We start from the raw sequence: 144,179 nt of genomic DNA on the forward strand, positions 1-144,179 counted from the left end.
CCTTCTGCCCTGTACTCTCTTTCCTCTTACACCCTGAAGCTCTTTCCCCCATCATAACCACGCGGAAGTTGGGTGGAGGAAACAGGAGGAGTCTGTGGGCCAGGGACAGTAAGTTAGAGCTTTCTTTTCCTCCTGTTCTAGGCTTAAGTGCCGCACTGGTAATGGAAGCAGGTCAAGTAGGAGGGTACTGGAATTTCAGGGCCTAGAGATTGAGAGAACAATAGTACTGGAGAGGAGGCACTCACAGGAGAGAGGCCTCATAAGCTGCCCTCTGCCCTGATCCCCTGTTAGGAGAGAGCACTTCCCCAGTATCCCTTCAGTCCGTTCTTCTACCTCAAGTCTTTATTCCTGGTGGAACCCAGCACTGAGCAAGCCTGGGGACCCATTGGGTATCTTTCTGCAACTCCCTCTTGGAAGTGGGGTGGGGTGGACTGGGCGAAGAATGGGCTGAAATTGGGAACATGGGGGCACGAGATTGGGGGCTGAGCTCACCTATGGCCCAAGTCCTCTGCCTCGGCCCTACGGTTGGCAGTACCCCAGATATCTGGGGAGCTGGGGCTGAACCTGGGGGTGACACTGCTTCTGTTCCTTTAAGGAGCCGCTGTTTAGCATTCCTGCCGCTGCCGCTGCCTGACTCTGCACGCTGATTGGCTGGAATCAACTGAGAAGGGAGCCAGGGAGAGATGCTCTTGACTCCACTCAGATCCATCCTGGGGACCAGTGCAGGAGCGGTCCTGTCAGTACCCAACCTCTGCCCGGGCTCCCGCTTCTTCTTTGCCGCTGGGCCTAGGCCCAGGAGCCACTACGGGCGACACGGAGCCACCAGTGCTGGAGGGGGAGCCGTGGGTGCGGGGCAGCGTGGGGGCAGAGGCCCCGGGACGCCCGCCCGGCCCCAGGCCCCGCTCCGCCCGGGCGCCCCCACGGGTGCCCCCCCCTTCCTGGTCTGAGCAGTGTGAGTGTGCCCGGGAACCTGGCGGCGGCAGCGGCGGCGGCGGCGGCAGCGGCGGCGGCAGCGGCGGCGGCGGCGGCAGCGGCAGCGTGGAAACCGGCGTTGGCTGGGGGGTCCGGGCCGCGGGGGGCAGTGCCATGCACAAGCACCAGCACTGCTGTAAGTGCCCCGAGTGCTACGAGGTGACCCGCCTGGCCGCCCTGCGGCGCCTCGAGCCTCCGGGCTATGGGGACTGGCAGGTGCCAGACCCTTACGGGCCAGGTGGGGGAAATGGAGCCAGTACGGCATATGGGGGCTACAGCTCGCAGACCCTGCCTTCGCAGGCGGGGGCCACCCCCACCCCACGCACCAAGGCCAAGCTCATCCCCACCGGCCGGGATGTGGGGCCAGTACCCCCTAAGCCAGTCCCAGGCAAGAGCACTCCCAAACTCAACGGCAGCGGCCCCAGTTGGTGGCCTGAGTGCACCTGTACCAACCGGGACTGGTATGAGCAGGTATGAACCAGTGGCGGGTGGGAGGGGGAGACGGCGGTGGGGCAACTGGGGGGGGGGGCGGCTGGGGAGTGAGGGCCTAGAGGCCTGGGGTGCAGCACGGGTTCGTGGGGCTCCAAGCCAGTGGACCCTAAGCCCTAGCATTGCAGCTGGGCCAGGAGAGGCGATAGGAAATGTGTGCTTCACAGTGTGTGTCTGTTTGGGGGCCTCCGTTTGGAGGGGGGTTGTGAGGAGCTGTGTGTGTCAGGGGGTGAAGGTATGGCGGAGGAGCACATTTTCCTGTGTGGGGAATTGGGTTTGACTCAGTGCGGGGGCTCAGCAGTGTCTCTGTGTCTGGCAGGGGCGGGAGGTTCTGCGGGGGCTGTGTGTGGTGTGCGTCTCCGCGGGAGGGGAGGAGGGGGCATGGTGCTCTGCGTAGGGGGGGCATGTGTGATGTGTGTGTGTGTGTGTGTGTGTGTGTGTGTGTGTGTGTGTGTGTGTGTTGAGGTTTGTGAAGAAAGGCAATGAAGCTCCTGTGAATCTATGTAAAGCCCATGTGCCCAGCTCGCTGAGCTTCATCCCTCGATGCCATGAGTCCCTCTCCGTCCCAGTCCCTTTGTGTGTGAATGTGCACATGGACGTATGAGAATGTCTGACCGCGGAGGTGGTTCTGTATATGAGGCTTCAGGGACGGCTGTGTTTCCCCGTGTGTGGCTACATGTATATGTGTGTGAGCATATGGCTACAAGTATGTGCACACATGTGCCTGTATGTGTGTGTGTGTGTGTGGTGTGTCCCTTTGAAGAGGTGCTTGACAGGCAAGGGAGGGGAGGGGGTATGGAGAGAGAGCCATGTCCCAAGCAAGGCTGAGAGGATGGCGAGAAGGACAGACTCTTTTGTCCAAGCAGCTCTGAAGTGTGTGTGTGTGCTGGAGGGGGGGACTGAAGCAAGCTTCCTCGCTCCAGAACAGGCATGATGCCTGGAGCCGGGCACAGGGCATCTGCTCTGGTGTAAGAACTGGCCCCAGTGGGGCATGCCCCATTGGATACCCCCAGACATGGGAGAACTTGGCCCCCCAGGTCTGACTTACAGCTTGGGAACCCCTGGGTGCAAGGCACAACTCTGGTTTCCACTCAGCCTAAACTGCCAGCTTAGAAAATGGAAGGAGCATCTGTGGGAGAAGCAGCAAAATGGAGGCTGGACCGGCAGAGCCAGGTCCCTGGCACACATGGCGGAGGGCCTGCCTGGTTATTTGGCTCTGCAGTCCCCAGGGTAGGGAGAGAGGAGGAGGTTTTGCTGTCAAGAGCAGGTAGTGACCATTCTGGCCACTTCTGTCCTTCTCTGGGGATAGGATGTGCTCTCACTCAGAAGCAATGATGGGGACTTCCTGGGGAGAAGAGTCCTTCCTTGGTTCTGGCCTTCTGTCTGTCTACACTTACTATTTCTTGTGTCTCTTTCCTTGGCCCCTTGCCTTCTCCAGTGAGTCCACCTCTCTCCTTTTCCTCTCTATCCAGGGGCCCTATACTTGCAAACACTCTTATGCTTGTCCTGCTCAACTAGGAGATGGGTGACAGTTGGCAATGTTTCTTTGCTGGGGCTGATCCCTGGATGCCTTTTGCCCCTGGGAGCAGGATCCCTGAGGGGGGCAGTGGGAGGGTGGACCAGTTGGGAGCAGGAGCCTCTGGATCTCACTGGAGCTGCGCTTGAAGCATGGCTTATCACATGTGGGCACACATGTACCCCAGATGCATGCAAGAGCTGCATGGGTGTTCTTTTCCCTGCGTTTCTGTCACATGGTACTTCAGACAGCTGTGTTGGTTTGGGGCCTCTGAAGAACCATCAGTTCCTCCTGGGATCAGGGACCAGAGTGGGGCTGCAGCTGGAGTCCTCCCACCAACTCCTAGAGCTGCAGGGCATAAAACCTTGGGGTCAGGCCCAGAAAAGGTAGAGGCATGACTAGCCAGCCCTCTCCTCATCTCCTCCTCTCTGCTTCTGAAAGCCAAAGGTGTGTGGGATGAAGGTGGGAGAGAGAAGCAGAACAGGGCATGTGGAGGAGCCGCCACCCTGGGTTCCCAGGTCCCCTTTTCAGAGGAGGAGACTAGGGGTAAGGCAAGAGGTAACACAGCCAGAGAAAGATGGGGAAGGAGTGTCAGGTTACCTGGAGAGAGAGGCAAGAGGGTTTCTCCATTTGGGGGGATGATGAGAGTGGGAGCCAGAAAGCAGATGCTACTTGTCTGTCTAGAATCAGATTTTCACTTGATAATGGTTACTAGTATGTGCTGTCTGGGAGGCCACCTATCTGGGCTGGTCAGACTAACCCTAAGTTTCTCTCCCCTTCCCTTGTGTCTCCTCCCATGGCTATTGCATGTTGAAGGCCATGGACTCTGCTGCCATTCGGCCCATGGTCATCAGCTTCTCCCTCCTGGGGAATCTTGTCCATTCTGCTCCTGTAGTGTCCCTGGCTTTGCCTCTGACTCCCGGCCAGATCCTACCCTGGCCCTTTCTGCTGGGAAACACAAAGGGTTCTGTACTAAACACCTCTTGGTAGAAAATGGATTAGGACTTTCACTCCTTCTACCCATGTAGACTTGGGTTCCTGGGGACACATTAGGAGACGTAGAATGAGAGTTTATAAGGTACTCTGAAGGGGGCAACTTCCCTTTTTCCCATGAGCTCTGCTGGGGGAGGGGATGAGTGGCCAACACATCAGTGGCCTTGGCAGCTTGCTTTAATCCAGATTCCAGTCTCTGCTCTGCCACTAACTCCCAGTGTGCCCTTAGCACCACCTGTGTCCTCTCTGGGCCTCAGTGTCACCATTTATCACATGAGGGAGATTGGACAAGATGGTATCTGCTGTCTTTCTACCTCTGACACAGTGGGAGTCTATGATCTCCACCATGGAGAGCTGTGGTTCAGAAGGCAAGCAGGTCCTGGGTACCCCCATGGATGCTGGGCGTGGCTTGGTTTATCTGCCATGTTCCATTTTTGCCACCCGCCTCAGGCCAGCTCCACATCCCTCCTAGTGAACCACAAGGCCCTGGAGCCCAGTCTCTCCTTGAGTGCACCACTGGCTGGCTCAGTCCCAGACCATTGATCTGAGCTAAATAAACAGCTGGGTTTGGCATGATATGGCTAGAAGCAAGGGGAGGGGGGTGGACTCCTCAGGGTCAGCCTGTCCCCATCTGTGGCCAATAGGTGTCTAGGATCTATTTGGGCTCTTCCACTCTGTGGGGAGTGTGGAGGAGCAGGTTGACCAGGGGGCATCTGGCTGGGGGTGTACAGGAGGCATTTAGGGAACTGCCTGTGTCTTCCCCTAGGTAAATGGCAGCGATGGCATGTTCAAGTATGAGGAGATAGTGCTCGAGCGGGTGAGTTTGCCAGTGGGGCGGGATGAAAATGGAGGGGAGGGATTGAGCCAAGAGAGGGGAGGGCCTTGAACCTGAGTCTTAAGACTCAGAGGGGGGCCTGCATTGACAGGATGGGGAAACAGTGGCCCTCAGAGGCCACATCACTGCATCAATCAGTCAACTGACTAACAAATATTAATTGACCTTGCTTGCTGAAGCCTGGGGAATTGGGGAGGGGGTGGCTTTGCTGAGGCCTTTATGCTAAAATGATCAGCACAGGCTGGGAAGCCACCAGGTTTCTGACGAATGTGACCTGGTCTGCCCTGGCCCCTTCTGAGGCCTGGAGCACCTGGCCTGGGGATTAGGGGAGGTCGGGGGACCAGGAACCCTTCCTCATGCCCTATGAGTGAGCAGACTGTGCCCCTCCACTCCTTTCTGCAGGGCAATTCTGGCCTGGGCTTCAGCATCGCAGGTGGCATTGACAACCCCCATGTCCCTGATGACCCTGGCATCTTTATTACCAAGATCATTCCTGGTGGAGCAGCTGCCATGGACGGGAGGCTGGGGTGAGGTGGCCTGGAAGCAGGGCTGGGGGAGGCAGGGGAGGATGGAGATGAGGGGAGGAGGACTGCCTGGCAGGATGACCCTTCGGTTCAATCTGAGAGGAGGAGGGGGAAAGGAAGGAGGAAGAGGAAGGCGGGGGAGGGGAGCAGTAGGAGGCGAGAGAGGGGATGGAGGGGCTGTGTCACAGTGTCATGTCTTTTGGACTTCCCCCACAGGGTGAATGACTGTGTGCTGCGGGTGAATGAGGTGGACGTGTCCGAGGTGGTGCACAGCCGAGCTGTGGAGGCGCTGAAGGAGGCAGGCCCTGTGGTGCGGTTGGTGGTGCGGAGGCGACAACCCCCACCTGAGACCATCATGGAGGTCAACCTGCTCAAAGGGCCCAAAGGTGCGGCCCTCTGGGTTCCTTTGCTCTGGCCAGAGGTCCCTGGTTGGCTATGTAGGAAATGGAAGGAAATAGCCTTACTCCTTGCCTGACTCCCCATAGCAGCTCACAGCTTTCTTTCTTGACCTCATGTTTCACCCTACTGACCTCGGGATGGCAGCCTAGTGTTTGGGACCCCTAGGGAAGTGTGTTGGCTGGGGGCGGGTGTTGGGTTTTGCATTGAATTGGCTGAGCACTCTAATTTCTGTGGCCCTCTCCCACTCCCTGCTGCAGGCCTGGGTTTCAGCATTGCTGGGGGCATTGGAAACCAGCACATCCCAGGAGACAACAGCATCTACATCACCAAGATCATTGAGGGGGGTGCTGCTCAGAAGGATGGCCGCCTACAGATCGGGGACCGGCTGCTGGCGGTGAGATAGTCTTCACGGAAATGCCCAAATGGTAGGGTGGGAAGGTGGAGCTCTAGTAGCCTCTCACTCCACCTGAACCTCATTCAGGTGTTAGGCATTGTGGGGAATTTCAAGAGCATCATTGGAGTCGGGTGTATCAGATACCAAGGCCCTACTTCTTTTCATGGCTGGGAGTCCCTTAGCTACCCTACCCCTATCTCAGGCTTCTCTGCTCTTCACAGCACTGTCCTTGGGCCTCTGTGAGAGCACTGTTGAACTTCACTGAAAGGGCCCCTCTCAGGGGTCCCTGAGAGGCCCTTCCTTCTCTCAAGTGCCAGCCTGAAGGCCTTTCCTCTTCTAGGTGAACAACACCAATCTGCAGGATGTGAGGCATGAGGAAGCTGTGGCCTCGCTGAAGAACACCTCTGATATGGTCTATCTGAAGGTGGCCAAGCCAGGCAGCCTTCACCTCAACGACATGTACGCACCCCCTGACTACGCCAGCAGTACGTACCCATCTGCCCTGTCCCTGGGCTGAAGCTCCTGCCCCTGGTTTCTGAAGGGGAAGAAGTGCATACCCCTTGTTAAGGTGGAGCGAGAGCGGAGGACTAGTGTTCAGGAGAACTGAGTCCACACCTTATAGCTGGTCCCTTGGACAAGTCCCTTTCACCTGTCTTTAGTTTCATCTTTGGCAAAAAGGAGCTAAGCTAGTGATATATGTGCTGCCTTCTTCATAGGCCTGCTGCAAGGTTCAAATGAGATCGTGAATGAGAAAGCCCTTGGAAAACTGTATTAGACTATAAAGATCTGAGGGATTATTATTAGTTACACCTCCAGTCATGCCTTTCTTTGTAGACTGCCTTGACTTCAGGTCTTTCTAAGACTCACAGGATTGAGCCCAGGATTCAGAAAGGGACTGTGGAAGAGGAACCCTTGGGGTGGAGTGGGGCAGAGAGGCCTGAGAAATCAGCAGCCCTTGGTGCTGAGGTGCATCTGAGGTGGGGTGTGAGGGACAGTCCTTGGGGAGGGGAGGAAGGTACCTACGTGGAATGGTCTCTGAAATGTTCTCGCCCTTTCTTGATTCCAGCTTTTACTGCCTTGGCTGACAACCACATAAGCCATAATTCCAGCCTGGGTTATCTGGGGGCTGTGGAGAGCAAGGTCAGCTACCCGGCTCCTCCTCAGGTTCCCCCCGCCCGCTACTCTCCTATACCGAGGCACATGCTGGCTGAGGAGGACTTCACCAGGTGAGACTATCCCACCCCCTATATAGGGGTGGGGAGGAGAGGAATCCGCTTCTGGCTGGCCACAGGCCTAGTGTAGTGTGGCAAAGAAGAGGACAAGGCCCTCATCGCTCCCATCTTTGGGGTCTGAGGCCCTCTCGCAACCCTTGGGGTCCTAAGGGACAGAAGAGACTGCAGGGACACGTTCTACCATCAGGGGGAGTGCCAAGTGTGTGGCCCAGATCCAAAGGGCAGAGAAAGGGTGGGGTGGAGTGTTTTGGGGACTGAGGAGGTGTAGGCTGCGGGGTTCCTGCCCCGAGACAGTTGCCGCCCCCTCTGCTGCAATCATTCGGAATTACAGAAGAAAGCCGTGCAGCCAGTGGGGTTGGGTGGGACGCTGGAGGCTGGCCGGCCGGGTGGTTTCACAGGGACCGGCCCCGCCCCACTCTGGCGTCGCCTCCGTGGAACTGGTCAAGCCGGCCGGGGTTCCGGGGGACAGGTTTGCCCTAGGGTGGGGCCTGCTAGGCTGCTAGGCTGGCTGCAGTGGGGCCCAGAAGGATAGGCGGACGGGGAGAACCGCAGGAGCCATGGAGAGGGCGCTCAAGTTCTCGGGCTCGGGCTTGGCCCAGGGCTTGGGCTCGGCCTCAGCCTCGGCCTGGAGGAGGGCTTCGCAGAGGTGGGCTTGGCCGCTCCGCTCGCTACGACCTGGAGGGGATGCCAGGTAGGAGGAGAGGAGGGCTTCGAGCAAGAATATCCGGGACTCACTGAGGAAGCCTAGGGCCTAGACCTGGAGCAAGAAAGGAGGAATCTTGGACTTGGGGCTCCTCTGATGAAAGATGCTTAAAAGTGAATGTGGTGGGCCTGAAAATGTGCTGGGAGTCCCGTATATGGATATACCTGAGTGGCTGTTGTCCTCACCTGATGACACTGTGACCATTTACTGAGGGATTTCTTACGCATGGTTAGTTGTAGTCCAGGTTTTCTATGTATTTGTTCCCTTGCTTCAGTTAGGCTTCTGTGCCCCCTTGGGGGACCTGGGAACTCTTTATCTCTATCTCTCACATCACCTAGCCAGGGTGCATAGTAATTGGTGACTACATCTGTTATTGGGGAAAGTAGGAGGGGTCAGAGTCGGGGGTGGAATTTTGAAATAGCAGAGGAGCATGTGGAAAGTAAGTATGCACATTTTATGGATGGAGAGTGTAATCAACTCCAGAGTGATTCCACTGCTCCTAACTGGCTCCCCTTCTGTGGCCCCAGCTCCATCACACCAGTTGGTAGGATAGGAGAATCTGGGGAGGAAGAGGACCAGTGAATGGGCTCTGAACTATGCTGTTTAGAGTCCAGGCTAGGGCTTTGCTGACCTGAGAGAGTAGGGGACTGTCCACTGGAGAGCTGACTCTAAGCCCTCAGGAATAAGGGAGGGAAGAGGAACTGAAACTTGGACCTGGCAGAAAATAGCAGCCAAGCAGTTTCTAGGAGAGAAAGGGAGGAACAGGGTATCATATACAGGGACCCAAGTCCTTCTGCAGTGATAGGGACTCTTGTTTCAGACAGGCCCTCATAGGGATGCCAGTTCATATCTACCTTGTTCTGACCCTTCCACTGCTTTCCCACCAGAGAGCCCCGCAAGATCATCCTGCACAAGGGCTCCACAGGCCTGGGCTTCAACATCGTGGGAGGAGAGGATGGAGAAGGCATTTTTGTCTCCTTCATCCTGGCAGGAGGCCCAGCTGACCTGAGTGGGGAACTGCGCAGGGGAGACCGGATCTTATCGGTGAGGAGACAAAGGCGAAGTGGGAGGATGGGAGGCATGCCAGTCTAAAAGGGAGGAGAGGAGACCTTGCTTTCTCTAAGGAATACTTCTTGAGATGGATGAAGGGCTAAGAGCTGGAGAAAACTCATATTTTCTTTTGGATGTCTTTAGTGTGGGACAGGGACTGAGATGAGACTTATCCTTGAGGAGGAAATGAATGTTTCTTTTATCTTAACCCTGGTTGGCATTTGACCTCATAAAGATAATTACTACACTAGGGATGCCATATACTTTATGTCTCCTCTTAGGGGCAAGGGTGGGATATTGAGAAAGGCTTAGGGATGGGTACCTATCTCCCTCTCCTAACTGCTATGACATAGGACTCCCTTTCTTGCTTTAAGGGTGGCTCATAGCTCCTCTCTTTCAACAGGTGAATGGCGTCAACCTGAGGAATGCAACTCATGAGCAGGCTGCAGCTGCTCTGAAACGGGCTGGCCAGTCAGTCACCATTGTGGCCCAGTACAGACCGGAAGGTAGGAGAAGGAAGGAGGGGCAAGATGATTTGAGGAGTTTACACTTTTAAGTGTTGGCTTTTTGCCATCATAGGCATCAAAGCCACTAGACCAGGTCCTTTCTATTATAGTGCAGTAACCTCTTGCTCTCTGGACAGGGGTAGGTTTGGGGAAGTCAGGGAGCATCTATGAAGGCTATACTCAGAACCTGCTGATCAGGGCTGCAGTACAACAGAAGGCCAGTAGTGGGCAGCAGCCTATGGGAGGAAGCACAGAGATTAGGGAGGCTGTAAAAAGGGGAGGGGAAGGAATGGGGCTCAGAGGGCTCAGAGACTAAGACGCAGAACTGTGTGCCCAGGAACAGGAGGAGGGTAGCTTGGGTAGAAGTATCTCAGGGAGAAGTGATCCGACTTCTTAAGACAACTTGGGCCAAAGCTCTATGACCCCCCCCACCCCCCGCCCATTTCCCTTCCCATAACAGGGTGACCATGAAAAACCCATAAACGAGTCGAAAAGGTGATGCCAAACCCTCGGGGTAGGGAACCTGGAGTGGACCTCTCCCCATACGAGGGGCCTTCTTTGTGTTCTCCAAGAGCGTCCCTGGGCTGGGGCGAGGGGGAGGGGCCGGTTATGCAAATTAAGGCCTTTGATTGGCTGGGACCCACGGAGGCCCAGGTGCGGAGGTGAGCCTCCGGCCGGCAGAGTGTCCATTGGCTGGCCAAGCGAGGCCTCCAGCCGCACGCCCCTCCCCCTGACCCAGGCGGCGGGCGCCCCTCCTACCCCCTCGAGCGCCTCAGGCGTCTCCTCCTCCTCCCTGCCGTCCCTCTCCCCCTCCTCCCCTCCTCCAGCTCGCCCCGCTTTGTGTCCGTGGTCTCCCGCGCGGGACGTAGGGGCGGCTGGAGCTGGCGCTTTCTCAGCACTAGACCTGGACTCGGACCGGCGCCAGGTGAGGTGGGGCGGACGAGGGCGGGGGTCAGGTCCCCTCCTTGTCCGCCTGAGCCTCTCTCTAAGATTCTGTTCTCAGACTCTCTTTTCCAACACTGCCCCCCCCCCCCACCTTTGTCTCTTCCCCCAGCCCCTGTGGGCACAGCTTGGATCCCCTCTTGGGGGACCCTCCCGGGTCCAGGGAGCGACCCTCTCCCGTTCCCGGGCCCCTTCTGCGGCATCTCTTTGCCATCACCTCTCCCAGCCAGTTCTGCCCGCTTTGTGCCCCAGGGCCTCGGCCCTCCCGTAGCAGCTCCCTAATCTCTAACCTCAGAGGAATTTTCTAAAGCGCTCCTCCCCCACGCTTTTGAATCCACCAAATCCGGCTACCTCTGGGAACACCAGAGATAGACCTGGCCTTTTCAGAGCCCCCCACCCACGCTTTTGTTTGCACCGACTTCTTTTGCCTCCCCCTCCTCTTTGTTAGCCCAGCTTTTGTCTCTGAGGGCTGCAACACTCAGGCTCTTCGGACATTTAGGCCCCATGGGCCAGTTACTAAGGTGGAGGAAGGGACCTCTCCAGGGCAGGTGCGCTGGTTCCTTGATGAGAAAGAGAAAGGCTGGGAGCCCTGCCCTCAAGCCCTAAGGGCTCTAAAGCGCCTACCTTTGTCCTTTCCGCCCTCCCCCACTCTGGTTCAGTACCTCCAGGCAAGAGCGTGAAGGGAAGGAAGAGAAGGGCCTGCACCTTCTGCACTAGTGTAGGGAGGTAACTAACAGGAGAGCTGACTGGGCTGAGGTAATGGGAGAGATGAAGATGGACACTGAGTCATTTCTCTCTATGTTTGGTGTTCAGCTTAAAGATAAGAAACACACCTAGGGTTATTGTTTTTATGATTTCTGCATTTGCTGTTGGCTTCTTAGTGTAGAGCTAACCATCTGATTTTTATTAGCAGCCAGTATGTATCCATTTCATGCCCACAACTTTGATAATGTAGGTTCTGCAAAGAAAATGGTTTCTGTCGTGTGTGTGTGTGTGTGTGTGTGTGTGTGTGTGTGTGTGTGTAGGTAGGAGACATTGATGTGTTTCTTTCGGTTTTGCTCTCTGATGTTGGGCACATGGAAACAATACTGTGAATTTGTCTGGTGGTAGGGTGTTGGAAACTGGTGACTACATATTTTTGTGAGTTTTGTTGGGGGAATGTAACTGGTTTCCATACAAAGCTGCAAGTTGTCCAGGGTAAAAGGATTCCTGAAGTGTTCATTGCTCTCACACTATTTCTGAGAGTGTATAATGTATGTTGAGGTGCTGTCTTATGTTAGGTCTCTCTACCACTTGCTACACAAAACCTTTCTTCTCTTAAGATTCAGTTGGGCCACTGCTTTTAAAGCTCTACCACCCCAATCTTCTTTCTTTGGTTTGGTAAATCCAACAGGATCCCAACATGCAAAAGCTCTTTTTTTTTCTCATTCAAAAATGGACCCTTGGAGATAGGTCTATAGGGACTATCAAGCATTCCGTGTTGGGGTCTGAATTTCCTTTGATAAAGTGATAGTTTTTAAAAATATGGACTACATGTTGATCATTTTATAAATATATTAAACTAGAGGCCCAGTGCACAGATTCGTGCACTGGTGGGGCACCTCGGCCTGGCCTGCACCCTCTCGCAATCCGGGACTCCTCAGGGGATGTCAGACTGTGGTTTCAGCCTGATTCCCACAGGCCAGGCTGAGGGACCCCACTGGTGCAAGAATCCGTGCATGGGTCTCTGGTATGCATATAAGATCTTTGGTTAATCTCTTCCCGCCCTCCCCGCTCTGAGATTCATCAGTCTGTTCCATGTTTTCATGCCTGTGCATTGAGCATCTGCCCCCTAGTGGTCAGTGCGCACCATAGCTACCGGTCGAACAAACAGTCGCTTAGGCTTTTATATATATATAGATACTGTTCCCTAAAAGATTGTATCACATGGGCATTTACAAAATGAATAATCCAAACATATGTCTGTTGGCTAAAATGGCAGAGACCACATGTTATTGGCCAATTAAATGTTTGTTTTTTTACATGGAATATGGAAGCTGGAAAGGATTATATAGTCCAACCCCTCATTGTGCAAACCAAAACAGCGACAGGAGCAGAGGGATTTGACTTGCCTAAGGTCTTGAAAGGAAAGTTGCTGAGGGTCTGCAGTTGGTTTAATCCTGAGGTCCACCAGTTGGGAACAATTGTGCTTGGGAATACATGAGAGACCTAAGACCTAGCTAGAGCAGAGGAACACCTGGAAAGGGACTAGGGAAAGAGAATGGGGGAAAGAGAGATGTATGTGCTAGGGAAGATTAATCTCCATTGTGGCTACTGAAGCAGCATTGCCAAATCAGTGCAGCCTTTAGCTAGATATTCTTTAGTATGAGAGCTTTGAAAAATAGCTTTGACTAATTAGAACAGAATAAGAACAGTTGTTCCTTTTTAAATGGCTTAACTGAAATATAATTCATATACCATAAAATTCACCCATTTAGGTGTGCAACTCAGTGGCTTTTAGTGCATTCACAGAATTGTGCATCCATGGTCAGTCAATTTTAGAACATTTTCATTAATCATCTCCTTTTAATACATAGAGAAGGTGCAGTTATTGGAAGAGTGATAGGTATATCTCCCCTGGACACTTAGAGGCTGGATGGCAGCTCGGTGGGAATGCTCTAACTTTGAGAATTTTTCATATATCTGTTTTGCTTAATGTAAACCCATAATGACGATAGAAACTGTGGCTATCTATTTGAACTTTGTACTGTGCCTAGCATGGGTGCTTTACACATATTTTTATGGTGGAACTTTGGAAAATATTAAAATAGAAGTACTAAGTGATAAAGGTGCCACAGTGAGAGATGCTGTTTAATAGTTTCACTCCTGATTGCTCTAAACTTTTGTGGACACAGCAATCCTACCTATTAGCTAAAAATAGCATGATGTTCTTGGGCATGTATAATCCTGCTTTAAATTCAAATTGAAAATTTAAACAACTGGCTCTTGGCAAAGACTCTTTTCCAATCTATTCTAAAATGAAAAATATTTTTCTGTGACTTGTGGACTTGCTCCACCAAGGGAAGGATGTGTTTCATGCTAATACATCTTGATTTAGAAACTATTTCCTACATTTTCTCCTCTAGTTACTTTGTGATAGCCTCTGTTTATAAACTGAACTAGTGTTTTTCTGGAAAGCCCTTTGTTTATAGAGTATAACCTGAACCCTAAATCAGGAGGTGAGCCAGAAATTGGTCACTAAGTTAGCTAAACTGGGAACTGATTCTTTGTGACCAGTCTTTTCAACTGGAATATAAATCCAGAAAGGCGGGGGTTTCAGGGAGTAAGAGAGAATGAGAGTTTTCCATACTTATTTTAAAGTGCTGAATAAGCACACTTTCACCGTGGAAACATCTTCAGGTAAGGCCTGGAAGAGTTAAGAATCAGTGTTCATAATAACTTGAAAGTATAAAAGGGATATTTCCCCATAACTAAGAAACTTTCAAGGATGTAAACAAAGCTGCTACCCTATCAGTGAGATCTCTCTTGGGAGCACAGAGATGAAAGTTTATAAAGGCAAAGAATAAAGTCCTGAACTGCCTGTTGCCATCCTAAAAGAAGGCTAATATAGGGAAGGAAGAAAATGAATGCCTGTTAACAGCGTTTCTATACTGAACAATTTGAAGGCAACTGGTACTGTATTTATCTGTATCCCCAGCACCTAGTCCAGAGCATGGCATGTGTTTTGTTGAATTGAATTATTGAGTATCTCTATGTTCCAGATGACTTTGTAAGCATTTCGGATATCCCTGTGGGATAGACTGTATTATCCCCATTTTACAGATGAGGAAAATGAAGCTTAGAAAGGTTGAGAGACTTGCTCAAGGCCACACGGTCAGTAAGGGGCAGAATCAAAAATTGAAGTCAGGTTTTCTGAGAACTTAGGGTCCCAGGCTTTTGCTACTAGGTCACAACTACTACCCACCATAGGAGAGAAGCTGTGAGCCTCCCCCTCTCTCTACCTAAATACTTCTGGACATAGCAAAATATACTGCTCTGAGACTCTTCAGGTGCCAGAAGCTGTTAGCAAATGGAGTAAAACCAACTCGCAAATGTCAGCTTTTTAGTGTTGATGGCTACAAACTCCTGCACCTAAGGAAAAAGTAACCTGGAGTTAGAGGGGCTACTGGAAGCCTGAGGGAGACCCCCCTCTCCTTCAAAAGGAAAGTGGGATTAGGAAGACTACCACAGAATAATATGTGGGGGGAACCGCAGAGGAGCCAAAAATTGGGAGTTGGTTTGTTTGACTTAATGGCAAATGTGTGCAGGCTTAAGAATGTTAATGCAGTAAGTAGGCATTTCTAATTTCTTCAAGTGAAATGGAAGTTGTATTTGTCACTCAATTGTTATGACCTAACAATTCACTCATTAAGGGTGCAATTTGGTGGTGTTTAGAATGTTTATAGAAATATGCAACCGTCACCACAATCAATTTTAGAACATTTCCACCACCCCAAAAAGAAACTGCACCATTTAAGTGTCATGCTCCCATCCCCCTCAGCACTAAGCAACCACTAATCTACTTCCTGTCTCTTTGGATTTGCCTATTCTGGACATTTTGTGTAATATACAGGGGTGGGCAAAAATAGATTTACAGTTGTGAGTATGGGAAACATAATTTATTCTTGTATTATTATTATTAATCATTGTATTATTTTCCATACAAACAACTGTAAAACTGCTTTTGCCCCACCCTGTATAGTCTTTGTGACTGACTTCTTTCACTTAACAGTGTTTTCAAGGTTTATCCATGTTGTAGCATAGATAAATACTTCATTTCTTTTTATAGCTGAATAATATTCGACTATATGGATATATCACAATTGTCTACCCATCATTCATCAGTTGATGGGCATTTGCCTTTTTCCCTCTTTTGGGCTATTATGAATAATGCTTCTTATGAACATCTGTATGCAAGTTTCTGCATGGACATTTGTTTTCATTTTCCTGGAGATATATATATATAATCATAGGCCTGTTGAGGGAGGAATGGCCAGGCTGTTTTCCACAGAGGTTGCACCATTTCACCATCCCACCAGCAGTAGTGAGGTTTCCAATTTGTCCACATCCTCACCAACCCTTCCTTGTCAATGCCAGTCTTTTTTATTGTAGCCATCCTGGTGGGTGTGAAGTGATATCTCATTGTGGTTTTCACTTGCATTTCCCTGATGGCTAAGATGTTGAGCATCTTTTTAGGTGCTTATTGTTTGTCATTCAATTTTGTTTTGCTTGGTCCCCTAATTTGATTCTCACAGTTTCCAAATTGACTTGAGCCCAGAGCAGGCCAACTATGTTATTTTTCAGGTGATTAGAGGGAACCAAGAGAATAAGGGACTAAGTTTTACTGTTAACACTGTGCTGGAGGGGCTTAAAGATTGGGTATAGATGACTTTAGCTATGAATGCTTACCTGATAAAAATGATTAAGGCTCACCTTTTTTGTTTTTTAAAAACAGTTTATTCACATACCTTACAACTCACCCATTTAAAGTATACTACAATTTATTGGTTTTTAGATTGTTTAGAGTGGTGCATCTAGCTCCACAATCAATTTTAGAACATTTTCCTTACCCTAAAAGGAAACACTGTCCCATTAGCAGTCACTCCCTATCTCCTAATCCCTCCCCTCCCCTAGCCCCAGGCAACCACTAATCTTTTGTTTCTATAAAGTTACCTTTTCTGGATGGTTCAAATAATTGGAATCCTACAACATGTGATCTTTTGTATTTGGCTTCCTTCACTTGGCATACTATTTTGAATGTGCCAGTACTTCATTCATTTTTAAGGCTAAATAATACTCCATGCTATGGATACACCACATTTTGTTTATCCATTCATCTGTTGATGGACTTTAGGGTTGTTTTCACCTTTTGAATATTGTGAATACTGCTTCTATGAACATTCATGGGCAAGTTTTTGTGTGGTCATATGTTTTCAATTCTTTTGGGTATATATACCTAGGAGTGGAATTGCTGAGTCATGAGGTAACGACATTTTCAAACTGTCAGACTTTTTTCCAAAGTGGCTGCACTGTTTTAGGCCCACCCTGTTTTTTAAACTTAGAAGAGAAAAAAAAGTGTTAACCTTTTGTTCGTTTTGCCTCCTGGGACTGAACTTCATATAAGTGGGTGAGCTGGCCTTTTGTGTCTTCCATGTAGCCCAAGGACATAGTAGCTAGCATTGACAATGATTTCTGAACCTAACTACACAGGTGCTTTCTTGTCCTTGTTAGATGGTTTGAGGCAAAATCCTAAGGAGCTTTGGTGTCTGCAAAACATTGGTTCTCCTGAATGGTTAGAATAATATATGACCAGGAGAATGAGTTATTTCTTATGTAGTTAGAGCTTTTGGGGATTTCTTTTTACTCTAATATGTTGCTTGTTGAAAACTTTACCCTGTTGCTTTGTTTAAAGCTTTAGACTTCTTTTCCACAATTCTATGTTAGATAAGTGGAAGTGAGTTATGAATTCAGTTTATAAGTGCCTATTTGTACCTAAACTCTTACTGAATCACATAATCTTGAACTAATAATAGTCTTGGTTTAAGAGGGTCTTGTCTTCTTTCTTCCTGTGATAAGGCTTTCATCCTCTTGAAATGGACCTTTGTTTACTTTTCACTGAATTTAGATATCTTAAAAAAGCAAAGGCCTTAGAGATTTGGGGATTTTTCCACTTGATGAAATTAAATGATAAATAATTTTAATACACTCATAGAAGAAGAGTAACATAATTTATATAAATTTGTACATTAGGAATCTGGATACATGTCATTCAAAAAGGATAAAGAGAATTTTTCAAATCCAGACTATATTATTAGGAGTTGTTTGTAAACACTGAGAAAAAGAAGTGGTGAGCACAGGAACCAGTATAGGTTCACCAATGTCAAACAAATCATATCAGACTGAGCAGATTGCTTTCATGGACTGGTAGATTAGGGAAATATGGTAGATGTGGTATATTTTGATTCCAATAAGGCACTGCAAGGCTTCTTTGATCCACTCTTGGATCAGATGACCGAGTGACAATAGTGTTGTCTGTAACTGGTTGAATGTTCAATCCCAGAAGAAAATGCTGAATGATCCAGGAATAGTGTGGAGGGGAGTTTCTAGTGCATGTGTGTCCTGGCTTTGTCCATGGACCTTTCTTGTTCATTTTGCCTCCCTATTCCCTTCAAATTGTATTTATTTATCCCTGGATGGAAAAGTATTACATTTAGATTTGTATAAAATTGGAAAATAAAGAAAAATACACAGTAAAAAAATTCAAATCACCTGTAATAATCTCCAGAAATAACCACTATGTGTATATTTTCTGCCAAATTTGTGTAGTATATAATATTAATATGTATGTCTGTATCTCTTTCAAGATTGGGATCATTGTATTTAAACAGTTTCATATTCCTTTTTTAACATATATTTTTATTGATTTCAGAGAGGAAGGGAGAGGGGAGAGAGAAACATCAATGATGAGAGAGAATTATTGATCGTTGCCTCCTGCACACCCCCTAATGGGCATCAAGCCCACAACCCGGGCATGTGCCCTTGACGGGAATCGAACCGAGACCCTTCAGTCTGCAGGCTGACGCTCTATCCAATGAGCCAAACCAGCTAGTGCTCCCTTTTTTTTTAACTTAACATATGCCATAATTAAAATGGTTTTTAAGCCTGGCCAGTGCGGCTCAGTGGTTGAGCATCAACCTGTGAACCAGGAGGTCATGGTTCGATTCCTGGTCAGGACACATGCTCTGATTGCAGGCTTAATCACCAGTGGGGTGCGTGCAGGAGGCAGCTGATCAATGATCCTCTCTCATCATTGATGTTTCTATCTCTCCTTTTCCCTTCCTTTCCAAAATCAATAAAAATATATTTTAAAACATGGTGTTTAATAGTTAAGTAATATTGCATTGTGTGTATCATAATTCATGTAACTATTCCCTTATTGGTGGACATTTAGGCATTTCCATTTTTTAAGAATCTTAACTCTTTGATGGATGTTCTTGTATGAAACTTTTTGTGACTCTGATTGTTTGTTCAGGATGAATTCCTTGGAGTGGAATTTTTGGGTCAACGGGTATAAAAATGTTTAAGACTTAAATTTTTTAAATTGATTTTTAAAGAGAGAAGGAGGGAGAGGGAGGGAGGGAGAGAAAGAAACATTGAGGTGAAAGTAAAACATCGATGGGCTGCCTCCTGTACTGGGGATTGAGCCTGTAACCCGGCCATGTGCCCTGACTAGGAGTTGGGGGAAGGAGGGCAACAATGCCCAACCAACTGACCCACACTAGCTAGGGTGTTTAAGGCTTTTGATATATTTTGTTAAATTATTCTCCACTTCCACCAACAGTATAAGAGTGTATATTTTGAGATTCTTGCTAACACGGAGCATTCTTTTTTAAAATCTTTACAAATTTGATAGGTAAAAATGTTATTTAATTTGTATTTTAATTTGTATTTCTTTGGTTCATAATCCAATTGAACATTTATGTGTGTTTGTGTGTATATGTCATTGGTGATTTTTTGTGTGAATTGCCTGATTATGTCCTTTCCCTGTTTCTCTGTTACGGTGTGTTCATCAGTTCATTTTTTTAAAATATATTTTTATTGATTTCATAGAGGAAGGGAGAGGAGAGAGAGAAAGAGAGAGAGAGAGAGAGAGAGAGAGAGAGAGAGAGAGAGAGAGAGAGAGAGAAACATCAATGATGAGAGAGAATCATTGATCAGCTGTCTCCTGCACACCCCACACTGGGGATTGAGCCCGCAACCTGGGCATGTGCCCTGACTGGGAATCGAACTGCGATCTCCTGGTTCATAGGTTGGTGCTCAACCACTGAGCCACACCAGCCGGCCTGTTCATCAGTTCTATTTGATGTATAAAAGTTTTAATGCAGTTGGAATATTAAGTCTTGGTGAAATATACTGCAAAGATTTTCCCCAGTTTGTAGTTTGCTTTAAAAAAATGTTTTTATCTAGTCAAATCTATCATTGTTTTCTTTTGTGTATTTTGCCTCTGCCCATAGGTTTGGAAGGGTCTGCCCTACTGTGGGAGCAAATAAATATCTATCTTTGTTTTATGCTAGTTATTTAATGTTTTTATTTTGCATTTAAAAGCTTTACCTGCCTGGAGTTTATTTATGATATAAGGTAGGATACTATCTTATTTTTGCTCCAAATGTTTAATGAATCACCTCAGTAACATTTATTAAATAATTCCTTTTCCTACCATTTTGAAGTGTCACCTTTATAACACACACACAATTTGGATTTTGTGTTTCTTTTTCGTTTCTGTAATATTTTACTCTGGATTGTCAGTTATTGAAAAATGACCACAGATATTTGGGCAAATAACAAGAAGAGTATTTTCTTTCTGTAGGACCCATTTTCTGGGTTCCTTCCATGAAACTTTACTCAAAAGAGATTCAGTTGATACCCTAATAAAGATTGTCAGAGAATATGTGATCCTATTGGAGTGAAGAACATTTGAATCTAGACTTTCAATTGATGTGATAAAACATAGAAATTACATTAACTCAAGTTAGCAAGCTTAGTCATAAGATGTTTCAGTCACTATATTGCTGCATCTCTGTTAAATGAAAACGATTGTTAGGAATAAGAGTACCCACTATCTTGAGAGCAGAGAAAGGTATAATTCTATCTTCATTCCCATGTTTTCTGAATGAGCTGTTTTGTCTTGGGGTGGTTCTTAACATATATTTTGACTTATGGGTTAAAGATGCTAAATACTTTGTTAATCTTGCATATGAATATGCTATATGGAATTCCTTTGAAATAGAGAAAAGGCCAATTTGAGGCTTTTACCCTGATCTACTTGGTGATCTGGAATGGGTGAGAAGAACCAACAGCAAGTCCTGTGGATAACTTTCTTAGCTTGATATGAGATCAAAGTATTTTTCATTTTACTTATTTTCAGACCAGGTGGCTGAGTGTAATGAAATCTTTATATACTACAGTACTTTTGCTCAGTAGTTCTTCCTGCATCCTCACTGAGCTCTTTGGGGGACAGAAATATGTCCTCAATAGGAATAAACTGGAATATTTTATGGCATGCTAATGTGGCATGTCTTGTTTTCTGTTTCATTCCCAGTATCAGGGTGCTATCCAGAACCCAGGCTATGTGTGTATGGCTGAGGAAGCACATTGTGACAGTGCAGGGATCAGAACAATGACACTGTTTCTGTTCTGGGTTAGTCAGAATTCCAAGCCTATTGTTCTAAAAGTAGAGCTGGCATTATTTTTCTTCAAGCAGTATTTGCCCATATTGAGCCCTGTTTGTCACTTTTCTGCCCTCTCACATAGCCTTTAGAAATGTTTTTCTGCAATTTGTGCTCATTGATTTGGTATTATTTTGACCCAAAGAGTTTAGGATTATTTGCAGATGTGAGGATTTCCCTCTTCTAGATCATATTTTTTAAAAATTAAGTTACCCCTGGTTTTTCTCAGTGGTTAGAGGGTTGGCCCATGGACCCAAGGGTCACAGGTTCGAATCCCAGTCAAGGGCACATACCTTAGTTGCAGGTTTGATCCCAGCCCCAGAATGTGTAGGAAGCAACCAATTGATGTCTCTCTCTCACATCGATGTTTCTCTTTCTTTCTTCTCCTCCTCCCTTTCACTCTCTCTAAAAATCAATAGAAAAAATATTGTCGGTGAGGATTAAAGAAATTTTTAAATTAAAGTAGTCCTAGGTTTGATACCTTATGGAACTCGTTGATTTGGTCATGAAATTTGAAGGGGCCTGAGAAATTGTCCAGTTTTAGAGATGTCAGAATCTTTAAATTGTGGGCCCCATAATTAGAAACTAACCCAAGTGATACACTTCATATTGTTTTTATACAGACAAGTTTGTGATATTTAGAAATGTTGTGTTATTTGGTGATTCATATACATATCTCCACACTGACAGGTATCTTCTTGATGGACTCATTTTTCTTTCATCTCCATCCATTTCTTTTGAAAACCTGAGCTATACTGTTGGGACAGATGCTTGTAATTCAAACACATCCTAAGGGTTTGCACTCCAAAAGGAACTATAGAAACCTAAAACACAATTCATACTCATCAAAATCTGTGACTCTCTCATGAGGTTGTCACTTCATTTCCACCAGAGTTCTATATACATTTTCACAATGGTTGATTCCTTTGAGTTCAGGGCAGCTCAGCAATGGCAAATGAGGGCTGTATGGGTTTGAGATTGGAACACCTGCACTTCTGTGAGAACAAATGAGTCTTTGGGCAGCTATTGACTTCTTTTGCGTTTATAAGCCAACCCAGATGTGCTATTATTCAGGCCTGTCTTCCCTACTCAGTATTTGTGTGGGGACTCAAGGTCAAGAAATTATATCTCTCTTTCTTACTTTATTTTTATTTGTGTTTTCCCATTGTTTCTCCCTGTCACAATCTGTGTCTGAATTCTGTGACCCAGTTGTCTCCTCAGCTTCATTGTCATTTCCAAATTTGGTAAGCAAAGCTTTCAGTTTATTTTGTAGCATTTCCCTTTTTTAATCTTTATTCAAATTATTTGTAATCTATATAGCACACAGAATACGTATCCTTTGTTGCTACCATTTGTTTCCTATCTCTACAACATTTTCCTACCCAGAATTAAATAGGACCAAATAAACTTTATATGGGTTGAGAACCTGATTCTCTTTCAGCTTTGTCAAAAACGACTGAGAAGTGTCACTTTTAATTCTGAGGAGACAGTTTTTTTTCTGTCATTAGGAAGGTAGATAGATTTGAAAGGGGAGATGAATTTGGAGGCTTGGATGAGTGCCCAGTTTTTTATTTTTATTAATTTGGGAGAGGAAGAGAGAGAGAGAGAGAGAGAGAGAAGAGAGAGAGAGAGAGAGAAACATCAATGATGAGAGAGAATCATTGACCACCTGCCTTCCGCATGCCTCATACTGGGGCTCGAGCCCGCATGTGTGCTGACCGGGAATTGAACCGTGACCCCCAGGTTCATAGGTTGATGCTCAACCACTGAGCCACGCTGACCTGGGTGAGTGTCCAGTTTTTATTAGTGGACATTGTAGTTTCAGGCCCCTTTGATACATTAGGCCATTGAGTGGTTTGTGGTTTTTTCTTGGTCATTTTTAGCATTTTTGGGGGTGGGTGGAAGGAGAAAGTTTTATATTATTTTTTCTTACATTAGTTCATGATGAAGCAGAACTTGAGAATTGCAGTGTCCAGGTTTGTCTTGTAGGATCTTTATAGCAAGTTAACAGAGTCAATAAAAGTTCATTGACTCAATGGGGGTGCCATGCTAAACTTTGAGAAAGAAACAAAAACCACATCAAGGAGCTAATAGTTTTGTAAAGGAAATGACATCACCACAAATGCTGGGCACTAGATTTTAAAAGGGTGAGGTAGTGGAGGACCTGGAAACCATGTTAGATGAAGAATGATTAAGGAAGTAGGAATATTTAGTCTGGAGAAGAGATATCTTATTTTGAGGATATGATTGCCATTCTGGCTAATCCTCACCCGAGGATATCTTTCCATTGATTTTTAGAGAGAGTGGAGAAGGGCGAAGGAGAAACAGAGAGAAACATCAATGTGAGAGAGACACATGGATTGGTTGTCTCCTGTGAACCCAGGACCCTTCAGTCCGCGGGCTGACGGTCTATCCAATGAGCCAAACCGGCTAGGGCATGATGGCCATTCTGTATCATGGCTGATATTATCCTGCCTTTTCCTGGTCTTTTAGGAAAAACCTTAGAAGTTGCTTTTAGTCCTTTTTCACCCTACATCCAATCAGATATAAAATTTTGTCTATTTCTAGATATAACATATTTCTTGATTTTTGTCTCTTCTTTCTATTCTCAGTTGCTCCCATACTATGTCAGGCATTTGAAATCATTGTCTGTAGGAGAATTGGTTCCTAGTCTCTATTTTCTTCATCTCTGTCCTCCATTACATTCTCAGAATAATCTTCCCCCGAACAGTTTTAATTGTATCACTTCCCTATTTAAACACTTCAGTGGTTCTATCTCAAACTCTTATAATCTTGCCCCCCTCCCCTTACCCTGTTCATACTTTACCTTTTAGTCAATCTTATTCAGTAGTCTTAGAACCTGCTCAAGGCTTTCTTAGCTTTTTAACCTTCTTTAAACTATTTCTTCACACTATTATGGAAAAGAGAACTGATCATGTTTTACTAGTATGTTGCTTTATATACCAAAATTAGGATCAGCTGGCAAAAGAGCCCATGAATTTTCTCTTGAATAGTGTTGTCTAATAATTAAAGGATGGAGAGCTTCCAAACATTGGACATACTTTAGTAGAGGCTAGGGAGCTAGCTGGTTTGGATGCAGTAAAAGCAGTGGTTACTTATATTAGGGGCTGTAGGGCCCAGACAGAAAGAGAAAGCATGGTTCTCTGCTGTCAAGAAACTTAAGTTTACATGTAAGGTACCACACTTATTTGGCCAACAATAGCCAAAGTCACACACACACACACACACACACACACACACACACACACACACACACACACACCCTGATCATGTCACTCATTTACTTACAGTCTTTCAATGACTTTTTAGGATAGCAGTAAAAATCCTTACCATAGTTCATAATCCCTTGCATGATCTGACACCCGCCTACCTCCCTAGTATGATCTGCCAGTATCCCTTTTACTTGCCCATGATCCAAATATTTTATACCCTCACTGTGCTGTTCCTTGTGTCTGGAATGCTTTATCCACGCCTCTTCCCCTTGCTAACTCTTCATCCTCAAAGGCTCAGCTTAAATGTCACTTCCTCAGGGAAACCTTTGTTAACATCTCCTTCATCCTCCCCCCACCCCACAGTAGGTTAGGCTACTCTGTTAGTTTCTCTTAGCATTTTTTTCATAGCATTTGTCATAGTTATAATTAAGATTGTAATTAAAAAGTTGTTTGTTTTATGATTGTAATTTCTAGGAACTGTTTTGATTACCATTATATATCCAGCAATTCTCACAATGCCTGGCACACAGTGGACATTCAATAAATGTTTGAATAAATAAATAAATGAATGAATAAAACTTCTAGGATGAAAAAGGTGGTTCAGTGTCAGGCGGGGAACAGGTAGGAATGGACACGTTGTGTTCAAGAGTTCCAGCCAAAAAAAAAAGAGTTCCAGCCAGGCTAGCTCACAAGAGGATCTGTGTAATGAGAGATGGGATACATAGGCTGGGAGTGAGGGGAGGATGGTTGTAGCCATCTTTAAAAGTTTAGTTGAGATATTAAAGTAAAATACTTTAGTTGCTGTTATTATAAAACTTGAACAGGGAGCCTACAAGTTGAAGTTTTAGGAAGGCTTTCCAAATAAGAATCTAAGCTGTACTGGAATTTGGAGAGCCTGGGGGCAGATGCCCAGTTCGGGCAGTACAGCAGTGGTTCAGAGAAGAGATGACACAATGTGACATAGATCAAAGGCAAGAGAGAAAATGAAGAGGCAAAATCAACAGTAAGTCAAGGAGATAAAGTTAGAAATAGATGGATTGAGGAAGCAATTGGGATGTGTTGCAGCAAAACTTGAAGAAACACTCGTTGTGCCCGGGGAAATGGGATGGGAGAGAGAAGAAAGTATTATTTACAGTAGCAGGGAGGTTTGGCCTGAGGTTATCAAGTAGGGGGAGGCAGAGTGGTCAGATCTAGAGGTAGATATTTCTAGAGGAAGGTGGAGTTAAGTTTTAGGACAAGCCCTTTGAACCAGCAACTCCACCCACAGAAGGACCACCTTTTCTGTGCTTATGCAGAGAGAACATTTGAGGCTCCTCTTTGTCTTTGTCTATTCCAGAATGCAATCTTGACTTGACTTTGGCATAACTAGAAGGCTCATTAAAGTGTTTTTCCCCAAACAAAAGATCAATCTGTCCTCAAAGGTAAATTCTGCCTCCACTTCCTCAGAAATTCTAGGAGAAGGTAACAACAGGTAGGAATGAACAAGTTGTGTTCAAGAGTACTGGAAGCTTTAGAATATCAGTTTATCCTCACTTCCAGTCATAAAGGTTACAGAATGTTGGGGTTCAATGTGGTAATGCCAATCAAATATTTTCATATGAATATAATTTGACCCTGCAGTTTCACTTCTAGAAATCCATGCTATGGTAAGACTCATAGAAATATATAGTGCAGCTTTGATAGTAATATTAAAACATTATAAACAATTTAAATGTGCATCAGTTGGGATATGACTGAATAAATTATGGTCTATCCATAATATGGAATAAATACTATGCAGCTATTAAAAAGAATGAGGTAGATCTCTTATGTACTGACATGGATGGGTTTCCATGACATACCAGAGTATAGAAAAAAGTTAGATACATGTTGATCCTTGAACAATGCAGGGATTAAGGACATATAACTTTTGATTCTCACCAAACTTAATAGCCTTACTGATAACATAGTCGATGAACATGTTTTGTATGTTATATGTTTTATATACTGCATTCTTACTTCTTCTAAAGTAAGCTAGAGAAAAGGTTATTAAGAAATCATAAGGAGCCCTAGCCAGTTTGGCTTAGTGGATAGAGCGTCGGCCTGCGGTCTGAAGGGTCCCAGGTTCGATTCCAGCCAAGGGCACATGCCCAGGTTGCGGGCTTGATCCCTAGTAGGGGGCATGCAGGAGGCAACTGATCAATGATTCTCTCTCATCATTGATGTTTCTATATCTTTCTCCCTCTTCCTTCCTCTCTGAAATCAATAAAGAAACATATTTTTAAAAAATGAAATCATAAGGAAGACAAAATACACTTACAGTATTCTTTGGAAAAAAACTGTGCAAGTGGACCTGCGCAGTTCAAACCTGTGTTGTTCAAGGCCAACTACTAGTATATATGGAAGTAAGTCTGGAAGGATGTATATGAAAAATACTAACTCACTACTTTTGGGTAGTGGGATGGGGAAATGATACAGGAGTTTCTAAAGAAAAAAGTTAAAGATTTGTAAAAATAATATGCTACTTTTATAATTAAAAAATTGTAAACTCATTAACTTTCTTTGCAGGCACATTGGACAGGGGCCTCTTTATCACTTTCCTTTCCTGTGGGATTTACAATTATATTGTCGGGGTGTGTGTTTGGTTTTTTTTTGTTTTGTTTTTTGAGAGGGTAGAACTCTCTTACCTTCCCTTCCCTTTTTTTTTTAATAAACATTGTGATTTTTCCATTGTTTTTATTTATTTTTTATTTTTTTAAATTGAAAGTTTTTTTTTAAATTTTTTTATTGATTAAGATATTACATATGTGTCCTCATCCGTCCATTAACCTCCCAACCCCCTCCCACTCTTGCCCTCACTCCCCTGGTGTTCCTGTCCATTGGTTAGGCTTATATTCATGCATACAAGTCCTTTGGTTGATATCTCCTCCTTTCTCCCACCCTCCCCTATCTTCCCTCTGAGGTCTGGCAGTCTGATCAATGCTTCTCTGTCTCTGGATCTATCCCTGTTCATCAGTTCATGTTGTTCATTATATTCCACAAATGAGTGACATCATGTGGTATTTATCTTTCTCTGACTGGTTTATTTCACTTAGCATAATGCTCTCCAGCTCCATCCATGCTGTTGCAAATGGTAAGAACTCCTTTTTTACTGCAGCATAGTATTCCATTGTGTAGATGTACCATAGTTTTTTAATCCACTCATCTGCTGATGGGCACTTAGCCTGTTTCCAAATCTTAGCTATGGTAAATTGTGCTGCTCTGAACATAGGGGTGCATATATCCTTTCTGATTGGTGTTTCTAGTTTCTTAGGATATATTCCTAGAAGTGGGATTACTGGGTCAAATGAGAGTTCCATTTTTAGTTTTTTGAGGAAACTCCATACTGTTCTCCACAGTGGCTGCACCAGTCTGCATTCCCACCAGCAGTGCAAAAGAGTTCCTTTTTCTCCACATCCTCGCCAACACTTGTCGTTTGTTGATTTGTTAATGATAGCCATTCTGACAGGTGTGAGATGGTACCGCATTGTTGTTTTGATTTACATCTCTCGGATAATTAGTGACTTTGAGCATGTTTTCATATGTCTCTTGGCTTTCCTTCTGTCCTTCTTTGAAAAGTGTCTATTTAGGTCCTTTGCCCATTTTTTTTATTGGGTTGTTTATCTTCCTTTTGTTAAGTTGTATGAGTTCCCTGTAAATGTTGGAGATTAAACCAGTATCGGTGATGACATTGGCAAATATGTTCTCCCATGCAGTGGGCTTTCTTGTTGTTTTGTTGATGGTTTCTTTTGCTGTGCAGAAGCTTTTTATTTTGATGTAGTCCCATTTGTTTATTTTCTCTTTAGTTTCCATTGCCCTAGGAGCAGTATTGGTGAAGAAGTTCCTTCGGCATATGTCTGAGATTTTGCTGCCTGTGGATTCCTCTAGTATTTTTATGGTTTCCCATCTTATGTTTAAGTCCTTTATCCATTTTGAGTTTACTTTGTGTATGGTGTAAGATGGTGGTCTAGTTTCATTTTTTTGCATGTAAATGTCCAATTTTCCCAACACCATTTATTGAAGAGACTGTCTTGACTCCATTGTATGTTCATGCCTCCTTTGTCAAATATTAATTGGGCATAGTGGTTTGGGTCAATTTCTGGGTTCTCTATTTTTTTTTAAATATATTTTTATTGATTTTTTACAGAGAGGAAGGGAGAGGTAGAGAGAGTTAGAAACATCGATGAGAGAGAAACATCAATCAGCTGCCATCCTGCACGCCCCCTACTGAGGATGTACCCAAAACCAAGGTACATGCCCTTGACTGGAATCGAACCTGGGACCCTTGAGTCCACAGGCCGACGCTCTATCCACTAAGCCAAACTGGTTAGGGCTGGGTTCTCTATTCTATTCAATTGATCTATATGTCTGTTCTTGTGCCAGCACCAGGCTGTTTTAAGAACAGTGGCTTTGTAATACAGCTTGATATCTGGTATTGAGATCCCACCTACTTTGTTCTTCTTTCTCAGGATTGCTGCAGCTATTCGGGGTCTTTTTTTATTCCAGATGAATTTTTGGAAAGTTTGTTGTAGGTCTGTGAAATATGCCGTTGGTATTTTAATGGGGATTGCATTGAATCTATAGATTGCTTTGGGTAGTATGGACATTTTGATGATGTTGATTCTACCAATCCATGAACACGGTATGTTCTTCCATCTGTTTATGTCTTCCTCTATCTCTTTTTTCAGTGTCCTGTAGTTTTTCGCATATAGGTCTTTTACCTCCTTAGCTAAATTTATTCCTAGGTATCTTAATTTTTTTGGTGCGATGGTAAATGGGATTGCTTTTTTAGTCTCTCTATAAGTTCACTATTGGTGTAAAGAAATGCCATAGATTTATTGACATTAATTTTGTATCTTGCTACATTGCCAAATTCATTTATTAAGTCTAATAATTTTTTGATGGAGTCTTTAGGGTTTTCTATGTACAATATCGTGTCATCTGCGAATAAGGACAGTTTTACTTCTTCTTTTCCAATTTGGATGCCTTTTATTTCTTCTTCTTGTCTGATAGCAATGGCTAGTACTTCCAGTACTATGTCAAACAGGAGTGGTGAGAGTGGGCATCCCTGTCTTGTTCCTGTTCTTAGGAGAAATGGTTTTATTTTTTGTCCATTGAGTATGATGTTGGCTGTGGGTTTTTCATATATGACTTCTATTATGTTGAGGTATGATCCTTCTATTCCCACCTTGCTGAGAGTTTTTATCAAGAAGGGGTGTTGGATTTTGTCAAATGCTTTTTCTGCATCAATTGAAATGATTATGTGATTTTTATATCTCAGTTTATTTATGTGATTTATCACGTTTATTGATTTGCAGATATTGTACCATCCTTGCATCCCCGGGATTAATCCTACTTGGTCATGGTTTATGATCTTTCTGATATATTGCTGGATCTGATTTGCTAGAATTTTGTTGAGGATTTTGGCATCTATGTTCATGAGGGATATTGGCCTGTAATTCTCTTTCATTGTGTTGTCTTTATCTGGTTTTGGTATTAGGGTGATGCTGGCTTCATAGAAGGAGCTTGGAAGTGTTCCTTCCTCTTGAATTTTTTGGAATAGTCTGAGGAGGATAGGTTTTTGTTCTTCCTTGAATGTTTGGTATAACTCCCCTGTGAAGCCATCTGGCCCCAGGCTTTTGTTCGCTGGAAGCTTTTTGATGACTGCTTCAATTTCCTCCATAGTTATCCGCCTATTGAGATTTTTAGAATCTTCCTGATTGAGTTTTGGAAGATTGTATTTTTCTAGGAATATGTCCATTTCATCCAGGTTGTCTAGTTTGTTGGAGTACAGTTGTTCATAGTATTTTTTTAATGATCCTTTGTATTTCTGTGGGGCCTGTTGTTATTTCTCCTCTCTCATTTCTGATTTTGTTTATTTGAGTCCTCTCTCTTTGCTTCTTGGTGAGCCTGGCTAGAGGTTCAGCAACCTTGTTTATTCTTTCAAAGAACCAGCTCTTGGTTTCATTGATCTTTTGTATTATTTTTTTGGTCTCTATGTCATTTATTTCTGCTCTGATCTTTATTACTCCTTCCTTCTGCTCATTCTGGGCTTTTCTTGTTGCTCTCTTTCTAATTCTTTGAGTTGTAGAGTTAGATGATTTACTACCATTTTTTTTCTTGTTTTTTGAGGTAGGCCTGTAGAGCTATAAACTTCCCCCTCAGGACTGCTGTCATTGTGTCCCATAGATTTTGGATTGTTGTGTTTTTGTTGTCATTAGTTTCCAGGATGCTTTTAATTTCTTCTTTGATCTCATTGGTAACCCAGTCTTTATTTAATAGCATGCTATTCAGCTTCCAAGTGTTTGAGATTTTTGGATTGTTTTTATTGTAGTTTATTTCTAATTTTATGGCATTGTGGTCTGAGAAGATGCTTGGTATGATTTCAATCTTCTTGAATTTGGGGAGACTTTGCTTGTGACCCAATATGTGGTATTTTTTTGAAACTGTCCCATGTGCACTTGAGAAGAACCTATATTCTGTGGCTTTGGGATGCAATGTTCTGAAGATGTTAGCTAAGTCCATCTGATCTAGTGAGTCATTTAGGATTGCTGTGTCTTTGCTGATTTTTTTGTCTAGAGGATTTATCCACTGATGTCAGTGGTGTATTAAAGTCCCCTACTATGATTGTATTGTTGTTGATCTCTCCTTTGATATCTTCCAGGAGTTTTGTTATGTATTTGGGTGCTCCTGCGTTGGGTGCATATATATTTATCAGGGTTATATCCTGTTGTATCGATACCTTTAGTATTATGAAGTGGCCTTCCTTATCTCTTGTTATGGCCTTCACTTTGAGTTCTATTTTGTCAGATATAAGTATTGCTACCCCAGCTTTTGTTTCATTTCCATTTGCCTGAAAGATATTTTTCCATCCCTTTCAATCTGTGTGAGTCCCTTGTTCTGAGGTGGGTTTCTTGTAGATAGCATATATATGGGTCGTGTTTTTTTGTTGTTGTTGTTCAAATTAGTGTTTTGGGTTTCTTTTTTTTTAATTTCTTTATTGATTAAGGTATTACATATGTGTCCTCATCCCTCCATTAATCACCCAACCCCCTCCCATTCATGCCCTCACCCCCCTGGTGTTCATGTCCATTGGTTAGGCTTATATTCATGAATATAAGTCCTTTGGTTGATCTCTCCTCCTTTCCCCCCAGAGGCAGAGAAGTATGGTGTTTTTTTTATCCATTCAGCCACTCGATGTCTTTTGATTGGAGCATTTAGTCCATTTACGTTTAAAGTTATTACTGAAAGGTTCTTGTTTGTAGTCATATCTATTTTTGTGTCTTCTTACCTTTTTATTTCTTCTTTTTACAGTATTCTTTTTAGCATTTCTTGCATTGCTGGTTTGGTGGTGATAAACTCCCTTAGCCTTTTTTTGTCTGCGAAGCTCCTGATTTCCCCTTCAATTTTGATTGATAGTCTTGCTGGATAGAGTATTCTTGGATTCAGTCCTTTGCTTTGCAACACTTTGTATACCTCCTTCCATTCCCTTCTAGCTTGTTGTGTTTCTGTTGAGAAATCATTTGATAATCTGATGGGGGGATCCTTTGTAGGTAACCCTCTGTCTCTCTCTTGCTGTCTTTAAGATTCTCTCTTTGTCGTTAATATTTGCCATTGAAATTATGACGTGTCTTGGTGTGGGTCTTTTGGGATTGATCCTGCTTGGGACTCTCTGTACTTGTGTAACTTTTTTCTTCCCCATATCCAGGAAGTTTTCTGTCATTATTTCTTCAAATAGATTTTCTAATCCTTGCTGTTCTTCTTGTCCTTCTGGCAGCCCTATTATACGTATGTTACTTTGTTTCATGTTGTCCCAAAGCTCCATTAGGCTTTCCTCCTGCTTTTTAATTTTTTTCTCCAGTTGCTGTTCAGATTGGGCTTGTTTCTCTACCTGATCTTCTAACTCACTAATTCGGTCCTCTGCTTCTTCTAGTCTACTGTTGAAACTTTCCATGGTGTTTTTATTTTTTTTATTTTTTATTTTTTCCCATGGTGTTTTTAAATGTAGCTATATCACTTTTCATTTCTTCCTGATTCTTGCATAGGTTATTGATTTTTCTCATCCATCCGATGTATGAATTCCACGATCATTACTCTGAATTCTTTTTCGGTCATGTTGCATGCTTCAATTTCACTAATTTCTTTTCTTGGCAATTCCTCATTTTCTTTCCTCCGGGGATTGTGTCATCTCCCCATTCTGACTATCACCAGAAGGTTCAAACTCCGAGTTGTGTGGACCTGGGCCGTGTGCAGTGGGAGCTTTGCACCACCCGAGTGTCACTGAAGAGCTCCTACACTAGGACGTGTGGCTGCCGTGGGTTGGTGGGAACCAGGCTCGCCCAGGGTCAGTGCTACCAGCGTTCAGTGTGGTCTCGTGTGCACACCTAGAATCAGGGACCCCGCCTGCACTGCGCTGTTGGTGTGCCAAAAATGAGTCCCCTAGCGTATGCCAGGAGTCAGAGTTTCCCTGTGTCTGCACCAAGAATCGAGTATTAGAGTCTCTGTTGCCTGGTGTGGCTTCTCACTGATAATCGGGGTTCCCGTGTGCACATGCACCAAGAATTGGAGTCACTGGCTCTTAGCGTGAATGTGCTGTGAGTCAGGGATCCTCAAGTCAGTGGTGGTCAGTGCTGCCTCTTGCCAGGAGAATCTGGGTCCCAGTCACCATGGAGGACTGGGTTGCACAGTAGCACTGTGGCGTGCCTGCACTGCCCTTACCTTCCTTTTGAGACACAATGTACCTTATCTTTTCTCTGAATAAAACAAAACTCAATTTTGTAACTCAAGACCAGCAGTTTCAAGCTTTATTGGGCATCAGAGTCACCATCCTACCTAATAATAGACAAATATGCAAATTGACCATACCTTCGCTATGCCCGCGATTGGCCAGGAGGCACGGGGTGGCGGGACTCGGGGTGGCCAGGGTGGCCGATCGGGCCGGCGGGACGCTGAGCTCGCGTTGCCAGCGGCGGCTCGAGCTCAGCGTCTGCGCCATGGCTGTGCTGCATCACAGAAGGGGCCTCTGGGGCAGCCAGCTCACGTCCCACCGCGGACCATCAAAAGCGGGGGAGCTGGGTGCCTGTCCGCTCAGGCACCAGCGAACAGGCACCCAGCTCCCCCGCGATCGAAAGCAAAAGCGTGGTAGCTGGGTGCCTGTCCACTCAGGCACCAGCAGACAGGCACCCAGCTCCCCCGTGATCGAAAGCGAAAGCGTGTAGGGGACCCTACACGTGCATGATTCAATTATGCACTGGGCCTCTAGTATTTAATAACAATTGATGCTTGGTAAAAATGCAGATTCCTGAGCCTGCTCAATAGGATTTGAGTCAGTGTCTGTGGTGGAGTCTATGATCTTTCAGAGGCATCCCAGTTGATCAGTGAGAAACCCTGTGTTTGGGGAAATGACCACTGATTGTGCCACCTCCCTCTCATTATTCTCTGTGATAAGCAAAGGGAACAAGGGATGCGATGATTCATCATGGACATCTTTGTGGGTCACAAATGGTTGGGTTCATCTGAATGGGAAAAATGAATAAAACACAGTTAAGTAGATGAGATTTTAGTAATAAGTGTTGTTTTAAAGTAGCATATTTGAAGTGGGCCATTTGAGTTGAGGCTGGTCTTGTGGGCTTCCTTGGCAGTGACTTTCACATAATTATTAGTTATGAGTGGAAAGGGACCTTGGCAAATTGTGAGGCCTTAGAATTCAGATGATTTTTTAAAAAATCCTCACCTGAGGATATGTTTTCCATTGGTTTTCAGAGTGGAAGAAAGGAAGACAGGAAGGAAAAGGGAGAGGAAGAGGGAGAGAGGGAGAGGAAGAGTGGGAGGGAGGGAGGGAGGGAGAGAAGGAGAAAGAGAGAAGAGAGAGAAAGAAACATCAATGTAAGAGAAACATTAATCAGTTTCCTCCCATATGCGTCCTGACTGGGGATGCAACCCACAATCCAGGCCTGTGCCCTGACCAAGAATCAAACTGTAACCTTTTTGGTGTACTGGACCCAGCTCCAACCAGCTAAGCCACCTGACCAGGCCGAATTCAAATGATTTTTTAAAAATATGTTGTTATTGATTTCAGAGAGGAAGGGAGAGGGAGAGAGAGTTAGAAACATCCATGATGAGAGAGAATCTTCCATCAGCTGCCTCCCGCTTGCTCCCTACTGGGGATGGAGCCTGCAACCCAAGCACGTGCCCTGACTGGGAATCAAACCGTGACCTCCTGGTTCATGGGTTGACACTCAACCACTGAGCAACACTGGCTGGGCGAAATTCAGATAATTTTTAAGTGAAGCTTCTGTTTTTGGAAAATGGTGCCTCTAAATATTAAGATGAGGTACTATGTATCTTAAGACTATTTTAACAGTTTTTATGTTAGAATTAGTTTTTTTCTTTATTATAAACAAAATCTCTTAATCAGATGCCCACTGTGGGTTATTAACATATCAGAAGGGTGTTTAGAAAACATATCCCAATTGCTTCCAACAGTTAACCTTGGTAAGGAAGTAAATGGGAATACTTCTTAACTACCTTTCCAAGCCCTCAGTGAAGCTGGCAGCCATCAGTTAAATAAACCATTAGGTTTATTAGTTTGAGAACAGAAGTGTCGACTTGGGCACAGTTTTCTAATTTGCTCATTTACCCAACAATCATTTATTCAGAGGCTACTCTGTGCCTAGTAGATGTTAGATAACTCTACAAATAAAAGCTGAGAACTAACTATTGAGCATCTGAAACTCAAGGGGATCATCTGAATAGGAAAAAAAAATGAATAAAACACAATTTAATAGACTTGAAAACTTAGTAGCAAGTAGAAAACAGAAAGTGGATTCCTTAAAGCAATAGCCTTGTTCTCTTTCTGTAGTCTATTTTAAGTGGGCCTTCTGGCCCAGTATTATCAACCTTGGATTAGGAGCTTTGAGGAAATGGTGGTTTGGTGGTTGTTTTTTTAAAGGATTTTTTAAGTAACGTAGTTACTAAGCAACTTCCATGACCTGCTACTAAGTTGGAGTTCAGCAGGCAAGTCAATTCCAAAGAAGGGAATATATAAACAAGTTGTGAGAGGGGGGAAATGTATTAAGGATAGGTTTGGTGTGTTTTTTTCTGGGTTTAATGCATGTTTCTGCCTTTTACTTATCTTCCCCAAGAAAGGGCTGCCTTGTCAAAAATCTCTTTGTCTCACCTGGTTCTCCTCTTAGCCCACGAGTGAGAAGCACGGCCAGAAAGGAGCCAACTAGAGAGGGCCAGGATGGAGGGCCAAACCCTGGGATGGGGTCAGTGCCCAGGCCGGCTCTAGAAGTATACAGTCCTACTGTTGTGCTCTTGGGCAGTCCAGGGCTTCTGACAGATCAGTCACCGCCCTCTACCTTTAGATTGGGATGCCGCATTGATATTGTGTTGCCAGGTAACCCTCAGAACAGGGACATTGTCCTGCTGCTGTTTCTCTTCGCCCAGCCCCCGCCCATAACATTTAATGGGTGAGTCAGTGACTTAACTACTTCCTGTAGGATTTCAGAGACCGGAGTAGGTAATAAGGACAAATCACTATAACACCAATGCATGAAGAATGAAAGCACATGAATCTAAGCTGTTGGCTTCATTGGTACCAGCGTGAACAAAAAGAAACTGTTGAGAAGAGGTTACTTTGTGAGTTAAAACCTCATTCCCTCCCCTTTAGGCTTTTTAGCATTTCACCTTAATACCCAGCTGAAGGTCAGGTTGCTTTGCTGAGAGAAGGGGGGTGTCAGGTGTTGGAACAGGTGTTTTGTTTTCTGCCGGTACAATCACACAGACTACATGGGGATGCTTCTTGCCAGCCCTCCATGGTGCATGAAAATGCTTTTGTGGAATTTTTTGCCCCTGGAAATGTGTTAATTTTTTAGAGCAGTTCCCCACCTTCAACCCCTAGAATAATTTTTTTTTATCATTATTGATTTCAGAGAGGAAGGGAGAGGGAAAGAGAGATAGAAACATCAATGATGAGAGAGAATCATTGATTGGCTGCCTTCTGCACGTCCCCCAATGGGGATCAAGCCCACAACCCAGGCATGTGCCCTTTACCGGAATCGAACCTGGGACCCTTCAGTCCACAGGCTGATGCTCTATCCACTGAGCCAAACCAGCTAGAGCCCTAGAATAAATTTTGACTTTTAAATTTAGCTAGTCATATGAAGCATGCCTGTTTTCTACCATTTCCACAGCCTGTGCTTTAGATATATCCATTCCATGTGGCAATTATAGACTTGAAAAATGTTGTGGAATTGTGTGTGTGTAATGAGTATCATATTTTAAATGTATTAGGACAATGTCACAGTAAGGCAGTACTATAAAAAAAGGCTTTTATAATAAAGTTATAATGGATATAGTTAGTTTTCCTAATCAGGTTTTCTTAAATTTGGTGTAAACCTATAGTTACACAGAATGATAAGGTAGTTCAGTTGGTTACGATGGTGTCAGCGGGCCTTCAAGCTGGGCCTGTATTTTGATCCTACTGACTAGATGATTTTGGAGGAGGGAGGTATTAGCAGACTTCTAGGTTTGAGAGAATTTAGTTTTAATGTTTAATTGATACTGAAGCCAAAGCCTCTGTTTGTTAAAAGGGAAATAACTACAGAATTTGTTTTAATGTTTGATACTGAGGCCAAAGACCCTGTTTGTTAAAATAGAGATAACTCAGGAGAGCTTTGTGATCTCCTTATCTGGTTGTGAGGTTTGTTTGTTTATACCTTGGCACAGGGTTCCAATATTCCCCTTCAAAAAAGACACCTAGAAACAAATTGGCTTCCTTGCCTAACAATCATTTAATGGCTTTCTAGCCCCTCCACCCTGTTCTCAGGGCCATCTGTTCTCTGCAATCCTCTTTTTGGGGAATTCTTTCCCATCGGCTCTCCTTGGGCCTTAGCGCCTGCTCTAAAGATTTATGAAGGCCACACTGGAACCTCTTTTCAGTTTTCTTTTAAGGATTTCAAGGCAGATAAAAGCCTTTTCCATTTGATACATCAAAATGTTACTCCTTTTCTGGGTGTGTTCTTTCCTTCTATGAGTGTGTGGGGTGGAGAGAAGTCTGCCTTTCTGTGCCTGGAGGAGGGACTCTTCCTATCCATGCAAAGATTGACTGGGCTGGCTCTGGCTGCATGAAGCCAAGTGTCCTCTGGCTCTGGGGCCACTGGCGTGCAGGTTCGGTGTCTCTCCTTGGCTTCATTCTTTCATTACCCTTTCCTTTGTCTTCCTGACAGAGTACAGTCGCTTTGAATCGAAGATACATGACTTGCGAGAACAAATGATGAACAGCAGCATGAGCTCTGGGTCTGGGTCCCTCCGAACAAGTGAGAAGAGGTCCTTGTATGTCAGGTAAGCCCCACTTCCAAGCCGTAGGCCTTGTGCTGCACAAGGGGCGTCTAGTCCAACCCAGCCCTTGTTTACCTAGTGGGGTAGGGAGTGTGTACTCCCAGCACTACGCTTCCAACTGTATGCTCAGGTTGTGTACTTTCTGGCAGGTACTATCTCCTCCTGGTCAGGAGCTGGCTTGGCTTCTTCTTTTTTGTTCATGAATGACTCAGTATGGGAACATTTTAGTGTGCTCCAATCAGAAAAGGCTACTGGGTGATTGTTGCTAGTCAGCATTCAAATAGCACTGGTATGTTCAAAGTATTTTGCTTGCAATTTGTGATTTGAGGGGGAAACTTTGCATCCCTTCCCCCTTTCACGTGTGCATAATACACCCCAGGCTTTGTATCCGAGCATATCAACTACCACTGTGTTCTTAAGAGACCAAGAAACTGACAGGTTGCTGCATTCTTTTTTTTTTTAAATTGTGTTTGTTTGCTCCCTACTGCACTGGTCTACTGTATTGGAGTCATAGGACATGGGGCAGGATGGTGTGCATTCCCCAGGAAGGGCGGGTGGATGTGCAGCTTTGCGTGTATTGCTGCTCAAAATTATTCCAAGATATTGTCCAAGGTTGAGCTTCTGACCCTCAAGGCATATTGTCATACTTTGTCAGGTCAAAGTACAAACCTCCTGGGGAGTTGGACTGCGAAATGAACACTATGACCTCCTGGTAGAATTAATTTCCTTCTTCCTGCCTGGGCTTCTTGGCAAAACTCCAATAGTTGGTGCAAATATGTTGTATCTCTCCAAGGTTAAACTCCTTAGAGAAAGAGGTGGTGGGATTACTCCCCTGAGCCAGTGGCCTCCCTCCTCCCTCCCTGGGTGTTTAATACTTACATATGGGGTTGTATAAAACTCTTGGGTTGAACTTTTTCTAGTGGCTTCTGATACCAGCTGGGGGGTTAGGAGGTGAGGTTGCATATGCTAGTTGCCCGGCAACATGACAACTATTCTGTGCTTGGGGTTGGAAATGAAGATAGCCAACTGACAGAAAGGCTCATTGCAGCTCTTCTCAGGGTGGTTGATATTTTTTTCTTTACTTGGTCATTTGTCCGTGACCCTACTACTGGGAGTGGGGCCGAGGGAGCCCCACTTTGAGCCTGAAGCCCACTAAACCCTTCATGGTTCTTTTCTAAAATAAGCACTCACTTCCACTCCTTGTGTTTTGAGAGCAGCTTTCTTCACATGTGCTGTGCTTACCTCCCACTGAGAAAGGAGGAGAGCAGGAAGGTTGGAGTAGTCTTGGTGATCTTTTCAGTCTCCTAACACTGGGGCACTGATGGGGAGGATCAGCAATGCACTGTGGCCCCCCTGCTAAAGAGGAATATTTATGTGACTTGGTCAGGATTGTTCCGTTCTGTGCTTTCAGCCCCCACAGATGTGGCACTACAGAGTGCGTGGGAAGCTACTCTTTAGGCAAAACAGTTTCTTCAGAGAGCTTTATTTTTAGATTTTCCCTCTCTGTCTATCTTGTGCTAGAGCTCCCCCTGCCTGGGCAGAAGCAGTGGCGTTAGCTCCCAACCTGGAAGACTTGAAGCCCTCTTCTCCCTCTTCTCTGGCTCCGGCCAGGAAAACTCTGGGAGGAGGGTAGAGATGCACTCTGGTTCTAGCTAAGCAGTTTATCCAGTTTACACAATCTGTCCTTACCCTTATCTTGATAACATTGTATCATTTGAGCAAAGCAAATACGGTTTAGAATAGTGGACATTTATGATCACTAGACTTAATTAAAAAATGTTTCCTGGCCGAAGCAGTGACCTGAGGTCCTTCGCTCAGCTAACCCCTCTCCCAGAGCCAGGCTTGCTCTATTCCTTTTGTGCTTGTTTTGGGCCTTTCACTCTACACTTGGTTCCCTTTCTTCCACATGTAAACATATTCAACTTTCATCCATTCTTAAAAGAAAATAAAAAAATTCCCTTGATACCAGTCATTCCTTAAACTCTCGTCTTGTCTCTCTTCTTCTGCTCCCTACATTTATTTGCCCAATTCTGTGCTGGGAAACACTAGTTCTGGAGAGGTTGATAGTATTATGTAAAAAAAAAAAATCAGTGTTTCAGGAAGTTGAGCAAGTGCAGGATTAAACAGGAAAATAGATTTCTTCTCTGTGATAAATCTTCAGGACAGACTTACTAGGCAATTTCCCCAATAGATAGGAGGGAGCATGGGAACCTTATTTGGAGAAACCCATGTTAACATGCAGGTTGGGAAATATTAGAGTTATCTGTCCTTGCTGCTGCTATTTCTCCAAATTACCTCTCCTTCAGTAGGAGGGGAAGTGCATCTGCTTTTCAGTTTGGTGGTGTAGATCCCAGCAGCTCCAGAGGAGCAGATGCCCAAGTCTGCCAGGGAGCAGTGGTGACCTCTTAGTCGTCAAATTCAATGACTGATTTACTGATCCTCTGCCTTCTTCTTCTTCACCACATTTGTTTCCATGGCTTACTTCCATGGTCGGCAAACTGCGGCTCTTTGGTCCCTTGAGTGTGGCTCTTCCACAAAATACCATGGCCTGGGCGAGTATATTTTGAAGAAGTGGTGTTAGAAGAAGTTTAAGTTTAAAAAATTTGGCTCTCAAAAGGAATTTCAATCATTGTACTGTTGATATTTGGCCCTGTTGACTAATGAGTTTGCCGACCACTGGCTTACTTGTTTGTTTTTTTCTTTAAAGGCTCTCTTCCTACCTTGCTGAGCATTCCTCAATCCTGTTCATTACATCTGCCCCTAAATGGCAATGTCATTTACTTTCACAACTTCAAATCATGTCATTTTGTAAGTGATGCCCCTGATCTCTTTACTGAACTGCAGACATGCATAGCAACTACTTGCTGGACATGGGCCTGAACTGGCCCTCCCAGTGCAGGGTGTTCAAAATGGACCCCCCAAACACATATCTACTACTCCTCATTTCCCTTATCTAAGTTAATTGCATCAGCCTATCATGTGGAAAAGGGATTAGATTTGTTCTGTCACCCAAGGCAGATCTCAGCTCAACAAGAGGAAGACATTGCTAATGATTAAAGTTGTCTGCAAATGAATGGCCTGCTTCCAGAGATAGTAAGTTTGATCTTTTGTCACTGGAGGTGTTATGGAATAGGCTGGGCAGCGATTTGCCTGGGTGTCCCAGAGGGACTTGAAGGTAAAGCAACAATCTGGACGTGATCTGCTCAGAAGCTTTCATTAGTTCCCTAGTGTTTTCCGGATAAAGGGGAACGGACCTTTAGAAAAAACCCACTACACATCAGGACCTTTGTTATTCTCTGCTTTTAAAATCCTTTTAATGATGTTACAAAATAGACATCATTATTATCATTTTGCAGATGAGAAAACTGAGATTCCAGTTAGCCAAGCCCAGCCAGCATGACTCAGTGGTCGACCTATGAATCAGGAGGTCACGGTTCGATTCCTGGTCAGGGCACATGCCCAGGTTGCAGGGTCAGTCCCCAGTGGGGAGCATGCAGAGGCAGCCAATCAATGATGCTCCAAGTTAGAAAGCCAAGAAGTCCCCAAACTGGAATTTGCCCCTGGTTGTTCAGACTACAGAGGATGGTTCTCCCAGCATTTCCCAGACTTGCTGATAGGAGTCAGCTGTCATGCTATTGAAAGTACAGATTCACAGGCTCCTCTTCTGTCAATTGGATTCACCAGTTTGAGGAAATGTATCTTTTTAACAAGCAATCAGGACACTCAGGAATGATCACTTGTGTGTCACAAGAGACATTTGTTTCACTCAAACTATTACACTTTCTTTAGCTCCTAAAAAGTAGTAAAGCACAGGGCTAAGAATATGGGCCTGGTTGCGGGGGTAGATTCTAGGAGGCAGCAGCTGTGGTTTGTGCCCTCCGGCAGCTTGTTGTCTACACGGAAGGCACTGAGCTGCAGGTGGTTTAAGTGAAGGAACCCTTTTCAGGTGAGGTTTCACCTCATTCTTCTTGCTGTTGTTTCAAACCCTTGTGATATGTTTCTCCTACCTTCCCTTCCCCTGAGTCTCTATCTTTCTCTGGTGTGTAATCTGTTTTGATGCAAGTAACACCCTGCACTGAGACAGGTGAAAGCCTAGGGAGCTGTAGCTGTATGAACCACAGGGAAGACAGGGAGAAGAAGGAAGAAGGAAAGGAGATAAAACGGTGTTTGCAAAACAAAACTTGGTTTTAAAGTCACTAGTGACTTAATGGAAAGGCCTTCCCTACCCTTTACTATACTAGGATCATCTATTTAATGGTATAGGCAGATGAGCAGAGCCCCTCTTTCTGCGCAGTGTAGGACCTTTGGTGAATTTACCTTCCACGCTGTAAAAGCCCACAGGAATATGCCTCTCTTGAGCCTCTTGCTCAGCAGTGGGGTGGCTAGGTGTCAACTCAGGGACTTCCAGGGACTTCCAAGTTCTATACTCATATTTTAATTTATCTATAGAAGGAAGGAATGAAAGACCTTGTACTCCAAAGGTTGCCAAGAAGCTTGGTAGTACATTTGTAGAAATAGCTTTTGAAAGTCTGTTCTGGCTAGCATGCCTGCATTTTTGCAGCCACAGGACATCATCAGGCATTTTGGGAATCCCAGCTGGCCATCAGCCATCCCAGTCTTCTTTCTACTCTGGGAAGGAAATCATGTTGGGGCATCTGTAGTCTCAAGTCAAGAAATAATAATGTCAGAAATATTGGCTCGATCATCAAAGGCAGCTGGAGAATGCTGCTTCTTGTCAACAAGCAGACATGACTTGTGCAACTACCCCGTGCTTTAGCCCAGGGTGGTGCTTGGGGGAGACTGACTTGGTGTTACTCATTAATGAGTTTCCATAGTGGATTAAGATGATAACAAGGTAATATTGGCAGGCTTCACTTTCAGATAGGATTTTTGGGGTGATGGTGATATGCATCTGAAAAAGCCATAACAATTTAAGATGTACATGATTTTGAAATGTATTAAATGTCAAAGATAATAATTTAAACTCTTCTTTTGAGTTCTTTTTAGGGGGAGGCAACCCATTATCTAAATACATCGAAGAGGCAAAACTGGCTGTTTACTAGTATGTAGAGTGATTCAGACAACATCAGCTGCCAGAGGGCAGGACAAAGTTTCCACTATCAGCGATTCTGGAACTGCCTGTTGCTAAGTTATATACCCTAAATGCCGGTCCTGGACCACTGTTCAGAATCCCCTTAGCTGAATGCCCCTGTAACTTCAGAATTGCCCTCAGAGGTCTGACACTTTGAGACAGACTAAGGAGGTGTCCTTCCATGTTGTCCTTCCTCAGGGTGCGCAGGGAGGTGTGATGTGCTGTCAGCTGCACTTGCACCTCTTATGATGACCCATCTTGTGTCTACTTGAGTAGTCAAGTTTGGCCTTTTTGGTGTTGTTCAGAAGCTGCTGGAAATTTTAACTCTAAACACTGAGGTCAGGGATTGATGAGTTATTGCTGCTTTATAGCTATCTGCATATTTTATATTGAGCAGGCAAGTGAGGGGCTGCTCAGTTTTCAAATAATATGTGCCTATTATCTGGTACTTTCTGTCTTGGGTAGCTCAGGCCACTTTAACAAAATACCACAGATGGGTGGCTTAGACAACAGACATTTATTTCTCACAGCTCTGGAGGCTGGGAAGTCCAAGATCTAGGTGCTGGCAGATTCAGTGTAAGGTTTGTAGATGGCCAATTTCTTGTTGTGTCTTCATGTGGCCTTTCCTGGGTGTGTGTGAAGAGAGGGGGGAAATGGAGGGAGGTGGGCGGTGAAGAGAGAGAGAAAAATTCTTCTGTTTTTTCCTATAAGGACACTAATATCATGATGAGAGCCCCTCCCTCATAACCTCATCTAAACCTAATCACCTCCCAAAGGCCCCACCTCCTAATTCCATCACATTAGGGATTGGGGACTTCAGCATTTGAATTTGGGGGGTACACACTCAGCCCATGATACTGACCAAAGGAAGAAAGCAATGTCTTAGACCCCAACTGATATGAGAGGGAAATACAGTGGGAGAACACTGGGAGGTTGTTCTGTGCCCCCCACCTCAGTCTGGTCTCATCTGCCATTTGGGAGCAGCAGATGTGGCCTTGGTCCTCAAAGGGCTTCTCCCTTGGTGATAAATATAAAAGATTAAAAAGCTGCAAGAGTTAAATAGCAATAAATGGAAAATAGGAAGGTCACTGCTAAATATATATTATGAATTTGGAAGGAGGAAATTTGTAGTGGTCAGAGTCACAGAGAAAGGTGGGACTTGGGTTGGGCCTCAGAGAAGTTGCCAAGGGCATGAGGGAACAGGCAGAGCCTCCCAGGCCAGGCAGATGGCTAGAGCCACAGGCAGAGAGCTGGGTATTGTAGTGCATTTGAAGTAGCCACTTAGCCTTTGAGGCTGAAGGGCTCTTGTTTACTTTGCTTTGAGAAACCTGCCTGACCAGTTTTCTTGAGAATTCCCATTTTCTTGGCATTCCTGTTCACTAAGATACTAGGCTGTGCTTGAAACTTGTGATTTCTCTGGATCTTGCATATCCATTCCTCACAATTTAGGATCAGAAGTGTAGAGACTGTGGCCTGGTAATCTGTTTACTTTGAGCTGATTATATTCCTGCTTTCCCATCAGGCAGTGGGGTCCCAGTTAAAAGGAAGATTAGGACACGTGCCCCAGAGCACGTGCATCAGCCCTGTGAGCAGGCACGCAGCTCTTAGTGGATACTGTTTGAAGGTCACCACTTCAACATGTCTTGCAAGACCTTTGGCAATGCTTTCTCCTTGCGAAGACAGATGGCAATATTTACACCTGCCATGCTGAAGCTTACTAGGTGTACCAGTTAATAATGCGGATTTTGTAATCAAAGAAAACAGGATGATTTCAAGAGAAACATCAAAAGTGCTTTATTCAAAGTAATATCCATCACTAGCTACACATTTCCCCATCTTTCAGGTACTTTGTGGATACTGTCCCAATAGAACTTTTCTTTTTTTTATTGTTTAAAGTATTACAAATAGTAGTACATATGTCTCCTTTTTTCCCCCCATTGACCTTCCTCCGGCCTCCCCTACACCTCGGCACATGCCCTCACACCCCCTTTCCCCCCAGTGTCTTGCGTCCATTGGTTAGGCTTATATGCATGCATACAAGTCCTTCAGTTGATCTCTTACCCCCGCCAACACTCTCCAGCCTTCCCGCTGTAATTTGACAGTCTGTTTGATGCTCCTCTGCCTCTGTACCTATCTTTTTGTTCATCAGGTTCTAATGTTCTTTATTATCCATAAATGAGTGAGATCATGTGGTATTTTTCTTTCACTGACTGGCTTATTTCACTTAGCATAATGTTCTCCAGTTCCATCCATGCTGCTGCAAATGGTAAGAATTCCTTCTTTTTTATAGCAGCCTAGTATTCCATTGTGTAGATGTACCATAGTTTTCTAATCTACTCATCTGCTGATGGGCATTTAGGCTGTTTCCAAATCTTAGCTATTGTAAATTGTGCAGCTATGAACATAGGGGTGCATATATCATTTCTGATTGGTGTTTCTGTTTTCTTGGGATATAGTCCTAGAAGTGGTATTACTGGGTGAAATGGCAGTTCCATTTTTAAATTTTTGAGGAAACGCCATACTATTTTCTACAATGGCTGCACCAGTCTGCATTCCCACCAACAGTGAAGGAGGGTTCCTTTTTCTCTGCATCCTATCCAGTACTTGTCGTTTGTTGATTTGTTAATGATAGTCATTCTGACCGGTGTGAGGTGGTACCTCATTGTTGTTTTGATTTGCATCTCTCAGATGATTAGTGACTTTGAGCATCTATACTAATAATAGAGGAATATGCAAATTGTCGGAAACGCCATCACAGTAACAGTAACAACCAAACAGCAGGCTGCATGGGGTGACAAGGCCAGCAGAGGTGTTAGTGAGGGACAATCAAATGACTGAACAGCAGGCTGCGTGGGGCCACCAGGCTGGCAGGGGGGTTAGTGGGGGACGACCAAATCACTGAACAGCAGGCTGCATGGAGCAACCAGGCTGGCAAGGGGGGCAGTTGGGGATGACCAGGCCGGCAAGGGGAGGGAGTGAGGGGTGACCAGGCCAGCAGGGGGGACAGTTGGGGGTGACCACACCAGCTGGGCTGGGCAGTTGGGGGCGACCAGGCTGGCAGAGGCAGGGGGCAGGTGTGACCAGGCCAGTGTGGGGGGGCAGTTGAGGGCGACCAGGCTGCCAGGGAAGCAGTAAGGGGCAACCAGGTCAGCCAGGGGGCAGTTAGGGGAGACCAGGCAGGCAGGGGGGTCAGTAAGGGGCGACCAGGCTGGTGCGGGGGGCAGTTAGGGGCGACCAGGCTGGCGGGGTGGAGGCAGTTTGTGGCAACCCGGTCGGCAGGGGGGCATTTGAGGGAGACCAGTCCGGCGGCAGGGGGAGGGCAGTGAGGGCCGATCAGGCTGGCAGGCAGAGGTGGTTAGGGGTGACCAGGCTGGCAGGGGGGGCAGTTAGGAGCAATCAGGTAGGCAAGTAGGCAGGTGAGCAGTTAGGAGCCAGCGGTCCCTGGTTGTGAGAGGGATGTTTAACAGCCCATGTAGGCAGTCAGACATCCTCTGAGGGGTCCTGGATTGGAGAGGATACAGGCTGGGCTGAGGGGACACCCATCTGTACATGAATTTCATGCACCAGGCCTCTAGTGTTTTCATATGTCTCTTGGCTTTCTGAATGTCCTCTTTTGAAAAGAGTCTATTTAGATCCTTTGCCCATTTTTTGATTGAATTGTTTATCTTCCTTTTGTTAAGTTGTATGAGTTCCCTGTAAATGTTGGAGATTAAACCCTTATCAGAGATAACATTGGCAAATATGTTCTCCCATGCAGTGGGCTTTCTTGTTTTTTTGTTGATGGTTTCTATTGCTGTGCAGGAGCTTTTAATTTTGATGTAGTCCCATTTGTTTATTTTCTCCTTAGTCTCTCTTGCCCTAGGATCTGTGTCTGTAAAGATATTGCTACGACATATGTCTGCAATTTTGCTGCCTGTGTAGTCTTGTAGGATTTTTATGGTTTCCCATCTTACATTCAAGTCCTTTAGCCATTTGAGTTTGTTTTTGTGTATGGTGTAAGTTGGTGATCTAGTTTCATTTTTTTTTTTTTTGCATGTATCTGACCAAATTTCCCAGCACCATTTATTAAAGAGACTGTTTTGACTCCATTGTCAAATACTAATTCAGCATAATGGTGTGGGTCAATTTCCGGATTCTCTATTCTGTTCCATTGGTCTATATGTCTGTTCTTGTGCCAGTACCAGGCAGTTTTGAGAACCAAGGCTTGGTAATATAGCTTGATGTCTGGTATTGTGATCCCTGCAACTTTGTTCTTTCTCAGGATAGCTGTGGCTATTCGGGGTCGTTTTTTATTCCAGATGAATTTTTGGACAATTTGTTCTAGATCTTTGAAATATGCCATTGGTATTTTAATAGGTATTGCATTGAATCTATAGATTGCTTTTAGTATGGACATTTTAATGATGTTGATTCTACCAATCCATGAACATGGTATGTTGTTCCATTTGTTTATGTCTTCCTCCATCTCTTTTTTCAACGTCCTGTAGTTTTCCGAGTAGAGGTCTTTTACGTCCTTAGTTAAGTTTATTCCTAGGCATCTTAATTTTTTTGGTGCAATGGTAAATGGGATTGTTTTTCTCATTACTCTTTCCATGAGTTCATTATTGATGTATAAAAGGCCATAGATTTCTGGGTGTTAGTTTTGTGCCCTGCTACATTGCCAAATTCATTTATTAGGTCTAGTAGTTTTTTGATGGAGTCTTTGGGCTTTTCTATGTATAGTATCATGTCATCTGTGAATAAGGACAGTTTTACTTCTTCTTTTCCAATTTGGGTGCTTTTGTTTCTTCTTGTCTGATCACTATGGCTAGTACTTCTAGTACTATGTCGAACAGAAGTGGTGAAAGTGGGCATCCTTGTCTTGTTCTTGTTCTTTGGGGAAATGAGTTTAGTTTTTGCACATTGAGTATGATGATGGCTGTAGGTTTGTCATATAGGGCTTTTATTATGTTGAGGTATGATCCCTCTATTCCCACTTAGCTGAGAGTTTTTATCAAGAAAGGGTGTTGGATTTTGTCAAATGCTTTTTCTGCATCAATTGATATGAATATGTGATTTTTGTCTCTTAGTTTGTTTATGTGATGTATCACATTTATTGATTTGCGGATTTATATCACATCCCCAGTATAAATCCCGCTTGGTCATGGTGTATGATCTTTCTAATATATTGCTGAATCCGATTTGCTAGAATTTTGTTGAGGATTTTAGTATTTATGTTCATCAAGGATATTGGCCTGTAGTTCTCTTTTTTTTGGTGATGTTGTTATCTGGTTTTGGGATTAGGGTAATGCTTTGCTTCATAGAAAGAGCTTGGAATTGTGCCTTCCTCTTGAATTTTTTGAAATAGTCTGAGGAGGATAGGTTTTAGTTCTTTTTTGAATGCTTGGTAGAACTCCCCTGTAAAGCCGTCTGGACCAGGGCTTTTGTTTGCTGGAAGATTTTTGATAGCTGTTTCAATTTCTTTGGTAGTTATCAGCCTATTCAGGTTTTTTGATTCTTCTTGGTTGAGTTTTGGTAGCTTGTATTTTTCTAGGAATATGTCCATTTCATTTAGGTTGTCCATTTTGTTGGAATTGAGTTGTTCATAGTATTTTTTCATAATAGTTTGTATTACTGTGGGATCGGTTGTTATTTCACCTCTTTCATTTCTGATTTTGTTTATTTGGGTCCTCTCTCTTTGCTTCTTGGTGAGCATGGCTAGAGGTTAATCAATCTTGTTTATCCTTTCAAAGAACCAGCTCTTGGTTTTGTTGATCTTATGTATTGTTTTTTGGTCTCTCATTTATTTCTGCTCTCATCTTTATTATTTCCTTCCTTCTGCTTACTCTGGGCTTTTCCTGTTGCTTTCTTTCTAACTCTTTGAGTTGTAGGGTTAGGTAATTTATTACCATTGTTTCTTGTTTTTGCTGTAGGCTTGTAGAGCTATGAACTTCCCTCTCAAGACTGCTTTCATTGTGTCCCATAGATTTTGGATTGTTGTTTTTCATTGTCATTTGTTGCCATGATGCTTTTTATTTCTTCTTTGATCTCTCTGTTAACCCAGTCATTGTTTAATAGCATTCTATTTAGTTTCCAGGTGTTTGATTTTTTTAAATTGTTTTTATTGTAGTTGATTTCTAGTTTTATGCCATTGTGATCTGAGAAGATGCTTGATATGATTTCTATCTTCTTGAATTTGAAGAGACTTTGCCCATGACCCAATATATGGTCTATCTTTGAAAATGACCCATGTGTACTTGAGAAGAATGTATATTCTGTGGTTTGGTGTGAAATGTTCTGAAGATGTCAATTAATTCCATCTGATCTATTGAGTCATTTAGGATTGATGTTTCTTTGCTGATTTTTTGTTTAGAGGATTTTCCCAGTGGTGTTAGTGGGGTATTAAAGTCCCCTACTATGACTGTATTGCTGTAAATTTCTCCCTTGATATCTTCCAGAAGTTTTTTAATGTATTTGGGTGCTCCTGTATTGGGTGCATATATGTTTACCAGAGTTATTTCTTCTTGTTGGATTTCTCCCTTTAGTATTATGAAGTGTCCTTCCTTATCTCTTGTTATGTCCTTCACTTTGAGATCTAATTTGTCAGATATAAGTATTGCTACCCCCGCTTTTTTTTTCATTTCCATTCGCCTGAAAAACCCTTTTCCATCCCTTCAGCATCTGTCTGCGTGAGTCCTTTTTTCTGAGGTGGGTTTCCTGTAGATAGCAGTTATATTGTTCATGTTCTCTTATCTACTCAGCTACCCTATGTCTTTTTGTTGGGGCATTTACTCCATTTAAATTTAAAGTTATTGTTGATAGGTACTTGTTTGTCGCCAGTTTTATTTTTTATGCCTGCGTTCCTTCTTTTCTTTTTATTTTTTCTTTTTACAGCAGATCCTTTAGCATTTCTTGCACTGCTCGTTTGGTGGTGATAAACTCCCTTAGTCCTTTTTTTTTTCTGTGAAGCTCCTGATTTCACCCTCAATTTTGATTGATAGCCTTGCTGGGTAAAGTATTCTTGGATTCAGCCCCTTCCTTTGCATGACTTTGTATATTTCATTCCCTTCCCTTCTGGCCTGATGTGTTTCTGTTGAGAAATCAGTCGCTAGTCTGATGGGGGATCATTTGTAGGTAACTTTCTGTCTCTCTCTGGCTGCTTTTAATATTCTTACTTTGTCATTGTTGTTTGCCAATTTAATTATAATGTGCCTTGAGTTTGGTCTTTTGGGGTTCATTTTGTTTGGGACTCTGTGAGCTTCTTGGATTTGTGTGAGTTTTTTTTTTTTTTTCTTTATATCAGGGAAGTTTTCTGTCATTATTTCTTCAAACAGGTTTTCTATTTCTTGCTCAGTTTCCTCTCCTACTGGCACCTCTATTATGTGGATGTTGTTTTGTTTCGTGTTGTCCCAAAGTTCCCTTAGGCTCTCCTCCTGTTTTCTAAAATTTTTTTTCTAGATCCTGCTCTGCTTGGGTATTTTTTTCTACCTTGTCTTCTAGTTCACTTATGCAGTCCTCTGCTTCTAGTCTACTGTTGATGCTTTCTATTGAGTTCTTTATAGCGGTGATGTCATTTTTCATTTCTTCTTGGTTCTTCTTCATTTCCTCTTGGTTCTTACACATATTGTTGAATTTGTCTTCCATTCTTTTCAGTGTCCTTATGACCATCTCTCTGAATTCTTTCTCTGATATGTGGTTTGCCTCCATTTCATATACTTCCTTTTCTGGTGATGCCTCCTTTTCTTTTATATGCAGGCCGTTTCTTTGTCTCTCCATGATCTCTCTCCTCCGGTTATCTGGTGATGTAGCTCCCTCTCTCCTGCGTTGATTTAAAGGCAAAAAATACAACACAACCAGGTACAACGCACAAGGCACTGAACACCAATGTATTCATGATACTAATAACCCCAAATAAATGTGATCACCAGAGAAAAGAGAATTAGGGAATAAAAAATAGTGCAAAAATGATATTGAGAAAAGGAAAAAAAGTAAGAGAGAAAAGAAAGAGAATAAAAAGGGTGGAAACTATTTATATGGGGAGAAAACTCCAATAGAATAACCACTAATCCCAAAAAATGCTAACAGCAAACACCCAGAGATGAATGCAAACTACAAGCAACAACTAATAACCAGCGAGGAGAGGAAAAACAGAAGCAAAGAACAAACAAAAACAAAAACAAAAAAAGAGTAACAATCTCACCAATAAGCACAACAGTAGCCAATCTAATCAACTATCAAGTAAACAACAATAGGACAGAGAGAAAGCAAGACAAAACAAAACAAATTAAAACAAAAAAAAACTAAAACAAAAAACCAAAACAGAACAAAACAACAACAAAATACAGACAAACAAAAAAAAGGGCAGAGAAAAAAATTTGGATAGTGAAGAAATAGGAGAGAGAGCTGTGTATAGACTTAGAGCAGGGAATCAGGAGTTAGTTATATAATTATGGTGAATTTTTAACAGAGCATAAAAAGAAAGAATAGGGAAAATCTAAAACAGGAATAGGGTGAGAGAAACAGGATAACAAATGGGGTAAAGTGAGGAAGAGAGTGTTGGTGTAAAGGTAAAGTTGAGATAGAGTAAAATGATTCTAATGAAAAAATTAAAATAAAATGTAGAACAGTAATCCCAAAATAAAATAAAATAAAGAGAAAATAAAATGACTTTTTTTTTAAAAAAAAGGTAAAATAGTAGTAGTCATAATACTGATTAAAAATAAAAATATAATAATTAAAAAGGTAAAATCAATAAAAAATTCAGTTTCTTTTTTAAAATTTAATAAATCTTAATTGTTCAGATTATTACAATTCTTCCTCTTTTTTCACCCCATAGCTCCCCTCCACCCGGTTCCCACCCCACCCTCTGCCCTTACCTCCCCCCCCCACCACTGTCCTCATCCATAGGTGCACAATTTTTGTCCAGTCTCTTCCTGCACCCCCACACCCTTTTCCCCCTGAGAATTGTCAGTCCGCTCCCTTTCTATGCCCCTGATTCTATTATATTCACCAGCTTATTCTGTTCATCAGATTTTTAATTCACTTGATTTTTAGATTCATTTGTTGATAGATAAGTATTTGTTGTTCATAATTTCTATCTTTACCTTTTTCTTTTACTTCCTCTTCTTAAACAGTACCTTTCAGCATTTCATATAATACTGGTTTGGTGTTGATGAACTCCTTTAGCTTTTTCTTATCTGTGAAGCTCTTTATCTGACCTTCAATTCTGAATGATAGCTTTGCTGGCTAGAGTAATCTTGGTTGTAGGTTCTTGCTATTCATCACTTTGAATATTTCTTGCCACTCCCGTCTGGCCTGCATAGTTTCTGTTCAGAAATCAGCTGACAGTCGTATGGGTGCTCCCTTGTAGGTAATTAACTGTTTTTCTCTTGCTGCTTTTAATATTCTCTTTGTCTTTTGCCCTTGGCATTTTAATTATGATGTGTCTTGGTGTGGTCCTCTTTGGATTCCTTTTGTTTGGGGTTCTGTGCACTTCCTGGACTTGTAAGTCTATTTCTTTCACCAGGTGGGGGAAGTTTTCAGTCATTATTTCTTCAAATAGGTTTTCACTATCTTGCTCTCTCTCTTCTTCTGGCACCCCCATAATTCGGATGTTGCTATGCTTGAAGTTGTCCTAGAGGCTCCTTACACTATCTTCATATTTTTGTATTATTTTTTCTTTTTGCTTTTCCAGTTGAGTGTTTTTTGCTTCTTTGTATTTCAAATCTTTGACTTGATTCTTGCATTCCTCTAGTCTGCTGTTAGGTCTCTGTATAATATTTTTTATTTCAGTCAGTGTATGTTTAATTTCTAGTTGGTCCTTTTTCATATTCTCGAGGGTCTCGCTAAATTTATTGGTCTTTTCTAGGAAATTCTTGAAAAACCTTATAACCATGGTTTTGAACTCTATATCCAGTAGTTTGTTTTTCTCCATTTCTTTCGTTTGTGATCTGTTTTTTTGTCTCTGCATTTTCGCTGTTTCCCTGAGGTAGTAGGGTAGCTTTGTGTGCTAGGTGTCCTATAGGGCCCACTGGCTCAGCCTCCCCAGTTACCTGATGTGGACACTCTTGGTGCACCCCTTTGTGGACTGTGTGGGGAGCCTTGTTGTAGTTAAGTCTTGATTGTTGTTGGTATCACTTGGAGGAATTGACCTTCAGGCCAGTTGGCTGTTAGGATCAGCTGTGTCTACGCTGGGAGAACTTCTGTGCTGGAGACAGCCTTATGAGACAAGACTTGCAAAATTGCAAAAGTGTCTTTGCTCAGCTTGGATGGGGCGGAGTCTCAGGGCTGAGCAGACAGCCTTGGTTTCTCGTCAGCCCTGCCCTATGAGGCCCCTGGGTCTTAGTGTCCCTCGGTAATCGCTGCAGTCCTCTCTGCGTGCACTCACGCGCGCCTCCAGACCTCTGCCTTTCATGAATCCCCTGAGTTTCCGTGCGCTCCTCTCTTTTCCCGACAGTCCAGACTCCCCCCGTATGAGTCTGGGTTCCCAGGGTCTTGCCCGAAACTGGAGTTCAGTGCAGTCGGGAGCTTCTGTCTTCCTCCCGCTAGAGAAAGTCAGCAGCACACTCAGCAGTCAGTCCTCTCTGCGCGCACTCACGTGTGCGCCTCCAGACCTCTGCCTTTCACGGCTCCCCTGAGTTTCCGTGCACTCCTCTCTTTTCCCGACAGTCCAGACTCTCCCTGTATGAGTCTGGGTCCCCAGGGTCTCGCCCAAAACTGGGGTTCAGTGCAGTTGGAACTGGGGTTCAGTGCAGTTGGGAGCTTCTGTCTCCCTCCCTCTAGAGAAAGCCAGCCAGGCACTCAGTCACCTGTCCTCTCCACGCGCGTGTGTCCGTACCTCAGCCTTTTGCAGCTCCTCTGAGTCTCCGTGTGCCCCTCTCTTTCCTTCTAGTTGTAGAATTTCTACTCAGCCAGCTTTCCTGTGGTTCTGGATGATGTCTGTTCTGTCTTTTAGCTGTACTTTTGAAATTGTTGTGCGAGGCAGCAGTTTAGGTGTTCACCTATGCCGCCATCTTGGTTTCTCCATCAAAAAATTCAGTTTCTTAAGTAAAAGATGAAAAAATAAAAATGTGCAATAGTGAAGGTCATTCACTTCCTCTGCTGTTCTGTTTGGTACGCCTGTTTCCTGTCTGGTAATCAGGACAGTATTGAAGTTCCCTGCGTTCCACTGCTCCTCTGTGTTGTAAGCCACAGTCCTGATTTTCCAGCAGGCAGTATTTCTTTGTTTCTTAGACTCCTTTATTTGTGTTTACACAAGAGTCAATTTGTGATTCAACCCCTAGGTGGCATTGTTTCTGGATTGACCTCCGGGGCTATAAGTCCTCTCTGGCCAGTATTTAGATAATACTAGTTTGGGAGTATGGACTGCCCCAGAATTGGTTCTCTGATCATTACTCCCCGCTCTGATCCCCAGTTTCCACAAAAACAACTTTCCCCTGCAGTCTGTGAGAGTGTCCCCAATTGGTTGGTTCAATGTACTGGGCTTAGTAATCAAAAGCAAGGATTTAAAGAGCCAGAGTAAGTGTGCAAACTCACGACTTTTTCCCTCTGGCGCTGCACGCAAGTCTGTGCAGTCTTTTTTCCCCTGGCTCTAAGCAGCCAACACACTGTTAAAATTTTTGGCTGCCCTTTTGCACCCAGTCCAGCTATGGGTTGCTTTTTAGAGTTCCCTTCTGTTAGCAGCCCTGCGGATCCCCTTTCACATTTGCAGATCACACTAGCCCCAATGGCCGCGGATTTTGTGGAGCGCAGACTTCCCCGGAACCTCTAGCTCCCATTGCGCGTGTTTCTCTCTCCTGCCTGGATTGCAGACCTCGCCTTGTCCTAGCAAAATCTGACCTTTCCGTGAGAAGGTGCAGAGCTCATCCGAGTCCGCGTATTTGTGCTGCTTGAGGTCTGGTGTTTCTGGGTTTGCAGGTGTTCCCTGGGTGTTGTTGTTTTAGATTCCCGGGATTTTTAGGCATCCGATAACAGCCACTCTCCTTTTCAAGATGGCATGGTCTCCGAGTCAGAGCCGGTTGCTCTGGGAGAGATTTCAGCAGCAGTGGATGCTGCCCGGTCAGGGGAACCCGGTCCGGCAGTCCCCAACAGTCCTTTGAAGTATAGCTGTCCCTCAACCCACAAATATATACTCCCCGTGTGACCACACACTCTCCTTTCTTTCTCTCACTCACGCATTATCTTGCAGTCTGCCTTCCCATCAGAAGCCATCTTCCTTCCTCTCTTTGTACGTTTTTTTTTCCTTTCTTTTATTTTTTTTATTTTTTTTTATTTTTTTTTATTTTAATGAATCTTTATTGTTCAGATTACAATTGTTTCTCCTTTTCCCCCACATATCTCCCCACCACCCAGTTCCTACCTCCCCTCTTCCCGTACCTCCCCCCGCGCTGTCTTTATCCATAGGTGTATGATTTTTGTCCAGTCTCTTCTCATACTCCCCACACAGACACACCTTTCCCCCTGAGAATTATCAATCCACTCCCATTCTATGCCTCTGATTCTATTAAGTTCACCAGTTTATTCTCTTCCTCAGATTTTTAATTCCCTTGACTTTTAGATTCACTTGTTGATATATATGTATTTGTTGTTCATAATTTTTATCTTTCTTCTTCTTTTTCCTCTTTTTAAAGAATACCTTTCAGCATTTCATATAATGCTGGTTTGGTGGTGATGAACTCCTTTAGCTTTTTCTTATCTGTGAAGCTCTTTATCTGCCCTTCAATTCTGAATGATAACTTTGCTGGGTAGAGTAGTCTTGGTTGTAGGTTCCTGCTATTCATCACTTTGAATATTTCTTGCCACTCCCGTCTGGCCTGCATGGTTTCTGTTGAGAAATTAGCTGATAATCGTATGGGAGCTCCCTTGTAGGTAACTAACTGTTTTTCTCTTTTGCTGCTCGTAAGATTCTCTCTTTGTCTTTTGCTCTTGGCATTTTAATTATGATGTGTCTTGGTGTGGTCCTCTTTGGATCCCTTTTGTTTGGGGTTCTGTGCGCTTCCTGGACTCGTAAGTCTATTTCTTTCATGAGGTGGAGGAAGTTTTCGTTCATTATTTCTTCAAATAGGTTTTCAGCATCTTGCTCTCTCTCTTCTTCTGGTACCCCCATAATTCTGATGTTGGTTCACTTGAAGTTGTCCCAGAGACTTTTTACACTATCTTTAACTTTCTGAATTCTCTTCTTTTCCTGCTTCTCTGGAGGAGTGTCCTTGGCCTCTTTGTATTCCAAGTCTTTGAGTTGATTCTTGCAATCCTCTAGTCTGCTTTTGGGTCTCTGTATAATATTTTTTTATCTCAGTCAGTGTATGTTTAATTTCTAGTTGGTCCTTTTTCATATCCTCAAGGGTCTCATTGAATTTATCGGCCTTTTCCATGAAATTCTTGAAAAACCTTATAACCGTGGTTTTGAACTCTATGTCCTGTCGCTTATTCTCCTCCATTTCTTTGGTTTGTGATCTGTTTCCTTTCCTTCTCATATTCTCTGCTTCCCTGAGTTGGTAGGGTAGTTTTGTCTACTAGGTGTCCTATTGGTTCAACGGGTCAGCCTCCCAGTTACTTGAGGTGGACACTCTTGGTGTACCCTTGTGTACTGTGTGTCCCCCAGCAGGAGCTACAGCAAGGGCTAGTTTTCTCCTCCTTTGCTTGGGCGGTTTTGGAGCAGTCTGGAGCTGTAGTTGGTTAAGCTGCCACAGAACAGGCCATTTATATGCAAAAGCCGCTGTGTGGAGCCTGGGCGGGTTTGTAGAATGTGCGGGGCGGGGCCTCAGGGCTGGGCGGGGTCTCAGGGCGTCACTAGGCTGGGGTGTGGCCAACGGCAATGGCTGCAGTCAGCCGTCTCTGCCTTTCCCGTTTCCAAGTCCCTGCGCCCCGCGCACCAGCGCAGTAAACAATGATTGCTGGGCGCACCTCTGCAAAAAAGTCACTCTCACTCTCCGACCCGATGGCTGAGAGTCCAGCTTCTCCCCGTAGGTGCCTGGGTCCCCCGAGTGTCCCCAGAAACTGGATTTCAGAGTGATCGGGAGCTTGTCTCCCTGCGGGTTGAAGAAAAGCCGCGCACCCAGCTGCCTGCCGCCGGCCTGATTCGCGTGCCTCCGTACCTCAGCTTTTCAGCGATTGTGCTCCTTTCTCTTCTCAGCTGTAAATCTTCCACTCAGCCAGCTTTCCCGTGGTTCTGGGTGGTAGACGTTTTTGTCTTTTAGTTGTGTTTTTGAAATTGTTGTGTGAGGCAGCAGATTAGTTGTTTAACTATGCCGCCATCTTGGTTCCTCCCTTTCTTATCTCTTTGTACGTTTTGAAGTGCTGCTCAGAAAGTGCGTGTGCCTTAGATCAGAACAAGTGGTAATCAGAAGGAGCAAGGTCTGGTGAATACAGCGGTTGGATTAATACTTCCCAGGCAAGATCTTTTAACATGTCTTTAACTGGTTTTGAAATGTCTGATGGTGTGTCATCATGAATCAAAATTACTTTGCCGTGTCTTCTGGAACATTCTGGTCATTTCAAGATCAAAGGGTGGTTCAAATTGATTATTTGTTGTCGGTAGCCATCAGTATTAATGGTTTCACCTGGTTTTAGAAGCTCATAATACACCACACCTTCCTGATCCCACCAAACGCAGATCATTGTCTTCTTTCCGAAGTGATTTGGCCTTGCAGTTGATGTTGATGGTTGATCTGGATCAACACACCATTTTGTGCATTTGGGATCCTCAAAATAAATCCACTTTAATCTCCAGTCACAGTTCAATGCAAAAAAGACTTTCTTTCATGCTGTTGAAGCAACATTTTACTGATGACTTTTCAGTTTTCCATTTGTCTTTCATTCAGTTGATGTGGCACCCATTTTCCTTCCTTTAAAATCTTTCCCATTGCTTGTAAATGATTGGAAATTGTTTGCTGAGCAACGTTTAATCTTTCTGCAAGTTGTTTTTGAGTTTGACACGCATCTTCATCCAATAATGCTTGTAATGGTTGGTCTTCAAACTTTTTCGGCTGACCTGGATGTTCTTTGTCTTTCACATCGAAGTAATCACTTTTAAAGCATTTAAACCAGCATTCACAAGTATCTTGAGATGGAGCATGTTCACCATAAGCTCCCCAAATTATTCAGCAGCACTTTTCTTCAAAATAAAGTAATGAATTAAGACTTCCTGCAAATGCTCTTTTTTAGGCATGAAATTCGACATTTTTAAGTATAAAAATATCTATGTTGTTAACACCTTCATCAAATTTGACATATGATGTTTTGAAGCTTGCTGTCAATATAACAAAATAGCAAACATATCAAATCGCATATATATCAACATACGTGTAACTCCATCTATTGAAAAAAATCCGCATTATTAATCGGTACACCTAGTAGCTTGGGACCTCCAACCTGCAGACCCTGGGAAGAGCACATCTGCTCTTAGTGCTGCTGACACTCAGCTCCATATTGCCCCCTTTCTCTTTGTTTTGACGTGCCACATGTTCCAAGAATTTCATGGAGGACTGGTCAGGTCTGAGGGAGCACTGTGTCAGGACAGAACAAAGCTTATGGAAATATTACCATTGACAGCCTAAGGGCACGGTGAGCAGTTACATGAAAGATGATTGTCTAACCCTGAATATGTTCCTCCTTGGTTATGGCCATGCACCTCTGTGAAGCTAGGGAGAGTCAGATCCTGGGTTTTCCTGCCACTTCTCAAACATAGTGGCTAGATCAGAAAAATACGAACTTATCTTAACAGCTGGTAATGATTAAAAAAAAAAAAGCCGAGGCAATGAAACTAGTCACACAAGGCCTACTAAATGAATGCCAGACTTCTCAGGGGACTGAGGCTATCCAGGTCCAGCTCGCCACTCTCCTGAGTGCCCTTCAGTGCGGTCAAGTGGGCAGTGCTGGCCCTGCAAGCATGCCACACACACTGGCTGCTTGCCTTTGTTCACTCTGTTCACTGTAGCTGGAAGGGCCTCTCCCTATCTCTATCTTTTGAAACCCTGAACCTTCATTCAGCCTCAGTTCAAAAGTCAGCACCTCCTATAGCATCCCCAAGCTAGACGTGATCTGTGTTCCTAAATGCTTTTTGTGCCTCTCGCTACAATATGCTCTGCCAGATAGCATACTGGGCAGGCCAGAGTCACTTTGTTTCTGGATCTCGCATCTGGATGGAACACAGTGTCCCCCCACAGAGGGGACTCATTTAAATAATGGAAGAAAGATATTTTCTAGCCATAGCCAAGTGGAGCATTAGCTTTATTTTTTAATTTTTTAATTTTTTAATTTTTTTAGTGTAATTGTGACTGAGACCTCATGACATTTTTGAGATTTAAGGGCCCAGGACTAAATATAATCTACCATCCAATTCCCCATGAACTCTCTGGGCCTGATTTTCATCATCTGTGAGGAAGTTTTCTAGCTCATTAAACAAAATTTCAGCAGGAAAAGAGACAAAGTAGGTTTAGAGAGAATCCACATCATGGATTTGAAAACAAATCAAAATCATGACAAAGGAAGGACCAGTGAGGGAATTGGCAATGTTTAGCCTGATTGAGAAGAGCTAGGAAAGACTCAGAGACATTAAATGCTAGAACTGGAAAGAAAATTAGAGAAGTTTAAAGGATTTCCTCTAATAGATAGGAAGTGGGACAGGGATGACCTCTGAGGCTCCAACGTTCTACAAAACTCTTTTCCCATTTGCAGTTCTGATTGACAGAAAAGGAACATCTTGTTGTTCATCTTTCACATTCTCAACTGAGAATGATTTTATAGTTCAGAATTTTAATTTTAAATATTACGCTGCTATGTCTTTGACAAAATCACAGTATAAAAACCATTGTCGCCTGGCTGGTTTGGCTCAGTGGATAGAGCGTCGGCCTGCAAACTGAAAGGTCCCAGGTTTGATTCTGGTCAAGGGCACATGCCTGGGTTGCAGGCATGAGCCCCAGTGGGGAATGTGCAGGAGGCAGCCAATCAATGATTCTCTCTCAACATTGATGTTTCTCTCTTTCACTCTCCTTTCCTCTCTGAAATCAATAAAGATATTTTTTAAAAAAAGCATTGTCAATTCTATTGTTCAGTATTTCTTTTTTTTCCCCCAAAGATACGAAGAAGTGCTTTTTTTGATGTGTTATCACTGCAGTAGTTACACGCAAGACATTGGAGTCTCACCACATAAGCATTCTTTTTTTTTTTTTAATATATCATTATTGTTCAGACTAGAGGCCCAATGCACGAAGATTCGTGCAAGAATGGGCCTTCCTTCCCCTGGCTGCCGTCACAGCCTTCGCTCTGCCCAAGAGCCGCCTTTCCGCCTTCCCACGCTGCCCAGAGGCCCGGAGCAGTTGGGGCGGGTTAATTTGGTCTGAGCCTGCATATGCAAATTAACCTACCAGCTTTTTTGGGTTAATTTGCATACTCACTCCTGATTGGCTGGTGGTCGTCATGAAGGTACAGTCAATTTGCATCTTACTCTTTTATTAGTGTAGATTATTACAGATGTTCCTCTTTCCCCCCCCTAATAGCTCCCCTCCACCCCACCCCATGCCCTTACCCCCTCCCACTGACCTCATCCATAGGTGTAAGAAGTTTGTCCAATCTCTTCCCGCACCACCCACACCCTCTTCCCCCCACCTGAGGATTGTCAGTCCACTCCCTTTCTATGCCCCTGATTCTGTTATATTCACCAGTTTATTCTGTTCACCAGATTTATTATTCACTTGATTTTTAGATTCACTTGTTGATAGATATGCATTTGTTGTCACTTGGTTGTTCATAATTTTTTATCTTTACCTTTTTCTTCTTCTTCCTCTTCTTAAAGAATGCCCTTCAGTATTTCATATAATACTGGTTTGGTGGTGATGAACTCCTTTAGTTTTTTCTTGTCTGTGAAGCTCTTTATCTGACCTTCAATTCTAAATGATAGCTTTGCTGGGCAGAGTAATCTTGATTGTAGGTTCTTGCTATTCATCACTTTAAATATTTCTTGCCACTCCCTTCTGACCTGCATAGTTTCTGTTCAGAAATCAGTTGACAGTCATGTGGGTACTCCCTTGTAGGTAACTAACTGTTTTTCTCTTGCTGCTTTTAATATTCTCTCTTTGTCTTTTGCCCTTGGTATTTTAGTTATAATGTGCCTTGGTGTGGTCCTCTTTGGATTCCTCTTGTTTGGGGTTCTCTGTGCTTCCTGGACTTGTAAGTCTATTTCTTTCACCAGGTAGGGGAAGTTTTCAGTCATTATTTCTTCAAATATGTTTTCAATATCTTGCTCTCTCTCTCCTTCTGGCACCCCCATAATTCGGATGTTGGTACGCTTGAAGTTGTCCCAGAGGCTCCTTACACTGTCTTCATATTTTTTAATTCTTTTTTCTTTTTGCTCTTCCAGTTGGGTGTTTTTTGCTTCCTCATATTTCAAATCTTTGACTTGATTCTTGGGATCCTCTAGTCTACTGTTGAATTTCTGTATATTATTCTTTATTTCAGTCAGTGTACTCTTAATTTCTGACTGGTCCTTTTCCATTTTTTTTGGCATTCTCACTAAGAATCTTGAAGGTCTCACTAAGTTCCTCGGAGGTTTCTAGACGATTCTTAAGTAACCTTACAACTGTTTTTTTGAACTCTATATCCAGTAGTTTGCTTTCCTCCATTTCTTTCATTCATGACATGTTTCTTTGTCTCAACATTTTGGCTGCTTCCCTGTCTTGATAGTGTGGCCTTGTGTGCTAGGTGTCCTATAGGGCCCAGTGGCTCAGCCTCCCCAGTCACCTGAGGTGGATGCTCTTGGTGCACCCCTTTGTGGGCTGTGTGCACAGTCTTGTTGTAGTTAAGCCTTGATCGCTGTTGGTATCACTAGGAGGAATTGACCTCCAGGCCAATTGGCTGTGAGGACCAGCTGTGTCTACAATGGAAGAACTGCTGTGCTAGAGACACCCTTATGGGGCAGGACTTGCTTCCATGGGGCTTTGGTGCTCATTGAGTCTGCCCCTTGAGTGTGTTGCTTATGGATGTGAAGAGTTATAATCTGGTATGGTCTCACACTGACCACTGGGTACACTGCCTCGTGTATCTCCAAGGAAGTGCAAAGTCAGCCACTGCCTAAGGCCACCCAGCAGGAGCTACAGAGAGATCTTCAGATTCCTCCTCCTTTTTTGGGGTTTGGAAGTGCCCAGATGAGGCCCATCTGTGAAGCAAGGCAGGCTGCTGCTGCCAGGCCTTGGGCCTTCTTTTGGAAGTATTGGGTCTCTCTGATTCAGTTGTAGTCTGTTAGATTTTAGTCTGCAAAAGGACAGGCCATTCATATGCAAAAGGTGCTGCACACAGCTTGGGTGGGGTTGTAAATCGGGTGGGGCGGGGTCTCAGGGAATCACCAGGTGGAGCAAACAGCAATGTCTGCCAGTCAGCCCTGCACAAGAGAGGTCCCCAGTTGCCTGTGTTCCACGGCCCCGTGCAGGAACAATGATCACTGCGAGCACCTCTTGATAGAAAGCCGCCCTCGTGTTCCTGTCCTGATGCCAGACAGTCCAGTTTCTCCTTGTATGAGTCTGGGTCCCCAGAGTCTCACCTGGAACTGGAGTTCAGAGCAATTGGGAGCTTGTATCTCCCTCCCAATTGAAAAAAACAACAGTGCACCCAGTTGCCAGTCTGTTTTGCGCACACCTCCGTACCTCTGCACCTCCTACTAGTCTCAATGCGCTTTTTTCTTTCCTTCTAGTTGTAGAACTTCCACTCAGCCACCTTTCCCATGGTTCTGGCTATTTGTTTTGTCTTTTTGTTGTAGTTTTGATGTGGTTGTGAGAGGCAGCAAGTACAGGTGTTTACCTATGCCGTCACCTTGGTTCTCTCCCACATAAGCCTTGTTCAGTATTTCTTATTCACAAATTTGTTAGGTAAAATCCAGACAGATTTGGGTACCACATTTTTAAAATTTTTTTAAATTTATCTCAGGAAAGGAGAGGGAGAGATAGAAACATCAATGAGAAGAGAATCATTGATCAGCTGCCTCCTCACGCCCCCTACTGGGGATCGAGCCCACAACCCCAGGCATGTGCCCTTGACTGGACTCAAACCTAGGACCTTTCAGTCCATAGGCCAGTGCTCTATCCATTGAGCCAAACCAGCTAGGACTTGGGTACCACTTTTTATTAGGAAACTAGAGCCCCAGCAAGCATTTGAAATTGCACGAGGAGGCACCCCGCCTCCTGCCATGCAAGGAGGCACACCACGGGTGGCCGGGACCTGCATCTGACTCGCACAGCACCGTCAACTGTGGGAGTCAGGCCGGACCGGTGCTGCGGGGGTCCGTATTTGCACCTGGCTCACAGTGTCCCCCAGCCGCCCTGCCTGTGTCCACTCCAGGGCCGCCCGAGCCACCGCACCGGCTCGGGCAAGTCCCCGTCTCTGTCTCCACTCCAGGCCTCACCTGTCATGCAACCTCCTCCTGTCCGGTCGTGACCCGTTACAGCATCCCGGCCTAATTTGCATATTACCTCTCTCTCTCTCTCTCTCTCTCTCTCTCTCTCTATATATACATATATATATGTATATATGTGTATATATATGTACATATATGTGTACATATATACATATACATAGATATAGATATATATATATATAGATTGCCTTGTTTGCCAGGGAACTTAGACCGAGACTTATTTTTCATCTGAAGTGAATGGCTCAAGCTAGGTGTTTGGTATATCAATTTCCCCACTTTGTTTAAGTGCCTAGGAGAGTGCCTGGTCATATTAGATGCTCATAAATATTTATTTGATTAATGAAGATCCTTAAGAATTGAATATTGTATCAATATTTAAAATATTAGTTTTAAAGAATATTCAATTATATGTGAAATATTAATGATATAATTTCAAGTGACAACTAATGTTGCAAAATTATGCATACACACCATGTTCCCAACTTAGTGAAATATGTATTTTTTGTTTGTGTGTTTATTACACACTATTATACAATAGCACAACAATATGAAGAGTGGTTATTTTTTTTTAACTTAAAAAGATTTATTTATTGTCTAAAGTTTTACATATGTCTCCTATTCCCCCTCTTGACTCCCCCTCCCCCAAGCCATTCCCACCCTGGGCAAGCCCCCACTGCCCCAGTGTCTGTGTCCATTGGTTACGCTAATATGCATGCATACAAGTCCTTTGGTTGCTCTCTAACCCCTTAACTATTTTTTTATTGTCTAAAGTATCACTTATGTCTCCTTTTCCCCCGATTGACGCCCCCCCGCAGCCACTCCCACCTCTGAGGGCAAGTCCCCACTGCCCCAGTGTCTGTGTCCATTGGTTATGCTAATATGCATGCATACAAGTCATTTGGTTGATCTCTGACACCCCCCCACCCCTGCCATTTGTCTCTGGATCTATTTTTGTTCATCAGTTTATGTTGATCATTATATCCCACATATGAGTGAGATCATGTGATATTTTTCTTTCTCCAACTGGCTTATTTTGCTTAGCATAATGTTCTCCAGGTCCATCCATGCTGTTGCAAATGGTAAAAGTTCCTTCTTTTTTATAGTGGCGTAATTTTCCATTGTGTAGATGTACCACAGTTTTTAATCCACTCATCTGCTGATGGGCATTTAGCCTGTTTCCAAATCTTAGCTATTTGTAAATTGTGCTGCTATGAATATAGGGGTGTCATATATCCTTTCTGATTGGTGTTTCTGGTTTCCTGGGATATACTCCTAGAAGTGGGATTACTGGGTCAAATGGGAGTTCCATTTTTTATTTTTTTGAGGAAACTCCATACTGTTCTCCACAGTGGCTGCACTAGTCTGCATTCCCACCAGCAGTGAAGAGGGTTCCTTTTTCTCCGCATCCTCTCCAGCACTTGTAGTTTGTTGATTTGTTGATGATAGCCATTCTGACAGGTGTGAGATGGTACCTCATTGTTGTCTTGATTTGCATTTCTTGGATGATTAGTGACTTTGAGCATGCTTTCATATGTCTCTCGGCTTTCTGTATGTCCTCTTTCAAAAAGTGTCCATTTAGGTCCTTTGCCCATTTTTTGATAGGATTGTTTATCTTCTTTTTGTTAAGTTGTATGAGTTCTTTGAGAAAGAAGAACAAAGTTGGAGCGATCACAATACCAGATATCAAGCTGTATTACCAAGCCACGGTTCTCAAAACTGCCTGGTACTGACACAAGAACAGACATATAGACCAATGGAACAGATCAGAGAACCCAGAAATTGATCAAAGCCATTATGTTCAATTAGTATTTGACAAAGGAGGCAAGAGCATACAATGAGTCAAGACAGTCTCTTCAATAAATGGTGCTGGGCCCTAACCGGTTTGGCTCAGTGGATAGAGCATCGGCCTGTGGACTGAAGGGTCCCGGGTTCGATTCCGGTCAGGGGCATGTACCTTGGTTGCGGGCACATCCCCAGTAGGAGGTGTGCAGGAAGCAGCTGATCAATGTTTCTCTATCATTGATGTTTCTAACTCTCTATCCCTCTCCCTTTCTCTCTGTAAAAATCAATAAAATATATATTAAAAAAATAAAATAAATGGTGCTGGGAAGTTTGGTCAGATACATGCAAAAAAATGAAACTAGATCACCAACTTACACCATACACAAAAACAAACTCAAAATGGCTAAAGGACTTGAACGTAAGATGGGAAACCATAAAACTCTTAGAAGACTCCATAGGCAGCAAAATATCAGACATATGTCATAACAATGTCTTTACCTGATACAACTCCTAGGGCAATGGAGACTAAAGAGAAAATAAACAAATGGGACTACATTAAAATTAAAAGCTTCTGCACAGCAAAAGCAACCATCAACAAAGCAACAAGAAAGCCCACTGCATGGGAGAACATATTTGCCAAAGAGTGGTTATTTCTAAGTAATATTAAATGTGATTTTTCTTTTCTTAGACCTGATATTTTCCTTACCTTTTGCAACAGTATGGATGGACCTGTAGAGTATTATGCTAAATGAAACAAGCCAGTCAGAGAAAGACAAATACTACATGATTTCACTTATATGTGGAATCTAATGGACAAATCAAAACAAAATATGAACAGATTCTAGATACAGATAATAGACTGACAGCTGTCAGAGAGAAGGTTGTTAGGGGCTGGGTGAAAAGGGGGAAGGGATTAAGCAAAAAGAAATACTCATAGACACAGACAACCCTTTATGATCATTACTAGAAGGAAAGAGGGGTGAGGAAAGATAGAAGAGGGTATAGAGGGGATATATGGTGGTAGAAGGAGCCTTGACTTGAGGTATGAACACATAATACAATATACAGATGATGTATTATAGAATTGTATGACTGAAACCTATGTAAGTTTATTAACCAATATTACCCAAATAAATTCAATAAATACTTAAAAAATATTTAAACAAGGAAAATATTTTTAAAATGTTCTATAATGAGCTTATTATTTTAATTTAACTTTGGTCAATCTGTGTATTACTAATGGTCAATCTGTGTATTACTCTTTTATTAGATAGAATAGAGGCCTGGTGCATGGTGGGAGCCAGCTGGTTTGCCCTGAAGTGTGTCCCGGATCAGGATGGGGGTTCCCTTGGGGTGTGGGGCGGCCTGGGCGAGGGGCCTGTGGTGGTTTGCAGGCAGGCCACGCCCCCGGGCTACCCAAGTGGAGGCCCTGGTATCTGGGATTTATTTATCTTCTACAATTGAAACTTTGTAGCCTGGAGCGGAGCCTAGGCAGCAGCCATTTCTGTTTGGGTTTATTTATCTTCTATAATTGAAACTTTGTAGCCTTAAGCGGAGGCCAAGCCAGGCCAGGGTGTGTGGAAAGCTTGGCTTCCTCCATCGCCGGGGGCAACCGTAGCCTCCTGCTCTCTCCAGCTCCATGGCTGCCGCCATTTCTATTGAGGTTTATTTATCTTCTATAATTGAAACTTTGTAGCCTTAAGCAGAGGCCTAGGCTGGCCAGGGTGTGCGGAAAGCTTGGCTTCCTCCATCACCAGGGAAACCCAAGCCTCCCTCCTGTTCTCTCCGTGGCTGCAGCCATCTTGGTTGGGTTAATTTGCATACTCGCTCCTGATTGGCTGGTGGGCCTGGCTTGTGGGTGTAGCGGAGTTATGTTTAATTTGCATATTACTCTTTTATTAGATAGGATATCAGACAGACTGAACTAGGAGACTTCTTCTTAGAGTCCCTTTTAACTTTATCATCATGTGGGTCAGCATCAGCCTTAACTTTTTCCTTGGCATCCCCAGGACACAGGGCCCTTTTCTCTTTTGTGTTTCTAAAGCATTGAATACCATTCTGTGCCATTCATTGTTTTGGGTTGTAGTTAACATTTTTATGTCCTTTCTTCAACTGCTTTTTGAGGATACATTTGTAAATTGAGAAAGCCCTTTGGTAGAGCTAATTTGTTTCCCTAGGACAGTGATGGCGAACCTATGACACACGTGTCAGCACTGACACGCATAGCCATTTCTGATGACACGCGGCCGCTGAGGTGGCCGCATGCCGAGGATGAAACATTTGCTGCTCCTGAGGATGAAACATTTGCGAAATAATGTTTTTTCCTCAAAGTGACACACTACCCGAGTTATGCTCAGTTTTTTGGTGAAGGTTGACACACCAAGCTCAAAAGGTTGCCCATCACTGCCCTAGGATGTGGGTGAGGGAGAGGTCTATTGAATGTCTTCTTGTGTCTGGAAGCTGGGAAGAGATGGGAGTCAGAAAGATTGTTTCTTGATGGGGAATAAAATGTTTGAGAACCTGGAACATATTAATTTCGGGCTGACAAAAGAATTTTTTTCTGGGCTGCTGTGAGGCTGTTGGATCTGTGCTGACTCTGTGGGTTGGTCTTCCAATGCCATCCTTTCAGAGTGCCAGCCACCTGGCATTGAGGGTTACAATGATCACTTCATCTTCCACTGCGTTTCAGGGCCCTGTTTGATTATGACCGGACACGGGACAGCTGCCTGCCAAGCCAGGGGCTCAGCTTCTCCTATGGTGACATTCTGCATGTTATTAATGCCTCTGATGATGAGTGGTGGCAGGCAAGACTGGTGACCCCACATGGAGAAAGCGAGCAAATTGGTGTGATCCCCAGTAAGAAGAGGTGAGTTGTCATGATCACGAGAGAGGCCTTCCTCATCCTCTCCTTGGTACTGATTTCTTTTTTGCTGATTATACTGTAAGTTGCTTGCAGGGGGTTCACTTTATTATTCCTTTTTGGTAGAGAGTTGGTACTCAGGACATGGTTATGACTCAATGAGCCAAAAAATGGCTGCTGTGTCTGTTGCAATCCACTGCTGAAACTATGCACTGGCAGTAATAGGATTTGTTTTTGTCTCCAAAACAGAGTGGAAAAGAAAGAAAGAGCTCGATTGAAAACCGTGAAGTTCCATGCCAGGACGGGCATGATTGAGTCTAACAGGGTAAGTGGGGATCCCCAAGGGAGTCAGCCAATATGTGAAGAGGAGTAAGAAGCTTGGTGTCTGTGTGGTGGATAAGAGAACTGGGGACAACAAAAGAATCCCTTTTTGTCAGGGGATGGCTCTGTCCTATCAGCATACTGACTGCTTTTCTGAGAACAGAGAGAGGGCCCTCAAACTCCCTGGCCCGTGTGTGTGCTCCTTCCCCCGGGGAACTGGCTCTTGACATGGTGGAGTCGGAGTGTCTGCAAGGCTGATTGGCTCAGGGCACGTGAAACCACTGTGGGTGCCTCCCTGGCTGCAGACACTGTTGGAGCTGTGGGGACCTTGAACAGAATCTGGCGTCATCATCTAGCCGGGGAGGTGACTGCCCTTCAGACCAAATGAGGCTCGAGGACTCTTTCCATTCACTCCTGTTCTTCTATGAGCTTCACAGGCCAGAGAAGTTTCGATGGTAGTGATAGAGGGAAGTTATCAGTGGCATCTTAGGGCATGTGTCCAGGTGGCTACAGTGACCTTTGTACTTTTGGAAGTACCAGTGAGTGCTGTGAGTCTGGATTAGGTAGAAACGTCTAACACCCCTACAACATTTTCCTGTAAACATAATTTTCCTCTTACATCAACTTTCATTTAATCTCATAGACTCCATTTGTGAAAAATGGTCTTTTATTTAGCTCACCATTGTCTCCATTTTAGTTTTTCTTGCATGCTTTAAAATCCATTGTTTTGTTTTGTTTTTCTTCTGTCCTTCCCCTCCATCTTCATGTTCTTTCACAGTCGATCAAAACGAAACGTAAAAAGAGTTTCCGCCTCTCTCGAAAGTTCCCATTTTACAAGAGCAAAGAAAACATGGCCCAGGAGAGCAGCATACAGGAACGTAAGTAGCAGCAGGGTACAGAGAGCAGCTGGCGTGCAGCCCCGCCCTCTTTCTCATTTTCACCTCCCCTTGTAAGAGGACTGGGAACGTGAGTGTGCTGGCGTGTGCATGCGTGTGCATGTGTACCTGCTTGTTGGCAGAGTCAAGGTAGCAGTTGGTCTGCACAGTGAGACATTGGGTCTTTTTGTCCAGCTCGTCACTCTAAAGGAATGTTGGAGGCTCTGAGTGGAACTGGTTCTGGGGCTGGCCTCCTAGAAAGTCCTGGCGCTGGTATTGGGAGTGCCAGGCTGAGCTCTGTTGTGGTGGCAATGAGCAGTTCTCAGCCACGGTGTCAGCTTTGGAAAACTGGATTTTCAAGAGAACCAGGTCTAGGGACTCAATGTTGCTCTCCTGGCTTCCTCCTCTTGTGTTTTCTTTCCCTTAACTTCACTCACCTATGTCAAGAGAAGAGCCTTTTCTTCACTGGAATCGGGCCTACCTCTTGAATCACACACAGGATGTCCATGTGGCTCTAATAGACCCATATTGTCCCAGAATGATTACAGAGCCAGCTTTCAGAATAAAATCCTTCTTCCTGAAGGAATTGACATGGAAGGGGGACTACTCAGCATTGTCAAAATTAAGATTTATTGAGAAATATGAAGCTGCTTTGGTAGAAAATACCATATAGCTGAAGTAAGTGAGCTTTAATAAAAATCCTCACATGAGGATATGTGTGTGTGTATGTGTGTTTTAATTTCTAGAGAGAGAGGGAAGGGAGGGAGGGAGAAAGAGAAACATCGATGTGAGAGAGAAACATTGATAGGTTGCCTGCACGTGCCTCGATCAGGGATTGAGCCCGCACCCTTTTGGTGTAGAGGATGACGTTCCAACCAACTGAGCCACCTGACCAGGGCTAACTGAACTTTTTATGAACAAATTTAATCCTGAGAATATTCATATTCTGACATATGCCTTAGAAATTAATTGTTCTGACCTGTCAGGCTGGTGAAATATTTCTTATGTGGTTCATGGAATTATAAACCTCTCTTCTACCTCACAAGGAGGGGTCTTGGGGTCCTGGGCTATTGGGACTGGCTAGTTCAGATAGGGAATGCCCTTTTTCTAGGCCAACCTGATTCATGGTCATGGTAGATGTAGGTCATTGATATCTAGGGTAGTTGCTAGGAGAGACAAGGACACCTTCATCCAGATGAAGGATATGGCTCACAATCCCAGGGAGCTCAGTAAGAGCACTAGGTGTAGTTGGTTCTGCTTGTGAGCAGTAGGAGACAGTCACCACAGTTCACCAGATGAGTTCCAGAACCTCTACACTGAGCCTGGAGGGGTGTACTGTTGAGTGGCCCAGCAGATTGGTAGTTTACCTGTCGGGTGAGAGATGAAGCTGCCTAGTTCTTATCCTCTGAAAGCTGAGCTCAACTCCCATGGTCTACACAACTCAGGTCAGCTTTGAAGTCCACTCAAACTGCATAAAGCTTTCCCTGAAGGCTTTGGGCAGAGGGAATCAGTATGGGGGAAAGCTCCTTGGGATGATGACAATTCTGCCTGCCTACCTGCCAAACACAGGTGTTTGCTCTTCATGCACTGCAGAGGGAAATGGTGATTTCAGGAGCAAAGCAGAGACCTGACTCTATAAAGACAAATTTAGTCAAGGCATGTCCTCCAAGCCTTGGAATGTCACCTGCCCTGATGGCCTGTAGGCTGTAGACCACCTGAGATAGTCCCCTCCAAGTACCTCTAGCACCAAATGAAGTCCAGGTATCTTATTTGACCTGGGACATTCTTTCTATAGCAAAGTTCTTAACCTCACTATAGCTATAGGTCTTCATAGTGTTTCATACTTCTGTTACTAATGCTCACCTGGCTCTGTATTCTTCCTTCCCCTGTCTTTTTTCTCTATTTTCTCTCTTCTCCCTCCCTCCCTCCCCCCTCCCTTCCTTCTCCCTCCCTCCCTCCCTCCCTCCCTTTTCCCGCTCTCTTTTTCCTTGCTGTCTATGAAATCAGGACTTCCCTGGGTTAAGTGACGATTATTATGGAGCAAAGAACCTGAGTAAGTCAAACGTACACACCGTATTCTGGGCATGAATGGAGATGCTGGGGTTGGGGGTGTAGGGGACGTGGGTATGGGTAAGGATGAAGGGTGAGGGGAGGGCAGTATTTGTGAGAACTCTGATGCCACAGTAGGAGGAAGAGTAGAAGTGGCGGTGAATGTCATACTTCTGCTCTGGGTTCCTGGTACCCTAATAAAAGCCTGTCATTCATATCTGTGTTTTCCTTTTATACCTTGAAGTGGTGGGGAGCCCAACCCTTGTCATCCCACCTTATAAGTGAGGTGGGCAAAAGTACTTCTCCAGGTTGACTACTCAGCTCATCTCTAGCCTATTGTTGAGGTGAGGGGTGCCTGCTGGTTGGAGTCTTCTCCCAGTGACCCAGCACTAAAATATTGGACTTGAGAATGAACTGATTCACTCTATTTAACTAGGGGCAGGAGCACTGTGAAGCCCTTTACCCAGCGTGCATCTGGGATCTCCCAGCTGGTCCAGGAACTCAGCAAACAGATGCAGGCTGGCTTTCTACAGAGCATTTTGAAGGGGCTGAGCTGGAGGGGGATTCAGCGGCATTTGTGACCATATATATTTAGTGCTTTAACTTGGGAGAACCCTGACTGGCCTCTCCTCTCTGAAAATAATCCTAGAGTAGAAAATGAAGGGACACAGATGGCAGGGCCATAGCGCCCCCACTGTGCACCGAGGAGCACATCCATGCGGCTGTGCTAGGCAGCTTCCGCGAGCATACCCTCTCCCTCTGTAAGCCCTAAAGGTGAGAAGGTTGGAGGAGCTTCCTCAGGATTGCTCAGGAACTAGCCGTGGCTGCTGAGTCAGCCAGTCCTTCCTGGAGGCCACAGCATATCACAGTCTGGAACAGTGTCATCTTGGCTGAAATGAGCAATGTCTCTCTCCATAGTTTGTTGTGTCCATGTTTCTTCATCTTCATTCGCCTGTTGTCTGGGGAGTGGTGGGTAGACTTTGTTTGGGCCAGACTGTGCCTTGTGCCTCCTGTGAGTGTGCCTGTTCGCCCATACCCAGATGTGGGCAGTTCCCAAGGCTCTGAGACAGGAGAGCCATCTTATCCTCCAGGTATTCTTTGTTATCTGTATTTTGCCAAGTCTGTTGTCTGTCGGGTGGATGGGGGAGCACCCCTCACTGCTGAGGCCACACCCTCCCTTCTAGGTAGTGGTGGCAGGAAAGCTGTTGGTCCCACCAAGCGGTCAAAACATTGTTACCTGGTGACTGCGCAGCCTGCCCAGTGCTTAGCCTTATCGTTTAGGAGCACCATGCAGTTCTGTGTTTGGGGGCCTCTATCTGGGAGGAAAATTTAAGAGCAGCCTGGTCCCTGGACTTTTCTTTGCTACCATCACTGCCTTTCCTTTCCTATTGGTAGCCTTGGGAGATACATTTTGACATAGGAGTTGGAAGCCATCCATTGTCAGTTCTTTGTATTCAGGTGAAGAGGAAGCTGCCAAAGAATGGAGGGCTTGTGGTGTAGAGGGAGGGACTTGGCAGACTTAGAGGCTCTGTGGACTAGTACGAGGTAGCCAGGCTCAGCGTTGGAGCTGTGCCTCCCAGTTGGTAGCCTGGACGTGGCAAGTCTCCTGTGGCCTGACTAGGCTGACTGCTGTGTCTTGCTCCTGGAGCATTTGAGTGTTGTGCCGCGTGTGACCTGTCGGGGGTGTGTTCTGAATCGGAGTCTCTTTCTTGTTGGCTTGCAGAGGGAGTGACATCCAACACCAGTGACAGCGAAAGCAGCTCCAGTAAGTGTGTGTCATTCTCCCCCATGTCGTGTTGCTCCACCATGTGTCCCAGCCACCCTCATTCCAGCATCACAAGGCTGCCATTTCTTTTGAGAGGCTAGTGCTTCTTTCAGCCATGTGCACTTTCAGATCCTGGACATGCTGTGGCCAGTTTGTTCTTCTGGGATGGGCTTCAGGCCGTGGATTAAGCCTGCATCCTGCCTGGGACCTCACTTAAAGCATCCCTGAGGCCCTGGGAAGGGTGAGCTGCCAGTGAGGAAATCCCTGCCACGGGACATTATGGGCTGTAGATGCTGCCAATTTTACAGATTTGCTCAAAGACACACACACACACACACAAAGATGGCTTCAGTGGGATAATGTCCTGAATTGCCTTGCCAGGTCACCAGGCCCCCCTGGGTTAAGGCTTGGTGTCCTTGCCTTTTAGTGGGTTAAATGGTCAGGTAACTGTCCCATTTGCCTTCAGAGATCTTGTGACTAAGCTAGAGAAGCCACAAACCAAACTCATGAACTTTGGGTGCACTGGCCTCTTGGCAGTTGTGGCTAGAGGCCTTGGAAAATCTGCCCAGGAGTCTTTGGCTCAGAGGAAGCCTGTGAGCAGGCATCCTGGGCTTGATGCAAGCTTTGCTGCATTCCCTGGCACTGCCGCCAGCTGCTTTGGCACCTCCGGGCACTCAGCACCCAGTGGCTTGGCAACTGTTTTGGGAAAAGCTCATTACTAGGATACATGGAGCTCTACGGTGAGGACAGTACAGGCCTCAGCATGGTCTTAAAGGGCACTGGGGACCTTACCCCAGTCTTGTGCCATTTTTCTGGGTGCTTATTCCAGTGAATGGGGCAATAGATAGACCCTTAAAAGTTAGGCTGCAGCTCTGGGGACCTGCAGACACGGGGACAGGAGTAGTGTGTCTTAACCAGTTGAAGCTTCCCTGTAATTCTTATCAGAGCAAGAGGGCAACTGAGCACAGGGACTGTCCTTAAGAACAGTTCCTGAAAACTTGGGGTGGTTTCTGGTGGAGGCTTCATGATTTCTGGGTCACGCCTCTGCTCAGCTATATTTTGTTGAACAAGAGGACTCCAGCTCCTGCTCTGGGTGGTGGGGGCTTCCTGTGCTTTTTTGCCAGCGGGAAGCAGACAGACCCGGGGCAGGTATGAGCAGGCACGACTTGACCAGGTTGTTTTGACACAGCTAGGAGTGAGGTGAGGATGCGGGGAAGCAGATTAGGGAGTGTTAACACGTCTCCTTTTTTATTGCAGAAGGACAAGAGGATGCTATTTTGTCATATGAGCCAGTAACTCGGCAAGAAAGTAAGCTATTTTCTGAGAATTTTGCCTTCCAACCAGTCTTGGCAGATATGGGGCCCAACACAATGGTGGCCATGGTGGCAGGAAAGAGTGTGGGGGAGCTGGAGGGCACATGCAGCCCCCGGGGTCTCGTCCTCTTCCCCTTCTTCCTTTGTTAGAGACAGGGTGGCCTCCCAGTGTGCACACCCCCCTGCCTCACCTGTGCTTGCTGCCAGGGTGCCTTCCAAAAGGTAGGGCGGATTTACAAGGATGGCAGAGGGAGATTTCAGTGGCTGTGGCCACTGCTAAAATGGAGGTCCTGGTCATGTCCCTTTGGTGGCTGCTCTGAAAGAGCCCTGCTCAGCTGCTGGTGCCCATGCAGAGATTTCTCCTGAATCTGATGGAAGGGGAGGTGCCTCGGACTTAGATATTCTCAAAGTAAAGGCTCTTTGATGTCTTTGTAGTTAAAAGCCAGTGAATGCCTGTGGACACTGCCCTGCCTGAGTGGTGGCTCCAAGCCTCAGTGTTCTGGGCAGACTTGCAGGTAGAACAGGCTGTCCAGTTGGGGCCTTGCTCACTATCTCCATGCGCTTTCTCTCCAGTTCACTATGCAAGGCCTGTAATCATCCTGGGCCCAATGAAGGACAGAGTCAACGATGACCTGATCTCAGAGTTCCCGCATAAGTTTGGATCCTGCGTGCCACGTAAGAGCCCAGGAAGACCGTGGGTATTGGTGTTGATGCCCTGTGATTTGTTGCTCTGCTATATTATGGAAAGGGTGCATTGAATACCCTAGCAGAGATTAAGCAGCACTAGATTCCCCCAAAGCTTATGGGGTTGGGGGGACTAAGACATCAGAGTGGCCTGCTTGCTCCTTTGGGAAATTGTTGAGTGCCAATGGTTAGGAATGATTGGACAAGCGCTGGGCCCAGCCCAAGTGGGTCAGTGTGGCCACTGGACAGCTCATCATGTTCGTTGGCTCCTGTATCACATTTGGCATCCCTGTCGAGCCTTGGTCTGGGAAACCCCACCTTTCTGGTCCAGTTGAACCTGAAAGAAATAGCCCCTTCTGTGTGAGAGTTGAGGTTAGGGGAGAAGTAGGCAAGACAAACTTCTTCCCACCTCCTTTCCCCACTCATCTCGTCACGGCAGTGGCCTCAACACCCAGGTGAGAGAGGAGCATGTCATTCTCCTTGGGCTGCCCAGCATTTCCTTTTTTCCTTCAGATACTACGCGGCCTCGGCGTGAGAATGAGGTGGATGGGCAGGACTACCACTTCGTGGTATCTCGAGAACAAATGGAGAAGGACATTCAGGACAACAAGTTCATCGAGGCAGGCCAATTCAATGATAATCTCTACGGGACCAGCATCCAGTCAGTGCGGGCAGTGGCAGAGAGGGTAAGGGCAGGAGATGGCCCTGCTAGTGAAGTACCGCACAGAGGGCACACAGAAGGCTTCCCGCCACAGGTCCACTGGATCTTCCTCCTCCTGGCACAGGACCCACCATGTGGCACTGTGACCAAAGCCATGCCCACCCTGTACATTCCCATCCCCTGGATGGTGGGTCTGCCTGCCTCATCCATGCAACTCACTCTATAGTGTCACCCACCTGAATAGGACCCCCTCTGTGGACCTGGCCTTTTTTGGGTAGTAGTAGAAAATGTGGCGCCTGGGTACCTCTGGGGTAGAATCTTCTAGGCTAGAATCTCCTGTCTCCCCCAGGGGGATGTTGGGGTTGCTAACTGGATAAGTACTTGGGTTGGGCTGAGACAGGGATCAGGAGTGCTGATGCAAGTCGTTGCTTTTCCAGGGCAAGCACTGCATCTTAGATGTTTCCGGCAATGCTATCAAGAGGCTGCAGCAAGCACAACTTTATCCCATTGCCATTTTCATCAAACCCAAGTCCATTGAAGCACTTATGTAAGTATTCGCTGAGACTCACTCCTGGCTGGGAGAGGGCCCTGGAAAGGAAACAGAAAACGAAGTGATTGGTTGGGCCAGTGGGTGCCCCAGTGGAAGCACAAAGGGAGACCTGCACCCCAGCTCTGGTCCCTGAGGGCTCCTGGCGTGAGTGCCCACATGTGCATTCTTGGGTGCACTTTTAGACCTGGAAGGTTTGAGGAAGAAGTGGAGCCATGGGCCGTGCTGCTCTCAGAGGGCAGCTGAGCAGGTGTTCAAGGAGCCTGGAATAATCCTTTGTGTTAATCAGAACATGGAATTTAGTTCGGCGCTATATTTCTTCTGTCATTGGCAGGGAAATGAACCGACGGCAGACATACGAACAAGCAAATAAGATCTATGACAAAGCCATGAAGCTGGATCAGGAGTTCGGAGAGTACTTCACAGGTAAGGACCAGTCCTGCTCATGTGGGACCAGCCAACGCCTGTTCTAGAAGGGTCTCTCTGAGGCTTAGTCACCTCGCACAGTTTCTGGGGGCTTTTGAGCTTATACCTTTCCAAAGTACTCAAGTGCCCTGCAGCTCACCAGAGCAGTTAGCCAGTTTATAGTATCCACCACTATCACCAATGCTGCCTTAGATCATTTTGTTCTTTTTGTCTTCATGTGCCAACTAGAGTGGATGCTCCTTATAGTGCTATGCTGCTCTACCCCCACTTCCAGGACTTGGCCTTGCATGTTTTAGGTCCTGAAGAAATATTTGTTGTTGCTGATGATTCCATGGTGTGGTGTTCAAGTTGTCTGTCAGTGTGTGTGTGCATGTGACCATAGAGGTCAGTTTCTCAGAGGTTGGCAGGGTGTCTGTAGCATGTTGCTTACCTTTTCATGTGCAATGACATGTATGTGCAGGTTCATGCAGAGTAAACTCTAGCAGGAGCGCTACTAGATGGACCAGGACAAGATCTGTAACTGTCCTGTCATCTCTTGGGTTTTGGAGCTCACTTTACGGTGAGCATCTGTGTCCTGTGTGCTGTGCTGACCTCTGAAAAAGCAGATATAACGGCTCCAGGAGCACTTTCTCTTGCCAGAAATTGTGGCTTCCAGCTCTTTCTCTGGATAACTGGAATTTCCCCAGTCTTCTGCTTATGGCTGCTTGAGAACTTCCAGCTGCTGGCCTCATGAGGCCAAGGGCAGCATGAACTGCAACGTCTGCCATCTAATGGGCGTGCAATAAAAGTTTGTAAGCAATACATTTTCCTATTCATTGCTACTTAGTCTCACGTCTCAGCAAATTTACTTCAAGCCCTGGGCTTGGAGCACCTGCCAGTTTCTCTTGCTGCACTAGGCTCACAGACAGCAACATAGTGACACCAATCCCATGGCCATGTGGTCGCTGCATGCCAGGCCGAGCTGTAGACCTATTGGGACAGGCCATATTGCTGGGGTTTGGGGGTGCTGTGGACCACAGTAATAATTCTGTTTTCTCTTCACTTCAGCCATTGTACAGGGTGACTCACTGGAAGAGATTTATAACAAAATCAAGCAAATCATTGAGGACCAGTCTGGGCACTACATTTGGGTCCCATCCCCTGAAAAACTCTGAAGAAGCCCTTCCATCCTTTCTCTTGTGAACAGAAGAAGTCAAGCCCCTCTTCCCTCCTCCCTCTTCATTCCTGACCCCACGGGGAGAACAAATGACTACTGTTCTTGTCCCCTTTTTTAGATATGTCAAAAAAAATTGAGTTTTCTAGTCCTGTTCTGTTTTTTAAATTTTTGTTTGGTTTGAGTTTATTTTGGGGGGACGATGCCATCTCACTCATCATGTGACTGTGCCCATTCCTGCATGGACCTTTCCCAAGCGCTAGCACAGGTGCAAATCCTTCAGAGTCATTGTTTTCATAAAAATCGAGCAGACACGAAGAGAAGAGAGGAGAGGAGGACCAATGGAAAGACAGACTCTGGACAGCCGCACAGCTTTGACGTGAGCTCAGCGCGCCTCGCGATGAGGTGCTTCCGGCATCTCTGCCTATCTGTACTGCTGCATGCAGTTCCGTATGGTGTGACATCATGATGACAGAAAGTACCTTATTTATATACAGATATATATATATATATATATATATATATATATATATATATGTAATTTATCTAAAATATATAGAAATTATTATATATATATTATACACTTGGATATAATATATATATATATATATATATATATATATATATATATATATATTCACTCACACCTTTGGACTAGAAAACCTATGGAAACTTCAGCAATGGTACTGTGCTGTTAAGAGAAATGCTTTAATTTTCATATTCCAATCAGATGGTATCTTATACCCCAACTGGTTGGGGAGGGATTGAAAGTGGTAGTAAATGCTGTACCAAGGGCCCTCACACTTGGTCATTCTCTTGAGAGCTGGCGTTTTCTCTGCAGGGGACCAGGTGGAGGCCTGCAAGAGAGGGCTTGGCCTGGGCCGAGAGGCCTAGAGACTTGACCAGGAAGCAGCTGCTGCCCCTGAGTAACAGTCAGCACTGTGTATGGAAAGAGAGAGAATGGCTAATGATACTCCATATTAAATTGCCTATTGTTTTTGCCACCTGATGTGTCTGCATGAGAGATTTCCTTTTTGTTCATTTTTAAGCTGCTGTTAAACCAAAACCATGTTGTGCTACTGTGTCAGCCTTTTCATTATTCCAAATTTTGCTTTTACTATTTAAGTGAATGCGTAGAATCCAGTTTGACAGTGTTCTAATGGCTCATGATGTTATAGAGTCGCCGGGGCCTTGTGACAGAGAAGGTGACTGGGCCATCGAATCAGCAGGACAGGAAGTGGGGGCTGGTGAGAAGGGAGAGTAGGACCTGGTGCTCTGCATTGCAATGTGGCCCTTTACTCACCTGCCTGGGACATGCTGGGCTCAGCTGAGACCCCCTCATGGGGCCACTGACAGGGATGGAGTCGCTTGCCTTCCTGTTCTGTGCTGGGATAGCACTGGCCTTGGCCAGCCTTGTAAGGAGAAGTTTGATTTGGTTTTCTTTTGCAGCTGCTTCATATGCCCTACCCTGGCCCCCTCACCCACAGCTGGTAGCTTACTGTTATTTCAAGGAGGAAGCCCACTATCATGCTGTCACTTTGAGCTGGAGAGCCAAGATTCATTTACTGGCAACACGTGAAACCTTGTTGCCCTTTCCCAGAATCAGACGGCAGTGATTGTGGTCAAGTTTTTCTTTGACCACAAATGCAGGTGACAGGTGTGGCTCAGGCCCCTCCCCACCGTGCTCCTTTGAAGCCACCGTGCCTCAGTCACCTCCACGCTGGAGGCATGACACGGAGAAGAGAGTGAATGTTCTTGGCCCCTTAGGGTCTTGTTTCCAGGCCATTGTGTTATGAGCAGTGCAAGTGACACCATGTTGAAGACACTTTGAGTGCTACCAGCCAAATTTAGGAAATCTGGTAACAGTTTTCCTACCAGCATAATGAGGGTAACTGTAAAGTGTGGGGCCCAGATGAGGGTAAAGAAAGGGCAGCAGCTTTACTTGGGCTGTACACTGGATTGAAGGCAGAGAGGGGATAGTGATGGCCGATTATGACTGAGGAGGAGGGGTGAGCAGGGAGTGTTGATTTCCCTGATGTTAAGTAACTGATGTAAGTTTGAACGATACTCAACCCTCTACCCCTCCCAGGGAAGAAAAGCAAAGATTCAAAGTAAGCATGACACTAGTTGGTTTACCAGTGTTCCTTCCAAGGAGACATATATTTTTTAATAAACGATAGTTGCAATGAACTGTGGCTCAGAGACCTTCTTGGAGTAGTTGGGAAGGAAGGGTTGGGTCACAGCAGTGGGAAAAATATCTCAAACCTTTCTTTGGGGGCCAAAAGGTTCTCTACTTAGTAATCATCAGCGGAATGAGTCGGGTGTTCCTCTGGATGGTTCTAGACCCCAGTGGCCATAGCAGGTCCTTTGTGAAAGTTATATTCTCAGTCCTCCACCCAGGCCCCCAAATACTGCTTCAAATAGCACCGCCCTTGGTGGTGAAATGCTGACATTTCCCCCAAAGTACACAAGATTGGAGATGCCTGCTGCAGCAAAGAGGTTTGTTAGAGAAAACAAGGGCCAAGTTAGCAGAAAACTCAGTAATATGCTGAGAAAAAGCTGGCCTACCAGTTACCAGTGTGCCCAGAAAGCATTGACAGCTCAGGAGAAAATGAGAGGGAGGTGGGCCCAGAGGAGGTCCCAGCTGGCAGAGCAGGGTGGCTCTCATCCCTATAGCTCCAAAGAGAGGATGGGTGCTTAGATCACATATTTTTTAATATGTTTTTTATTGACTTCAGAGAGAGGGAGGAAGGGAGTGAGAGAGAAACATCAATGATGAGAGAATCATTGACCGGCTGCCTCCTGCATGCCCCCTACTAGGGATTGAGCCCATAACCCGGTCATGTGCCCTGACCGGGAATCCAACTGTGACCTCCTGGTTCATGGGTTGAAGCTCAACTGCTGAGCCATGCTGGCTGGGCTAGGTCACCTATTTATGACATGGTTGATGTCACTGTAACTTGTGGCGAGAAGCCTGAGGAAGTACTGTCTTAAGGTCAAGAGAGATGACTGACTGACTGAGCAGCCCTGGTATATGTGGGTTGGACCCACACTAAGGATGATGATCCTTACCAGTTTGTGGTGCTTTACAATTTGCATGGTGCTTCCTTCCACACATTCTCTCATTTGCTAGAAGGCAGCCTGACAAAAGGGAGTCCCCAAAGTGCTCTGTGGGATCTAAGGAAATCCTGATCCTAAGTGCAAAGGGAACAAAGAGCTGGCCTGTAGCCATACTGTGCTGAGACTCTTCACAGCTGCTGATCCCTCCTAGAGGAGGCATAGGTGAAGAAAATATGCCCCAGCATCTTAGAACATTGAAGGCAGACATCCTCTGATTGGAAGCTCTGCTGTGACCTGATGGCTGGAGTCCCATCTTCATACGACATCCACAGTGGGGTCTCCCCAGTTTTGCTGCTGACAGCACAGCTCATGGCACTTCAGTTTCTTCCTCTGTAACAGACCTTAATACGTTAAGTGCCCTGTCAGTCACCAGTGACTGACACTATACTTTCCATCCGGAAGACAAAACAGGCTGGGCACTTAACGTGTTAAATTACAGGATTCATAGGATGATACTCAGAACTACATACAATATTCGTTCAGAGGCAAATGTTCAACTTTATCTTAAGGTGGGAGAGCTTTGAGAAATTAGCTAATGAATGCAAAATCTTTACCCAAAACAAGTGTGGAAGCTCTGCTCAAGGATGACCCTCATAATGGATGCAGGAGAAAGTGGGAGTTGAGCTAAAGGGCTGGGAAGAGACTAGAGCAAAAAAGCATGGGGATCCAGCAAAGGGGTCAGTACTGAAGACAAAGGAGCCCTTTCCATAGGGACAAGGCTTGCCTGGTAGCAACCACTAGAAGCCCAAGATGTCAGAAAACCTTGTAGAAATGAGCTGAGTGGGTGTTGGGAGAGCTGTTAGCTTTCTCAAGGCCACCCAGCAGGAGTGCTGGGGTGCCTGGCCAGACATCTGGGTCTTGGCAGTACTCAGTCACACTGTCTCCTCAAGTTTTGTCTTTCATCCTTTTTGGTATTGATTAAGGTATTACATATGTCCTTATCCCCCATGTCATTCATCTTTGTTCTTACCTATGATTGTATGGCTTTGATTCTATTAATCTATCCATTCAGACATTTCCTTGTTACCTCTCGGACATTTTATTATCACCACAAATAACTTTCTGAAGCTCAAAATCCAATTTCCTCAAAAGCCTCTTTCCCCATCTCTTCCAAGAAATAGAAGAACTGGCTCCTGTAGACATCAGTTCCTCCCCAATGAACACGAGTGCAGGAGCCTTGCCAGAGCACAGAAGGACCTCAGCAGTGAAGCCCCAATGGGACTTGCTCTGCAGAGCTTTGCCCAGTGTCAGGATGATACCACTGGTGCTTTGCACATTTGGCCGGATGAACTACCTGCCTGCCCTATTCCTCCCCTGTCACTGGCACTCTAATCATAAGTATCTAGCATACTTTGAAGGACTAGAAAGGGGGTTGTTTGAGGAGAAGGGTTCAGACCTGCCTGCTCACAGTGAAGAGCATGAGTAAGAGGATGTTTCCTTTTTTTTTTTTTAATAAATCTTTATTGTTCAGATTATTACAGGTGTTCCTCTTTCCCCTCCCCCCCATAGCTCCCCTCCACCTGATTCCCCACCCCCCCCATGACCTTACCCCCCGCCACTGTCTTCATCTATAGGTGTAAGATTTTTGTCCAATCTCTTCCTGCACCCCTCAGACCCCCTTCCCCCTGATAATTGTCCATCCCCTCCCTTTCTATGTCCCTGATTCTATTGTATTCACCAGTCCATTCTGTTCTTCAGATTTTTTATTCACTTGATTTTTAGATTCACTTGTTGGTAGGTATGTATTTGATGTTTTTTTTGTTGTTCATAATTTTTACCTTTACCTTTTTTTTCTTCTTCCTCTTCTTAAAGAATACCCTTCAGCATTTCATGTAATCCTGGTTTGGTGGTGATGAACTCCTTTAGCTTTTTCTTGTCTGTGAAGCTCTTCATCTGACCTTCAATTCTGAATGATAGCTTTGCTGGGTAGAGTATTCTTGGTTGTAGGTTCTTGCTGTTCATCACTTTGAATATTTCTTGCCACTCCCGTCTGGCCTGCATAGTTTCTGTTGAGAAATGAGCTGACAGTCGTATGGGTACTCCCTTGTAGGTAACTAACTGTTTTTCTCATGCTGCTTTCAAGATTCTCTTTGTCTTTTGCCCTTGGCATTTTAATTATGATGTATCTTGGTGTGGTCCTCTTTGGATTCCTCTTGTTTGGGGTTCTGTGTGCTTCCTGAACTTGTAAGTCTATTTCTTTCACCAGGTGGGGTAAGTTTTCTGTCATTATTTCTTCAAATAGGTTTTCAGTATCTTGCTCTCTCTCTTCTTCTGGAACCCCCATAATTCGGATGTTGGTATGCTTGAAGTTGTCCCAGAGGCTCCTTATGCTATCCTCACACTTTTGGATTCTTCTTTCTTTCCGCCTCTCTGGTTGGGTGTTTTTTGCTTCCTCATATTCCAGATCTTTGGTTTGACTCTTGGGGTACGGTGGTCTACAGTTGAGTTTCTGTATATTCTTTATTTCAGACAGTGTATGCATAATTTCTGACTGGTCCTTTTCCATTTTTTTGGTATTCTCACTAAGGTCCTTGAAGGTCTCTTCAAGTTTCTCAGTGGTTTTTAGAAGATTCTTGAGTAACCTTATAAATGTGGTTCTGAACACTGTGTCATCCAGTAGTTTACTTTCCTCCATCTCTCCTATTCGTGACATACTTTGGTGTCTCCGCATTTTGGCTGCCTCCCTGTGTTGATGGAGTGGCTTTGTGTGGTCAGTGACCTATAGGGGCCGGTAGCTCAGCTTCCCCAATCACCCTAGGTGGTCGCTCTTGGTACACACCCCTTTATGGGCTGAGTGGAAAGTCTTGGTGTAGTTAAAAGCCTTGATTGCTGTTGGTACACTGGGAGGAATTGTTCTCCAGGCCAATTGGCTGTGAGGACCTGCTGTGTCTATAATGGAAGTGCTGCTGCGCTGGAGACACGCTTGTGGTACAGGGCTTGTTTGAGTGGGGCTTTGGTGCTCACTGAGTCCGCCTCCCGAATGTGTCACTTATGGATGTGAGGAGTTGAAATCTGGTGTCTCACGCTGACCACTAGGTGCATTGGCTAGTTCAGCTGCTGTCTGAGGCTACCCTGCAGGAGCTACAGCGAGAACTGCCGTCCTCTCCTCCCTGCTTGGAGTTTGGAGGCCTTGGAGCTGTCTGTACGGGGTTGCAAGTTTACTAGTTTAAACTGCAATAGAGAAGGCCATTCATATGCAAAAGCTGCTGCTAGGAGCTTGGGTGTGTTTGTAGATTGTGTGGGGCGGAGTCTCAGGACATCACTAGGCTAGGGCGTGGCCAACAGCAATGGTTGGCAGCCGCCTCCAACCACGTCCCCACAACTGCGTCCCCGCAGTCTCGCGCCCCGGCGCAGCCAACAATTCTACCTCCACGCAGCTCTGCTAGTAAGCCACCCTCACTCTCCGACCCACTGGCAGACAGCCTAGTCTCTTCCCAGAAACTGGATTTCAGAGAGATTGGGGGCTTGTCTCTCTTCAGATTGAAGAAAGCAATGCCCGCCTCCAGCTGGGCTCCGCCGCCAGTTTGTATCGTGCGCACTCCCCTGTACCTCAGTTTTTCAGCGTTTGTGCCCTGATTGCTCCCGTCTCTTTCGGTCTAGTTGTAGAGGTTCCGCTCAGCCAGCTTTCCCGTGGTCCTGGGTGATAGACGTTCTGTCTTTTAGTTGTAGTTTTGGAAATTGTTGTGGGCGGCAGCAGCCCAGATGTTTATCTATGCCTCCATCTTGGATCCCGACACAGGAAGTTCAAGAGGATGTTTCTTGACTGGCCTTCTGATGCCCACAATCATCCTCCACATAGCCAACAGAATCCGCTATCTAAAGTGCTCTCCCCCTCCCATGTCCCTGTTACCTATAGGAAAAAAGTCCAAGCTCGTTAGGCTGGCCCTTCTACCATCAGGCCTTGGCCTTTCTTGCTCATCTTTTGCTGTCTCCCCGTGTGCTCCTGCCATGAGTTTCCTGAATGCACCACAACCCTGTGTCTTTGCTCACACTTTTTTTTCTGCCCATAAATACTCTCACTGCCACCCCATCTTGCTTACCTGGAAGACTCCTCTCAATATTTTAAGACTCGATTCAAGAATTCTCCCTCCTGCATAGATGGAGCTGGAGAGCATTATGCTAAGCAAAATAAGCCAGTCAGAGAAAGATAAATATCACATGATATCACTCATTTGTGGATTATAATGAACAACATAAACCAATGAACAAAAACAGATCCAGAGACAGAGAAGCATTGATCAGATGCTCAAACCTCAGAGGGAAGGTAAGGGAGGGTGGGGGTAAGGGGGAGAGATCAACCAAAGGACTTGTATGCATGCATATAAGCATAGCCAATGGACACAGACAACAGGGGGTGAGGGCATGAGTGGGCGGATAGGGGGTAATGGGGGGATAAGGACACATATGTAATACCTTAATCAATAATGAAAGGGAAAAAAAAGAATTCTCCCTCTTTAAAGGCTGCCTTTCCTGAAACACCGATTATTTTCCCTCCCACCCCAGAGGTTGAACTGGCATTTCCCTCCCTTGTGCTCTATTAGACCATGTAAGAATGTTTGTCATTGTTATTGTCAAAACAGCCCTATGATGTAGGTGCTCTTATTATTTTCATGTTGTAGATGAAGAAACTGAAGCACAAGGAGGTCACAGCTAAAAGCAGGCTGTCTGTCAAACACAGGCTGTCTGACTGCAGCAGCTGTGCTCTTAATGGCTACACTGTGCTGCCTCTCATGCTGCCACTCTCGGAGCTTTTTATTCCCCATCTCTTCATGTGTCTTCCCCTCCTTGACTCCTCTGAGAGCAGAGACTATGTCTTATTCATCTTTGTGTCTCCATCATTTAGCACAATATCTGTCACATAGTAGATGACTAGTAAAATGGAAGAGATGTGCTAGTCTTTGACTCAAGCTTAGAGGGCAGAGATTTGGTGAGGTCTAAACCTGTGGTTAATATGACTTTTTATTTTATGGAGAGCTTCCATTCTGGAGTTCCTGCTATTTCCTCTGGGATCTTGCTCCATCAATTATGCCTCCTTTTCATCACCAGCCACTTCCTTTCGCTTCTTCTCCTTATTTTCACTCTGCTGTCTTCTCACCAAGAATTATTTTGTTCCCACTCACTAACCATCCATTTGTTCATTCAACACAAGTTTATTGAATGACCAAAGCTCTCAAGCATGATGTCTCAAGCATGACATTCAAAGACCCATTTCTCAGCCTTAACGGCATAGAAAGATGAAAAGGCCATGTCTCTGCTCTCACTATTGACTTCATTTCTCTTTGGGACACTTCAGCTTTTCCTTGACTCCTTCACTCATTCTTCTCTCAACTCCCAAGGGTCACCATTTCCTAGTCTCTTAGGCCCCAAACCTGATTCCTCTCCTTTGGTCATCATATCCAACCTCCTACCAAAGTTGGTTGATTATTTATATTGTCTGTTCAGTTTAGTCCTTTGTTTTCCTTATCACTGCCCCTACCCTCGTTATCACAAGAGCATGGCTTGGTGAGCACTTAGTGATAGGCATTGTGCTTGGTTTCAGAAACACAATAGCATATCGAATGAAGACAGTCCCTGCTCTCGAGGACCTTACAATCTAATGGCGGAGGGCAACAACCTAGTAAATGACTGAGTATATAATTGCACATTCTGCTACATGTTATGAAGGAAATAAATAGGATGCAGTGATAAATGATGACATTATGAGGGGACCTGCTTAGAGAAGGTGCCCACGGAAGGCTTCTATGAGGAGGTGACATTCAGGTTGAAGCCAGTAAGCTCAGTAAGGTCAGCTTGGTGGAGGAGCAGGTATGGGATATGGGGGAAGGAGGTATTTAACACCCTCCACTGGCCTCAATTTTCTTTTCCAGTCCACTTGCCTTTTACCTGTGACCAAGGCCTCTGTGTGGGATGTTTCCAGTCCTCATCTCTATGAAGCCCTTCAAGCTCCAACTTACATGTCATTTTCCATGATGTCACAGGTCATTCCCTTCCCTTCTTTGAACCGCTCTAGCAGTTCATGCTGAACTTTCTCAGTTCTTCCTGGCATGGTAGCTATTTGTCCATAAGGTACTTCAACTAGATGAAAAGCTCCTAGAAGGCTGGAATTGCATCCAGTGGATCTTTGAATCCTTCAAAGCAGCTAATACATGCCAGATGCTCAATAAATGATTGTGGAATGATCTTCCCCTTTCTGGACTTCACAGTTTTAATCTAAAACATGAGGAAGTTGCACAGATGATCTCTAAGGCTTCTCCCATTGATGAGAAAATCTAATGAAGCCATGTACTATTGTGAATCTGCATAAACAAAGACAGTTCATGCCTTTTGTAAAATTTCAGTTAAAAAAACACACAGTAATGGTGATGACATAGAAGGCTTAAATGCAGCTGTCAAAGAACATGGCGCATGATCAAGCCACATTATGTTTATACACAATTAAAAACATTACTTGCGGACAGGGGATAGGTTCCTGCTGTGATGGAGCAAAGGATCCAGAGGAGACATTTCTGTTTCCCAGTTTGGCAGAAGGGTAGGATTCTAGGACAACTTAATAAAATAGAAAATGTGATAAGAAGAGCTTGCTGGTTCTGATGACTTACAGTTGGACAAAGAAATGGTGCTAGGGAAATATGGGAATGGATGTGCCAAACGTAACACCAGATGTCCTCAGAAGGAGAGTTCAGGTGCGCTGCTGTGGCAAATAGTAGGTCCTGGTGGTAGTTCCCAGCGAGAGCTGTGTGAGGGATGAGGGGGCCATGGAAGAGCAGTGGGAACATGAACCAGGAGGCATGGAAACTGGCCTGCACCCTGCAGAAGATGATGTACCATGTTTATCTTTCAGAGCAATTGCTAGCTTTGTGTTTGTTAAATGAAATTCAAGCTTTTCAACGTTCAACTTTTCTTGAGAAAGTAAATAGGGTCATGAAGTACCTCTCTATTCTGGCTTATCGGAGAGATTGAGGGTATTATTCCTAAGAAGAATATGGGGGAAAATGAAAAAGAAATCAGGAGGTAAAGGTTAAAAGATCCTAAAAAGTTCAAAGGGGAAACCTGCTGTTGTTCAGTAGAGCAATGTCAAAGAAGGAGACAAAAAGGCACGCTGCAGGCTCCACCTGAGAGCACTCCACAGGGGGAAATTGATCATTCTAGAGAAGAAACAACAGAGAAGGTAAAAGGGAATAAAAATCAGGGTCATGTCAGTGATGAGTATAAGAATGGAAAATAACAACAAGAACAGAAAAAAGACCCACATCCCTAGAAGCCTTTCCAGGAGGGGGAACACAGGCCTCCTGCAGAATGACAAGAGGGGTCAAGACTTAGTGGCCATAGGAAAATAACTCTGCCAGAGAGCAAGAGCTGAATAATAATAGCAAAGTTTCCAAAAGCACTTACTATGTATCAGACATCACTCTAAGAGCTTTGCATGTATTTACTCATTTACTCTTTACAACTCTGTGACTGCTGTTACGGACTTTATATAGATGGAGAAACTGAGGCATGGAGAGGTTAAGCAACTTAGCCAAGTTTGTACAGCTAAGTGGAAGAGCAAGGACGTGAACCCAGTGGCTACAGGGTATAGGCCACTGTGCTGTGCTGCCTCTGTTAGTTCCCACTTTCCTCCTTGGCATTTCTTTGCTGTCTGGCTTTTCCCTCACTATTCCATTGAAATGTGCTCTCAGACATCAATATAGCTTCCAAGTCACCAGATTTTATACTTTCACAGGCCTCATACTCATCAACCTCTCTGCCACATTTGATACTATTAAAACATCTCCACACCCAGACTTGAAACCTTTGAATCATCTCTGATTATATCTCTATAGTAGTCCTCATTTTCATCATCACTGTTTTCACTGCTGTTATCCCAATTAACTTATTATTTTCATTCATTCAACAAACACATTATTCTATGTGTCAGTCCCTCAGGATATAATAGTGAGCAAAACAGATCTCTGTCCTTATAGAGCTTACTGTTGAGGAGAGGGTCAGCCATTAAACAAGTATGTATTTACAAATTGATAAGTGCTATTAATGAAAATGTGGAACTTTATAAAAGGATGAAATATGGAAATTATAATGGCCTCCAAATTAATCTTTCTTCCTCTAGACTCTCCCTTTTCCAATCCAATTTACCCACTGTTGCCAGGTTAATGTTCCTGGTGTCTGCCTCTGACCTCACCACTCCCCAGCTCAAATCCTTTCAATGGCTTACAGAATGAAGTGCAAACTCCTTAGCCAGATATCTGAAATCCTCTGTAATCTGGTTCCAACCAACCTTTTTCAGCTTCCCCCGCTACTCCCCCTTCAAGCACTCTATCTGAAAATTAATGGAAAAGACCACCATGCCTTTGCCTTGCTGTTATTTATTTATTTTTTGGCCTGGAATACCCTTCCCCTCATCCCTTATGTCCAAATCCTATACATCATTAAAGTCTAGTTCAACCTTCTTCACATAGCATCTCCTGATCCCCTACTTTGGAATCTTAGCACTTCCCCCAAACTTTTTTGGCATTCATGTTGTATCTTTAATATTGTAATCACTCTAATACAATAAATGTAAACCTAACCTCTTCCTTTATTAGACTACTAGAGGCCTGGTGCATGAAATTTGTGCACCAGTGGGGTCCTTCGGCCTGGCCTACAGGATCAGGCTGAAACAGGCTCTCTCATCCCTCAAGGGGTCCAGGATTGCGAGAGGGTGCAGGCCAGACTGAGGGACCCATCAGTGGATGATCAGGGCCAAGGAGGGATGCAGAAGGTTGGCCAGTTGGGGAGGGACTGAGGGAGGGCTCCAGGGCATGTCCAGCCCATCTTACTCAGTCCTGATCAGCCGGACCCCAGCAACAAGCTACCCTACCAGTCGGAGCATCTGCCCCCTGGTGGTCAGTGCACGTCATAGCAACTGGTTGACCTGTCAACTGTCTGCCCCTTGGTGGTCAGTGCATGTTATAGCGAGCAGTTGAGTGGCCTTAGCCTATCATTAACATATTATGCTTTGATTGGTTGAACAGACGACCAGACGACTGTACACTTAGCATATTAGGGTTTTATTATATAGGGCTAGAGGCCCAGTGCACAAAAATTTGTGCACTGGGGCGGGGGAGCCCTCAGCCCAGCCTGCCCCCTCTCACAGTTCGGGAGCCCTCAGGGGATGTCCTACTGATGGCTTAGGGGAGCGGGCCTAAGCTGAAGTTTAGCCTCCCTCTGCAGGAGGCAACCAGTCCATCAGGGGAAGGCACCGCCCCCATCACTCTGCTGCTGCTGCCACTGCCAATTGCCATGGCTGCGAGGCCTGAGGGATCAGCCGGAACCCTAATATGCTCACTGATCCCTGGGCCTTGCAGCCACCGGGGCTCATGGCTCACTGATCCCCCGGCGTCGCAGCAGCTGGGGCTTACAGCTGCCTGAGCGCTGGGCCTTGCAGCTGCTGAGCTGCTGCGGCTTTGTCTGGAAGTATGTCTGGAAAGACGTCTGGAAGACATCTGGTCTAATTAGCATATTACCCTTTTATTAGTATAGATAAGCTCATTGAGGGTAGGATGTGGTCTAAACCAGTTATTCATGTGCTGGATGGACAGATGAATGAATGAATGCATGAACAGATGAATGTATAGTTGATGGCTTCCTGATTGACAACATGGAGGGGGCCATCAGTATGCAGAGGTAATATTAATACTTTCTTTGATCATGTATTTTCATTGCAGTTTAACAGAGAGCCATGGGAAAGCTCTCAAACAAACAAAAGTTGCCCATCTCCACCTTCTCCACCTCTTATTCTATCAGGTGCACCTCTGTAGAGTTGAGGGCCCCACCACAAGAGACATGGTAATCATCTCCAAGGACTATGAAGTTTTGGGCAGAAAATTCAAGGACTTGGGTACCAGTTGATGTTTTCTTCTTACAAAAGAAAACTTGTGGTTTGGAATAAAAAATAATATATGGAAGATGAAATGGCTGCCTATAGAGATGGGATTTTTGAATAGGATCTGTTTTGTCTAGACCATAGTTTAAAATACAGAGGAACCTTGTTGCTCTAACTTAATTTGTCCCAGAAGGCTGTTTGAGAAGCGATTTGTTCAAAAACCAAATCATTTTTTCTCATTAGAAATCATGTAAATTGAATTAATCAGTTCCAGACTCCCCCAATGATGCCCTGTTTTAAAGACATCATCTTTCTTATGTCTAATGTACTGTTTAATTTATAAATTAACACTTCTTTTCTTAAATTCATCAAAACACCCCCTACTAGCTTTAAAGGAATTTTTCATATATCACTGCTAGCACCAGCTAACTGCTTTTCCTTTATCAAATCAACAACAGTTTTTGTACCATACTTAATTGCCTGTGATTGTTGTTTTGTGAGCACTTTCACAGCCATAGCAACATTAGCACTCTTGACGGCCTCTTTATATTTTAAAATTGTGTTAATGTTGATTTTGCCAACAACAAAAACATTCTCTCCTTTTTAAAAATTTTTTTTTTTTTTTTTTAAACATATTCCATTTTACTTTTTTTACAGAGAGGAATAGTTAGAAACATCAATGAGAGAGAAACATCAATCAGCCGCCTCCTGCACACCCCCCAATGTGGATAAGCCGGAAACCAAGGTACATGCCCTCGACCGGAATCGAACCCGGGACCCTTGAGTCCGCAGGCAGACACTCCATCCACTGAGCCAAACCGGTCAGGGCGCATTCTCTCCTTTTTAAAAATTTTTTTTTATTGATTTCAAAGAGGAAGGAAGAGGGAGAGAGAGAGAGAAACATCAATGATGAGAGAGAATCATTGATCAGCTGCCTCCTGCATGCCCCTCACTGGGGATCGAACCTGCAACCCAGGCATGTGCCCTCATCGGGAATCGAATCGTGAACGCCTGGTTCATAGGTCGATGCTCAACCACTGAGCCACACCAGCTGGGATCCCCTTTGTTTTTTTTGCCTGAGAAACACTTTTTGTCATGCTGAGGTATCAGAATGAAAGGGCTGTCAGGTCGAAAACGGAAGGTTTGGTCGACAACCGAGACATTTCTCTGTGAACAACTTGGTCGAGAACTGAATTATTTGAGATGAGAGACATATGAGAACTGAGGTTTGACTGTACTGGTTTGCTGGGCTCTTGGCTAGGGACAGAGTTCTCTATGATAACTAGAAAAATGTGTTTATCCAGAGCCTTGCTGATTTGATAGAGTGAACTTTAAATTGAAAATGGAGGGGAAAGGGGAAAAATAACCTGATAATATTATAAAATCATTTACTATGGATGATATCAGATATGACAGCAAGAACAGCAGTGGAAGAGGTACCTATTCAGTCATAGAAGAATACATATGGGGAAAGAATAAGAAATAGAATGTATGGCTTAAGCTGTTTCTGTATTAATGCACAGCACATGCATTGGGTTGAACCATACGAAATTGCCAATATTCAACTGTCTTTGACCAACAGAAAGGGCAACTTTAATTTGGTTCAACCTAATGTTATGAGGTAAACTTGAAATATTTTTTTCTTAACCCTCACTGAGGACATGCTTTTATTTATTTGAGAGAGAGATAGAGATAGATCAAGATCAATTGGTTGCCTCCTGCATGTGCCCCAACCAGGGGTCAAACCGTCAACCTGGGCATGTGCCCTGACTAGGAATGGAACCTATGACCTTTCAGTGCACTGTACAATGCTTCTACTAACCGAGCCACACTGGCCAGGGCTGAACTTGAAATCTCAACGCAAGGCAATAAATATCAGCCAAAAGGATCATTAAAACTGGGAGGAATGAAACATAGACCTAGAACTTGGCATCAGGAAGAGCACATTGTGAAGAAGAAAGATCCTCTTGAGAATGGGAGGTGACACTGTGCTATATGCTTAGAAATCCATGAACTTGAGGACAGAGCTCTTTGCAGAGTTTTGGTGAAGTTAAAAGTAGAAAGAAACATTAGGTAGCTCCTCAAAATGTTGTTCTATGCACAATGGCATTTAGCAGATGGAGCAGAGTCCATCATCTCGCCAGATTCACGCAGATGGGTCTCATTTGAGAATGATAAGCTAAATAGCTGGTACTTAGAGACGAAAGTGCTCCTAACCTGAGTTTCTTAACCACCGATATGGACTTCTTACTTCTGAGGGCCTGTCTTCTCAGCCACATTATACCTAAGCTTTTAAATGCTGTAAAACATAGTAGCTAAAATTAAATGTCACTTCACTTTTTCAAAGATGAATTAATAGTCTGGTCAAGTTCAAAGCTTTTTGATGTATAAAATTTTATAAATGGAACTATTGCATCAATAAACAAAGTGTAATGAAGAACCTATCTAGATGGGCAGTATGTAATTTCTGCAAAGGTATCTGTTTAGTAAATACATCACTGTATAATAGTTATGAATCTTGGTCCAAAAAAGGAAAATAAATATTAAAGAAAAGGTAGAAAGAAACAGGAGTAATAGAGTGAAAATACATCACACAGTAATCTATACAATGGGGGAAATGGATGATGTGTTCCTGGTGCAGATCATACTGGTAAAAGTGGCACAGGGCAAAACCCAGCAGCAATAAGGGATTCTGTGCAGGGGTGCTATCAGTTTCACTTGCCTAGAAGCAGAACATTTAGAAATTCTTTACTTGTCTTGCTGACAGTATTACTACTCAGAAAGTAAAGAAATCAACAAGAGGGAGTTTTTTCTTGTAATGACCTAATTCTGGCCAATAATGACGAACTGATTGGCTTGACATTTTTCTTGGGTTGAGCAATCCCCTCCATACAGCATCAGACTGGGGAAGTACACTACCCCACCCTGGAAAGCTCACACAATGCAGAGGAGTCTGGTGCCTGGGTCCCTGGTGTAAAGGGCCGGACAGACTCAGGAGGTGTCAGAATTTCTGAGAACGTAACACTAGAAATTAGGTATTTTGCCCTAGAGTTAAAGAAAGCACACTTTGAACAGTTCAGAGAAAAGAAATATAGCATGAGGGCAAAAAAGAAAGAGCAGGAGTTAAATAGATCTGGCTTTATTTGTTTAGTTTTCAATTACAGTTGGCATTCAATATTATTTTGTACTAGAGGCCTGATGCACGAAATTCGCAGCCCCAGTGCCTGCCAGCTGCCTGGATCCCTCACAGCCATGGTGGCTGCCTTGATCCCTTGCAGCCCCGGCTTTGTCCGGAACGTTGTCTGGATGGTCGTTCTACTGTTTGATCATTCAGTCAATTTGAATATTATGCTTTTATTATCATAGATTAGTTTCAGTTGTATAGCATAGTACTTAGATAATCATATACTTTACAAAGTGTTCCCCTCAATATTTCAAGTACCCACCATACATAGTTATTACAATCTTATTGAGTACTATAGGCCCAGTGCACAAATTCGTGCATGGGTGGGGTCCGGCTGACCCGGCCTCAATCGGGGTGGATCAGGGCCAGACTTGTTGGGAGGAGGAGATGGCAGGAGGTTGGCTGGTGGGCCCACCCCTATCAGGGCTGGGCCAGCTGGGGGGAGGAGCCTTGGGCCATTGGCTGGTGGGCCCCACCCCCAATTGGGGTGGGGGGCCTAGTAGGGGTGGAGCCGGCCATGAGGAGGGGCTGTGGGATGGTTGGCCATGTCCCTGAATGGGGTGGGGGGGACTGATCGGGGATAAGCAGCTGGGGGAAGGGCTGGGAGAGGTTGGCCAGCCATCCCTGCCCCTGATTGGAGTGGAGGGGCTGATTGGGGGCAGAGCTAGCTGGGGGGAGGGGCCACAGGCTGATCAGGGTGGTGGGGGCCCCTCAGGGGCGGGGCTGGCCAAGGGGAGGGGCTGAGAGTGGTTGGCTGGCTGGCCCTACCCCTGATCAGGGTGGGGGAGCCAATCTAGGGTGGGGCTGGGTGGGGGGAGGGGCTGCGGGAGTTTGGCCAGCTGGCCCCACCCTCTATTAGGGTATGGGGGCGATCAGGGGTGGGGCTGGCCAGGGGGAGGGTTTGCAGGCTGATCAGGGTGGTGAGGGCCCATTGGGGGTGAAGTTGGCTGGGGGGAGGAGCTGCAGGAGGTTGGCCGGTTGGCCCTGCCCCCTATTGGGGTGGGGGAAAGATCAGGGGCAGGGTCAGCTGGGGGGAAGGGCCACGGGGGGTTGGCCAGCTTCCCTGACCTCAATCAGGGTGGGAGAGGCTGATCAGGGGCAGGGCCGGCCAGGGGGAGGGGCTGCAAGAGGTTGGCCACCATCCACACCCCCTGATCTGGCTGGTTCGCTGGCCACAGTGGGCATCATAGCAACCAGTCATTCTGGTCATTATGGCATTCTAGTCACTGCCTTTTTATATATATAGATATTCCCTATGCTGTACTTTATTAACTATTCTGTAACTGACAATTTGCACTTCTCAATCCCTTCAGATCTAGCTTTAAATCATGGCTCTGCAATTTTCCAGCTGTGTGATCTTGTTTAAATTACTTAAACTCTCTAAGCTTCAGTTTTACACAGGAACAAGGGAGGGAGGGAGGAAGAAAGAAGGAAGGAAGAAATAATAGACACCTTCTACTTGCTGGGTTTGTTAAGACAATTACGTGAGGTAGCACATGCAAATTGGTTAGCACTTAGTAGGTATGCATTATTTTTTAGTTTTCTTGTACTTTCTACTTGGCAACCCTCCCAAAAGGGTTGAAAGGCTCTTAGAAACTAAATTCTGACCATATGAGGTAACTGTAAAGTGTTTTAATGAAGAAATAAAAGGAAAGGTATCTAAAGAAAATGATGTAAGTATACAGAGAGTTCTTTGATAATGAGATATTAAAAAGGTAGAAAGAAGGTCATCTGCCCTGGCCAGTGTGACTTAGTTGGTTAGGTGTCAGCCCATGCACCAAAAAGTTGCTGGTTTGATTCCCAGTCAAGGCACATGCCTGGGTTGCAGCTGGATCCCCAGCAGGGGGCGTGCAGGAGGCAAGGCAGCTGATTGATGTTCCATTCTCACATCAATGTTTCTCTTCCTCTCTCCTTCTTCCTTCCTCTCTCTCTAAAAAGAATAACCATAAAATAACATTTTTAGCCTTTTAATTGCTTTTATTACTAAAAACAAAGCTTCATTTAAAAAATTTAGGAGAAACCAAGATGGCGGCATAGGTAATCACCTATACTTGCTGCCTCTCACAACCACATCAAAACCACAACTAAAAGGCAGAACATCTACCACCCAGAACCGCAGGAAAGCTGGCTGAGTGGAAGTTCCACAACTAGAGATGTGAAGAAAGTGCAGTGAGACTGGTAGGAGGTGCGGAGGCGCTGAATGTGCTGCACCTGGATGTGCTGCTCTTTTAATCAGGAGGGAGATACAAGCTCCCACTTGCTCTGAACTCCAGTTCCTGGCGAGACTCTGGGGGACCCAGACACATACGGGGAGACACTGGACTGTCTGGCATCAGGACAGGAATGCAAGGGCAGCTTACTCTTAGAGGTGCTCACAGTGATCATTGTTACTGCATGGGGGTGCGGGACACAGAGCACAAGGGACTTCTCTGGTTCAGGGCAGCCATTGCTCTTTGCTCCACCCTGGTGATTTCCAGAGACCCCACCCCACCCAATTTATAACCCCACCCAAGCTGTGCGCATTGACTTTTGCATATGAATTGTCTGTTCTTTCGCCTAAAACAAACTGCATCTGGGTCAAAGAGCCCCAGAGATTCCATAAGAAGGCCCACTACCTGGCAGCAGCAGCCTGCCTTGCTTCACAGGTAGGCCTCATCTGGGCACTTCCAAACCCCACACAAAGAGGAGGAATCTGAAGATCTCTCTGTAGCTCCTGCTGGATGGCCCCAGACAGTGGCTGACCTTGCACCTCCTTGGAGATCCAAGAGCCAGTGTACTCAGTGGTCAGAGTGAGACCATACCGGATTACAACTCTTCACATCCATAAGACACACACTCAAGGGGCAGAATCAGTGAGCACCAAAGCCCCACTGAAGCAAGTCTTGCCCCATAAGGGTGTCTCCTGTGCAATAGATCTTCCAGTGTAGAAACAGCTGGTCATCACAGCCAATTGGCCTGGAGGTCAATTCCTCCCAGTGATACTAACAGCAATCAAGGGTTAACTAAAACAAGACTGTGCAAACAGCCCACAAATGGGTGCACCAAGAGTGTCAGGTGACGGGGGAGGCTGAGCCACTGGGCCCTATAGGACACCTACCACACAAGGCCACTCTATCAACTCAGGGAGACTTAGCAGCTACCCAGTACATAGAAACAAACACAGGGAAGCAGCCAAAATGCGGAGACAAAGACACAAGTCACAAATGAAAGAAATGGATGAAAGCAAAATACTGGATATAGAGTTCAAAACCACAGTTATAAGGTTATTCAAGAATCTTCTAGAAACCTCCAAGAAATTTAGTGAGACCCTCAAGGATATGAAAAAGGACCAATCAGAAATTAAGCATACACTGACTGAAATAAAGAATAATATACAGAGATCCAACAGCAGACTAGAGGATCCCAACCATCAAGTCAAAGATTTGAAATACGAGGAAGCAAAAAACACCCAACTGGAAAAGCAAAAAGAAAAAAGAATCCAAAAATATGAAGATGGTGTAAGGAGCCTCTGGGACAACTTCAAGTGTACCAACATCTGAATTATGGGGATGCCAGAAGAAGAGAGAGAGCAAGATATTGAAAACATATTTGAAGAAATAATGACAGAAAACTTCCCCTACCTGGTGAAAGAAATAGACTTACAAGTCCAGGAAGCACAGAGAACCCCAAACAAGAGGAATCCAAAGAGGACCACACCAAGACACATCATAACTAAAATGCCAAGGGCAAAAGACAAAGAGAGAATCTTAGAAGCAGCAAGAGAAAAACAGTTAGTTACCTACAAGGGAGTACCCATATGACTGTCAACTGATTTCTGAACAGAAACTATGCAGGCCAGAAAAGAGTGGCAAGAAATATACAAAGTGATGAATAGCAAGAACCTACAAGCAAGATTACTCTACACAGCAAAGCTATTATTCAGAACTGGAGATCAGATAAAGAGCTTCACAGACAAGAAAAAACTAAAGGAGTTCATCACCACCAAACCAGTATTATATGAAATGCTGAAGGGTATTCTTTAAGAAGAGGAAGAAGAAAAAGGTAAAGATAAAAATTATGAACAACCAAGTGACAACAAATACATATCTATCAACAAGTGAATCTAAAATTCAAGTGAATAAAAAATCTGAAGAACAAACTGGTGAATATAATAGAATCAGGGTCATAGAAAGGGAGTAGACTGACAATTCTTGGGGGGAAGGGGGTGTGGGGTGCAAGAAGAGATTGGACAAAAATCTTACATCTATGCACGAAGACAATGGGGGCGGTAAGAGCATGGGGTGGGGTGGGAACCCAGTGGGGGGGAGCTCTGGGGGGGAAAAAGAACAACTGTAATCTGAACAATAACTATTTAAAAATTTATTTAACTTTCTGACTCTGTGTGTGTTGCCTTCAACACTTTCACAACTACTTTCTGCTCCTCAATAAGCAAAGCACACTTGATCCTGTCACAGACACATTTAGCACCATAGGCCCTGCTGACATGTTGTTTCATTTTAGACGATCTCATTAGAACTTTAGGTCTCACAGCATGAACCTGTCCATGAAGTCAGCCTGGGCATATGCCACATGCAGATTTTGGTGCTTTCCCAACCATCTTGGCATAAAGGTAAACAATTCTATTGCCAGGGTTTTGGGACAGCCTAGTTTTTTGTTTTTTGTTGTTGTTGTTTTTTAATCTCAGAGAGGGAGGGAGAGGGAGAGATAGAAACATCAATAATGAGAGAGAATCATTGATCGGCTTCCTCCTGCACACCCCCTATTGGGAATTGAGCCTGCAACCTGGGCATGTGCCCTTGACCGGAATCAAACTTGGGACCCTTCAATCCGCAGGCTGACACTTTATCCACTGAGCTAAACTGACTAAGGTTGGGTCAGCTTAGTTTTGTTAGAGGCTGTATTGCAGGACAGTCACAGATGGTATGTCAAACACTGGACCATGATGAATGCTTGAAGTCACCGTCCCTGGAAGAACAATAAAAATATATTTAAGTCCCCTCAAGCTTTACCCGCCCAGAGCTCCTCTGCTCCCAGCAGCCAGAACCCAGGGAGTAGAGCAGCCCTTGGTGGCCCTGTCCTGGTACCACACAAGGCACAGACACCACAAGGGGGAAGAAATATTTAAAAAAAAATAAGAAGAAGGGCATCTGACCAAGGATGAATATAAAATAGTAACATGGACCTGCCAAAATCCTATCAGGAAGGCCTGACCTTAAATTAACTAATTCTAAGAGTAAGAAAGAGAGGCTTTTTTTTTCTTCTCAGTTTTATTTGCATCAAGAAGCAAATGAAGGAGGTCTTAAATCCTGCATGTTGGGGCATATATATATTTTAAAATTATTTATTGTTGAAAGTATTACATATTTCCCCTTTTCCCCCCAATGTTGTCTCCCAGCCCACCCCCGCCCAACAGTCTTGGCCTTCACGGGCCCCATTGTCTATATCCATTGGTTATGACCATATGCATACAAGTTCTTTGATTAATATCTTACCCCCACTCTCCATCCCCCATCCCACCCCCACCCATCCTGCCCTGCCTTGCCTCTGAGGTTTGACAGTCTGTGTGATGATTCTATGTCTCTGTATCTGTTTATATTGTTCATTATTTTCCACAAATGAGTGAGATCATGTGACACTTATTTTTCTCTGACTGGCTTATTTCGCTTAGCATAATGCTCACCAGGTCCATCCATGCTGTTGCAAATGGTAAGAGTTCTTTTGTTTTTACAGCTCCACAGTATTCCGTTCCAAACGGTAGATGTACCACAGTTTTTAATCCACTCATCTGCTGATGGGCACTTAGTTAAGTTTTTTCATAGGTATCTTAATTTTTTTGTTGCAAATGGTAAATGGGATTGTTTTATTAGATTCTCTTTCTGTGAGTTCATAATCCTAATATATAAAAAGCCAGGGGCCATCACGACCGAAACAACTGGACAGACTGCCGAACAGCAGGCTGCGTGGGGTGACAAGGCCAGCAGGGGGGTTAGTGAAGGACAACCAAATGCCTGAACAGCAGGCTGTGTGGGATGACCAGGCCAGCAGGGGGGTTAGTGAGGGACAACCAAACGACTGAACAGCAGTCTGCATGGGGCAACCAGGCCAGCAGGGGGGTTAGTGAGGGATGACCAAACGACTGAACAGAAGGCTGTGTGGGGCGACCAGGCTGGCAGGGGGGGCAGTGAGGGGTGACCAGGCCGGTGGGGAGGCAGTTAGGGGCGACCAGGCCAGCAGGGGGGGCAGTAACGGGTGACCAGGCCGGTGTGGGGGGACAGTTAGGGGCAACCAGGCCAGCAGGGATGCAGTTAGGGGCGATCAGGCCGGCAGGTAGAGGCAGTTAGGGGTGATCAGGCTGGCAGGGGGGGGGGCAGATAGGGGTGATCAGGCATGCAGGCAGGTGAGCAGTTAGGAGCCAGCAGTCCAGGATTGTGAGAGGGATGTCCGACTGCCGGCTTAGGCCCAATCCCGGGAATTGGGCCTAAACTGGCAGTCAGACCTTCTCTGAGGGGTCCCGGATTGGAGAGGGTGCAAGCTGGGCTGAGGGGACCCTCACCCCATGCACGAATTTCATGCACCAGGCCTCTAGTTGATGTATAAAATGCCATAGATTTATGGGTGTTAATTTTGTATCCTGCTACATTGCCAAATACATTTATTAAATCTAGTAGTTTTTTGATGGAGTCTTTAGGGTTTTTTCTACGTGCAATATTATGTCATCTGTGAGTAATGACAGTTTTATTTCTTCTTTTCCAATTTGGATGCCTTTTATTTCTCCTTCTAATCTGATTGCTATGGCTAGCACTTCCAGTTCTATGTCGAACAGGAATGGTGAAAGTGGGCATCCCTGTCTTGTTCCTGTTCTTAGGGGAAAGACCATTGAGTATTATGTTGGCTGTAGGTTTGTCATATAAGGCTTTTATTTTTTTATTTTTTTTTTATTTTTTTTTAAAGGAATCTTTTTTTTAAAAAATATATTTTATTGATTTTTTTACAGAGAGGAAGGGAGAGGGATAGAGTTAGAAACATCGATGAGAAAGAAACATCGACCAGCTGCCTCCTGCACACTCCCTACCAGGTATGTGCCCGCAACCAAGGTACATGCCCTTGACCGGAATCGAACCTGGGACCCCTGAGTCCGCAGGCTGACGCTCTATCCACTGAGCCAAACCAGTCAGGGCAAGGCTTTTATTATGTTGAGGTATGATCCCTCTATTCTCACTTTGCTGAGAGTTTTTATCAAGAAAGGGTGTTGGATTTTCATCAAATGCTTTTTTTCTGCATCAATTAATATGATCATGTGATTTTTGTCTTTCAATTGGTTTATGTGATGTATCACATTTATTGATTTGCAGATATTGTACCAGCCTTACATTCCCAAAATAAATTCCACTTGGTCATGGTGTATGATCTTTCTAATGTAGTGTTGGATGCAATTTGCTAGGATTATGTTGAGGATTTTAGCATCTATATTCATCAGGGATATTGGCCTGTAATTATCTTTCTTTGTAGCATCTTTATCTGTTTTTGGGATTAGGGTAATGCTGGCTTCATAGAAAGAGCTTGGAAGTGTGCCTTCCTCTTGAATTTTTTGGAATAGTCTGAGGAGGGTAGGTTTTATTTCTTCTTTGAGTGTTTGGTAAAACTCTCCCATGAAGGCATCTAGACCAGGGCTTTTGTTTGCTGGAATTTTTTAAATTACTGTTTCAATTTCCTCAGTAGTTATCAATATATTCAGATTTTATGATTTTTCCTGATTGAGTTTTGGAAGACTATATTTTTCTAGGAATATGTCCATTTCATATAGGTTGTCCAGTTTGTTGGATTAGAATTGTTCATAGAATTTTTTTTTTTTTGCAAATCTTTGTATTTCTGTGTAGTCAATTGTTACTTTACCTCTTTCATTTCTGATTTTGTTTATTTGGGTCCACTCTCTTTGTTTCTTGGTGAGCCTGGCTAGAGGTTATCCTTTCAAAGAACCAGCTCTTGGTTTTATTGATCTTTTGTATTGTTTTCTTTTGTCTCTATGTCATTTATTTCTGCTCTGATCTTTATTATTTCCTTTCTTCTACTTATGCTGGGCTTTTCTTGTTGCTCTCTTTCTAATTCTTTAAGTTGTAGGGTTAGATAACTTATTACAATTTTTCTTTTTTTTAGGTAGGCCTGTAATGCTATGAACTCCCTCCTTCCCCGGCCCCCCCCCCCCCCCAGCACTGCTTTCACTGTGTCCCATAGATTTTGGATTGTTGTGTTTCCATTGTCATTTGTTTCCAGGATGTTTTTTATTTGTTCTTTGATCTCTTTGGTAACCCAATCATTGTTTAATAGCATGCTATTTACCTTCAAATGTTTTTTTTTTTAATTGTAGTTGATTTCTAATTTTATGCCACTGTGATACGAGAAGATGCGTGATATGATTTAAATTTCTTGAGTTTGAAGATACTTTGCCTGTGTCCCAATTTGTGGTCTATCTTTGAGAATGTCCCATGTGCACTTGAGAAAAATGTATATTCTGTAGCTTTGGGGCAAATGTTCTGAAGATGTCAATTAAGTCTATCTGATCTAGTGAGTCCTTTAAGATTGCCATTTCTTTGTTGATTTTTTTGTCTAGAAGATTTATCCAGTGATGTCTATGGGGTAGCAAAGTCCCTTACTATGATTGTATTGCTGTCAATCTCTCCCTTGATACCTTCCAGAAGGTTTTTTATGTATTTGGTTGCTCCTATATTGGGTGCATATAAGTTTTTCAGAGTTATATCCTCTTGTTGTATTGTTCCCTTTAGTATTATGAAGTGGTCTTCTTTATCTCTTGTTACTGCCTTCATTTTGAGGTCTATTTTGTTAGATATAAGTATTGCTACCCCAGCTTTTTTTAAATTTTCATTTGCCTGAAAAAAAATTTTTCCATCTCTTCACTTTCAGTTTGTGTGAGTCCTTTGTTCTCAGGTGGGTTTCTTGTAGTCAGCAGATATATGGGTCATGTTTTCTTATCCATTCATCCACCCTATGTCTTTTCATTGGATCATTTAATCTATTTACATTTAAAGTTATTATTAATAGGTTCTTGTTTGTAGCCATTTTTATTCTTTATGTCTGTGTTCCTTCTTCCCTTTCTATTTCTGATTTTTACTCCAGTCCCTTTAGCATTGCTGGCTTGGTGGTAATAAATTCCCTTAGCCTTCTTCTGTCTGCGAAGCTCCTGGTTTCCCCTTCACGTTTGAATGATAGCCTTGCTGGATAGAGTATTCTTGGATGCAGTCCCTTGCTTTGCATGACTTTGTATATTTCATTCCATTCCCTTTTGGCCTGATGTGTTTCTGTTTAGAAATCAGTTGATAGTCTAATGGGAGATCCCTTGTAGTTAACTTTCTGTCTCTCTCCTGCAACCCTTAAGATTCTCTCTTTGTCCTGAACATTTGCCATCGTAATTATGAGGTGTCCTGGTGTGGGTCTTTTTGGATTCATCTTGTTTGGGACTCTCTGTGCTTGTGTGACTTTTTTTCTTCCCCAAACCAGAGAAGTTTTCTGTCATTATTTCTTAAAACTAGAGGCCCAGAGCATGAAATTCGTGCATGGGGTGTGTGTGTCCCTCAGCCCAGCCTGCACCCTCTCCAATCTGGGACCCCTTGAGGGCAGTCGACATCCCTCTCACAATCCAGGACTGTTGGCTCCCAACTGCTCGCCTGCCTGCCTGCCTGATTGCCCCTAACCACTTCTGCCTGCCAACCTGATCACCCCCTAACCACTCCGCTGCCAGCCTGATTGATGCCTAACTGCTCCCCTGCTGGCCCGATTGCCCCTAACTGCCCTCCCCTGCCAGCCTGGTCCCCCCAACTGCCCTCCCCTGCAGGCCTGGTTCCCCCCCAACTGTCCTCCCTTGCAGGCCTGGTGCCTCCCAACTGCCCTCCTCTGCCAGCCCAGTAACCCCTAACTGCCCTCCTCTGCCGGCCTGGTCCCCCACAACTGCCCTCACCTGCAGGCCTGGGTTGCCCCCCCCCCCCCAACTGCTCTCCCTTGCAGGCCTGGTCACCCCTAACTGCCCTCCCCTGCTGGTCTGATCGCCCCCAACTGCCCTCCCCTGCAGACCATCTTGTGATGGCCATCTTATGTGCACATGGGGGCAGCCATCTTTGACCACATGGGGGCAGCCATCTTGTGTGTTGGAGTGATAGTCAATTTGCATATTACTCTTTTATTAGATAGGATAGGTTTTCTATTTATTTCTCTTCTTATTGTCCTTCTGGCACCACTGTTATGTGGATGTTGCTTCATTTCATGTTGTCCAAAAGCTCCCTTAAACTCTCCTCTGGCTTTCAAATTTTTCTTTCCAATTGCTGTTCAGATATTTTTGGCTACACTGTCTTCTAACTTGCTGATTCGGTCCTTCACTTCCTCTGGTCTTTTGTTGAAACCTTCCATTGTGTTCTTTATTGCAGCTATGTCATTCTTCATTTCCTCTTGGTTCTTACACATTTTTGGTGAATTTCTCATTCAGACGGTTGAGCATCTTTATAACCATTACTCTGAATTCTTTCTTTGACATATTGCTTGCCTCCATTACACTTAGTTTGTTTTCTGGCAGTTCCTCCTTGCCTTTCCTTTTGGGATTGTTTCTTTGTCTCCCAATTTTTTAAATATATATTTGTATTGATTTTAGAGAGGAAGGGAGAGAGGGAGGGAGAGAGAGATAGAAACATCAATGGTGAGAGAGAATCATTGTTCAGCTGCTCATACACACCCCACTCTGAGAATGGAGCCCACAACCCCTGATGGGGATTGAACTGTGACCTCCTGTTTTATAAGTCGATGCTCAACTACTGAGTCACACTGGCCAGGCGGTCTCCCCATTTTTTCTGTCTATTTCTGGCCCTGAGCCCCCTACTTCAGGTCTGAGAGGTTGAAGCCCCTATCGGTACAATGGTCCAGTATTCTTTAGCCCAGTGGCTGGGTCTGCCTTGAGTCTCATGCCTTTATTGTCTCTGCTCTGAAGTGTATCCCCTTCACCCACAGATCTGGTCCCTCAGTTGTCTGTTTCAGATGCTCAGGGAGGCAGGGTTGCATGCACAGTTCCTCTGGTGTGAGACTCCCCATGAGGACTCACTGTGTGGCCCTGGCACCCGCATCAGAGAGGTGCCCTAGGCCTCTCTGGAAGTGCACTTGCAGTGTGGTCCTGTGGCCCATGGTTGGGTGCACTGGGTGTTTCTGGGTCGCAACAGCAGCCTTGTCCCATGGCCTGGAGTGGGATGCATGATGAGTTGTTCCAGGTTGCCCCTGCAGCACTGTACTGTGGCTCAGAGTGGGGTGTTCTCTGGGTTGCTCCAGGTTGAAAAGACACCACTCTCCTGTGGACCTGAGTGGGGTTCATGCTGGGTTGCTCTGGGTTGCCCCAACAGTGCTGTTCTGTGTCCCAGAGTGGGGTGTGCGCCAGTTTGCTCCTGGTCGCCCTGGTAGCACTGTCCTGGGGCCAGGATGGGGCAGGCACTGGTTCACTCTGGGTTGCAAAGACAGCACTCTCCTATATCCTGGAGTGGAGTACATGCTGGGTTGCTCCAGGTCACGTCTGTAGCACTGTCCTGGGGCCCAGGATGGAGCGGGCACCAGGTTGCTCTGGGTCATAAAGTCAGAAGTCTCCTGTGGCCTGGAGTGGGGTGTGTGCTGGGCTGCTCTGAGTCAGACTGGCAGCAGTCTTGGGGCCCTGGGGGGTGCCAGGGTCCCCCTAGCTTGCACTCACAGCAGGGTCCTGGGGTGTGGGATGCTGTGTCCTGGTGTGTAAGAAAGTAGGCATGGTGTGGGAGTTCTCTCTGGTGAGCACTCACTGCAGACATCTGGGAGCCTGTGGTGAGGTACTGTGCCACTCTGACCCAGAGCAGCCCAGCACACACCCCACTCCAGGCCACAGGAGACTTCTGACGTTATGCTGGGGCAAGGTGGTCTAGATAGTTTTGTTTTACTTAAAATTAGTTTTCAAAATTATAAACATAATATAAGTACATGTAAAAAGAATCCCAATGGTGTCACAGGGTAGAAAATGAAGAATGAAATGGTATGATGTTGCCAGACAATAAAGATAAAGAGGACCTCTTTAATTCCTACTTTTTTTCTTTATTGTTTAAAGTATTACATGAGTCTCCTTTTTCCCCCATTGATCTCTCCGCCACTAGCCCCTCCCCCAAGCACAAGCCCTCACCACCCCTACTGTCTGTTTCCATTGGTTTTGCTCATATACATGCATACAAGTCCTTTGGTTGATCTCTTATCCCCTCAACCCCCACCTTCGCTCATAGGTTGTACAGTCTGTTCGATGCTTCTATATCTCTGGTTCTATTTTTGTTCATCAGATTATGTTGTTCATTATATTCTTCTCTGCCATCAGACTGGAATGGGTTAAGCAGACAAGAGGGAATTGAGGATCATAATAAATAAGAAGTTGTAAGAAATCATCAAGGTTCTTTAAATGATTTTGTCTCTTGGCCCAGACAAATTATATTTCAGGATGTTCAGAGAACCTGTAGACAAGATCTATGCATTGGTGTTTGTAACCTTTGGGGAGCCATGAGGAATAAGAAAGATTCTGGAAGCTTAGAGAAAGATATGTTCCTTTTAAAAGGGAAGATGATATGTATCACAAGGTTTAGACAGGTAGACTTATGTTACTCACAGGCAAGCTTCCAGAATACATTATGGGAAGAGATGGTTTGCATGAGACCTAAAAGGAAACTAGTGATCACAAAGGGTTTATAAAACCCTTTACCTAAGAATAGTTCAAGGCAGACTAAGCTCATTTTCTTTTCTGAAATGACCTTAGTAAATATAAATGGGTAAAGCAAGGGAATGTTGTAAACGTGGTGTATCTGGATTCCAGCAAAGCATTGAGAAAGTCAATTATGATATCCTTGTGAAAAAGTTGGAAAATGTATATAGTACAGTTATTGAATAGGTGAATGATTTAGCCCAAGGTCTGCTAATTAAGTGATAAATGTTTAATTTATTTATGCACTAGTTTAATATTTGTCACCACCAATCTTATGTAATCTCTTCAAAAGACAGACTTTGTCCTCTGTTTTGCTCATAACTTTATCCCCAGTATGTATAAGAGTGTCCAGTACATAGTAGAACATAATCAAGAAATATTTGTTGTATAAATGAATGAATTTGGAGGTAGGACTTCAATGCACATTTCCAAACTTTGTCTCTGGCCTCTCAGTATGGTTTATCATTTATTTGGATAAAGACATTAGATGGCATGCTGATCAAATATGCAGATAATGGGGTCTGAGAAGGATAACAAAATAATAGAGTCTATCTAAAAAGAACAACTTAATAGCAAGAGCAATTTAATAGTGATAAATGCCCTTAGCGGAAAAAAACAACAACAACTGGAAGTACAGGGGATCCAAGATGGTGGCAGAGTATGTGGAAGCCACAAACACCTCCTCCAAGGACCAAACTGGAAATGCAACTAAATTATAGAACAATCAACCTGAATAAGACTAGTTGAACAGAAATCTTATAACCAACAATTCACACAAGAAACCATATTGACACTGGTAGGAAGGGCAGAGATGCAAAAAGGGCTGGCCCCATTCCCATGTGAGGCAGCTAAGAATCTGGAAGGATATCTCAGCTGCAAAGGACCCCCTAAGGAGCACCGGGCTTCCAAGCTCAAAGCACCAGAGCTGGAAAGAGGAGACCACATAACATTTGGCTGTGAAAATCAGCAGGGATTCTGACTGCCAGGGAGAGATGGGAATCTGCTAGAAACCCAGGTGCCCTCTTAAAGGGTAAGTGCACAAAATCTCCTTCACAACCACTCACCCTGGGTTCAGGCAGAGGAAGGGTGGGTTAGAGCAGACTAAAGTCCAGTAAGAACAGACTGTGTTGTGTGGCTCTAGGAAGACAGCTGAAGGGACAACTGCCAGGGTCCTTGAGCTGAGGCCCTTTCCCACACTGCCCACAGATGCCATCTTTCCTGGGTTGAGCAATCGCCTCTACACATCATGAGACTGGGGGAATGCACTAGCCTGACCCTGACGAGCTCACACCCTGCGGATGAGTTACCCGGTATAAAGGTCCAGGTGGATACAGTGGGTGTCAGAGACTGAGTTGTGTGGCTCTGGGGTGGGAGCCATTCCCCCTTCCCATGAGCATGACTGGCACTGCCCTGCCCCCATGGGAGACCCACTAGCCCCACCCTATGGACTCCCAGTGACCATGCCCTGCTGACCTAGGGCTCTTGAGGTCTGGCCAGAGTTGGAGACTGAGTTGTGTGGCTCTAGGATGGGGAGCCACTTTTCCCTTCCATGCCCAACCAGCGCCACCATTCCTATGCAAAGCCTTCCTTTCACAGCTAAATCTTGGTCTACTTGGGCTGTTGAACTCTGCTGGCCTCACTTGATAACTCCCTGAGACCCTGTCCCACCACAAAGGTTTGTGGGTATATGGCAGGTGACAGCTGGCCTTGGTGTACCCTAGGGTTCTTGCTGAGTGGCCTCAGACCCAGCACTAGCACCAAGATTGAATCTGTATCAATTTGAGAAACACTACTCATCCCTGAGAGCCTATTTCCCACAACTCATGTATAGTCAGAGGCTCTTTCAGTGACTTAGCCTAATGGGCAGTCAGCAGGTGGATCTCAAAGTGTATTGGGCCTTTTGTTGACTTGCCCCAAGGCTCAGTGCTGGTGGAAGCCAGCCTTGGTGTGCATCTTGATGCTTCCCATGCACACCCACTTCTATCAGAGGCAGCGCCACAAACTGTGGATCACCATGTAGCTCCAAACAGATGGCCCAGGGCCAGCCACAAGCAGCATCTGACATTGAACAGCATTGGAGTCCCCACAAGAGGTCCTAGAACCAACACACCTGGTGGTGGGCTTCAGATCACATCAGGACAGGATCCAATTAGTTCCACAAGCAACATATCCAAAGGGAGATCTTGGCAGGCATCACAGCCTGCTGAGGTGATTTCTACTTGTGTGGTGAGCATCTGCACAGCAGTGGGTCAATCCTCACAGTGAGGCAGCCAAAGGCTTAATCCCAAGCATGCAAGGGCCAACATCAATAAAAATTTAACTACAAGAGGAAGACTCACATAACCCACACAAGGGATATTCCCAGAGCACCCAGCTCAGGTAATCAGGTAGACTTCACCACTAGGTTCCACAGGACACATATTACATAAGGCCACCCTACCAAGACAGGGAGACATAGCAGATCTACCTAATACACAAAAACAAATACAGAGAGGCAGCCAAAATGGGGAAACAAAGAAACATGCTCCAAGTGAAAGAACAGGAGAAATACCCAGAAAATGAACAAAATGAAATGGAAGCAAGCAATGAACCAGATAAACACCTTAACACAATGATTATAAGGATGCTCAAGGAACATAGGGGAAGAATGAATGAACTCAGTGAGAACATAAACAAAGATATAATAAACACAAAAAGGACATAGAAACCATAAAAAAGAACCAGTCAGAAAAAAAGAATACAGTAATTGAAATGAAGAATACACTAGAATGAATGAACAATTAGGTTAGCTGAAGCCTGGGTTCAAATCAGTTATTTGGAAAACAAGGTAGCAGAAAACACCCATTGAGAGCAGCAAAAAGAAAAAAGAATTAAAAAAAACATGAGAATAGTCTAAGGGACTTCTGGGACATAAAGTGTAATAACATCTACGTTATAGGGGCACCAGAAGGAGTAGAGAGAGAGAGCAAGGGAATGAGAACATATTTGAAGAAATAATGACTGAAAATGTCACTAACCTGTTGAAGAAGAAACACAAACCCAGGAAGCAGAGAGTCCCAAACAAGATGAACCCAAAGATGCCCACACTGAAATACATCACAACTAAAACACCAAAGGTTGCCGAGGCCAGTTTGGCTCAGTGGATGGAGCGTCAGCCTGCGGACTCAAGGGTCCCAGGTTCGATTCCGGTCGGGGGCATGTGCCTTGGTTGCGGGCGCATCCCCAGTGTGGGGTGTGCAGGAGGCAGCTGATCGATGTTTCTCTCTCATCGATGTTACTAACTCTCTATCCCTCTCTCTTCCTCTCTGTAAAAAATCAATAAAATATATTTTTAAAAAATAAATAAAACACCAAAGGTTAAAGACAAAGTGAAAATTTTAAAAGAAGCAAGAGAAAGTTACCTATAAGGGAGCTCCCATAAGGCAGTTAGCTGATTTCTCATCAGAAAAATTTTAGTCCAGAAGGGACTGGCATGATATATTCAAAGTGATGAAAAGCAAGAATTTATAGCCAAGACTACTCTACCCAGCAAGGCTATTGTTTTTAATTGAAGGAGAAATAAAGAACTACCCATACAAGAAAAAGCTAAAAGAGTGCATCACCATAAAACCAGTATTATAAGAAATGTTAAAGGAGTGTTTTTAAGAAGAAAGAAAAAAAAAGAGGAACATAGTTCTAAAGAATAAAATGACAATACATACCTATCAATAATCACTTTAAGTGAAAATGGCTTAAACGTTCCAATCAAACACATAGGGTTCCTGAATGTATAAAAAACCCAGATCCATATATATAGTGTCTACAAGAGACCTACCTCAGAATGAAAGACACACACTGAAAGTAAAGGGATAAAAATACAATATTTGATGCAAATGAAAATTTTAAAAAAGCTTGGGTAGCAATAGTCTAAGGGACCTCTGTATCTTAAAAAATGAACTTTAAAACAAAGGTTATAATAAGAGACAAAGAAGAACATTATCCTATATCATAAAAGGCTAATATGCAAATAGACCAAACATATTAGCAAATAAGGGGAACATCTGGAACAACCGAACAAGCGGTTGCTATGATGTGCGCTATTAGGGGATGTGCGTGGAACATGGCGGGCGTTGGCCATGGTGGAATGATGGAGCAGGTGAGCGGGGATGCCAGACCAAGGTGGGCGCCAATCACTGTCATCAGGGCGAGCCGCTGGTGATTACTGAATATTCTTTGCTCCTGCGCACCGCAGTCCCGCCCAGCACTCGCACCTGCTGCCAGTGCCGGCCCCACTCATATCTGCAGCTGGCGCCATTGCTGCTACTCACAACTGCCACTTGCACCTGCTGCCGGCACCCGGAGCTGGTCCGGATCGCTCAGCACCATCAGCAGGTGCAAGCAGTGGCTGCTGGCCCCAATTGCTCCTCAGGGCTTCTCCACCTCCCCCTGCTCCTGAGGGATGATTGGGACAGCAGCTGCCACTCACACCCGCAGCCAGTGCTGGAGCCACCACTTGCACCTGCTGTCGGCACCTGGCACCAGTCCTGATCGCTCAGTGCCATCAGTGGGTGCAAGCGGCAGCTGCTGGCCCCAATCACCCTTCAGGGCATCTCCACCTCCCCTTGCTCCTGAGGGGCGATTGGGGCCGGCAGCCGCTGCTCGCACCCACTGACAGTGCCGAGCGATTGGGACAGGCACCAGGTGCCGGCAGCGGGTGTGAGCTGCATCTCCAGCACCAGCTGCGGGTGCGAGTGGGACCAGCACCGTCAGCACATGGGAGCAGCTGCAGCAGGAGCATAGCTGCCGGCAGAGAGGGCACCGAGGGCCGCGACAGGAGGGGCTGGGCGGGGGTGCAGAGGATGGGCTGAGACCCACCCCTGTGCCCACCATAACCTCATGGCTCACAGTTCCTTTCAAGGTGCATGAATTCGTGCACTGGGCCCTTAGTCTCTCTCTCTCTCTCTCTCTCTCTCTCTCTCTCTCTCTATATATATATATATATATATATATATATATATATATATATATAAGCCTAAGTGACCAGTCAACCACTTGACCTTTTGACCGGTTGACTGGTCAATATGACATGCACTGACCACCAGGGGGCAGACACTCAATGCAGGAGCTGCCTCCTGGTGGTCAGTGTGCTCCCACAGTGGGAGCGCTGCTCAGCTGACCAACAGGTGCCAGATGCTGGGCTCACGACTGGCAAGTGCAGCTGTGGTGGCGTGAGCCTCTCCCACGGACACTCCCCTGTGTGCCCCTCCCCCAACCAGACCAAGACCAGGATTGGGACCGGCATCGGGACCGACTGGGTGTAAGCCTGCGGCCACTTCTCAGTCATGGGTGCATGGGTATCTTCCTAGGATGGGCGCGCAGAGACTGCAGTGGAGCCGCAGTGAGCCTACCTAGTGGTGGCTACAGCAGGCACAGCAGGGCCGGGATGAGCAGGAGCATCACAGCGCCTGGCCCTGGGCTCCGGGTGCTCCCTGGCCGCCTGCCATTTCCCTCACTACTACATCCCTCGGGGGATGTTGGATGCTGGTTTCAGCCGGATCCCTACAGGCCACGCCAAGGGACCCTACCAGTGCACTGGGCCTCTAGTATAATGATAAAGGGATCAAGCCAACAAGAGAATATAATCCTTATAAACATTTAGTCACCCAACATAGGAGCACCTAATATGTAAAGCAAATCTTAATGAACATAAAGAAAGAGATTGACAATAATACAGTCATAGTAGGTGATTTTAACACCATTGACATCAATAGGTACATCTTCCATACAGAAAATCAACAAGGAAACAGTGGCCTTAAATGACACACTAGGCCAGATGGATTTAATTGATATTTTCAGAGCATTTCACCCCAAAGCAGCAGAATATACATTCTTTTCAAGTGCACATGAAATCTTTTCTAGGGTAGACTAGTTGTTAGGAGACAAAACAAGTCTCAATAAAATTAAGACCATTGAAATCATATCAAGCATTTTCTCTGGCCACAATGGAATAAAACTAGAAATCAATTACAAGAAAAAAACTGAAAAACACACAAACAAATGGAGGCCAAATAACATGTTACTAAACAATAAATGGATGGTTTACAATGCGATCAAGGAAGACATCAAAAGATACTTTGAGATAAATAGAAATTAAAATAATCAACTCCAAATCTATAGGACACAGTGAAAGCAGTCCTAAGAGGGAAATTTATAGCTCCAGGAAAAAGAAAAATCTCAAATAAACAATCTAACCTTACACCTAAAGGAACTAGAAAAAGAACAGTAAAAAAGCCCAAAGTGAGTAGAAAGAAGGAAATAATGATCCGAGCAGAAATGAACAAAATCAAGTCTTAAAAAAACAGTAAAAAACCCGGCTGGTGTGACTCAGTGGTTGAGTGTCGACCTATGAACCAGGAGGTCATAGTTTGATTCCCAGTCAGGGCACATGCCTGGATTGTGGGCTCGACTCCCAGGATGGGGCATGCAGGAGGCAGCCGATTAATGATTCTCTCACATCATTGATGTCTCTCTCTCTCTCTCTCTCTCCCTCTCTCTCTCTCTCTCTCTCCCTCTCTGAAATCAATAAAAATATATTTAAAAAAACACACACAATACAGGCACTTCTTGCTGACATCCATCACCCGAACTCTATGTGAGACCCACCACCCGGATTCAACATGCATGAATGTATCTCAATCCATGTGGGGTAGGCAGGTGTCCAGATGGACAATGCCTGCTGGGAACTCTACTGCCTAGAACATGGGATTCAGCTTGATGGGCAGATGCCCAGTGACAAGACCATGGTGGAGGAGATGACTCCTTCACCACCTTCTTCTGTGAAACCAGAGCTGGAAAGCACATGCCCTGAGCAGTTTTTGTGGATTTGCAGCCCACCGTAATTGATGAGATCCAAAATGGCCCATACCGGCAGCTCTTCCATCCAGAGCAGCTCATCACCGGGAAAGAGGATGCTGCGAACAGCTATGCCCGTGGTCACTATACCATTGGCAAGGAGATCACTGACCCCGTACTGGACCGGATCCGCAAGCTCAGTGCACAGGACTTCAGGGCTTCCTGGTCTTCCACAGCTTTGGAGGGGGAACCGGCTCCAGCTTCACCTTACTCTTGATGGAGTGGCTCTCTGTTGATTATGGCAAGAAATCCAAGCTGGAGTTCTCCATCTACCCAGCCCCTCCAGGTTTCCACAGCCATGGTCGAGCCCCACAACTCCATCCTGACCATCCACACCACCCTGGAGCACTCAGCCTTTGCCTTCATAGTGGACAACGAAGCCATCTATGACATCTGCCACCACAACCTGGACATTGAACGCCCCACCTACACCAACCTTAACTGCCTCATCAGCCAGATCATCTCCTCCATCACAGCTTCCCTGTGCTTTGACAGGGCCCTCAACATGGCCCTGATGGAGTTCCAGACCAACCTGGTGCCCTACCCATGCAACCACTCCCCGCTGGCCACCTATGCACCAGTCATCTCCACAGAGAAGGCATACCATGAACAGCTGTTGGTGGCAGAGATCACCAATTCCTGCTTTGAGCCTGCTAACCAGATGGTGAAGTGTGATCCCCATCATGGCAAGTACATGTCCTGCTGCCTGCTGTACCATGGAGATGTGCTGCCCAAGGATGACAACACCACCATCGCTGCCATCAAGACCAATCGCAGTATTCAATTTGTTGACTGGTGCCCCACAGGCTTCAAGGTTGGCATCAACTATCAGCCACCAACTGTGGTGCCCAGAGGTGAACTGGCCAAGGTGCAGCGTGCAGCATGCTGAGTAACACAACCGCCATTGCCAAGGCCTGGGCCTGTCTGGACCACAAGTTAGACCTGATGTATGCCAAGAGGGCGTTTGTGTACTGGTATGTGGGTGAAGGCATGGAGGAGGGTGAGTTCTCAGAGGCCCTGGAGGATATGGCTGCCCTGGAGGATTATGAGGAAGTAGGCATCAACTCCTATGAGGACGAGGATGAGGGAGAAAAATAGACCAGCTGTCTGGAGCCCACTCACTATGTTTATTGCAAAATTCTTTAGAAATAAACAGTCTCCTTGCACGATTTCTTGTTCCCTCGGTGAGTACTTGAGCCTCTGCTGCCTTCCTCTTTGTGCTGCTGCTGCTGCTGCAGCTGTTGACGCTTCTGCCCTATTTGCTACTCATGGTCCTTTTCCCTTCCATGGCTGAAGGTGAGACCTGCCAAGGATCCCTTGCCAGACTCAGAAAACATGACCCCAGGGACCTTGATGTAAGATCCGAAGGGGAATCCAGGATAGGGAGGAAATGATGACTGAATCCTGGACCAGTCTGTCCAGCTATTGGATATGAGTCTTCACTCCTTTTCCAAGTAGGAGTTTTAAGTCCAAAAGTTTCTGTATTTGAGTTGGACTAGACCGTATTCTTCCTGCTGCTTCTGCATTCACCGACTCTGGAAGCAAGGCTGGGACCAGGCACATCTGTTATGAAGGCTTGGAGTGGGACTGAGCTGGCCCAAAGTTCCTTGGCATGGAGCCCAGTCATAAGCTTGGGGAATGGGAGGGAATAGGGCCATCCTCTAGAGTTGTTTATGTCACTGATAAACAACTTTGCATAGCTCACTGTCTTGCTGCTTTGCTGGGGCCTAGGGCTGTGCCATTAAAAGTCAGGTAGTCTCCCCTGAAAAAAAATACAAAAGATCAATGGTCTGGCTGGTGTGGGTCAGTGGTTGAGTCTCGACGTATGAACCAGGAGGTCACTGTTTGATTCCCGGTCGGGGCACATGCCTGGGTTTTAGGCTCATTCCCCAGTGTGGGGAGTGTGGGAGGCCGCTAATCGGTGATTCTCTCTCATAATTGATGTCTATCTCTCTCTTGCTCTCCCTTCCTCTCTGAAATAAATTTTTAAAAAATTAAAAACCATCAGTAAAACCAAGAGCTGGGTCTTTGAAAAGATAAACAAGATTTATAAGCCTTTAACCACACTCATCAAACAAAACAAGAAAGGGGACCCAAATAAATAAAATCAGAAATAAAAGAGAAGTAACAACTGACACCAGAAATACAAAGGATTGTTTTTAAAATATTATGAACAACTATATGCCAAAAATTGGATAATGTGGGAGAAATAGATAAATCCCTAGAAATATACAATCTTCCAAAACTGAATCAAGAAAAAAAAAGAAAATCTAAACAGACTGGTTACAACTAATGAACTCAAAGTAATAAAAAACTCCCCAACAACCCCAGCCAGGTTTGCTCAGTGGTTGGAGTGTTGGCCCATGGACTGAAGGGTCCTAGGTTCAATTCTGGTCAAGAGCACATACCTGGGCATGTACCTTGGTTGCAGGCTCAATCCCAGGCCCCAATCGGGATGCAGGTGGGAGGCAACCAATCCATGTGTCTCTCACATTGATATTTTTCTCTGTCTCTCCCCATTCCTTCCACTCTGTCTAAAAATCAATGGAAAAATATCGTTGGGTGAGAATTACACACACACACACACACACACAACACACACATACACACACACACATCAAAACTCCCAACAAACAAAAGTCCTGGACCAGATGGATTCACAGGTAAATTTTAAAACATTCAAAGAAGCCCTGGCCAGTGAGCATCAGCCTGCGCACTGAAGGGTTGTGGGTTTGATTCCTGGTCAAGGGCACATACCTGGATTGCAGGTTTGATCCCTGGCCCTGGTCAGAGCTTGTGAGGGATGCAACCAATCGATGTGTCTCTCTCACATCAATGTTTCTCTCTTTCTCTCCTCTCCCTTCCACTATCTATAAAAAGTAATGGAAAAAAATATATATCCTGACTTAGAAAAAAATGGCGACGGAATAGAGTTGTGTTTGGAGTCTGTTCCTGGGGCGGAGTGTAGGAGAAACAGAGGTTCGCAGAGGGAGTGTAAGTGGGCAAGCCAAGGGACAGCTAAACTCCAGGAGAAGGTGGGGGAGTGCTGGGCAGTGTTCCCCTGACCGTGCAGCACCCACAGGGGCTGGGTCCCCTCCCCTCCCGGAGCTGCGGGCTCACCGGGCGCCTCGCCATCTTGCAAGGAAAGGAGGATTTTATTGGAAACCTGACTTTCCGCGACAACTGCAAACACTGAACTGCTGCGAGTACCAGAACACCGGTCCCCTATTGGCGCAAACATTCGGATTCAAAGGAACTCTTCACTGCACCACGGAAAGGTCAGATTTCGCCTGAAATAAGGTGCGGTTTCTAATCCCCGCGGTGGGCGAGGGAAGCTCTGGGTGAGGGAAGCGCGGCAGCCGCAGGACCGGCAGGAACCGGGAGGTCTGTGCCTAGAAAAATCGGTTGCAGTTGGAACTGCCGTGATCCGTGAATGTGGAGGGGGGTCTTCTGAGCTGCTAACAGAAGTGACCTCTTGAAAGCAACTCATTTTAATCTGACGAGGAGGGTCAGACTAAGAATTTTCAAAGGAGTGCAGGATCCTTAGTCTGGCGCACAGACCCACGGTCCGCACACTTGGGCTCTTTTCGACTCTGATTGCTAAGCCCAATACATAGAAAAACCCAGGTGGAGAGGCCCTGAGGGACTACAGGGGGAAGTTGTTTTTTTCGGAACCTGGGGAGCAGAGCTGGGTTTGACCATCGGAGAGGCAGCTCTGAGGCGCACACTGCCACAAACCTGCAGTGAGTGCCATAGAGGGGAAAAAAAAAAAAAAAAGGCTAGAGAGGCCTGGAAGTCAATTCAGAAACACTGCCACCCAGGGGCTGAAACGCTAATTGTCTCTGGTGTAATCAAAAATAAATACGAGAAATTAAGACACAGCCGGCTTAAAAAGCAGGACTGGCTTCCAACACTGAGGAGCCGTGGAATGAAGCTGAACTGAAATACCGCCCAGACTGGGAAACAGGCGTACCAAACAGAATAATAGAGGAAGTGAATGACAGCCGCTACTGCACATTTTAGTCTTCCTATTTTTTAATTTTAAATTCTTTTTTCAATTTTTTAATTTTTTATTCTCATTTTTTTTATTTTCATTTTTTGCATCTTTTACGTAAGAAACTAAATTTTTTTCTTTTTCCTCACTCGATTTTCAACTTTTTAATTATTACATTTTTATTTTTAATCAGCATTATTATTACTATTATTTTACTTTTTTTTTTAATGTCATTTGATTTTCTCTTTCTTTTATTTTTGGATTAGAGTCCTACATTCGATTTGCATCTTTCCCTTACAATCGTTTTACCCTATCTCAAAGCTAACATTTTGCCATCACTCTCCTCCTAACCTTTCCCCTTTTGGTCTCCCGTTTATCTTAACCCTTTCTGGCTTTAGATTTTCCCTACTTTTCCAGTTTACTCTCTGCTAAAAGTTCACCCTACTTATATATCTAATTCCCAACCCCCTGCCCCAAATCCATACAAACCTCTCTATACACTACCTTAAAAAAATTATTTTACTCTCTGGCCTTTTGTTGTTGTTTGCTTGAATGTTGATTAGATTGAATTTCTATGCTTTTTTATGAGATTGTTTTTATTATTCTTTTTGTCGGTTTGGTTGGTTCTTTTGTTTGCTTTGTTTTTGTTTGTTTTTTACTTTTGTTTTCCCTTGCCTCACTTGATATTAGCTGGTGTTGCAGTTTGTATTAATCTCCAGGCTCGTGTTGCTGGAATTTGCTGGGAATAGTGGTTGTTCTAGTGGAGTTTACTCCCCATATATATAGTTTGTTCCCCTTTTCTCTCTTAGTATCATTCTTGTCTCTCTTACTTTTTTTTCTTTTCTTTTCTTTTTCTTTCTTTCTGCTCTTTTCCCAAGTCCAGATTCACACTCTTTTTTTTTGTTGTTGTTGTTCTTTCTTTTTACTCTCCCTCTTCCACTCCTATTCCCTAATTTGTCTTTCTCTGGTGGTTACCGTTATTGGAGGTTATTAATATCGTAAATACAATTCTGTTCAGTGCCTTGTCTGTTGTGCCTGGTTGTGTTGTATTTTGTACCTTTAAATCAACGCCGGAGAGAGAAATCTATATAACCAGACATCCTGAGAAGAGAGACCATGAGGAGACAAAGAAATAGCCCCCACAGGAAAGAGAAGCAGGCATCACCAGAAAAGGAAGTAAACGATTTAGAGGCAAACAACCTATCAGAGAAAGAATTCAGAGAAATGGTCATAAACTGGCTGAAAAGGATGGAAGACAAATTCGACAATATGAGTAAGAACCAAGAGTAAATGAAGAAGAACCAAGAAGAAATGAAAAATGACATAGCTGCTGTAAAGAACTCAATAGAAAGCATCAAGAGTAGACTAGACGAAGCAGAAGACCGCATAAGTGAGCTAGAAGACAAGATGGAAAAAAATACCCAATTACAACAGCTTCTAGAAACAAAAATTAGAAAGATTGAGGAGAGCCTAAGGGAACTTCGGGACAACACAAAACAAAACAACATCAGGATAATAGGGGTGCCAGAAGGAAAGGAAACTGAGCAAGGAATAGAAAACCTGTTTGAAGAAATAATAACAGAAAACTTCCCTGATATAGGGAAGAAAAAACCCACACAAATCCAAGAAGCTCACAGAGTTCCAAGCAAAATGAACCCCAAAAGACCGATGCCAAGGCACATTATAATTAAGTTGGCAAACACCAACGACAAAGTAAGAATCTTAAAAGTGGCCAGAGAGAGACAGACAGTTACATACAAAGGAACCCCCATCAGACTAGCAAATGATTTCTCAACAGAAACTCATCAGGCCAGAAGGGAATGGAATGAAATATACAAAGTCATGCAAAGGAAGGGTCTAAATCCAAGAATACTGTACCCAGCAAGGCTATCAATCAAAATTGAAGGTGAAATCAGGAGCTTCACAGACAAAAAAGGACTAAGGGAGTTTATCACCACCAAACCAGCAATGAAAGAAATGCTCAAGGGTCTTCTGTAAAAAAAAAAAAAGAAAGAAAGAAATAGGAAGCAAAGAAGGAACACAGGGGTATAGAATAAAAATGGCATCAAATAAGTTCCTATCAATAATAACTTTAAATGTAAATGGATTGAATGCCCCAATCAAAAGACACAGGGTAACAGATTGGATAAGAAAACAAAACCCATATATCTGCTGTCTACAGGAAACCCACCTCAAAAAAAAGGACGCATACAGACTGAGAGTAAAGGGCTGGAAAAAGGTTTTCCAGGCGAATGGAAATGAAAAAAAAGCTGGGGTAGCAATACTTATATCTGACAAATTATATCTCAAAGTGAAGGACATAACTAGAGATAATGCAGGCCACTTCATAATACTAAAGGGAGAAATCCAACAAGAAGAAATAACTCTGGTAAACATATATGCACCCAATACAGGAGCACCAAGATACGTTAAAAAACTCCTGGAAGATATCAAAGGAGAGATTGACAGCAATACAATCATAGTAGGAGACTTCAATACCCCACTATCACCATTGGACAAATCCTCTAAACAAAAATCAGCAAAGAAACATCAATCCTAAATGACTCACTAGAACAGATGGAATTAATCGACATCTTCAGAACATTTCACCCCAAAGCCACAGAATATACATTCTTCTCAAGTGCACATGGGTCATTTTCAAAGATAGACCATATGTTAGGACATAGGCAAAGTCTCTCCAAATTCAAGAAGATAGAAATCATATCAAGTATCTTCTCAGATCACAGTGGCATAAAACTGGAAATCAACTACAATAAAAACAACCCAAAGAAATCAAACACTTGGAGACTAAACAGCATGCTATTAAACCATGACTGGGTTACCAAAGACATCAAGGAAGAAATAAAAAACATCATGGCAACAAATGACAATGAAAACACAACAATCCAAAATCTATGGGACACAGCGAAAGCAGTCCTGAGAGGGAAGTTCATAGCTCTACAAGCCTACTTCAAAAAACAAGAAACAATGGTAATAAATTACCTAACCCAACAACTCAAAGAGTTAGAGAGAGAGCAACAACATAAGCCCAGTGTAAGCAGAAGGAAAGAAATAATAAAGATCAGAGCGGAGATAAACGACATAGAGACCAAAGAAACAATACAAAAGATCAACAAAACCAAGAGCTGGTTCTTTGAAAGGATAAACAAGATTGATGAACCTCTAGCCAGGCTCACCAAGAAGCAGAGAGAGAGAGGACCCAAATAAACAAAATCATAAATGAAAGAGGTGAAATAACAGCAGACCCCGACGAAATACAAAAGATTGTTACAAAATACTACGAACAACTCTATTCCAACAAACTGGACAACCTAGAGGAAATCGACATATTCCTAGAAAAATACAACCTTCCAAAACTCAATCAGGAAGAATCTAAACAGCTCAACATGCCAGTAACTATGGAAGAAATTGAAGCAGTCATCAAAAAACTTCCGGCAAACAAAAGCCCGGGGCCAGACGGCTTCACAGGAGAGTTTTACCAAACTTTCAAGGAAGAACTAAAACCTATCCTCCTCAGACTATTCCAAAAAATTCAAGAGGAAGGAACACTTCCAGGCTCCTTCTATGAATCCAGCATAACCCTAATACCAAAACCAGATAAAGACAACACAATGAAAGAGAATTACAGGCCAATATCCCTCATGAATATAAATGCCAAAATCCTCAACAAAATTCTAGCAAATCGGCTCCAGCAGTACATCAGAAAGATCATACACCATGACCAAGTAGGATTTATCCCAGGAATGCAAGGATGGTACAATATCCGCAAATCAATAAACGTGATACATCACATAAACAAACTGAGAGATAAAAATCACATAGTCATATCAATAGATGCAGAAAAAGCATTTGACAAAATCCAACACCCTTTCTTGATAAAAACTCTCAACAAGGTGGGAATAGAAGGATCATATCTCAACATAATAAAAGCTATATATGATAAACCCACAGCAAACATCATACTCAATGGGCAAAAACTATAACCATTTCCCCTAAGAACAGGAACAAGACAGGGATGGCCACTCTCACCACTCCTGTTTGACATAGTACTGGAAGTATTAGCTATCGCAATTAGGCAAGAAGAAGAAATAAGAGGCATCCAAATTGGAAAAGAAGAAGTGAAGCTGTCCTTATTTGCAGATGACATGATACTGTACATAAAAAACCCAAAAGATTCCATAAAAAACTAATAGACTTAATAAATGAATTCGGCAATGTAGCAGGATACAAAATTAACACCAAGAAATCTATGGCTTTTCTATACACCAATAATGAACTTACAGAAAGAGAGACTAAAAAAGCAATCCCATTTACCATCGCACCAAAAAAATTAAGATACTTAGGAATAAACTTAACTAAGGAGGTAAAAGACCTATACGCAGAAAACTACAGGACACTGAAAAAAGAGATAGAGGAAGACGTAAACAGATGGAAGAACATACCATGTTCATGGATTGGTAGAATCAACATCATTAAAATGTCCATACTACCCAAAGCAATCTACAGATTCAATGCACTCCCCATCAAAATACCAAGAGCATATTTCACAGACCTAGAAAGAACTCTCCAAAAATTCATCTGGAATAAAAAAAGACCCGAATAGCCACAGCAATCCTGAGAAAGAAGAATAAAGTAGGTGGGATCTCAATACCAGATTTGAAGCTGTATTACAAAGCCACTGTTCTCAAAACAGCCTGGTACTGGCACAAGAACAGACATATTGATCAATGGAACAGAATAGAGAACCCAGATATCGACCCAAACCACTATGCTCAATTAATATTCGACAAAGGAGGCATGAACATACAATGGAGTCAAGACAGTCTCTTCAATAAATGGTGTTGGGAAAATTGGACAGATACATGCAAAAAAATGAAACTAGATCACCAACTTACACCATACACAAAAATAAACTCAAAATGGATACAGGACTTAAACATAAGACGGGAAACCATAAAAATACTAGAGGAATCCACAGGCAACAAAATCTCAGACATATGCCAAAAGAACTTCTTCACTGACACTGCCCCTAGGGCAATGGAAGCTAAAGAGAAAATTAACAAATGGGACTATATCAAAATAAAAAGCTTTTTTTACAGCAAAAGAAACAATCAACAAAGCAACAAGAAAGCCCACTGCATGGGAGAACATATTTGCAAATGCTATCACTGATAAAGGTTTAATCTCCAACATCTACAGGCAGCTTATGCAACTTAATAAAAGGAAGATAAATGATCCAATAAAAAAATGGGCAACAGACCTAAACAGAATATTTTCAAAAGAAGACAGAAGGAAGGCCAAGAGACACATGAAAACATGTTCAAAGTCACTTATTATCCGAGAGATGCAAATCAAAACAACAATGAGGTACCATCTCACACCTGTCAGAATGGCTATCATCAACAAATCAACAAACAACAAGTGTTGGCGAGGATGCGGAGAAAAAGGAACCCTCGTGCACTGCTGGTGGGAATACAGACTGGTGCAGCCACTGTGGAGAACAGTATGGAGTTTCCTCAAAAAACTGAAAATGGAACTCCCATTTGACCCAGTAATCCCACTCCTGGGAATATATCCGAAGAAACTAGAAACACCAATCAGAAAGGATATATGCACCACAATGTTCATAGCAGCACAATTTACAATAGCTAAGATTTGGAAACAGCCTAGGTGCCCATCAGCAGATGACAGGATCAGAAAACTGTGGTACATCTACACAATGGAATACTATGCTGCCATAAAAAAGAAGGAATTCTCATCATTTGCAGCAACCTGGATGGAATTGGAGAACATAATGCTAAGTGAAATAAGCCAGTCAATGAAAGAAAAATACCACATGATCTCACTCATTTATGGATAGTAAAGAACATTATAAAGTGATGAACAAAAAGATAGATACAGAGACAGTAAAGCATCAAACAGACTTTCAAATTACAGGGGGAAAGTTAGGGAGAGGTGGGGGAGTTATGAAATCAAACGAAGGACTTGTATGCATGCATATAAGCATAAACAATGGACACAAAACTCTGGGGGGTGAGGGCATGAAAGGGTGTGGGGTGGGGGAGGGTAATGGTAAGATATGTACATATATAATACCTCAATAAAAAAAGAAAAAAAGAAGAAGAAAAAAAGAAAAAATATATATATCCTCATGTGAGGATTAAAAAACCCCACACACATTGGTCCTTCAAGATGGCAGTGAGGGAGAGAGTGTGAGTGAGTGAGAAAGCAGCAGTGAGGGAGAGAGTATGAGTGAGTGAGCGAAAGGGGAGTGCAAGGACATGTGGTGTGTGTGTGTGTGTGTGTGTGTGTGTGTGTGTGTGTGTGTTTGTGTGTGACAGTTATATTCCTCAGGACTTTTAGGGGCTGACAGACCCATTTCCCTAGCTGGGCAGTCTCTGCTACCACTGCAATCTCTCCCAGGATGGCCGGCTCTGCCACTAAGTCCCCACCATCTTGAAGAGGAGAGTGGCTGTGACTGGGAGCCCAGCCTCACCTCTACCCAGGAGCCCTCAGACACCAACCGGGACCCTACAGCCACCCCATGAGGAACCTACTGCCTTGGCTGTGGTCCCACCAACACTGAGACTCCAGACTCCCCAGCTGCGGGCTCCTAAAAAGTTTGTCTGGGGGGAGACAAAATGGCAGCCGAATAGGCGGATGTGTCCTCACCTTGTCACAGAGCAGATAGAAGAAACAACTAAATTGAATAACATCCACCTGGAATTGGAGAGTTAAACACAGCTGGTGAGACAATCTATGGCCAGAAAGGACAGAGAACGCCTAGAGAGTGGTAGGATGGGGGATCTGGGCTGGAGAGAGAGACACGCCTGACTACTGGGATGAGAGTGTCAGAAGGAACCTGCCCTGCGCTAAGTCTTGGGGACACGTGTAACACTCAACTGTGGAAGGCGATCCACAGGGCTGCTGGCAGCTGGGGAATCTAGATCTAAATCCACAGCTGTGGAATACTGTGCCCAGAAAGGCAGCCTGAAGACCTGCACTGGCAGCGCAGTGCTGGGTTGAGATAAACATGCAGCGTTGAGGTTGCTCTGCCTTTATAAGGTCCTTGTTTTTACTAGCTAAACCCAGTACATAGGATTTTTCAAATACAAACAGCGAGGCTGCAGTGCCAGTAGAGGTGCAGTTTTGTGGAGGCTGGGGAGCAAGACAGGGAGAGGCGACCAGGAATCCAGCTCTGGGAAATTCTGCCCCCTCCAACCCTAAGCAGCCATTTTTGTCCTGAAGAGCCAGCTCCTCACAGCAACACCCACAGGGCAACTAGCGCAGCACCCAGTCTCGAGCTCTGCAGGGAAACAAGGATTCTGAATACCCGCAGGGAACCCTCAGGGACTGGGTTGAGGGGTCATGTGGTCCCGAAAACTAATACAACAACACAGCCACCTAGAGCCCATATCAGAAATAGGCACTTGTGTAAATACCACTGAAAGCAGGCAGACAAAGTAGGCAGATTGATCCTGCCTGTCTGAAACCAAGGATGTGGAGACAGACACAGAAGAGCAGTGGATCACTGGGAACTTCAACAAGGTGATCACTACCTAACAGGAAGCTGAGACCTGGCAGACAGAGCAGTTGAGAGGTGTCTTAAACCAGCCCCAATGGGACATTAAAACTCAGCTTAAGTGAATGAGACTTCAATACTTCACTTTTTTATTTTTTATCTTTTACTTAAGAAAGAGGAAAATTTATTTTTTATTTTTTAACCTTTCATTTTTTGATTAGTGTTCTTCATTAAATTTTTATTTTTTTATCATTATTTTACTATATCTCATTTTTTCTTTTTTGCCAACCTTTTCTTCCTCACTCCTCCCTTTTTCATCCTGTTTCTCTTCTCCTGTTCCTGCTTTAGTTTTTATTTCTTCTTTCTTTTTACCACTTGTTAAAAATTAATCTTCTTTATCTGCTTTATTGACACATTACTATTATAGTAGTCTCTGTTGGCATATTCATATATCTAATTTCTTCTCCCCTGTTCCAAGTTCATGCACGCTTCTCTTTTCTCTTTCTTCGCTAGCCAATTTATTTATTTTTTATTTTATTTATTTATTTTTTTATGCTTTACCCCCCTTCTCTCTTGCTCTCTTCTTCTCCTAATTGCTTAATTAGTTTCACTCACCAAATTCAAGCCTATTTGTTCTTTTTTTAAAATTTCTTTATTGATTAAGGTATCACATATTTGTCCTCATCCCCCCATTCCCATCCCACACCCATCCCCAAGCCTATTTGTTTTTATTCTACTTTTCCAAAAATAGATAAATATATAGATATTAGTAGATAGATTAAGGAAGGGTATTTTTTCCCGTCTATTTCTTTATTATTTTTTTATTATTTTGTTTTTTCCCCCTTATGTTTCTCTATAACAAGTACTCTTTAAATTTTTTTTCTTTATTGATTAAGGTATCCCCCCATTTCCCCCCCCCCCACCCCCCAACTCATGCCCTCACCCCTCTGGTGTCTGTGTTCATTGGTTAGGCTTATATGCATCCATACAAGTCCTTTGGTTAATCTCTCCCCCTTACCCCCGCCCTCCCCTACCTTCCCTCTGAGGTTTGATGGTCTGATCAATGCTTCTCTGTCTCTGGATCTGTTTTTCTTCATCAGTTTATGTTGTTCATTATAATCCACAAATGAGTGAGATCATGTGATACCGGTATTTATCTTTCTCTGACTGGCTATTTCGCTTAGCATAATGCTCTCCAGTTCCATCCATGTTGTTGCAAATGGTAGAAATTCCTTCTTTTTTACTGGAGCATAGTATTCCAGATGTGCCACATTATTTTAATCCACTCATCTGCTGATGGGCACTTAGGCTGTTTCCAAATCTTAGCTATGGTAAATTGTGCCACTATGAACATAGGGGTGCATATATCCTTTCTGATTAATGTTTCTAGTTTCTAGAAGTGGGATCACTGGATCAAATGGGAGTTCTATTTTTAGTTTTCTGAGGAAACTCCATAGTGTTCTCCACAGTGGTGGCACCAGTCTGCATTCCCACCAGCAGTGCACGAGGGTTCCTTTTTCTCCGCATCCTCGCCAACACTTGTCGTTTGTTGATTTGTTGATGATAGCCATTCTGACAGGTGTGAGATGGTACCGCATTGTTGTTTTGATTTGCATCTCTCGGATAATTAGTGACTTTGAGCATGTTTTCATATGTCTCTTGGCCTTCTTTATATCCTCTTTCGAAAAGTATCTACTTAGGTCCATTGCTCATTTTTTGATTGGGTTGTTTATATTTCTTTTGTTAAGTTGTATGAGTTCCCTGTACATGTTGGAGATTAAACCCTTATCAGTGATAACATTGGCAAATATGTTCTCCCATGCAGTGGGCTTTCTTGTTGTTTTGTTGATGGTTTCTTTTGCTGTAGAAAAGGATTTTATTTTGTTGTAGTTCCAATAGTTTATTTTCTCTTTAATTTCCATTGCCCTAGGAGCTGTATCAGTGAAGATATTGCTTCAGCATATGCCTAAGATTTTGCTGCCTGTGGATTCCTCTATTATTTTTATGTTTTCCCGTCATATGTTTAAGTCCTTTATCCATTTTGAGTTTATTTTTGTGTATGGTGTAAGTTGGTGGTCTAGTTTTATTTTTTGCATGTATCTGTCCAATTTTCTCAACACCATTTATTGAAGAGACTGTCTTGACTCCATTGTATGTTCTTGCCACCTTTGTCAAATATTAATTGAGCATAGTGGTTTGGGTCGATTTCTGTGTTCTCTATTCTATTCCATTGGTCTATATGTCTGTTCCTGTGCCAGTACGAGGCTGTTTTGAGAACAGTGGCTTTGTAATACAGCTTAAAATCTGGTATTGAGATCCCACCTACTTTGTTCTTCTTTCTCAGGATTGCTGTAGCTATTCGGGGTCTTTTTTTTATTCTAGATGAATTTTTGAAGAGTTCTTTCTAGGTCTGTAAAATATACCATTGGTATTTTAATGGGGAGTGCATTGAATTTATAGATTGCTCTGGGTAGTATGGACATTTTAATGATGTTAATTCTATCAATCCATGAATATGGTATGTTCTTCCATCTGTTTATGTCGTCCTCTATCTCTTTTTACAGTGTCCTGTAGTTTTCCACGTATAGGTCTTTTACCTCTTTAGTTAAGTTTATTCCTAGGTGTCTTAATTTTTTTTGTTTTGATGGTAAAAGGGATTGTTTTTTAAATCTCTGTTTCTGTAAGTTCACTATTGGTGTATAAAAATGCCAAAGAATTCTTGGCATTAATTTTGTATCCTGCTACATTGCTGAATTCATTTATTAAGTCTAATAGTTTTTTGATGGAGTCTTTAGGGTTTTTTATGTACAGTATCATGTCATCTGCAAATAAGGACAGTTATACATCTTCTTTTTCAATTTGGATGCCTTTAATTTCTTCTTCTTGTCTAATTGCTATGGCTAGCACTTCCAGTACTATGTAAAACAGCAGTGGTGAAAGTGGACATCCCTGTCTTGTTCCTGTTCTTAGGGGAAGTGGTTTTAGTTTTTGCCCATTGAGTATGATGTTGGCTGTAGCTTTGTCATATAAGTCTTTTATTATGTTGAGGTATGACCCCTCTATTCCCATTTTGCTGAGGGTTTTTATCAAGAAAGGGTGTTTGATTTTGCCAAATGCTTTTTCTGCATCAATTGATATGACTATGTGATTTTTATCTCTCAATTTGTTTATGTGATGTATCACGTTTATAAATTTGTGGATATTGTACCATCCTTGCATCCCCAGGATAAATCTTACTTGATCATGATGTATGATATTTCTAATGCAATGCTGGATCCGATTTGCTAGAATTTTGTTGAGGATTTTGGCATCTATGTTCATGAGGGATATTGGCCTGTAATTCTCTTTCATTATGTTGTCTTTATCTGGTTTTGGTATTAGGGTAATGCTGGCTTTATAGAATGAGCTTGGAAGTGTGCCTTCCTCTTGAATTTTTTGGAATAGTCTGAGGAGGATAGGTTTTAGTTCTTTGAATGTTTGGTAAACTCCCCTGTGAAGTCATCTGGCCCTGGGCTTTTGTTTGCTGGAAGCTTTTTTTCCCCCCTCTTTTATTTTTTTTTCTTATAATAAATCTTTATTGTTCAGATTATTACAGGTGTTCATCTTTTCTTTCCCCCTTATAGCTCCCTTCCACCTGATTCCCCACCCCACCCCATGCCCTTACCCCCTGCCACTGTCTTCATCCATAGGTGTAAGATTTTTGTTCAATCTCTTCCCACACCCCTCAGAGCCCCTTCCCCCTGAGAATTGTCAGTCCACTCTTTCTATGTCCCTGCTTCTATTATATTCACCAGTCCATTCTGTTCTTCAGAATTTTTATTCACTTGATTTTTAGATTCACTTGTTGGTAGGTATGTATTTGATGTCTTTTTGTTGTTCATAATTTTTACCTTTACTTTTTTCTTCTTCCTCTTCTTAAAGAATACCCTTCAGCATTTCATGTAATCCTGGTTTGGTGGTGATGAACTCCTTTAGCTTTTTCTTGTCTGTGAAGCTCTTTGTCTGACCTTCAATTCTGAATGATAGCTTTGCTGGGTAGAGTAATCTTGGTTGAAGGTTCTTGCTGTTCATCACTTTGAATATTTCTTGCCACTCCCTTCTGGCCTGCATAGTTTCTGTTGAGAAATCAGCTGACAGTTGTATGGGTACTCCCTTGTAGGTAACTAACTGTTTTTCTCTTGCTGCTTTCAAGATTCTCTCTTTGTCTTTTGCCCTTGGCATTTTAGTTATGATGTGTCTTGGTGTGGTCCTCTTTGGATTCCTCTTGTTTGGGTTTCTGTGCGCTTCCTGAATTTGTAAGTCTATTTCTTTCACCAGGTAGGGAAAGTTTTCTGACATTATTTCTTCCAATAGGCCTTCAATATCCTGCTCTCTCTCTTCTTCTGGCACCCCAAAAATTCGGATGTTGGTATGCTTAAAGCCATCCCAGAGGCTCCTTACGCTATCCTCACACTTTTGGATTCTTCTTTCTTTCTGCCTCTCTGGTTGGGTGTTTTTTGATTCCTCATATTCCAGATCTTTGGTTTGACTCTTAGGGTACGTTGATCTACAGTTGAGTTTCTGTATATTCTTTATTTCAGACAGTGTATGCTTAATTTCTGACTGGTCCTTTTCCATTTTTTTTGCATTCTCATTAAGGTTCTTGAAGGTCTCACTAAGTTCCTCGGAGGTCTCTTCAAGTTTCTCAATGGTTTTTAGAAGATTCTTGAGTACCCTTATAAATGTGGTTCTGAACACTGTGTCATGCAGCAGTTTACTTTCCTCCATGTCTCCCGTTCGTGACATGCTTCTGTGTCTCCGCATTTTGGCTGCCTCCCTGTGTTGATGGAGTGGCTTGGTGTGGTATTTGACCTATTGGGCCAGTAGCTCAGCTTCCCCAATCACCCAAGGTGGTCGCTCTTAGTACACCCCTTTGTGGGCTGAGTGAAAATTCTTGGTGTAGTTAAGTCTTGATTGCTGTTGGTACACTGGGAGAAATTGACCTCCAGGCCAATTGGCTGTGAGGACCCGCTGTGTCTATAATGGGAGAACTGCTGCACTGGAGACACACTTATGGTGCAGGACTTTGGTGCTCAGTGGGGCTTTGGTGCTCAATGCGTCCACCTCCCGAATGTGTCACTTACGGATGTGAGGAGTTGAAATCTGGTGTCTCACACTGACCACTAGGTGCATTGGCTTCTGGATCTCCAATGGGGTGCAGGTCAGCTACTGTCTGAGGCTGCCCTGCAGGTGCTATAGTGAGAACCACAGTCCTCTCCTCCCTGCTTGGAGCTTGGAGGCTTTGGCGCTGTCTGTACCGGGTTGTAAGTTTACTAGGGTTAAACTGCAATAGAGAAGGCCATTCATATGCAAAAGCCGCTGCTTGGAACTTAGGTGTGTTTGTAGATTGTGCGGGGCAGAGTCTCAGGGCATCACTAGGCTAGGGCGTGGCAAACAGCGATGGCTGGCAGTGAGCAGTCTCGACCGCGTCCCCGTGTCTCGCGCCCTGGCACACCAAACGGTTATTCTTGTGCACAGCTCTGAAAGCATGCCACCCTCACTTTCCGACCCGAGTACTGGGTTGCAAGTTTACTAGGTTAAACTGCAATAGAGAAGGCCATTCATATGCAAAAGCTGCTGCTTGGAGCTTGGGTATGTTGGTAGATTGTGCGGGGCGGAGTCTCAGGGCATCACTAGGCTAGGGCATGGAAAACAGCAATGGCTGGCCGTGAGCCGTCTCGACCGCATCCCCACGTCTCACGCCCCGGCACAGCAAACGGTTATTCTTGCATGCAGTTCTGCAAGCAAGCTACCCTCACTTTCCAACCTGATGGCAGACAGCCCAGTTTCTCCCCAGAAACTGGATTTCAGAGAGATTGGGAGCTTGTCTTTCTTTGGGCCGAAGAAAGCAACGCCCACTGCCAACCGGGCTCTGCCGCCAGCTCGCCAACCGGGCTCTGCCATCAGCTCATATCCCACGCGTGCCCCCGTACCTCAGTTTTTCAGCATTTGTGCCCTGAATGCTCTTTTCTCTTTCTGTCTAGTTGTAGAGCCTCCAGTCAGCCTGCTTTTCCCGTGGTTCTGGGTGATAAACATTTTGTCTCTTAGTTGTAGTTATGAAATTGTTGTGGACGGCAGCAGTTAAAATGTTTACCTACACCGCCATCTTGGATCTCTCTCTCTGCTGGAAGCTTTTTGATGACTGCTTCAATTTCCTCCGTAGTTACTGGCATATTGAGATTTTTAGATTCTTCCTGATTGAGTTTTGGAAGGTTGTATTTTTCTAGGTATATGCCCCTTTCCTCTAGGTTGTCTAGTTTGTTGGAATAGAGTTGTTCATAGTATTTTTTTTTAACAATTCTTTGTATTTCTGTGGGGTCTGTTGTTATTTCGCCTCTTTCATTTCTGATTTTATTTATTTGGGTCCTCTCTCTTTGCTTCTTGGTGAGCCTGGCTAGAGGTTAATCAATCTTATTTATCCTTTCAAAGAACCAGTTCTTGGTTTCATTGATCTTTTGTATTTTTTTTTGTCTCTATGTCATTTATTTCTGCTCTGATCTTTATTATCGCCTTCCTTCTGCTCACTGTGGGATTTTCTTGTTGCTCTCTTTCTAATTCTTTAAGTTTTAGATTTAGATGATTTATTACCATTTTTCCTGTTTGTTTGTTTGTTTGTTTGAGGTAGGCCTGGGACTGCTTTCACTGTGTCCCACAGATTTTGGATTGTTGTGTTTTCATTGTCATTCATTTCAGGATGTTTTTAATTTCTTCTTTGATCTCTTTGGTAACCCAATAATTGTTTAATAGCATGCTATTCAGCTTCCAATTGTTTGAATTTTTTTATTGTTTTTATTGTAGTTTATGTCTATATTATGCTATTGTGGTCTGAGAAGATGCTTGATATGATTTCAATCTTCTTGAATTTGGAGAAACTTTGCCTGTGATCCAATATGTGTTCTATCTTTGAAAATGTCCCATGTGCACTTGAGAAGAACATATATTCCATGGCTTGTGGGTGAAATGTTCTGAAGATGTGAATTATGTCCATCTGATCTAGTGAGTCATTTAGGATTGCTGTTTCTTTGCTAATTTTTTGTCTACAAGATTTATCCCATGATGTCAGTGGGGTACTAAAGTCCCCTACTATGATTATATTGTTGTTAATCTCTCCCTTGATATCTTCCAGGAGGTTTTTTTTATGTATTAGGGTGCTCCTGCATTCAGCACATATATGTTGACCAGGGTTATATCCTCTTCTTGTATTGATCCCTTTAGTATTATGAAGTGGTCTTCCTTATCTCTTGTTATGGCCTTCACTTTGAGGTCTATTTTGTCATATATAAGTATTGTTACCACAGCTTTTTTTCATTTCCATTTGCCTGAAAGATGTTTTTCCATCCCTTCACTTTCAGTCTGTGTGAGTTCCTTGTTCTGAGGTGGATCTCTTGTAGACAGCATATATATGGGTCATGTTTTTTTATCCATTCAGCCACTCGATGTCTTTTGATTGGAGCATTTAGTCTGTTTACGTTTAAAGTTAAAGTTATTATTGAAAGGTACTTGTTTGTAGCCATTTTTATTTTTTTGAGACTGTGTTCCTTCTTACCTTTTTCTCTCTTCTTTTTACACCAGTCCCTTTAGCATTTCTTGCATTGCTGGCTTGGTAGTGATAAACTCCCTTAGCCATTTTTTGTCTGTGAAGCTCCTTAATTCCCCTTCCATTTTGAATGATAGCCTTGCTGGATAGAGTATTCTTGGATTCAGTCCCTTGCTTTGCATCACGTTGTATACTTCCTTCCATTCCTTTCTGGTCTGATGTGTTTCTGTTGAGAAATCATTTGATAATCTAATGGGAGATCCCGTGTATGTAACTTTCTGTCTCTCTATGCAGCCTTTAAGATTCACTCTTTGTCCTGAATGTTAGCCATCGTAATTACGATGTGTCTTGGTGTGGGTCTTTTTGGGTTCATCTTGTTTGGGACTCTCTGTGCTTGTGTGATTTTTTTTTTCTTTTCCACATCCGGGAAGATTTCTGACATTATTTCTTCAAATAGGTTTTCTAACTCTTGTTCCTCTTCCTGTCATTCTGGCACCCGTATTATTCATATGTTGCTTCGTTTCATGTTGTTCCAAAGCTCCCTTAGGTTCTCCTCCTGTCTTTTAATTTTTTTCTCCAAATGCAGTTCAGTTTGGGTATGTTTGCTTCCTTGTCTTCTAATTCACTAATTTGGTCCTCCGCTTCTCCTAGTCTACTGTTGAAATCTTCCATGGTGTTTTTTATTTCAGCTATATCACTCTTTATTTCTTCTTGATTCTTACATAAGTTGTTGATTTTTTAATCCATTTGGTTTATGAATTGTATGACTCTTATGCTGAATTCTTTTTCTGACAGATTGCAAGCCTCCATTTCACTTAGCTGCTTTTCTTGCAATTCCTCCTTTTCTTTCCTTTGCGGGTTTCTTTGTCTCCCCATTTTTGCTCTCACTGAAAGATTTAGGTGTCGAGTCGTGCAGGGGCTGCTCCTTGGGTGCAGTGGCTCCTCAGGCAGTGCCTGCTCCTTGGGCAGTTGTGGCAGAAACAGCTCCTCAGTTGGTGGCAGCTCCTCTGGTGGGCACTGCTTGTAGCAATGGTGGCTCCTGTGGCTCACAGGGGCTGGCTACTTGCGTAGTTGCTGCTCCTTGGATGGGGGCAGGCTGCTGCTCCTCTAATGGGGGCAGGTTGCTTGCAGGGTTGCTGCTCCTCATGCTGGGGCAGGCTGCTTGCACGGCTGCTGCTCCTTGGATGGGTGCAGGCTGCTCACACAGCTACTGCTCCTCATATGGGGGTGGACTGCTCGTGTGGCTGCTGTTCTTCGGATGGGGGTGGGCTGCTTGCGAGGCTGCTGCTCCTCTGATGGGAGTGGACTGCTTGTGCAGCTGCTACTCCTTGGATGGGGACAGGCTGCTGCTCCTCAGATGGGAGCAGGCTGCTCGTTAGGCTGCTGTTCCTCAGACAGGGGCGGGCTGCTCACAGGGTTGCTTCTCCTCAGATGGGGGCAGGCCACGTGAGGCTGCCGCTCCTCTGACTGGAGCAGGCTGCTTGTGAGGCTGCTGCTCCTAGATGGGGGCAGGCTGTGTGAGGCTGCTGCTCCTTGGATGGGGTGGGCTGCTCATGTGGTTGCTGCTCGTGTGATCATGGTGCCCTGGGCTAAAGTGTTGGGCTGGCCAGAGGGGAGCCGGCATCAGAACTCACAGGAGCCTGTGCCCATGGTGGCTGGAGTCTCAATGACCATAGGACCACAGCAGAAGCAGTAGGTGTGGCTATAGAGTCCTGGGTGTTATCTGAGGGCAACCTGGGTGGAGGTGAAGCTAAGCTCTCAGTCACAGCAGCTCTTCCCTTCAAAAGGCGCAGCCTTTGTGGAAGAGCCAGCTGCTCTGGGACTGTTTGCACTGGTAGCAGATGCTGCCTGGTTAGGCGAGTCCAGTAAACCTGCCCCCAAAGGTCCTGGGGGATCTAACTGTGACACACACACACACACACACACACACCCCACGTCCACACATTCCTCTTTTGCTCCCTCACTCACTCACACTCTCTTCTTCACTGCCTCCTTCTTCCTGCTTCTGTAGTTGGGTCTGGAGTGTTATTGACCCATTTGTGGATGGAGTCTCCTCTCCAGGTGTCTGGTTATATGGCTCACTCTCTACCACATTGGCCAAACAGGATAAAATTCGCTTTGACAAGACATGACACAAAGGGAACAAAACACGATTGTACTCATGACACTGATAAACCCAATATAAGTGATCACCAGAGAATAGAGAATTAGGGGAGAGAAAGAAGAGCACAAATGATATCTAAGAGAGAAAAAATGGCATGAGGGAAAAGGGAAAAAAGAGAAAGGAACAAAAAGGGGGAAAATATATATGGGGAGAAAACACCAGAGAGCAAACAGATAAACCAAAACATACAAACACCAAATACCCAGTAAAGAGGGTGGGGGCAGAATCTTATATACAGAAAGTAAGGTTAAGGAATTGGATGAAGATGGGAAGGACCTCAGTTCAGTATAGAGGAAGTAGAAAGAGGATGAGTGGATAAGAAGAAAGAGAAAGAGAAGAAAAAAATAATAATAAATTTTAAAAAATTAATTAAAAAATAGGATAAAATAAAAAATTAGAATGACGAAAAATAATGCAAAAAGAAATAGAAAAAAATAAATAAATGAAAAAAAGGAAAATAAAAAAATAAAACAAAATAATAATAAAATAAAAATAAAAATGAGGGCTGGTTTAAGATCCCACTCTTCTGTACTGTCTGCAACTTCTTCATTTCCTGTTGCTGGGAATGAAGGCCTTTCTTTAGGCCAGTCCCTGTGGGCTCTCAGGGACTATTCAGATTTTTTTGGTATCCTTTGTACCACTCAGGGCGTAGTGTAGAAGTGGCTGTATTGGTTGCTTGGCGACTGCAGGAAGGGGCTGTCTTTTCAGGAGAAAATGGCTGCCTAGGTTTGGCAAGTCAGTTATGACTCAGTGCCAGACTTGCGGCCACATCTTCCCAACCCTCTCCTCTCCCCAACCTCTCCCCAGACTCCACAAGTCCATACCTCCACCTGCACCTCAGCCACAGGTGAGTGTCTGTATTTGAAAGGACCTATGAACTAGATTCAGCATATAAAAGCAAAGACCAAAAAGAGGGGAAAGAGTTGTGCCACTGCAAGCCCCTCTCCCTCCGGCACTGCGTGGCCTGGGCAGCCATCCAGGCTGTCCCCTCTGGGCTCAAACTCTCTTGGCTGTGGACCCAGATCTAGAATCCCCTTCTGCCAGCAGTTCTGCGGACCCCCTTTCCACAGTCAGACACTATGCCTGTCCCAAGGGACACGGACTCAGTGCGGCGCAGTTTCTCTCTGACCCTCTGGGTTCGGAGTTCAGCCCAGATCCCTGATTTTACCATCCTCTAGGCATCATCTGCCCTTCCCGGCTGTGAATTGTCTAACCATCTATGTCTAATTTGCCAATTCAGGGTGGATGTTATTTGATTTAGTTGCTCATTCTACTAGTATCTGCTCCAGGACAAGGCTCGGGACACGTCCTTCTATTTTGCTGACATTTTGTCTCTATGTTGATTATTTTGTTTTTTAGTTTTCTTCTTATCCACTCATTCTCTTTCTACCTCCTCTATACTGAACCGTAGCCATTCCCCCATTCATTCAATTCCTTTACCCTACTTTCTGTAAATAAGCTCTGCCTCTTCAGATTCAGTTTCCCCCTTTCTTTTCTGGGTGTTTGTTGTTTGCAATTTTTGGCTTATTTGTTTGTTTTGTGGCGTTTCCTCCCCATATACTAGTATGTATTTTTTCCTCTTCTTTTTTCTTCATTTTCTTTTCTCTCCTACCTATTTTTCTTCTCTCAATATCATTTTTGCACTCTTTTCTCTCCCCTAATTCTCTTTTCTCTGGTGGTCATTTTTATTGGGGTTATCGGTGCCTTGAACACATTCATGTTTTGTTCCCTCTGTGTCGTGTCATGTTGAGTTGTATTTTGTGCCTTTTGGTCAATGTGGTAGAAAGTGAGCCACATAACCAGACACCCTGAGAGGAGCAAAAATGGGGAGACAAAGAAACAACTCCCATACAAAAGAAAATGAGGAATCACCAGAAAAGGAAGTAAATGAAATGGAGGCAAACAATTTGTCAGAGAAAGAACTCAGAGCAATGATCATAAGGACACCGAAAAGGATGGAAGACAAATTCAACAACATGTGTAAGAATCAAGAGGAATTAAGAAGAACCAGGAGGAAATAATGATATAGCTGCAATAAAGAACACAATAGCCTTCTATCAACAGTAGACTAGAAGAAGCGGAGGACTGCATTAGGGAGCTAGAAGACAAGGAAGAGAAAAACACCCAAGCAGAGCAGCAACTGGAATAAAAACTTAAAAAGCAGGAGGAGAGCCTAAGGGTGCTATGGGACAACACGAAACAAAACAACATTCACATAATAGGGGTGCCAGAAGGAAAGAATACTGAGGAAGGAATAGAAAATGTGTTTGAAGAAATAATGACAGAAAACTTCCCTGATATTGGAAAGAAAAATCTCACACAAGTTCAAGAAGCACACCGAGTCCCAAACAAGATGAAACCAAGAAGATCGACCCCAAGACACATCATAATTAAATTGGCAAACAACGACAAAGTAAGAATCTTAAAGGCTGTGAGAGAGAGAGAGAGAGAGAGAGAGAGAGAGAGAGAGAGACAGAAAGTTACCTATAAGGGATCTCTCATTAGACTATCAACTTATTTATCAACAGAAACACATCAAGCCAGAAGGGAAAGGAATGAAATATACAAAGTGATGCAAAGCAAGGGACTGAATCCAAGAATACTATACCCAGCAAGGATATCAATCAAAATTGAAGGTGAAATTAGGAGCTTTATAAAAAAAGAAAAGGGCAAAGGGAGTTTATTACAACCAAGCCACCAATGCAAAAAATGCTACAGGGACTGCTGTAAAAAGAAGAAATAGAAAGGGAAGAACAAACACAGGTATAAAGAATAAAAATGGCGACAAACAAGGACCTATCAATAATAACTTTAAATGTAAATGGATTAAGTGCTCCAATCAAAAGACATAGGGTACCTGAATGGATAAGAAAACATGACCCATATATCTGCTGTCTATGAGAGACCCACCTCAGAACAAAGGACTCACACTGACTGATAGTGAAGGGATGGGAAAAAATATTCAGGCGAATGGATATGAAAAAAGAAGCTGGGGTAGCAATACTTATATATGGCAAAATAGACCTCAAAGTAAAGGCCATAACAAGAGATAAGGAAGGCCAATTCATAATACTAAAGGGAGCAATACAACAAGAGGATATAACTCTGGTAAAAATATATGCACCCAATACAGGAGAACCCAAATATTAGTACATAAAAAAACTTCTGGAAGATATCAAGGGAGAGATCTACAACAATAGAGTCATAGTAGGGAAATTTAATACCCCCATTGACACCACTAGATAAATCCTCTAAACAAAAAATCATCAAAGAAACATCAATCCTAAATGACTCACTAGATCAGATGGAATTAATTGACATCTTCAGAACATTTCACCCCAAAGCTACAGAGAATACACATTCTTCTCAAGTGCACATGGGACATTTTCAAAGGTAGACCACATATTGGGACACAGGCAAAGTCTCTTCAAAGTCAAGAAGATAGAAATCATAGTAAGAATCTTCTCAAATCACAATGGCATAAAATTAGAAATCAACTACAATAAAAACAATGAAAAAATCAAACACTTGGAGGATAAATAGCATGCAATTAAACAATGATTGGATTACTAAAGAGATCAAAAAAGAAATAAAAAGCATACTGGTAACAAAAGACAATGAAAACACAACAATACAAAATCTATGGAACACAGTGAAAGCAGTTGTGAGAGGGAAGTTCATAGCTCTACAGGCCTACCTCAAAAAGCAAGAAAAATGCTAATAAATTATCTAACTCTACAACATAAAGAATTAGAAAGAGAGCAACAAGAAAAGCCCAGAGTAAGCAGAAGGAAGGAAATTATAAAGAAAAGAGAGGAAATAAATGACATACAGACCAAAACAACAACAACAACAAAACAAAAAATACAAAAGATCAACAAAACCAAGAGCTGGTTCTTTGAAAGGATAAACTAGATTGATGAACCTCTAGCCAGGCTCACCGAGAAACAGACCCCACAGAAATACAAAGGATTTTTAAAAATACTATGAACAACTCTTCTCCCACAAACTGGACAACCTAGACAAAATGGACATATTATTAGAAAAATACAAGCTTCCAAAACTCAATCAGGAAGAATTAAAAAACCTGAATAGGCCTATAACTACTGATGAAATTGACCCAGCAATAAAAAATCTTCCAGCAAACAAAAACTTTGATCTGGATGGCTTTACAGCAGAGTTCTACCTAACATTCAAAGAAAAACTAAAATCTATCCTCCTCAGACTATTCCAAAAAAATTCAAGAGGAAGGCACACTTCTGAGCTCTTTCTATGAAGCCAGAATTACCCTAATTCCAAAACCAGATAAAAACACCACAAAGAAAGAGAACTACAGGCAAATATCCCTGATGAACATAGAGGCTAAAATCCTCAACATAATTCTAGCAAATAGGATCCAGCATTGCATTAGAAAGATCATGCATCATGACCAAGTGGGATTTATTCCGGAGATGCAAGGATGGTACACTATCAGCAAATCAATAAATGTGATACATCACTTAAACAAATTATGAGACAAAAATCACATAATTATATCAATCAATGCAGAAAAAGCATTTGACAAAATCCAACACCCTTTCTTGATAAAAACTCTCAGTGGGAATAGAAGAATTATACCTCAACATAATAAAAGCCTTATATGCCAAACCTACAGCCAACATCATACTCAATGGGCAAAAACTAAAAACATTTCCCCTAAGAACAGGAACAAGACAGGGATGCCCACTTTCACCACTGCAGTTCGACATAGTACTGGAAGTGCTAGCCATAGCAATTAGACAAGAAGAAGAAATAAAGGGTGTCCAAATTGGAAAAGAAGTTGTAAAACTGTCATTATTCGCAGATGACATGATACTGTACATAGAAAACCCTAAAGACTCTCCACTTTCACCAATCCTGTTTGACATAGAACTGGAAGTGTTAGCCATAGTGATCAGATATGAAGAAGAAATAAAAGGCATCCAAATTGGAAAAGAAGTAAAACTGTCATTATTTGCAGATGACATGATATTGTACATGGAAAACCCTAAAGACTCCATCAAAAAACTACTAGACTTAATAAATGAATTTGGCAATGTAGCAGGATACAAAATTAACACCCAGAAATCGATGGCTTTTTTATACACCAATAATGAACCCAGAGAAAGAGAAACTAAAAAAACAATCCCATATACCATTGCATCAAAAAAATTAAGATACTTAGGAATAAACTTAATGAAGAAGATAAAAGACCTATACTCAGAAAACTACAGTATGGAAGAACATACCATGTTCATGGATTGGTAGCATCAACATCATTTAAATGTCCAAACTACCCAAAGCAATCCCCATTAAAATACCAATGGCATATTTCAAAGACCTAGAACAAACTCTCCAAAAATCAATGTGGAATAAAAAAAAAAAAAACCAAATAGCCATATCAATCCTTAGAAAAAAGAACAAAGTTGGAGGGATCACAATACCACATATCAAGGTATATTACCAAGCCACGGTTTTAAAAACTGCCTGGTACTGGCACAAGAACAGACATATAGACCCGTGGAACAGAACAGCAAACCCAGAAATTGACCCAAGCCTTCATGCTCAATTAATATTTGCCAAAGTAGGCATGAACATACAGTGGAATCAAGACAGTCTTTTCATAAATGGTGTTGGGAAAATTTGTCAGATACATGCAAAAAAATGAAACTAGATCACCAACTTACACTATACACAAAAACAAACTCAAAATAGTTAAAGGACTTAAATGTAAGATGGGAAACCATAAAAATCTTAGAAGATTCCATAGGCAGCAAAATATCAGACATCTCTCCTAGCAATATCTTTACGGATACAGCTCCTAGGGTAATGGAAACTATGGAGAAAATAAACAAATGGGACTACATTAAAATAAAAAGCTTCTGGGTGAGGCTGGGTCCCGGGCCCAGGTGAGGCCATGCGCCCCTGGGTCCGGGTGAAGCTGAATCCCGAGTCCGGGTGAGGCTGGGTCCCGGGTCTGGGTGAGGCTGCGCACACCTGGCTCCGGGTGAGGCCACGCGCCCCTGAGTCCGGGTGAAGCTGTGCCTCTGGGTCCGGCCGAGACCAAACCAGAGAGAGTCGGACCTGCATTACCATCATTTGTCCACCATCCAGAGCTGAAAAGTCAGTGCCGACATGTACACATGAGGAACTGGTGGACATTGAAATTGGGTCTCAAAAGAACTGTTGGTCCAGAAAGAAACTCACTACAGACTGATTCATTTGCCTGTCAGCATAACTATTATTGCTCGTCTCACATTCAGTTCTTATAAGTATATTTCTAGTGACACATGATCTCGCTCATCTAGGGGAAATGATGAACAACATAGACTGATGAACAAGAACAGAACCAGAAACAAGGAGGCATCGATCTGACTATCAGGCCTCAGAGGGAGGGTAGCGGAGGGTGGGAAGAGGGGGGAGAGATCAACCAAAGGACTTGTGTGCATGCATACGAGCCTAACCAATGGTTAAGATCAACAGGGGGTTGGGGCATTTGTGGGGAGGGGTGTGGGATGGGAATGGGGGGATGAGGACAAATATGTGACACCTTAATCAATAAAGAAATTAAAAATAAAATAAAATAAAATAAATAAAATAAAAAGCTTCTGCACAGCAAAAGAAACCATCAACAAAACAACAAGAAAGCCCACTGCATGGAAGAACATATTTGCCAATGTTATCACTGATAAGGGTTTAATCTCCAACATTTATAGGGAACTCATACAACTTACCAAAAGAAAGATAAACAATCCGATCAAAAAATGGACAAAGGACCTAAATAGACACTTTTTGAAATAGGACATACAGAAGGCCAAGAGACATATGAAATCATGGTCAATGTCACTAATCAGCCCTCCCAGGTTTGGTTCAGTGGATGTATCGTCGGCCTGTGGGCTGAAGGATCCCAGGTTCGATCCCAGTCAAGGGCACATGCCCGGTTTGCGGGCTTGGTCCCCATTGGGGGTGTGCAGGAGGCAGCCAATCAATGCTTCTCTCTCATCGTTGGTGTTTCTATCTCTCTCTCCCTCTCCCTTCCTCTCTGAAATTAATAAAAAAATATTTTTTAAAGTCACTAATCATCCAAGAGATGCAAATCAAAACACAATGAGGTACCATCTCACACCTATCAGAATGGCTATCATCAACCAATCAACAAACTGCAAGTGCTGGCAAGGATGTGGAAAAAAAGGAACCCTCGTGCACTACTGGTGGGAATGCAGACTTGTGCAGGCACTATAGAAAACAGTATGGAGCTTCCTCAAAAAATTAAAAATGGAACTCCCATACAACCCAGTTATCTCACTTTTGGGACTATATCCTAAGAAACCAGAAACACCAATCAGAAAGGACATATGCACCCCTATGTTCACAGCAGCACAATTTATGATAGCTAAGATTTGGAAACAGCCTAAATGCCCATCAGCAGATGAGTGTATTAAGAAACTGTGGTACATCTACACAATGGAATACTATGCTGCTATAAAAAAGAAGGAACTTTTACCATTTGCAACTGCATGGATGGACCTGGAGAGCATTATGCTAAGTGAAATAAGCCAGTCAGAGGAAGATCAATATCACATGATCTCACTCATTTGTGGGATATAATGAACAACATATACTGATGAACAAAAATAGATCCAGAGACAAAGAAACACTGAACAGACCGGGCAACCTCATAGAGAAGGCAGGGGAGGGGTGAGGGGTGATGTAAGAGATCAACCAAAGAACTTGTATGCATGCATATTAGATAAATAATGGACACAGACACTGGGGTGGTGGGGGCTTTCCCAGGAGGTAGGAGTGCCTAGGGGAGGGTCAATCAGGGAAAAGGGAGACATATATAATACTTTAAACAATAAAAATATAAAAATAAAATAAAAAAGAATATTGAATAGGAAAAAAAAAAACACATTCAAAGAAGAACTAATACCTATCCTTCTCAAACTATTCTAAACAATCCAAGAGGAAGGAAGACTCCCAAACCCATTTTATGAGGCCAGCATTATCCCAATTCCAAAACTAGATAAAGACACTACAAAGAAAGAAAATTATAGGCCAGTATGCCTGATGAACACAGATGTAAAAATCCTCAACAAAATATTAGCAAACCAAATCCAGGAATAACTTAAAAATATCATACACCAAAATTAAATGAAATTTATTCTTGGGATGCAAGGTTCCTATACTATCCACAAGTCAATAAATGTGACACACCACATAAATAAAATGAAGGATAAAAATAATACGATCATATCAATTGATGCAGAAGAAGCATTTGATAAAATCCACCACCAATTTATGATAAAAACTCTCATAAAAGTGAGAATAGAGGAGACATATCTCAACATAATAAAGACTAAGAACATAGCTAACATTATACTAAATATGGAAAAACTAAGTGTTTTCCTTAAGACAGGGGTGGGGAATGTCTGGCCAGCAGGCCGTATAAGGCCCACAAAATCATTTGGTTTGGCCCTGCCAAGGTATTAGGGGTGAGTTAATTAAATACTTGACCAAGTATAGCAGGCTAATTTTTAAGTTGGTAATTTTGTATGGCCTGTGAATGATTTTATAAATATCCAAATGGTCCTTGGCAGAAAAAAGTTTCCCCACCCCTGTCTTAAGAACAGGAAAAAGATAGGATTGACAACTTCTACCACTCTTATGTTGAATGGTACTAGCCACAGCAATCAGACAAGAAGAAAAAATTAAAGGAGTTTCAAATTGGAAAGGAAGTGGTAAAACTGTCATTATTTGAAGATGACATGCTACTGTATATAGAAAACTCTAAAGATTCTGCCAAAAAACTAATAGAACTGATAAATTCAGTCAAGTAGCATGGTACAAAATAAATATTCAGAAATTGATTGCATTTTATACACCAATAATGAACTATCAGAAAGGAAAACTAAGAAAACAATCTCACAATTGCTTAAAAAAAACACACCTAGAAATAAAGTTAACCAAGGATATAAAAGACCTGTACTTGGGAAATTATAAGACAATGAAGAAAAAATTTGAAGAAGATGCAATTAAATGAAAGCATATACTGTGCTCATGGATATGAAGAATTAACATTACTGAAATGTCCATACTACCCAAAGTAATCTACAGATTCAATTAAGCACAATTTCTATCGAGATTCCAGTGGCACATTTCACAGAACTAGAGCAAATAATGCAAAAATTTATATGGAACCAGAAAAGATCCTGCATAACCACAGCAATCTTGAGAAAGAAGGACAAAGTTGGAGGTATCACCCTACCTGATGTCAAACTATGCTACAAGGCGATAGTAATCAAACAGCATGGCACTGACATAAAAACAGACATAGAGATCAATGGAACAGCATAGAGAGTCCAGTAATAAACCTACACCTTTATAGTAACTAATATTTAACAAAGGAGACAAGAAAATACAATAGGATAAAGACAGTCTCTTCAATAAATGGTGTTGGGAAAATTGGACAGATAATTGCAAAAACAATGAAACTAGACCACCTTCTTATACTGTACACAAGAATAAATTCAAAATGGACTGAAGACTTAAATGTAAGATTCAGAACCATAAAATTCCTAGAAGAAAACATAGGCAGTAAAATCTCAGACATTTCTCTTAGCAATATTTTTTTCTGATACATCTCCTTGAACAAGGGAAGCAAAAGAAAAAATAAACAAATGGGACTACATCAAACTAAACTGTTTTTGCACAGTAAAGGAAACCATCAACAAAATGAAAAGACAACCTATTGAA

The 144,179-nt window shown here is 44.0% G+C and overlaps 1 protein-coding gene, 1 non-coding gene and 2 pseudogenes across 8 annotated transcripts; 3 read left to right on the forward strand and 1 right to left on the reverse strand.

Moving 5' to 3' along the window:
- The first annotated feature begins 1,086 nt into the window (after window positions 1–1,086).
- On the forward strand, window positions 1,087–77,491 carry DLG3 (discs large MAGUK scaffold protein 3). 7 transcript variants are annotated; one of them, XM_054716432.1, is made up of 21 exons: window positions 1,087–1,443; window positions 4,421–4,480; window positions 4,737–4,787; window positions 5,208–5,332; window positions 5,546–5,715; window positions 5,986–6,122; window positions 6,463–6,607; window positions 7,189–7,348; window positions 8,945–9,101; window positions 9,511–9,613; window positions 37,304–37,418; window positions 67,359–67,535; window positions 67,779–67,854; window positions 70,733–70,778; window positions 72,498–72,539; window positions 73,797–73,847; window positions 74,426–74,527; window positions 75,050–75,222; window positions 75,635–75,744; window positions 76,079–76,170; window positions 77,218–77,491. In XM_054716432.1, the coding sequence occupies exons 1-21, from the start codon at window positions 1,087–1,089 to the stop codon at window positions 77,322–77,324; spliced, it is 2,556 nt and encodes an 851-aa protein (XP_054572407.1). In that variant the 3' UTR covers window positions 77,325–77,491. The 7 variants fall into 7 exon arrangements, with proteins under 7 accessions (XP_054572407.1, XP_054572414.1, XP_027987647.1 ...); XM_054716439.1 differs by lacking the exon at window positions 72,498–72,539; XM_028131846.2 differs by lacking the exons at window positions 4,421–4,480; window positions 70,733–70,778 and adding an exon at window positions 68,629–68,728.
- On the forward strand, window positions 32,355–32,451 carry MIR9215B (microRNA mir-9215b). Its single transcript, NR_128921.2, has one exon. It is a non-coding gene; the product is annotated as a microRNA mir-9215b (primary transcript).
- A 20,361-nt stretch (window positions 77,492–97,852) lies between the features above and the next one.
- Window positions 97,853–98,430, reverse strand: LOC103299124 (60S ribosomal protein L34-like; annotated as a pseudogene).
- A 14,463-nt stretch (window positions 98,431–112,893) lies between these two features.
- Window positions 112,894–114,226, forward strand: LOC103299111 (tubulin alpha-4A chain-like; annotated as a pseudogene).
- Window positions 114,227–144,179: the final 29,953 nt, after the last annotated feature.

This window comes from Eptesicus fuscus, chromosome 1 (assembly GCF_027574615.1).
Source record: "Eptesicus fuscus isolate TK198812 chromosome 1, DD_ASM_mEF_20220401, whole genome shotgun sequence".
Lineage (NCBI taxonomy): Eukaryota > Metazoa > Chordata > Mammalia > Chiroptera > Vespertilionidae > Eptesicus > Eptesicus fuscus.

What these genes read in the sequence shown, in the direction of transcription:
- DLG3 (XM_054716432.1), top strand. Translation starts at nt 1,087, where the DNA reads ATGCACAAGCACCAGCACTGCTGTAAGTGCCCCGAGTGCTACGAGGTG. An exon ending in AAGAGGTCCTTGTATGTCAG is followed by an intron (nt 37,419 to 67,358) that starts GTAAGCCCCACT and finishes ACTGCGTTTCAG; the next exon opens with GGCCCTGTTTGATTATGACC. An exon ending in GCCAGTAACTCGGCAAGAAA is followed by an intron (nt 73,848 to 74,425) that starts GTAAGCTATTTT and finishes CTTTCTCTCCAG; the next exon opens with TTCACTATGCAAGGCCTGTA.